This window comes from Salvelinus alpinus, chromosome 32, assembly GCF_045679555.1.
Source record: "Salvelinus alpinus chromosome 32, SLU_Salpinus.1, whole genome shotgun sequence".
Taxonomy (NCBI): Eukaryota; Metazoa; Chordata; class Actinopteri; order Salmoniformes; family Salmonidae; genus Salvelinus; species Salvelinus alpinus.
In genome coordinates, this window is record NC_092117.1 from 26407688 (window position 1) to 26551866 (window position 144179).

Here is a 144179-nt window from a genome sequence, read left to right on the forward strand (position 1 = left end):
TGTAACCTGTTTAGTGAATGATTACTGTGAGTATTAATGGAGTTTAGGCCATGAAACTGTGTGTATGCTAATTTAGAAAAGTTGACCTAATCAGATAAGAGGAAATTGCCTAGGATCAGAGAGCAGGGTCATGCCCAGAACAGAAGATGGGCATCTGGCTAAACAAAGAGAGGACCATGGACATTCCACAGGGGAAAGGAGGGAAACTCATTTGGGTCATGAAATGTATAGCTGGGGAGGTGACACCAACAAGAGGTTGGTGACCAAAAGGAGGGAAAAGTATAAGACGTTTTGTGAACTTTCTAAATTTATGCACTCAGCTGACTGTATCCTTGGTATTAAATACTTGAAACTTCTCTTGAGCTTTTGGTCTCAATTCCTTATTGTAAAGAGGTTGCAAAAGCATTTTTCTTGATAACAGTAGCCTACCAAACTTGCTAACTGTTGGTACTCAGCACTCTATTGTCCCTCTAAATCACTCTAATCACTTTAAGAAAATCAAACACTTCCTGAGAGCCCATGAGCTCATGTTGCGCAACATTTCTATAGGTTATGTAATTGCGGGAGAAAACAGAGTGATGGCTGCTAATAAAAAGAGGAGAATCCCATCAGCTTTCTATAGGCTAGGCCTACTATATTTATTTCTCAACTTTCCTAATATTAAGCACATTGTTTCTCTTTACAAAAGGAGTATAGCCTACCTGGCTGGCATTTAAGTGCGTAGATGACATTTATTTTTCCCCCATGTATTTTCTCATGGTCCATTCTAAATACAAACTAATTTCACACATATATTATTTAGGATACGTAAAGACAACATTAAACCAAGAATAGTCTGATGGGTCTACAATTTTAGCCTATTACTTGTGAATGATGTATTATCACTTGTGAATTATGTATTATCACTTGTGAATGATGCCCAGTGTGTGCAGTAAGGCAAGAAACAGCGCATGCCTTTTTCACACCAACTTTTTCAAATCAATGTCTAACCTAATAGAGCCTAGCCCATAGGCCTATATGTTTTGATAAGGTTTGTATCACAACTAAAGTGGCCAAATAACTTCTTAAAATTAAGCACAATCCGCTTTACAACCAGTGTAGAGCCTAACTGGCATACATAGTGTTTCAAGTTTGGTTCAAGTTACGATCACTTTTGAGATTAGTGTTTTACCGCTAATTGATTGAATTTTGGAACATCTGTGCTTATAGCTGACTTAGGCACCCCCGGTTCCATCGGCGGCGGAATCCAAACCCGACGTCACCAAAAAAAAAACTCCTGGGCCGGCCGGGCGAACAAGACCTGACGATCCGACTGAGGCTCGACGTGGGATGGGCGCCTTCCAAGCCAACCGGGGCAAGGAAACCTCTCGAGCCAGCTAGGGCGTGGAAGCCCGACGAGCTGGCAAGGCACCCCCGGTTCCATCGGTGGGGGTACTGTTACGCCTGCTCCCGCTCGTCCCCCCTGGCACTCGAGGGCGCCAGGCTGCCCTGCATCACGCACTCCTGCCATCATCTATTACGCACACCTGCCTTCCCTCGTCAAGCGCTTCAGCGATATTGGACTCACCTGGACTCACTCATCACCTGTTTATTACCTCCCTATATTTGTCAGTTCCCCGTTGCTGCATTGAATGTAATTTGTCTCTATTACCCGTGTGCTGACGCTGTCCTGTCTCGTTCTATGTCCGTTCCCTATTAAATGGTTGACTCCCCGTACTTGCTTCTCCTCTCCAGCGTCATCCCCTGACAGTACCAGTCAAAAGTTTGGACACACCTACTCATTCAAGGGTTTTTCTTTACTTTTACTATTTTCTACATTGTAGAATAATAGTGAAGACATCAAAACTATGAAATAACACGTATGGAATCATGAGTAACCAAAAAAGTGTTAAACAAATCTAAAAATATTTGAGATTTGAGATTCTTCAAAGTAGCCACCCTTTGCCTTGATGACAGCTTTGCACACTCTTGGCATTCTCACAACCAGCTTCATGAGGTAGTCACCTGGAATGCATTTCAATTAACAGGTGTGCCTTGTTAAAAGTTAATTTGTGGAATTTCTTTCCTTCTTAAAGCATTTGAGACAATCAGTTGTATTGTAACAAGGTGGTATACAGAAGATATCCCTATTTGGTAAAAGACCAAGTCCATATTATAGTAAGAACAGCTCAAATAAGCAAAGAGAAACGACAGTCCATCATTACTTTAAGACATGAAGGTCAGTCAATCCAGAACATTTCAAGAACTTTGAAAGTTTCTTCAAGTGCAGTCGCAAAAACCATCAAGCTCCATGATGAAACTGGCTCTCATGAGGTCCGCCACAGGAAAGGAAGACCCAGAGTGACCTCTGCTCCAGAGGATGAGTTCATTACAGTTACCAGCCTCAGAAATTGCAGCCCAAATAAATGCTTCACAGGGTTCAGGTAACAGACACATCTCAAAATCAACTGTTCAGGAGACTGCATGAATCAGACCTTCATGGTCGAAATGCTGCAAAGAAACGACTACTAAGGATACAAATAAGAAGAAGAGACCTGCTTGGGCCAAGAAACACAAGCAATGGACATTAGACTGGTGGAATAAGAAGAATACAAACAGTGTAGTCATTCCCTCCGCAAGGCAATCAAACAAGCGAAATGTCAGTATAGATACAAAGTGGAGAAGCAATTCAATGGCTCAGACACAAGACGTATGTGGCAGAGTCTACAGGAAATCACAGACTACAAAAGGAAAACCAGCCATGTCACAGACACCAACGTCTTGCTCCTAGACAAACTAAACACATTGTGGTTAATACAGTGCCACCGAATGGCCCGCTACCAAGGACTGTGGGCTCTCGTCTGTGGCCGACGTGAGTAAGACATTTAAACGTGTTAACCCTCGCAAGGCTGCCAGCCCTAGCCGTGTCCTCAGAGTATGCGCAGACCAGCTGGCTGGTGTGTTTACGGACATATTCAATCTCTCCCTATCCCAGTCTGCTGTCCCCACATGCTTCAAGATGGCCACCATTGTTCCTGTACCCCCAGAAGGCAAAGGTAACTGAACTAAATGACTATCGCCCCATAGCACTCACTTCTGTCATCATGAAGTGCTTTGAGAGGCTAGTCAAGGATCATATCACCTCCACCTTATCTGTCACCCTAGACCCACTTCAACTTGTCCATCTGGACAAGAGGAATACCTATGTAAGTATGCTGTTCATTGACTATAACTCATCATTCAACACCATAGTACCCTCCAAGATCATCATTAAGCTTGAGGCCCTGCGTCTCAACCCCGCCCTGTGCAATTGGGTCCTGGACTTCCCGACGGGCCGCCCCCAGGTGGTAAAGGTAGGAAGCAACATCTCCACTTCGCTGATCCTCAACACTGGGGCCCCACAAGGGTGCGTGCTCAGCCCCCTCTTGTACTCCCTGTTCACCCATGACTGCGTGGCCAAGCACGCCTCCAACTCAGTCATCAAGTTTGCAGACAACACAACAGTAGTAGGCTTGATTACCAACAACAACGAGATAGCCTACAGGGAGAAGGTGAGGGCATTCAGAGTGTGATGTTAGGAAAACAACCTCTCACTCAACATCAATTAAACAAAGGAAATGATCGTGGACTTCAGGGAAACACCAGAGCTAGCATGTCCCTATCCACATCGACGGGACAGCAGGTGGAAAGTTTTAAGTTCCTCAGCATACACATCACGGAGAAACTGAAATGGTCCACCCACACAGACAGTGTGGTGAAGAAGGCGCAACAGTGCCTCTTCAACCTCTGGAGGCTGAATAAATTTGGCTTGTCACCTAAAACCCTCACAAACTTTTACAGATGCACAATTGAGAGCATCCTGTCGGGCTGTATCACCGCCTGGTATGGCAACTGCACCGCCCACAACCACAAGGCTCTCCAGAAGGTGGTGCGGTCTTCACAACGCATCACCGGGGTCAAACTACCTGCCCTCCAGGACACCTACAGCACAGTGGGACAATCATTTGTTTTTCAACAGTACAATGACCCAACACAGACTGTGTAAGGGCTATTTGACCAAGAAGGGGAGTGATGGAGTGCTGCTTCAGATGACCTGGCCTCCACAATCACCTGACCTCAACCAAAATGAGATGGTTTGGGAGGAGTTGTACCGCAGAGTGAAGGAAAAGCAGCCAACAAGTGTCAGCATATGGATTTTTTAAGGGGCATTACAGCCACACAAGGGGAACGCCACCGGGAAATTCGAGGCCTGGTGAGAATATGATCAAGTGCTTGTCAAACGGTGAATGAGAGACTGATGAAGTTTTGATGTCTTCACTATTATTCTACAATGTAGAAAATAGTAAAAATAAAGAAAAACTCTTGAATGAGTAGGTGTGTCCAAACTTTTGACTGGTACTGTATGTTAGAATATTTATTTATTGCACAGAAGAACAAGTTGACCAATACAATAGGTCAACATGTGTACTATGGAGGATAGTAGATTGACATAGGCTAGTGCTTTTGCTGTTCATTAGGCATACTCATCTTGTTGGCTGATGAAAAGTAAACAAATGTGGGCAGTTCTTCTAACATCTGCAATATGTGCCTCGGAATTCGATAAGGACGCGCGCAGTTGCGTCCCCGATGTGTCTGTCTTCACTTCCAGCCTACTTCTTAGCTGTGAGAAGGACCCGATCACGTGACGGGCATTGGCTAATAAGAATTGAGATATCTGAGAGAGCCATGTGAGTGAGAGGTGCTTCGGAGCACCGCAGCTGGGAGAAGGGAATTATAAGTATTATATTCAGGGCACAACGGACACTTTGGCCGCAAAAGGCATGGATTTTTTTAGCGAGAATTACAGTCACACAAGGGGAACGCCACCAGGAAATTCGAGACATGGTGAGAATATTATCAAGTGCTTGTCAAACTGTGAATGAGAGACTGACGAAGTGTGTGCAGCCTGTACAAGAAACAAATCAGCTTTTTTCAAATCATCATTAGAGTCATATCATGCAGCCTTAGAATGTATAAAAAACATATAGCCCAATGTTTGTAGAACAACTAAAGTTGCATTAATAACTCTAAATGAAGCATATAGGAGTACCTGTTTCTCTGTTAAGCGCTTAACACAGAATAGCCGAATGTGCGTACTTCCATGGGAATCATTTGGAGAAAATATCCTTTCTATTTTATTCAGCTATGTTCAATTGTATTGTTCATATAATAAAATAATAAAAAATAATGCCACGGAATTCTGAGCAAATCTTCTTTGCTAAATTAACTAGTGTAGCCCACAGCCATATGACATAGCCTTATTAGGGCCTAACATGAGGACAACTCAGAGAATGCTATTCTGTTCTTCTGAAATAGTCTAAAGAAACATGACATGAAGAAAATAGTCTATCTAAAATAAATCATGGATTTATTGTGAAGGTGTAGGCTATATTAAATGGATTTCTTAGACTTTTAAAAATGTAGATGTTCCAAAGGTCTGCATCAGTGGTTTGTAGGCTGTGTGGGAGCCAGGAGATGCTAAACGTGTTTATGTTAATTAACGGTCAAATACCATGAGACCGGCAGTTATTTGTTTGACAATCACCGGCTGACAAAATATCATGACTGCCACACCCCCAACATACATCAAGCTAAAGGAGGACCTATTTGTGTGATGTGACCTTTGCAAGTTGGCCATAACTGCTTTAATGTCATCTCAGTATAAATGCTTACTTTTCCAGTGTCTGGGTCCCGGAAGAGGTCTTTGAAGGACAGTTTGGATTGGCTCAACTCTGGCTGGATGTAGTGACTTGCTCTGTAGGTAATCCCTGTAAAACACACAGGCCACAGGCCCTTATGAAAACATACAAGCAAATTCTAGGTCTTATGAGCGGAAACTTCAACGTTGTGAGAATTTTGTGCAACTTCCGGCGTGCATTTACAGTGAACACTGAGGCTGTACACTTACAGTTTTAGACAGTAGCCAATAGGCTATTATGGATATTTGAGCATAATGTACTGTAGGCCTGCCAACAAAACCAATGGACAAAATCCCATAACATTTTCACATTGAAATAGCTTTTGATTTCTAAGATATAGCCTACATGTGGTGTTCAATGCAGGCCTACATTGAATAAGATTTATAAAAAGTTGACATTAATGAATGATTATTTACTTGGTCTGTAACACCATGGGCTAAATAGGTGACCGTAAATTGCATTGTATTGTGTTGTATGATTCAAGAAACCACTTACAAAATAAAAGTAATTCTTATTACCATACAGATAATTAGACAATGTAGGCTACCCCTCTGCCTATTGGCTTATTTGCATATTCAAGCCTGTCTCAAAATACAACACTACCCCTTTAATTAAGACATAAGTTTTTTACCTGACTGGCTTTTCAAAGACAGCTTGAAATGTAGCCTACAGGTTTTGCTCTCTTGTAGGAAGCAGTAACTCCCCATTGCTGACCTATACTTATTTCTAACGGGGCTAATAACTCGCTAACTAGCAAAGAATATCAACAAATGTGCACTGCGCTCTGATCTGAAAAGTGAATTCACTCGCTGGTGATTGAAAGACCGCCAATAGAATTCTACTCCTTTGCACTCTGGCTCTGCCTACCACAAAATCAGACTCAATCTTGCAAAGTTAGATTTGTTTTGGTTTGTTGCATTGAAAAGGGGCAGAAAAAATAATCTATATAGTGCAAATTAATGGGGTGAACTCAGTGAAGTTTAATCTCTTGCGTCTCTGCGCTGCCTGGCATTTCTTCTGCACGGCAGTCCTGGAAGAAGTGCACGGCCGCTGACGCACGCAGCTTGGTGGGAACATTGGGTGTGACCCTGTCCACTAGCTATTCCTTTGTTTGACTGTACAAACCATCCAACTATTGAAGAATTATGCAGATCATGAAAAGCATACAGCCTCTGGGGTGGGTGACCGACAAGGCAGAAAATGTCTATGTCTTTGTGTGCATGCATGCCCGCTGTGACATATTAGCGGTGTGTGTGTGTGTGTGTAGCACAGAGGGTTAGTAAATGTGGGTATTTGATGAAGATAATGGTACATCAGAACACAGGGTACTAAAAGATGACGCAGCTGTTCTTTATCGATGACATCCAATCTGGCCCACAGTACACAAGCTGATGATACGTGATTAAATATTATTCGAGAGAACTATATACACGCATTTTTTGTTGATCAGGCGAGTCTTTCTGTTCCGGCAGAATGTCATGCCTCTGTGAGACAAGGCTGATCTAAGTTCAGAGACTTACCTTCATCTAGTAGTTTAGAGAGGGTGGATGACCTGAACCCAGCAGGGATAGCACCCATGGCTGACAGAACATCAGTAGCATCAATCTGAAAAGAATTTCACACAGGAATAGACACACACAAATGTACATGTGCATACACACACACACAAGTAGTAGATGATGTTTTAGAATCTAGTTGAACTGGTCCACCACTAGCTCCTCTTACCTCAGTGATAGCTCTCCTCACACTGTCCCAGTTTGAGCTGTCAATGTGAGAAGATATTCACTGTGACAGTCATTGGGAACACTAGAATACCATCATCATCACTGTAAATGTATGTGTTATCAATTACAGAACAACAACAACAAACTTGATTGTCTAGCAGTCAGAAAATTCATAATCATTTTGTTCAGGGAGTGATAGTCTTCGAGCAACGCATTTGTGAACATTGCCATCTAGTGGTTATGAAGAGAACCTCACCTCTGCTTCCTTTTGGACTCAAGCTCCTCATCCTCTGACGCTTCCTCATCATCATCCTCATCCTGGTCTGAATATCTCTGAAACATACAAACACAACATAGATAAAACTATATGTTTTGTTGTAATTAGAATTAAAGCAATCAACATCAAAGAATTGGTCAACTGATGGTACCTTCAAGTAGGTTTTGGGGACTAGTCCCTTACTGCCCTTTGAGTCCTGAGCAAGCCACCAGCCATCCTCATTTTTACTGAGAATCGTCAGTACCACACCCATCTGAAAAGATAAGCAGAAAATAGCACCACTGTTTAACTACATTATCACAAACAGTCAGGATATGATCTTTGTATGCTCGTGAATTTGTCTGAGCAGTATTTTGACCTGAATGGTAAGATCTCCTTCCTGCTCTCCTTTAAAGGCACTGATGACCATATACGTGGCAGTGCCTGACTCTGGGATTTGTTCCATGGTCTTTGTGACTACATCTTCCTCATCAACTTCTTCCTCATCTTCTACACTCTCCTCTTCACTCTCCTCTTCCTCACTGTCTTCCTCACTGTCTTCCTCCTCTTCATCTTCCTGGGCTTGGAATGACCTGGGGAGAAAATGGGCAGATGGTCTTTCTCTTTGGACACTGGCAGTTTCAAGAACTTGTCTTAATTGAACACATAGCTACGCGGTAGATAACAACCTCCACATACTAGCAGAAGCCAGGCAAGTCTGTTTTGAACAAAGGGCCTACAACTCACCTATGAGGCCTGGGAGACAGAAACCATCATAACAAGTCATGGATCAAAATGTAGACAATATTACACAATCACAAGGACTATAGTCTTGAATGTGTTTATTAAGAAATATTGCTATGGTCCGCACCCTTCCTCACGTTTCTGAGGCGGAGAGAGCTCCTGGACTAAGACCAGCAACTTCTCCTCAATCCCCCGCAAACGGCATTCCTCCTCCATCTTCCTCTGGTCGTAATTCCCCACTGGGGCTGGCTCATCAGCCTTTAGTGCGGAGCAGATGAAAAATGTGTAGCTAAGTATAGTAGCTAGCTAAAACAACAAAAGTATGGAGCAGCATTTCAAAGACAAAACAACGATGAAAATGAATGGGGGAAAGAATGTAGCTAGCTAGCTAGCTTAATAAATGCTGTATATACATAACGTTACCTTGGTTAACTTCTTGAGCTTCCTGGTTGTCTCCCCCACTAAGTTTTGTAGATGTATGCATCGACTGGAAGAAAAGTCAACGTTTTAAGTTAGCTAGTTATACTATCCATAAGTTAGCAGCTAGCTAACTATAACTAACGTTTAGCAGATTTGAATAAGTGAAGGGTGTAGCTACGTTAGCTACCTCTGATATGCCTCTGTGCGCCCTGACCCACCCGACAGCCGTGCATCTTTTATCAGACTGTCAACCTATGGAACGTAAAACACATGTATCACATATATGATGGATCGTAGCCTAGGATGACTGCAACCAAGCAAAGCAGGTAAACTACCATGCATTGCACTCAAGTTAGCTAGCTAACGCTAGCTGGCTCACCTGTCTTTTGATATCATCCGTCTCTCTTTGCACTGTTTGCAGAGGCCCTTGTCTTTTTGGTGGCATAGCTAGCTATATATGTATATTATATATTTTTATTTCTAATTAAAATATTATACAAAACAAAATTAAGCCGCTAGCAACTGCAAGTTCACACTTATCAGACGCTTTTAGTTGTCGCTAAGCAACGACTTCCGTTCCACCACATATTTCTAAATAAACGTACGATAGGCTCTGTAACTGATTTCAAAATAAAAGTATGCACTAGAACTGAAAGACAGTTGTGGAATACAACAACGTTGAGTAGCGTGTAGCAGTGGCGTGAATTCATGGACGCCAAGGGAAGCCAGGTTTCCCTAAAATATTTGACCAATAGTAAAATAACAATTATAAAATCATTTATCTTTCGTCTCTCTGTGTTTTCATAATTTCCCTTCAATTCGCAAGTGGCTGAATCTCACCGGAAAAATGTAATGACATGCTTCGGCTGTAACATTTGATTGATTGATGCCAGCAAGCATTTTGCCTTTTGATAAAAAAAAAAGTATAAAATAATTTGCCAGTCAGAGTTGAGCTGAGCTCACGTTCACACCAATCAAATCACATCCAAAGCTAAATGTAATTGCCAGAAAAACATGTATGTTTCTGGTCTGCTTGTGTAGTTGTCTTGCAGTAGTTAGCAAAATTGCTAAATTGGCCCTTTCCTACCCTTACAAAAAAAGATTGCAAAATGATTTTGAAACTGCAGTAAAAGTGCTGTAACTGCAGTCTACTGTGGTATTTTGGATGCAGTAATTGCAGTGTACCACACTCTAACCGCAGTTACACTGCAAAATAACTGCATTTTAAAAAACTGTTTTATTTTGGACACAGCATTTGCAGCATACTGCAGTTATAATGCACTCTAACCTGCCTAAATGACTACCGCCCCGTAGCACTCAAGTTAGTAGTCATGAAGTGCTTTGAAAGGCTGGTCATGGCTCACATCAACACCATCATCCCGGAAACCCTAGACCCACTCCAATTCGCATACCGTCCAGACAGATCAGATTCACAATCTCAATTGCACTCCACACTGCCCTTTCCCACCTGGACAAAATGAATACCTATGTGAGAATGCTGTTCATTGACTACACCTCAGCATTTAACACCATAGTGCCCACAAAGTTCATCACTAAGCTAAGGACCCTGGGACTAAACACCTCCCTCTGCAACTGGATCCTGGACTTCCTGACGGGCCGCCCCCGGGTGGTCAGAACACACTGGATTCTCCAATTACCTTGAATGGACTACAGGACAAAATAAAAACCCTCCAACCCCAAAAAAGTCCTGTGCTGTTGATGGTATCCTCAATGAAATGATCAAATATACAGACAACAAATTCCAATTGGCTATACTAAAACCCTTTAACATCATCCTTAGCTCTGGCATCTTCCCCAATATTTGGAACCAAGGACTGATCACCCCAATCCACAAAAGTGGAGACAAATTTGACACCAATAACTACTGTGGCATATGCGTCAAGAGCAACCTTGGGAAAATCCTCTGCATAATCATTAACAGCAGACTCGTACATTTTCTCAAGTGAAAACAATGTACTGAGCAAATGTCAAATTGGCTTTTTACCAAATTATCGTACAACAGACCACGTATTCACCCTGCACACCCTAATTGACAATCAAACAAACCAAAACAAAGGCAAAGTCTTATCATGCTTTGTTGATTTAAATAAAAAATTGATGTAAAGTGGTGTTGGGGGAAAACATACGACATTATAAAATACATGTACACAAACATCAAGGGTGTGGTTAAAATAGGCAAAAAACACACACATTTCTTCCTACAGGGCAGTGGGGTGAGACCGGGATGCAGCTTAACCCACACCCTCTTCAACATATATATGAATGAATTGGCGAGGACACTAGAACAGTCTGCAGTACCCGGCAAAAAAAGAAACGTCCTCTCACTGTCAACTACGTTTATTTTCAGCAAACTTAACATGTGTAAATATTTGTATGAACATAACAAGATTCAACAACTGAGACATAAACTGAACAAATTCCACAGACATGTGACTAACAGGAATGGAATAATGTGTCCCTGAACAAAGGGGGGATCAAAATCAAAAGTAACAGTCAGTATCTGGTGTGGCCATCAGCTGCATTAAGTACTGCAGTGCCTCTCCTCCTCATGGACTGCACTAGATTTGCTAGTTCTTGCTGTGAGATGTTACCCCACACTTCCACCAAGGCACCTGCAAGTTCCCTGACATTTCTGGTGGGAATGGTCCTAGCCCTCACCCTCCGATCCAACAGGTCCCAGGTGCTCAATGGGATTGAGATCCGGGCTCTTCGCTGGCCATGGCAGAACACTGACATTCCTGTCTTGCAGAAAATCACACACAGAACGAGCAGTATGGCTGGTGGCATTGTCATGCTGGAGGGTCATGTCAGGATGAGCCTGCAGGAAGGGTACCACATGAGGGAGGAGGATGTCTTCCCTGTAATGCACATCGTTGAGATTGCCTGCAATGACAACAAGTTCAGTCCGATGATGCTGTGACACACCGCCCCAGACCATGACGGACCCTCCACCTCCAAATCGATCTCGCTCCAGAGTACAGGCCTCATTCCTTCGATGATGAACGCGAATCCGACCATCACCCCTGGTGAGACAAAACCGCGACTCGTCAGTGAAGAGCACTTTTTGCCAGTCCTGTCTGGTCCAGCGACGGTGGGTTTGTGCCCATAGGCGACATTGTTGCCAGTGATGGCTGGTGAGGACAAGCCGCCAGTCTAGCCTCTCTCAGCCTATTGCAGACAGTCTGAGAGCTGATAGAGAGCTGATGGAGGGATTGTGCATTCCTGGTGTAACTCGGGCAGTTGTTGTTGCCATCCTGTACCTGTCCCCCATGTGTGATGTTCGGATGTACCGATCCTGTGCAGGTGTTGTTACCCGTGGTCTGCCACTGCGAGGATGATCAGCTGTCCGTCCTGTCTCCCTGTTGCACTGTCTTAGGCGTCTCACAGTACGGACATTGCAATTTTTTGCCCTGGCCACATCTGCAGTCCTCATGCGTCCTTGCAGCATGCCTAAGGCACGTTCACGCAGATGAGCAGGGACCCTGGGCATCTTTCTTTTGTGGTTTTTCAGAGTCAGTAGAAATGCCTCTTTAGTGTTCTAAGTTTTCATAACTGTGACTAACTGTGCTGTTAGTGTCTTAACGACCGTTCCACAGGTGCATGTTCATTAATTGTTTATGGTTCATTGAACAAGCATGGGGAAACAGTGTTTAAACCCTTTACAATGAAGATCTGTGAAGTTATTTGGATTTTTACGAATTATCTTTGAAAGACAGGGTCCAGAAAAAGGGACGTTTCTTTTTTTGCTGAGTTTAGAATCTGAAGTCAAATGTCTACTGTTTGCTGATGATCTGGTGCTTCTGTCACCAACCAAGGAGGGCCTACAGCAGCACCTAAATCTTCTGCACAGATTCTGCCAGACCTGGGCCCTTAAAGTAAATCTCAGTAAGACCAAAATAATGGTGTTCCAAAAAAGGTCCAGTCGCCAGGACCACAAATACAAATTCCATCCAGACACCGTTGCCCTAGAGCCCACAAAAAAACTATACATACCTTAGCCTAAACATCAGCGCCACAGGTAACTTCCACAAAGCTGTGAACAATCTGAGAGACAAGGCAAGAAGGGCATTCTATGCCATCAAAAGGAACATAAAATTGACATACCAATTAGGATCTGGCTAAAAAAATACTTTAATCCAGGGGTGTCAAACTCATTTCGCATCGTGGGCCACATACGGCCTAGGGAGATGTCAAGTGGGCCGGACCATTAAAATTATACCATACTCTGCTATAAATAACCAAAATATCATGTCTTTCCTTTGTTTTGGTGTAAAGAAGCACAAGAACATTAGGAAAATATTGAAATTTAATGAACTATCCTTTTACAAAACATTTCATGAAACACCTCATATTTCCTTAGACAAATGTGCAATTTACTTTTATCATTCACAAATATGCATTGCAACTGATCCCACTGATTGTACAAAGGCACAAAACTTTAATTGGTACTGAAAAATATAGTAATGCACTTTAAGATTAAATGAGACTTTTAAAGAAAGGAATTTTTAAACCACTTACACATACGCATATAAAATCTAAATGTAATCCCTGCGTACACCTTACAAACTAAGGAGAGTGATTTTAAATGTGTAATGAAGAAAGTGTTCGCCTGTCCTGTAAATCTGTAAACTTCATACATGAAACATACATACACATACAATACATACTGAACATTTATGGAGTTGTATGAACAGTAGAATTCCATCACACAACTTTTGTTTTGAAGCTGCTGACTAACATTAAAGTGCACATTTTTTAAATCACCACAGTAAGGATTCATCTTCACAGAGCTGTATTCTTTCAATGCAAACAGTATCTAAGGCAGCATTTTAAAGGTACCGAAATACCGAAACTTGTTGCAAACACACCAAGCACGAAGGTTTTCCGTGCATCTCTGTAAATAAATAGGACGTGGTCCATTTTTCTTTGAAAATTCTACAGTCCTTATCTACTTTTCTCCGTTTGGATAACGACATTTTGGCTAATGAGGGTGTAGCGGAGAGGTAGAGACCAAGGTATTAACAACGTCGTAACAAGCAGCAGATGGCGCATTGATACCGTCTGCTGTTTTCAGTCTGTCTCAGTGATGCGGCTTGTCTTCTACTCTGATGGAAAGAGTGCGCCCCTTAGCGGATAATCCATGAATTGCAGCGAATTAAAAATATTAATTCCATGTCTTTTATGCATTTTTTCCACTTTCAAATTATCCTGCGGGCCTGATCGAACCTCCTTGGGGGCCGGTTCCGGCCCGCGGGCCGTATGTTTGACACCCCTGCTAATCAGTTATAGAACCCATTCCCCTTTATGGTTGTGAGGTCTGGGGTCCGCTCACCAACCAAGAATTCACAAAATGGGACAAACACCAAATTGAGACTGCATGCAGAATTCTGCAAAAATATCCTCCGTGTACAACGTAGAACACCAAATAATGTATACAGAGCAGAATTAGGCCGATACCAGCTAATTATCAAAATCCAGAAAAGAGACGTTAAATTCTACAACCACCTAAAAGGAAGCGATTCCCAAACCCTCCATAACAAAGCCATCACCTACAGAGAGATGAACCTGGAGAAGAGTCCCCTAAGCAAGCTAGTCCTGGGCCTCTGTTCACAAACACAAACACACCCCACAGAGCCCCAGGACAGCAACACAATTAGACCCAACCAAATCATGAGAAAACAAAAAGATAATTACTTGACACATTGGAAAGAATTAACAATTAAACAGAGCAAATTTTAATGCTATTTGGCCCTAACAGAGAGTACACAGTGGCAGAATACCTGACCACTGTTACTGACCCAAACTTAAGGAAAGCTTTGACTATTTACAGATTCAGTGAGCATAGCCTTGCTATTGAGAAAGGCCGCTGTAGGCAAACCTGGCTCTCAAGAGAAGACAGGCTATGTGCACACTGCCCACAAAATGAGGTGGAAACTGAGCTGCACTTCCTAACCCCCTGCCCAATGTATGACCATATTAGAGACACATATTTCCCTCAGATTACACAGATCCACAAAGAATTCGAAAACAAACCCGATTTTGATAAACTCCCATATCTACTGGGTGAAATACCACAGTGTGCCATCACAGCAGCAAGATGTGTGACCTGTTGCCACAAGAAAAGGTCAACCAGTGAAGAACAAACACCAGTGTAAATACAACCCATATTTATGCTTATTTATTTTCCCTTTTGTACTTTAAACATTTGTCCATCATTACAACACTGTATAATATGCATAATATGACATTTGTAACGTCTTTATTATTTTGGAACTTCTGTGAGTGTAATGTTTACTGTTCATTTTTTAATTGTTTATTTCACTTTTGTATGTTATCTACTTTACTTGCTTTGGAAATGTTAACATATGTTTCCCATGCCAATAAATCCCCTTGAATTTAATTGAGAGGGGGGGGCTATGATCCTCCCCCCAGGGCACGTCATGACACTCGACTAACCTGTACCCCCGCACATTGACTCGGCACCGGTACCCCCGTATATAGCCTCATTATTGTTAGTTTACTGTCACTTTCTTTTCTTTTTTTACTTAAGTTTATTTAGTACTTGTGGTTTTGACTTCATTCTCTGTACAGGCCAATGATTATGATGGCAATTCTGATCCAACCATAAATACATATATTGTAGGGTGAGTTAACTTGGACACAGAAATCAGTACCATGGACAGCCGCATGATATTTAGCAACATTGATTGGACACATTTATAAATATATATCTTTAAGTTTATTTTCACTGTTTTATAGCCTAGTTGATTTGATGATGTTTCCATATTTAAGTTGAAATGGTGCTGGAATAGCGGAGCTCCTGTTGTCTTTGTGCTAACTCATTGTTCTAAATCAGTAGTTGTTTAGTAAACTGTAGAAAACATTAACTTGCTGGACCATGCTGTAGGTCATGTAACTGTTTGTTGCATACAATATTTGCTTTGAGGATTTCACAGGACAGATGTTGCTCTCCGGTTTTATGATGAAACAAAGGAATGTGTACTTGAATTTATTCCCCCACTGTGTGACTGTGGTCTTTCTGCTGTCTCGGCCTTATTGTATATCACGGCATATGAACAAATGGGTTATATAGCAAACAACGCAAGTATCATAACATAGGTTGTTATATGGATTTTTTAAACTGGATTGGATTGGATTCCCCAGTGATTTTACCCACGCACCGCTACTGGTGTGTAGGCCAGTAAAGTGTGATTATTAAAACATTAGAAATATACAGAAGGAGAACACAAGACAAAGTATAATAAACAGGTAAGATAGATTCATCCCATACAGAAATAGAAAGCACAGTGAGTAGCCTACAGATTGTCCAAACTAGAAAAGTCATGACATTGGCATCCATATTAGATTTTAATATGGAGAGGGGGGTTAACGTCTAAAAACTGGACTTAATGTTTTTTTCCCCCACTGCTTGGTGATGTAAGGGATGCATTTTGAATAAGAACTGTTTCCCACTATGGTAAGGCCTGTACTTTCTGTCGTGAAGCACGTGCTGCTGCTAAACAGATAGGAATAATTCCCACTGAAACGACTCTAAGGCATTAGCTATGGAATTAAATTTTACATTGTTTAATTAATTAATAAAATAATTAATGACAGGTCAAAGTTTTTGTGTAAATGGTCAGCTGTTGGCTCTTACATGGTGTTAGAGCCGATTTGGACATATCTGTATAAAAACTGAACATACTGAACTCCATGTACATTTGTGTAACGGCAGCCAGACGCAGCGTAGTTAGTGCTCAACATGATTTAATGACAGACGATAACGTGAACACTTACAAAATACAAAAATAACAAACGTGGCAAACCGAAACAGTCCTCTCTGGTGAAGTGAACACAAAGACAGGAAACAACCACCCACAACCCCCAACACAAAACAAGCCACCTAAATATGATTCCCAATCAGAGACAACACAAAACACCTGCCTCTGATTGAGAACCATATTAGGCCAAACATAGAAACAGACAAACTAGACACACAACATAGAATGCCCACCCAGCTCACGTCCTGACCAACACTAAAGTAAAACACACAAGAACTATGGTCAGAACGTGACAATTTGTGTAAATATATTAAATATTAATGTATATGATGAAATATTAGGTACGTACCTTTATGATTTAAATTTACCTGATTGAGATATATTAATTTGTTGTTAGTGTAACTTCGTTTTTGGCCCCCCCTCTTGCCCATTCATTGTACTGTGTTAAGTGTGTTAGGATAAAGGCAGGAAGTTGTGCCTTCGGGGGGAGGGGTCCTTGCTAGATGCGGGAGCGGTAAAGTTTTTTGACCATACAGACATACAGACAGGTCATATTATGTATTTTCCATATCAAGTAATCTATGCTTTAAGTTGATTGGAGAATCATTTTTTTGTTAGATATAAGAAGAAATAAAAAATTGTTGCACCATATCCCTGGATCTCATTGAATATTTGACCGTTTGGAAACCTTGAGTGTGGACTGTATGCGTACAGAACAACCCCGCTTTAGGCTTGGGCAGTGGCTATGGTAAAGAGGACAGGAAGCCACTACAATCAACTTAAAGCATAGATTACTTGATATGGAAAATACATAATATGACCTGTCTGTATGTCTGTATGGTCAGTGTGCTGCACTGTAGTCTAAGTAAATATTTTATTATTTCTCAAATAAAAATGTAAAATATCTATGCAATAGTCTTACATTAAAATGTAATTAATACATTTAATATTTCAATGGATTCAGTAATTCAAATATTGCCATCCATTTATATTCAATCACTTTTTGACAGCACCCCTTTTGACTTGAACGAAACCTTCCATATTCTGTATGTTTGCTCATTGTAGAAGTGCTAAAAAAGTAACTTTTTGGACCTGAATGCCAAAACATTCCAGAGATAAAAAGTGCTCAAGGTTAACCCATTTTGCAAAGCTCACCATGCATGTGACATCCATGTCTTCATCACTCAAACGATAATCAGTTGAGATTCATATAATTTAAAAGCTTACAAACAGGGTTTGTCAAACTATTTTATAATTTCTTGAAAAATAAATATTTTCATATCCACATATGTGGTAGCTTAGACCCTATTTTACATCATCTGAGGTTTTTGTGCTGTGCCCTCCATCAGTTTAGACATACTCTTGAATACATGTGGCTGTCATGTTTTTGTTGATAAATGTACTAAAATGTGAATTCAACTTTCCAATGGTATCATAAAGATGGTTGGAAGTCCAGTCATCAGAGAATGTTGACTTTTGAGACCGGAAAATACAAAGCTTTTGAAATACAAAACTGTCCAATAACAAATGGCTATGTCATAGCTAGAGCCCAACCGATATATTGTTTCCGGTATTATCGGACGATATTGGTCTTTTACCGATATATCGATATCGGACTAAAATTAATTCCACCAATTATCGATAAATAGGATAAATAAAAGGCAAATATCTTCTTTTTTTCTCAACTTTATCGTTACGGTTAGAAGGCTCAAACACGAGGTTACCACAGGATAGCAGGAAGTCGCTTTCTCAACAAAACCTCTCACAGACCTAGCCTGGTTCCAAATTTTCATATCGGCCGTTATTAGCAAATTTGGAACCAGGCTAGGTCTGTGAGATATTTGTTGAGAAAGCGCCTTCCCGCTATCCTGTGGTAACCTCAGGGGTTATTATTTGACTGTGTGTGCATGTTTGTGTGCATGTTGTCTGAATCTTTATGTGGGTTTGGGTGTGTGCGTGTGTGTGTTCATGTGTGTTCAATCATGAGGTGTTACTAGGTGTGGATTGATGCAGGCCCTCAGCTCGTCTTCTGTTATGCCATTACCTATGCCATCACCTCCGGAAAAACGAAAATTGTTTTTTCTCCATAAGACCAACAGGCTCAGAGAAAGCTTCTTCCCCCAAGACTGCTAAAGAGTAAAGTAATGCTACCCAAACTATCTGCACTGACCCTACACACTCACTAGACTTTACATACACACCGTATGCACACTCACTCACACACACTACATTGACACTCCCATACAAAATCCACACACATTCACATACACTAAATACTACTATCCAAGATGGCGTAGCAGTGCAGACGTGGTTTGTTGTCCTCTCGTATACTTTTTGTATTTTTCGTCTTTTTTTGTATATATTCCAATATATTTTTCATTCTCTTTTTCCATTTTTAAATTAAATATACCCTCCGGTAACCCGCCTCACTCAATGTGACACGGATCCGCAATTTTTTTAGACCCTATAGCCAAAACTTTCATCAGAATGTAGCCAGCTAATTTAGCTAAGTTACTAGCCATTTAGTCATTGTTAGCCACTGCTAACGGCCTTTCCCCTCAGCTCAGGCACCAGACGTTTTTTTTGCCTGGATAATACCTGCCAGCCTCGGACTGTTTTTCTCCACTACAACGCTAGATTCCTGCCGACATTGATCATCACAGCTAGCTATCTTCAACTGAGTGACCCAGCCCCGAAGCTAGCCCTGAGCCAGGCGCATCTCCCAGCTAGCAAACTGAATTCCCACAACTACATTACCTCTTTTGCCATCTGGCCCGGTCCCTTCGTCGACACCGTACCACCACGACTGGTCCGCAGACGTAATCACATCAGTTGTGCCTTCAACCGGCCTTTGCCGGACGACGGAGCAGACGCTTCTACTTACCCCGGACTGCTAACTTTAAACGCCGTGTCTCCCGCGTGCTAGCGTAGTAACAACTACCTAGCTGCTGCCCTGTTTCATCTATTGCTGTTGTCTTACCCGTTGTTGACTTAGCAAGCTCTCCCAATCAACACCTGTGATTGCTTTATGCCTCGCTTTATGTCTCTCTCAAATGTCAATATGCCTTGTATACTGTTGTTTAGGATAATTATCATTGTTTTAGTTTTCTGCGGAGCCCCTAGTCCCACTGTACATGCCTTAGATACCTCCTTTGTCCCACCTCCCACACATGCAGCGACCTCACCCAGTATAACCAGCATGTCCAGAGATGCAACCTCTCTTGTCATCACTCAGGGCCTGGGCTTACCTCCACTGTACCCGCACCCTACCATACCCCTGTCTGCACATTATGCCCTGAATCTATTCTACCACGCCCAGAAACCTGCTCCCTTTATTCTCTGTCCCCAACGCACCAGACGACCAGTTTTGCTAGCCTTTAGCCGTACCCTCATCTACTCCTCCTCTGTTCCTCGGGTGATGTGGAGGCTAACCCAGGCCCTGTGTGTTCCCAGGCACTTTCATTTGTTGACTTCTGTAATCGAAAAAGCCTTGGTTTCATGCATGTTAACATCAGATGCCTCCTCCCTAAGTTTGTTTTACTCACTGCTTTAGCACACTCCGCCAACCCCGATGTTTTAGCCGTGTCTGATCCTGGCTTAGGAAGGCCACCAAAAATTCGGAGATTTCCATACCCAACTACATTTTCCGTCAAGATAGAACTGCCAAAGGGGGAGGAGTTGCAATCTACTACAGAGATAGCTTGCAAAGTTCTGTCATACTTTCCAGGTCTATGCCCAAACAGTTCGAGCTTCTAATTTTTTAAATTACTCTCTCCAGAAATAAGTCTCTCACTGTTGCCGCCTGTTATAGACCCCCCTCAGCTCCCAGCTGTGCCCTGGACACCATATGTGAATTGATTGTCCCCCATCTATCTTCAGAGTTCGTTCTGTTAGGTGACCTAAACTGGGATATGCTTAATTAACACCCTAGCAGTCCTACAATCTAAGATAGATGCCCTCAAACTCACACAAATTATCAAGGAAACCACCAGGTACAACCCTAAATCCGTAAACATGGGCACCCTCATAGATATTATCCTGACCAACTTGCCCTCCAAATACATCTCTGCTGTTTTCAATCAGGATCTCAGCGATCACTGCCTCATTGCCTGAATCCGCTATGGGTCCGTGGTCAAACGACCACCGCTCATCACTGTCAAACGCTCCCTAAAACACTTCTGCGAGCAGGCCTTTCTAATCGACCTGGCACAGGTATCCTGGAAGGAAATTGACCTCATCCCGTCAGTCGAGGATGCCCTGTCGTTCTTTAAAAGTAATTTCCTCACCATCTTAAATAAGCATCCCCCTTTCAAAAAATGTAGAACTAAGAACAGATATAGCCCTTGGTTCACTCCAGACCTGACTGCCCTTGACCAGCACAAAAACATCCTGTGGTGGACTGCAATAGCATCGAATTGCCCCCGTGATATGCAACTGTTCAGGGAAGTCAGGAACCAATACACACAGGCAGTCAGGAAAGCAAAGGCTAGCTTTTTCAAACAGAAATTTGCATCCTGTAGATCTAACTCCAAAAAGTTTTGGGACACTGTAAATTCCATGGAGAACAAGAGCACCTCCTCCCAGCTGCCCACTGCACTGAGGCTAGGTGACACGGTCACCACCGATAAATCCATGATAATCGAAAATTTCAATAAGCATTTCTCTACGGCTGGCCATGCTTTCCTCCTGGCTACCCCAACCCCGGCCAACAGCTCCCCCTCTTCAAAGGGGGTGACACTCTAGACCCAAACTGTTACAGACCTATATCCATCCTGCACTGCCTTTCTAAAGTCTTTGAAAGCCAAGTTAATAAACAGATCACTGACCATTTCGAATCCCACCGTACCTTCTCCGCTGTGCAATCCGCTTTCCGAGCTGGTCACGGGTGCACCTCAGCCACGCTCAAGGTACTAAACGATATCATAACGGCCATCGATAAAAGACAGTACTGTGCAGCCGTCTTCATCGACCTGGCCAAGGCTTTCGACTCTGTCAATCACCGTATTCTTATTGGCAGACTCAACAGCCTTGGTTTCTCAAATAACTGCCTCACCTGGTTCACCAACTACTTCGCAGACAGAGTTCAGTGTGTCAAATCAGAGGGCCTGTTGTCCGGACCTCTGGCAGTCTCTATAGGGGTTCCACAGGGTTCAATTCTCGGGGCGACTCTTTTCTCTGTATATATCAACGATGTCGCTCTTGCTGCGGGTGATTCCCTGATCCACCTCTACGCAGACAACACCATTCTGTATACATCTGGCCCTTCTTTGGACACTGTGTTAACTAACCTCCAAACGAGCTTCAATGCCATACAACACTCCTTCCGTGGCTTCCAACTGCTCTTAAACGCTAGCAAAACCAAATGCATGCTTTTCGACCGTTCGCTGCCCGCACCCGCCCGCCCGACTAGCATCACTACTCTGGACGGTTCTAACCTAGAATACGTGGACAACTACAAATACCTAGGTGTCTGGCTAGACTGTAAATTCTCCTTCCAGACTCATATCTAACATCTCCAATCCAAAATCAAATCTAGAATCGTCTTTCTATTTCGCAACAAAGCCTCCTTCACCCACGCCGCCAAACTTACCCTAGTAAAACTGACCATCCTACCAATCCTCGACTTCGGCGATGTCATCTACAAAATAGCTTCCAATACTCTACTCAGCAAATTGGATGCAGTCTATCACAGTGCCATCCGTTTTGTTACCAAAGCACCTTATACCACCCACCACTGCGACCTGTATGCTCTAGTCGGCTGGCCCTCGCTACATATTCGTCGCCAGACCCACTGGCTCCAGGTCATCTACAAGTCTATGCTAGGTAAAGCTCCGCCTTATCTCAGCTCACTGGTCACTATAACAACACCCACCCGTAGCACACGCTCCAGCAGGTATATCTCACTGGTCATCCCCAAAGCCAACACCTCCTTTGGCCGCCTATCCTTCCAGTTCTCTGCTGCCAGTGACTGGAACGAATTGCAAAAATCGCTGAAGCTGGAGACTTACATTTCCCTCACTAACTTTAAACATCAGCTATCTGAGCAGCTAACCGATCGCTGCAGCTGTACATAGTCCATCTGTAAATAGCCCACCCAATCTACCTACCTCATCCCCATATTGTTTTTATTTACTTTGCTGCTCTTTTGCACACCAGTATCACTACTTACACACCATCATCTGCTCATCTATCACTCCAGTGTTAATCTGCTAAATTGTAATTGCTATACCTCCTCATGCTATTTGCAGACACTGTATATAGACTTTCTTTTTTCTATTGTGTTGACTGTACTCTTGTTTATTCCATGTAACTCTGTGTTGTTGTTTCTGTTGCACTGCTTTGCTTTATCTTGGTCAGGTCCCAGTTGTAAATGAGAACTTGTTCTCAACTAGCCTACCTGGTTAAATAAAGGTGAAATTTCAAATCAAATAAAATACACAACACACACGCATACCAACACAACACAAACACACATACACATTACACATGCACAAAACACACTTTTACGCTCATACTTTGCTGCTGATACTCTGTTCTTTATTTGACTCATATTATTGTCTATCCTGATGGCTAGTCACTTTACCCTGTCTTCGTGTACATGCTGTGCATTCGGAAAGTATTCAGACACCTTCAGTTTTTCCACATTTTGTTACGTTACAGTCTTATTCTAAAATGGATTAAATCAAACGTTTTCCTCATCAATCTACACACAACACCACATAATGATAAAGCGAAAACAGGTTTTAAGAATTTTACAAATTTATAAGAAAATAAAAAACAGAAATACCTTATTTACATACAGTAAGTATTCAGACCCTTTGCTATGAGACTCGAAATTGAGCTCAGGTGCATCCTGTTTCCATTGATCATCCTTGAGATGTTTCTACAACTTGATTGTAGTCCACCTGTGGTAAATTCGATTGATTGGACATGATTTGGAAAGGCACACACATGTCAATGCAAGGTCCCACGGTTGACAATGCATGTCTTGCAACCAAGCTATTTAGGTCGAAGGAATTGTCCGTAGAGCTCCGAGACAGGATTATGTCGAGGCACAGATCTGGGGAAGGGTACCAAAACATTTCTGCAGCATTGAAGGTCCCCAAGAACACAGTGGCCTCCATCATTCTGAAATGGAAGAAGTTTGGAACCACCAAGACTCTTCCTAGAGCTGGCCGCCCAGCCGAACTGAGAAATCCGGGGAGAAAAGCCTTGGTCATGGAGGTGACCAAGAATCCTATGGCCACTCTGACAGAGCTCCAGAGTTCCTCTGTGGAGATAGAAGAACCTTCCAGAAGGACAACTATCTCTGCAGCACTTCACAAATCAGGCCTTTATGGTTGAGTGACCAGACGGATGCCACTCCTCAGTAAAAGGCACATGACAGCACACTTGGAGTTTGCCAAAAGGCACCTAAAGACTCACATACCATGAGAAAGAAGATTCTCTGGTCGAATGAAACCAAGATTGAACTCTTTGTCCTGAATTCCAAGCGTCACGTCTGGAGGAAACCTGGCACCATCCTTACGGTGAAGCATGGATGTGGCAGCATCATACTGTGGGGATGTTTTTCAGCGGCAGGGACTGGAAGGATCGAGGTAAAGATGAACAGAGAAAAGTACAGAGGATCCAGAGCGCTCAGGACCTCAGACTGGAGGTTCACCTTCCAACAGGACAACGACCCTAAGCACACAGCCAAGACAACACAGGAGTGGCTTCGGGACAAGTCTCTGAATGTCCTTGAGTGGCCTAGCCAGAGCCCAGACTTTAACCTGATCAAACATCTCTGGAGAGACCTTAAAATGGCTGTGCAGCGACGCTCTCCATCCAACCTGACAGATCTTGAGAGGATCTGCAGAGTAGAATGGGAGAAACTCCCCAAAAACAGGTGTGGCAAGCTTGTGGTGTCGTACCCAAGAGGATTCGAGGCTGTAATCGCTGCCAAAGGTGCTTCAACAAATGACTGAGTAAAGGCTCTGAATACTTATATGTAAATGTGATTTTTTTTTAAATAAAGTAGCAAACATTTCTAAAAACCTGTTTTTGCTTTGTCATTTTGGGGTATTGTGTGTAGATTGATGATAGGGGGGGAAATGATTTAATACATTTCAGAATAAGGCTGTAACATAACAAAATGTGGAAAAAGTTGAGGGGTCTGAATACTTTCCGAATGCACAGTATCTACCTCAAATACATCGTACCTAATATTCCCTGTATATAGCTCCACATTAGTCTGGTACTGGTAGAATATTCCCTGTATAAAAATCCTGTCTTGTGTATTTTATTTTATTCCTTTTGTGTTACTATTTTATTTGTATTATTATTTTTAAACTGCATCATTGGGAAGGGCTCGTAAGCAAGCATTTCACAAGTCTACACCAGTTGTATTTGGCTGTGATTTGATTTGTGAAATAATCCATGGATTATTTTGAATACAGGTGATTATGATTCTTGGCATCATAACAACAATAGTCAGAGGAGTGGCATTGCAAGTTCCAACAGAATCACCTATATTCTCAACAGACCTACTGTATTTTCATGACAGTTTTTTCTTGGGCACAAAACGCAGTGCGGTACCCTTAGCACGCATATTTGAATTTTGGAACTAGAGGATGTTACAGCATGCTTTAACTATTACCATCATCTATGAATAAGTTGTTTTTAGGTGGTTTGAACAACCAATAGATGTACTACAAACTTAGAGCTCGAACGATATATAGTTTCACAAATATTATTGGACAATATTGGCCTTTTACCTTTATATTCATAAAGGATGATCATTCCATACCGATACTCAATAAATAATATGAAAATAGGGAATATTTTTTCTCACCAAGTGTATAGATGTGTGTTTGTGTGTGTGTACAGTATAGTACAGTACAGTACAGTACAGTACAGTACAGTACAGTACAGTACAGTAGACAAATATCTCTACAATAGAGAACAGAGCCTGTAATCTGAGGATAATGTTGTATTGTGTTGAATACATAGCGAACATGTCTTTAAACAATACTCCCTGGGAACCATTTCAAGACAAGACCTGTTTCTTGGTGGACTGTTTCCATATCTTTCTGACAGAGGCATGCCCATAAGGGCAGTTACTTTTATAAATGGCCAGCTGGGTATGTCTATGTTTGTTGTTTATATGGTAACTATGGTTGCAAAGCTACTGTTAATGTACCTAAGTTACCGGAATCTTCAGAAATGTTGGTAATTAACCGGTAATCTATGGTAACTTTAGTAATTTATACTTGATTTGTATTTTATTCATATATAGTATACATTTGTTATATCTATGTCCATATTGTCTATGAGTATCTAGTGGACAGACCATATGGTTCAAGAGAATATGGCCTAATTAATGAAAAAAGGCATCTAGTCAATGGGGCAGCAGGTAGCTTAGTGGTTAGAGTGTTGGACTAGTAACTGAAAGGTTGCATGATCAAATCCCCGAGCTGACAAGGTAAAGATCTGTCATTCTGCCCCTGAACAAGGCAGTTAACCCACTGGTCCTATGCTGTCATTGAAAATAAGAATTTGTTCTTAACTGACCTGTCTGATTAAATAAAGATAAAACAATGGCATCATTTTCAATTAAATCTGCAACTCTTCAAACTATTGACTTTTTTCACAACTGCCACCAGTTTGGCGCCAAAACATTTACAACAAAGACATATTGACATAGTAAAATACATAAAAGTGTCTAACAATATATATAAAGTATATTTCATCCTGAAACCCACATACAGTACAGTATAAAACAAGAATGGTATCACTAAGTTGATGGTTTATCTCTTATTTTAGATATTATATATGTGATAAGGCCACACAGATGGACAGATATAATTACAGACACCTGTGACAATCTTAAGTACCCAAATAGGACACTAGATGTCACCTGATAAAATTCAAAATAAAGATTGAATGTTACCGAAATTCTGGTAATTTCCTGGTGAACTTTTAATGTTTCCAGTAATATACCCTTCCTTTGCAACGCTAATTGTAATCCAGGTACTGCTTTCGAATATAACACATCTTGTTTTCTATACAGTAACTTCATTTCTTGTTAAAGCTTATCTTTCTCAGCTGTTCCAGACTGTTCAGTTTTATGGAGCATTTCAAAAGGTAGGATGTGAAAATCTAAGTAATAATACACTACATGACCAAAAGTATGTGGATACCTGCTTGTCGAGCATCTCATTTCAAAATCATGGGCATTAATATGGAGTTGGTCCCCCCTTTGCTTCTATAACAGCCTCTGCTCTTCTTGGAAGGCTTTCCACTAGATGTTGGAACATTGCTGTGGGGACTTGCTTCCATTCAGCCACAAGAGCATTAGTGAGGTTGGGCACTAATGTTGGACGATTAGGCCTGGCTCACAGTCCATGTTCCAATTAATCCCAAAGGTGTTTGATGAGGTTGAGGTCAGGGCTCTGTGCAGGCCAGTCAATTTCTTCCACTCCGATCTCGACAAACCATTTCTGCATGGACCTCACTTTGTGCATGGGGGCATTGTCATGCTGAAACAGGAAAGGGCCTTCCCCAAACTGTTGCAACGAAGTTGGTAGCACAGAATTGACTAGACTGTTATTGTATACTGTAGCGTTAAGATTTCCCTTCACTGGAACTAAGGGGCCCAAACCATGAAAAACAGCCCCAGACCATTATTCCTCCTCCACCAAACTTTACAGTTGGCACTATGCATTCGGTCAGGTAGCGTTCTCCTGGCATCCGCCAAACCCAGATTAGTCCGTTGGACTGCCAGATGGTGAAGAGTGATTCATCACTCCAGAGAACGCATTTCCACTGCTCCAGAGTCCAATGGTGGCGAGCTTTACACCACTCCAGCCGATGCTTGGCATTGCGCATGGTGATCTTAGGCTTGTGTGCGGCTGCTCGGTCATGGAAACCCATTTCATGAATCTCCCAATGAACAGTTATTGTGTGGATGTTGCTTCCAGAGGCAGTTTGGAACTCGGTAGTGAGTGTTGCAACCAAGGAAAGATGATTTTTACGTGCTATATGCTTCAGCACTCGGCAGCCCCGTTCTGTGAGCTTGTGTGGCCTACCACTTCAAGGTTGAGCCGTTGTTGCTCCTAGACGTTTCCACTTCACAATAATAGCACTTATAGTTGACCGGGGTAGCTCTAACAGGGCAGAAATTTGACGAACTGACTTGTTGGAAAGGTGGCATCCTATGACGGTCGACCTGAAAACACCCGCTCTCACACCAACCTGACAAACACCCGCTCTCACACCGACCTGAAAACACCCCCGCTCTCACACCGACCTGACAAACACCCGCTCTCACACCGACCTGAAAACACCCCCGCTCTCACACCGACCTGACAAACACCGACTCTCACACCAACATGACAAACACCGTTTCTCACACCGACCTGACAAACCCCCGCTCTCACACCGACCTGACAAACACCGACTCTCACACCAACATGACAAACACCGTCTCTCACACCGACCTGACAAACCCCCGCTCTCACACCAACATGACAAACACCGTCTCTCACACCGACCTGAAAACACCCCCTTTCACACCGACCTGACAAACACCGACACTCATACCAACCTGACAAACACCGACTCTCACACCGACCTGACAAAAACCGTCTCTCACACCGACCTGACAAACACCCACTTTCACACCGACCTGACAAACACCGACTCTCACATCGACCTGACAAACACCCCCTTTCACACCGACCTGACAAACACCGACTCTCATACCAACCTGACAAACACCCGCTCTCACACCGACCTGACAAACACCCGCTCTCACACCAACCTGACAAACACCCGCTTTCACACTAACATGACAAACACCGTCTCTCACACCGACCTGACAAACCCCCGCTCTCACACCGACCTGACAAACACCGACTCTCACACCAACATGACAAACACCGTCTCTCACACCGACCTGACAAACCCCCGCTCTCACACCAACATGACAAACACCGTCTCTCACACCGACCTGAAAACACCCCCTTTCACACCGACCTGACAAACACCGACACTCATACCAACCTGACAAACACAGACTCTCACACCGACCTGACAAACACCGTCTCTCACACCGACCTGACAAACACCCACTTTCACACCGACCTGACAAACACCGACTCTCACATCGACCTGACAAACACCCCCTTTCACACCGACCTGACAAACACCGACTCTCATACCAACCTGACAAACACCCGCTCTCACACCGACCTGACAAACACCCGCTCTCACACCAACCTGACAAACACCCGCTTTCACACTAACCTGACAAACACCGACTCTCACATCGACCTGAAAACACCCGCTCTCACACCGACCTGAAAACACCCGCTCTCACACCGACATGACAAACACCCGCTCTCACACCGACCTGAAAACACCCCCGCTTTCACACCGACATGACAAACACCCGCTCTCACACCGACCTGAAAACACCCGCTCTCACACCGACCTGACAAACACCCGCTTTCACACTAACCTGACAAACACCCGCTCTCACACCGACCTGACAAACACCCGCTTTCACACTAACCTGACAAACACCCGCTCTCACACCGACCTGAAAACACCCCCGCTCTCACACCGACCTGACAAACACCGACTCTCACACCAACATGACAAACACCGTCTCTCACACCGACCTGACAAACCCCCGCTCTCACACCAACATGACAAACACCGTCTCTCACACCGACCTGAAAACACCCCCTTTCACACCGACCTGACAAACACCGACTCTCATACCAATCTGACAAACACCGACTCTCACACCGACCTGACAAACACCGTCTCTCACACCGACCTGACAAACACCCACTTTCACACCGACCTGACAAACACCGACTCTCACATCGACCTGACAAACACCCCCTTTCACACCGACCTGACAAACACCGACTCTCATACCAACCTGACAATACCCGCTCTCACACCGACCTGACAAACACCCGCTCTCACACCAACCTGACAAACACCCGCTTTCACACTAACCTGACAAACACCGACTCTCACATCGACCTGAAAACACCCGCTCTCACACCGACCTGAAAACACCCGCTCTCACACCGACCTGAAAACACCCGCTCTCACACCGACCTGACAAACACCCGCTTTCACACTAACCTGACAAACACCTGCTCTCACACCGACCTGACAAACACCCGCTTTCACACTAACCTGACAAACACCCGCTCTCACACCGACATGACAAACACCGACTCTCACACCGACCTGACAAACACCCGCTCTCACACCAACCTGACAAACACCGACTCTCACACCGACCTGACAAACACCCGCTCTCACACCGACATGACAAACACCCGCTCTCACACCAACCTGACAAACATCCACTCTCACACCGACCTGACAAACACCCACTCTCACACCAACCTGACAAACACCCGCTTTCACACTAACCTGACAAACACCCGCTCTCACACCGACCTGACAAACACCCGCTCTCACACCGACCTGACAAACACTGACTCTCACACCGACCTGACAAACACCGTCTCTCACACCGACATGACAAACACCCGCTCTCACACCGACCTGACAAACACCCGCTCTCACACCGACCTGACAAACACCGTCTCTCACACCAACCTGACAAACACCCCCTTTCACACCGACCTGACAAACACCGACTCTCACACCGACCTGACAAACACCGACTCTCACACCGACCTGACAAACCCCCGCTCTCACACCGACCTGACAAACACCCGCTCTCACACCAACCTGACAAACACCCGCTCTCACACCAACCTGACAAACACCGACTCTCATACCGACCTGAAAACACCCGCTCTCACACCGACCTGACAAACACCGACTCTCACACCAACCTGACAAACACCCGCTCTCACACAAACCTGACAAACACCGACTCTCATACCGACCTGAAAACACCCGCTCTCACACCGACCTGACAAACACCGACTCTCACACCGACCTGACAAACACCCGCTCTCACACCGACCTGACAAACACCCGCTCTCACACCAACCTGACAAACACCCGCTCTCACACCAACCTGACAAACACCGACTCTCATACCGACCTGAAAACACCCGCTCTCAAACCGACCTGACAAACACCGACTCTCACACCAACCTGACAAACACCCGCTCTCACACCAACCTGACAAACACCGACTCGCATACCGACCTGAAAACACCCGCTCTCACACCGACCTGACAAACACCGACTCTCACACCGACCTGACAAACACCGACTCTCATACCGACCTGACAAACACCGACTCTCACACCAACCTGACAAACACCGACTCTCACACCGACCTGACAAACACCCGCTCTCACACCGACCTGACAAACACCTGCTCTCACACCAACCTGACAAACACCCGCTCTCACACCAACCTGACAAACACCGACTCTCATACCGACCTGAAAACACCCGCTCTCACACCGACCTGACAAACACCGTCTCTCACACCGACCTGACAAACACCGACTCTCACACCGACCTGACAAACACCGACTCTCACACCGACCTGACAAACACCGACTCTCACACCGACCTGACAAACACCCGCTCTCACACCGACCTGACAAACACCCGCTCTCACACCAACCTGACAAACACCCGCTCTCACACCAACCTGACAAACACCGACTCTCATACCGACCTGAAAACACCCGCTCTCACACCGACCTGACAAACACCGACTCTCACACCAACCTGACAAACACCCGCTCTCACACCAACCTGACAAACACCGACTCTCATACCGACCTGAAAACACCCGCTCTCACACCGACCTGACAAACACCGACTCTCACACCGACCTGACAAACACCCGCTCTCACACCGACCTGACAAACACCCGCTCTCACACCAACCTTGCAAACACCCGCTCTCACACCAACCTGACAAACACCGACTCTCATACCGACCTGACAAACACCGACTCTCACACCAACCTGACAAACACCGACTCTCACACCGACCTGACAAACACCCGCTCTCACACCGACCTGACAAACACCTGCTCTCACACCAACCTGACAAACACCCGCTCTCACACCAACCTGACAAACACCGACTCTCATACCGACCTGAAAACACCCGCTCTCACACCGACCTGACAAACACCGTCTCTCACACCGACCTGACAAACACCGACTCTCACACCGACCTGACAAACACCCGCTCTCACACCAACCTGACAAACACCGACTCTCACACCGACCTGACAAACACCCGCTCTCACACCGACCTGACAAACACCGACTCTCACACCGACCTGACAAACACCCGCTCTCACACCGACCTGACAAACACCGACTCTCACACCGACCTGACAAACACCGACTCTCATACCGACCTGACAAACACCCGCTCTCACACCAACCTGACAAACACCGACTCTCACACCAACCTGACAAACACCGACTCTCACACCGACCTGACAAACACAGACTCTCACACCGACCTGACAAACACCCGCTCTCACACCAACCTGACAAACACCCGCTCTCACACCAACCTGACAAACACCGACTCTCATACCGACCTGAAAACACCCGCTCTCAAACCGACCTGACAAACACCGACTCTCACACCAACCTGACAAACACCCGCTCTCACACCAACCTGACAAACACCGACTCGCATACCGACCTGAAAACACCCGCTCTCACACCGACCTGACAAACACCGACTCTCACACCAACCTGACAAACACCGACTCTCATACCGACCTGACAAACACCGACTCTCACACCAACCTGACAAACACCGACTCTCACACCGACCTGACAAACACCCGCTCTCACACCGACCTGACAAACACCTGCTCTCACACCAACCTGACAAACACCCGCTCTCACACCAACCTGACAAACACCGACTCTCATACCGACCTGAAAACACCCGCTCTCACACCGACCTGACAAACACCGTCTCTCACACCGACCTGACAAACACCGACTCTCACACCGACCTGACAAACACCGACTCTCACACCGACCTGACAAACACCGACTCTCACACCGACCTGACAAACACCCGCTCTCACACCGACCTGACAAACACCCGCTCTCACACCAACCTGACAAACACCCGCTCTCACACCAACCTGACAAACACCGACTCTCATACCGACCTGAAAACACCCGCTCTCACACCGACCTGACAAACACCGACTCTCACACCAACCTGACAAACACCCGCTCTCACACCAACCTGACAAACACCGACTCTCATACCGACCTGAAAACACCCGCTCTCACACCGACCTGACAAACACCGACTCTCACACCGACCTGACAAACACCCGCTCTCACACCGACCTGACAAACACCCGCTCTCACACCAACCTTGCAAACACCCGCTCTCACACCAACCTGACAAACACCGACTCTCATACCGACCTGACAAACACCGACTCTCACACCAACCTGACAAACACCGACTCTCACACCGACCTGACAAACACCCGCTCTCACACCGACCTGACAAACACCTGCTCTCACACCAACCTGACAAACACCCGCTCTCACACCAACCTGACAAACACCGACTCTCATACCGACCTGAAAACACCCGCTCTCACACCGACCTGACAAACACCGACTCTCACACCGACCTGACAAACACCGACTCTCACACCGACCTGACAAACACCCGCTCTCACACCAACCTGACAAACACCGACTCTCACACCGACCTGACAAACACCCGCTCTCACACCGACCTGACAAACACCGACTCTCATACCGACCTGACAAACACCCGCTCTCACACCGACCTGACAAACACCGACTCTCACACCGACCTGACAAACACCGACTCTCATACCGACCTGACAAACACCCGCTCTCACACCAACCTGACAAACACCGACTCTCACACCAACCTGACAAACACCGACTCTCACACCGACCTGACAAACACAGACTCTCACACCGACCTGACAAACACCGACTCTCACACCGACCTGACAAACACCCGCTCTCACACCAACCTGACAAACACCGACTCTCACACCGACCTGAAAACACCCGCTCTCACACCGACATGACAAACACCCGCTCTCGCACCCACATAAATACACACATCAGCTCGAGCAAGCCAATCCACACACACAACAAGACAACTCACATAAGCAGTGGTGGAAAAAGTACCCAATTGTCACTTTTATTTATAGATTTTTCTCCACTTTCGTCATATCAAATTATGATCTTGTCTCATCGCTGCAACTCCCCAATGGGCTCGGGAGAGGTGAATGTCGAGTCACGCGTCCTCCGAAACTTGACCCGCCAAACTGAACTGTGCTCCTTAACACCCGTCCGCTTAACCCGGAAGCCAGCCGCACCAATGTGTCGGAGGAAACACTGTTCAACTGACGACCGAAGTACCTGTAAGTACCTGTAAGTACCTGTAAGTACCCAGAAAATCAATACTCATCATCTGCTATTTGTCAACAATGGTTAATATAGACTGTTATGTTAGATGTACACCACTAGATGGAGATATTGCTTTTTGTAATGTGGAAAGGGAAGTAAACAATACTGTTTTATATTTAGCAGAAACAGTACAGTATATCTATGCAAGGTGTCACACATGGCATGCTTGGGCTAGTATAGCAAGTTTATTTTGTCTCTCTGTCATCTATGGCTGTATTTTCCAGAGATCCAGGGCTCCCGAGTGGCACAGCGGTCTAAGCCACTGCATCTCAATGCAAGAGGCGTCACTACAGTCCCTGGTTTGAATCCAGGCTGCATCACATCTGGCTGTGATTGGGAGTCCCATAGAGTGGTGCCCAGTGTTGTCTGGGGTAGGCTGTCATTGTAAATAAGAATTTGTTCTTAATTGACTTGCCTAGTTAAATATAAAATAAAAATAGTCTTAAAGTTCAATATTAATCAGATGTCAGTATTAAGGATACTTGACAGAAGTCTGTACTAGAGTGGGATTATTATTAGAAATAGAACACATGACAAATGAGACAGTTCCCCGAATGAACATCAATCTGCTTTATCTCAACACCACATCGTCAGACAAATAACCAATAGATGTATGTTCAACATAATAACATGTTTAAACAATTTAAAACTAGAAGAAAGTTCTGAACTTTCAGAGGAAGAAGACTGTCATTATAACTCTCTACGATAGTACAAATATTGACTGTGCTGCTTGACGGCAACCCAACAAGGCATCATATTCATGTTTTTCAATTGATAAACATATGTCATTAGAAAAGGTGAAGATAAACACATAGGAAATGTAGGCATTCATGGTATTTTTGTCCCTGTAGGCATTAATGTGCAAAAAAAACAAACACATTCTTCTCTTTCAAAATATGGATACATCTCAACTCATATTTTCAAACACAGCAGCAGGTGAAGGAATCATTGATCACTTGTTTTTTCTTTTTTTGGGGGGGGGCACCTTTTGAACATCCATGGCTCTGTTTGGTCTTGAATGACATCTTAGTATTAGTATATGTGAAACACAAGTCCATATTTCACAGTGTAGGTTTATAACGCACTTTGTGAACAACACTACAAAGTGATGCGTCCAATCACAATAGAGCAATTCCACAATAACGGAATTACGCTTTGATTCAGATTCTCTGCATTAGAATGTATGCCAAAGAAAAACCATTGATTTTAAAGTTTAAAAATCACCCTCAGTTTTCCCAAAACTGTTAAATATCTCTGACATGACACCTTGAGCTTGTGGGGAAAATATTTTGGTTATTGAACTACAATAAGTGAAGTGGATTTACATCTGGTAACGGAATTATGGTAATGGTAATTACAGCATGAGTCCCTGATCTGTACAACACAGAAATGCATAATTATGGATATGCATGTCATTCTCTTCATGGTGATGTATCCTGAATAGGTACACAAAGGTAGAATTATGCAATATCCTAATTTTGCATGTTTGGGTATTATTCTACACACTGGCTATTATTCTAAGGAGCTCTGCCCCCAAACAAGACAACATTTGGTTGGTCTGGACCAGACCAAATCTGAATCAATCACTGAGATCTATGTTTCACAAGTTTGGACATCACAGTACAGCACAGTAGAGTACAGTTCAATATATTATACTATATTATACTATAGTGTCCTAGAGTAGACTATAGTGTACTCTACTGTACCGAACTATACTTTTCGGTACTGTACTCTACTGTGCTTCACTGTACTGTGATGTCCAAACTTGTGAAACATAGATGTCTATGATTGGTTCAGATTCTGTGTTTTGATGCACAGTATTTCTAAGACATTTTAAGACTTTTTCCATCTGACCAGAAATCAAAGCCTTTGCTGATTTTTAGGATGGAAAATGGTTGGAAACGTAAATATGCCTTACTTTCTCAAAAAGATAGACTCTTAGCTTTCATTTGACATGCTCCCATGCACTTCACATGTTGGTGCTCATGGGTCCTTTTACATGGAAATGCCCAGTACAAATAGCTTCTCTTCAGTGAATTTTAGTGCAATCTATTTAATGTTATACACAAATGTATATGTTATTATTGCATAACTTTGGTGTTACATTGCATGTTTAATGTAGTCATAATCTTCAAAATAATAAACAAACAAACACTGGTACTAAGTGATGTGTTATTCTACAGAGCCACCAATTCTTAATCAACTTTTATTTAAAAAAAATAAAAATAGAGTAACTTTTCCTGACTGGTAATCAACACAGAATTTGTGATGGTGTTATAGGATTTTCACAAGTTCACGTTGACAGGAATAACTGCATTTTGTTGTTCCTGGAACATTATTGTTTTGCTTCCATTAAGGAACAACACACTTTGGTATTACAGTAACATCCACTCACTCAATAAAAAATGCTTACAAAAATGTCTCAACATGCAGGGACGGTCCCTGCTAGCTTTGGTTCGTCATGTGCTGCCTTGTACGTCGGTAGATCCATTTGGCCATTCTTCAAGGAGGCGAACGTTGAATCGGCATCGCTGGTGGAGAATGTTTGTGGTCCCCAGCATCGTTGGATCAGCATGACAGTAGCCAGAAAGAGTGAGCTGAGGATAAGAGAGAATCCACTGAGGAAGAATGCTGCAGTATAGTCACCAGTCCAGTCCACCAACCAGCCTGAAACCAAGAGAAAGAGTTAGGCTGGGAATTTCAACAGGAAGTTTCATACCAACAACAAAGTACAGACTATAACATACTGAGAACGATGGAATCATGATATTCAGAATCAAGATGTGCAATTTGAAAATTGTGTATGTACATGCACTATGTGTGTTAGTATTGAGGTGTTCTCTCCTCATCCTCACCTCCTATTGGTGGGCTAACCAGGTAGGGTATGGCATGTAAGAAGTTGACCACACCCAGGGCTGAGGATAGGTACGATGAGCCCACCAAGTCAGACGTCACCACTGGTATGAGGGCAGAGTAGGCACCATCAAAATAGCCATAGAGCATGGAGAAAGGCACCAGCAGGGTGAAGGAACGTAGCAGAGGAATCAGGAGGCAGGAGAGACCCTCCATACCCACAGCAAACATGAAGCTCACTTTCCGGTACTTCTTCACACACCTACAAGAGGGAAACGCAGACTTAGCTGGCAGTATGTTACAGCTGGCAGTATGTTACAACACTAGAGAATGTGGCCATACAGTGTGTGACAGGCCCAAGACCATAGTTTTGAAAGCATCATGACAAATATTTTGACTATGGCTACAGTCTATTTGGGTGATGCTATAGAAAATGTGTGTGTGGGGGGGTGAAAACTATTCTCTATATGTAACATACTTCCTGTCAGTGAGCCAGCTGAACGTGATGTTTCCTACGATTCCGGTGACCCCCAGGATGGACATGAGGAAGGCAGCCTGCTGGTGCTCCACGCCCACACTGAGGGCATAAGGCACCAGGTAGGCAAAGGGCACACTGCAGCCGTACGCCAGGAACAGGAAGGACACGGACAGCAGCATGAAGTCAGGCATCAGCAGGAAGCTAAACTCCTCCATTGACTGAAGACAGAGGCACCCTCCCAGCTTAGGCCCCGCCAGGGGACCAATTGGCCCAGGGGCAGCCAGGCCAGCCAGAACCTTGGCATCTACTAACTCTGCTAGTTTTGCATCGGCAACCTTTGTGTCTACAGGCTTAACATCAGCAAGCTGGCTACCGATGACAAGGTTCTCCATTAGTTTAATGTCCTTCAGCTTCCCGTTGGCTAGATTTTGATCCGCTAGCTTGATCTCTTCAAGCATTTTCTCTGTTAGCACGCTATTCACATTCACAACCATGCCCTCTACTATCGTCATGTCTGCCAGCCTCGAGTCAGCTAGTTGTACATTCGCAAGGAGTGCCTCTGCTAGTTTCATTTCAGTGAGTTTAATTTCTGCAAGTTTATCAGTTTCAAGCTTAACATCTGTTACATTCACAACCTCTGTATTTGGGTCCAACGGCTTTAAGCCTGGAAGTGTTGTGTCCATTACCTTCCCTTCTGCTAGCTTGGCATCCACCGGTGGGATGGCATACCCATTCTCAAGCTCTGCTGTCTTGTGCCACCTCTGTCCTCTACCTTTAGGCACCAGGGGCCTCATAAGGGCCCCGCAGACACACAGGTTGGACACAAACCCTCCCAGAATCAGCAAGGCCCCCCTCCAGGAGTAATGTTCAATCAGGAGATGCACAGCAGGTGCCAGGATGAAGGTCCCAATCCCAGTCCCAGACATTGCCATCCCATAGGCCAGTGCTTTCCTCTCGTTGAAATAGGACCCAACCATGGCCACCGCTGGAGTGTAGCTGAGGGCAAATCCCAACCCTACGAGAAGAGAGTTGGGGATGGAGTCATGGCAGCTGCAGTTGCGTTCTGTCATTAGATTCAACACAAGTATCCATAATGCAACAGCATCCTCTTGTGCCAAAGTCCTAAAAACAATGTGATGACATCTCCAGTGAGAGACAGGGGCATACCTGTGAGGACGCCCAGGGTGAGGTAGAGGTACTCCAGACTGGTGGCAAAGGAGCTGAGGATCAGGCCGGCAGAGGACAGGACACCTCCCATGATCACAGTGGCTTGGGTGGACAGACGGTTCCCGATGAAGCTGCCAAGAGGAGCTGGGAAAAAACAATACATAGACAAAGTTATCATCCTCACATCAAGAGGAAAATGTGACAGACTTATCGCTTGGATGGGATGTAGTTGAGACTCAATCCACTGTAATACACATCGAGTCGGTTATTGACATGAAAGTTCAGAGCAGGCCAGTAGTAAATGTTTGACTCAAAGATTAAGCCATGCAAGTCTAAGAACACACAGCCAGTACAGTGAAATTGTGAGTGGTTCATTAAACAACCACTTGTAAAAGTCAAACAAACTCTGGTACAGATGTTATGTAAGTCCAGGCGAATGATAAATCGGGGCCAAGTTGAATTATTTGATGTAAATCCTTAAATATCAGTAAAAAGTGCATCAGGATGGATACCACCCTGTTCAAAACAACCTAAGTGGCAAAACAAACAAACTAGCTTTCGATTGGATACTTTTGTGTCCCCAGGGCAAGTCATACAGCTGAGAGAGGATTTTTATAATGAAGAATGTGTTTGTTTTAATTGACTGTGTTTTGTATCTTAATGTGTATTTAATGTCTATATTTATGGTTATCTATAATTGCCTATTGATGTGTTCATTTTTGTATTGTGCACAGCTCATTTTCAAAAGAGAGTTTAGTCTCAATATGGCTAAAAACATTATTATCTTTCCCTATATCTCTTATCATCAACAGCTGTTTCCAAGGGGCTGTGGAGTCCCCATCAGTGGAGGCTCCTCAAAGGAGAAAGGGGAGGACCATCCTCCACAGTGAATTTCATAAAAATACAAATAGTGAAAAAAATGTTTTAAAGTTATCCTTTTTAGATAAAACTATACTCAATATTTTCATGTCACCAAATATTTGATTAAAACACACTGGTTTGCAATGAAGGTGTACAGTAGCCTCAACAGCACTCTGCTGGGTAGCACTATGGTGCAGCTGGAAGAGCACTAGCTTCTGTCCTCCTCGGGGTACATTGACTTCAATACAAAACCTAGGAAACTCATGGACTTACACAGTAATTATGACAACTTCCGGAGGACGTCCTGCAATGTAACAGAGCTCTTGCAGCATGAACTGACATGGTGTTCACCCAATCAAAGGATCAGAGAATGAATCTAGTACTGAAAGAAGAAGCTACAGCTAGCTAGCACTGCAGTGCATAAAATGTGGTGAGTAGTTGACTCAAAGAGAGAGAAAGACAATAGTTGAACAAATGAAGAGACAGATATTTCGTTGTATTTTTTTAAATGTTCACTTAGCTAGCTAGTTTAGCCTACTCAAACAGAGAGGGATGCTATGTTAGCTAGCTGACTATCCAACACTGGGATTCTTCCAAGTCAAGGTAAGCATTTATTCATTTATTGCCACCAGGGCCTGCCAATGTAACTACTAAACTGCACTGCATGATTTTTTACATTTTAGTAGACACTCTTATCCAGAGCAACTTACAGTAGTGAGGGCAGACATTTTCATACTTTTCTTTCCATACTGGTCCCTCTGTGGGAATCAAACCCACAACCCTGGTGTTGGAAGAACCATGCTCTACCAATTGAGCCACACGGGATAATTGTAGTGGGGTTACTAACGCATTAGTTCTAGTAGCTATGTTGACTATGACAATGTAGGCTGTGTGTAGCGGTTAGCAGTCATGATATGGTTTGACTTGGGAAGGTTTTTTTGCCTGGTCACTGACAGCTGATGTGTTGTGAAGGGGAAAGGTGAGAGGAGAGCGCATAGATAGTTGCGAGAAGGAGTTATATATACACAACGAGCAAAGTGATCATGCTGTTTATGTGGCTGCTATGAAAGTGAACTGTCTGCGTGTGATCAAGGGTGTATTCATTCTGCTGATTCTGTTGAAAAACGTTTCTTAAACGGAAGCAAATGGAACGAAAAGGGGATAAACATACCTGAATTTGCCCAACAGAAACTCAGATTTGCAACTGTTGGACTAATGATTACACCCTAGATCAGATAGATACTAGCAAGAGAGTGCAAGCCGGTGTTGAATGTGTCAGTCTCTATCACAGCACCGACCTCCACTTATCCCCATGATTCCAAAGTCACTCCTGGGGATTGCCCAGACTACACTGCATGTGCCCAGACAGCCCTCACACAACTTTTACAATAGCTGAGGGGTACTAAAATCAGGTGAAGACTGCTGGTCAAATCGTTTCATGTAATCATCTGATCATCATGTCAATGTTCCAGATTATGTCATTTCCTTTTGCAAAGTTACAGCAGGTGTATCAAGATTGCCATGTCATGATTAGGAAAGGCAAAGGTTTGGGAAGACAACTTATCATAATGGTCCATCTTCTAATCTTACTTATTAAGGGCACATGTTCTTTTGAGGTTATTGGGCATAAACAGTGCATTTGGAACGTATTCAAACCCCTTCCCTTTTTCCACATTTTGTTATTTTACAGCCTTATTCTAAAATGGATTAAACAAAGCATTTTCCTCATCAATCTACACACAATACCCTATACCCCATAATGACAAAGCAAAAACAGGTTTAGACATTTTTTCAAGTTAAAAAAACGAAATATCACATTTACAGAAAAATTCAGACCGTTTGCTATGAGACTTGAAATTGAGCTCAGGTGCATCCTATTTCCAGTGATCATCCTTGAGATGTTTATATAACTTGATTGGAGTCCACCTGTGGTAAATGTAATTGATTGGACATGATGTCTGCATCATTGAAGGTCCCCAAGAACACAGTGGCCTCCATCATTCTTAAAATGGAAGAAGACTCTTCCTAAAGCTGGCCACCCGGCCAAAATGAGCAATTGGGTGAGAAGGGTTTTGGTCAGGGAGGTGACCAAGAACTTGATGGTAACTCTGACAGAGCTCCAGAGTTCCTCTGTGGAGAAGGGAGAACCTTCCAGAAGGACAACCATCTCTGCAGCATTGCACCAACCAGGCCTTTATGGTAGAGTGGCCAGACAGAAACCACTCCTCAGTAAAAATCACATGACAGCCCGCTTGGAGTTTGCCAAAAGGCACCTAAAGGACTCAGACCATGAGAAACAAGATTCTCTGGTCTGATGAAACCAAGATTGAACTCTTTGACTTGAATGCCAAGAGTCACATCTGGAGGAAACCTGGCACCATCCCTACGGTGAAGCATGGTTGTGGCAGCATCATGCTGTGGGGATGTTTTTCAGCTGCAGGGACTGGGAGACTAGTCAGGATCAAGGGAAAGATAAACAGAGCAAAGTACAGAGAGATCCTTAATGAAAACCTGCTCCAGAGTGCTCAGGACCTCACACTGGGGCAAGGGTTCACCTTCCATCAGGACAACGACCCTAAGCACACAGCTAAGACAATGCAGGAGTGGCTTCGGGACAAGTCTCTGAATGTCCTTGATTGGCCCAGCCAGAGCCCAGACTTGAACCTGATCGAACATCTCTGAGGAGACATGAAAATAGCTGTGCAGCGACGCTCCCCATCCAACCTGACAGAGCTTGAGAGGATCTGCAGAGATGAATGGGAGAAACTCCCCAAATACAGGTGTGCCACACTTGTAGCGTCAAATCCAAGAAGACTTGAGGCTGTAATCGCTGCCAAAGGTGCTTCAAGAAAGTACTGAGTAAAGGGTCTGAATACTTATGTAAATGTCATGTTTAAGTTAACATTTTTAATACATTTGCAAAAATGTTTGTTTTTTTAACTGTTTTTGCTTTGTCATTATGGGGTATTTTGTGTAGATTGATGAGGGGGGAAACTATTTTATCATTTTTAGAATAAGGCTATAACGTAACAAAATGTAGAAATAGTCAAGGGGTCTGAATACTTTCCAAATGCACTGTATGCTGTGTACTAATCTGAATTAGTGTGTGGTTTTGTGCTTGTGAATCGGTTTGTTTTCCTTTTCACCCTTAAAGCCCGATGTCTTATATATGTCACAATGTCTTATGCCACAATGTTTTTAAACACCTGGTAAATTATCTGTATATGAACAATACATAAAAAGAAAACACTATTTTTAAGAACTCAGGTTAATTCTGATATTTCTTTCACAAATTGTTTTTTTGGCCAATCAGATCAGCTCAAAAAATATCTGATGTGTAAAGATCTGATTGATCAAAGGATTAATTAGTGTGGAAAAAAGATCAGAATTGGGCTGAAAGAGATCCTAATAAACAAAGAGATCCTAATAAACACTTTTGGCACAACCTGGTGGCCGATCTTTGTAATTACACATGAAAATGGCTGATTTCACCAGCCTGTAAAAACGGAAATCTGCTCCTCCCAAGGTCTAGTATTTGTCAAAATGTGCATGTCTGGGATTCAATGCATGCAAAATGCTCATAATATGTCCAGAGACGCCTGAGTAAATTTTCTAAGAATTATATTCATTTTTGGCGAAGTGTCGTCACTTGAAATGTTCATGTGATATATAAGAGGTGATGCAAACCACACATTTTATAATACAGTGTCTATTATGTCGGGAAGTAAACTATCTTTTTTTCTTCTTCAGAAATTAGTTATTTGGGGTCTCCTTGGGCAGTCCTAATCACAGCATAATGTTCATGCAAGGAGAACTGGGTCCGGATTTCTGTGTTACACATCAGATGCATCAAGATTTGCCATTTCCTGATAAGGAAAGGCGTATGTTCGGGTATTTCTTATCATAATATGCTACCTCCCAATCAGAATTATTAGGGGCATATATTGCTTTTTAATTTATTGTGAGTATAAAGTGCACTACTAGTACACTTAAACTGTGCTTTTATGCTTGTGGATCTGTTTCTGCTCCTTTTATAGCTAACAGAATCTATGGAGGTAGAATTTCCTCAGGCCCCAGAGATAATTATAAATAGCTTGAGAATTAATCAAACCCAGACAATAAATACATAAATACAGTTTCATTGAATAAAAAGGGACACTCAAGGTGTTCAAATTGCTGGTAAGGAAATCCTCTAGTCATGGCTGACTCTCACCAAAGAGGAAGGTGGTGCAGTCGACTAGCGAGTGTATCCAGGCCGTGCCAGAGTAGTCCCGACCAAAGTGCACCTGGAACTCCACAAAGAAGATTGACACACATCTAAAAATAAAAAGGAGAAAGAACAGTGTGAGTTTCAACATTACACTGGCAAACTGTTCTTCGGGATATATGCAGGTATAGGACTGGACTGGATTATTTGACATGGACATAGTATATACACTGAGTGTAAAAAACTTTAGGAACACCTTCCTAATATTGAGACCCTTTTGCCCTCAGAACAGCCTTAAATCGTCAGGGCATGGACTCTACAAGGTGTCAAAAGCGTTCCACAGGGATGTTGACTCCAATGCTTCCCACAGTTGTGTCAAGTTGGTTGGATGACCTTTGGGTGGTAGACCATTCTTGATACACATGGGAAACTGTTGAGCGTGAAAATCCCAGCAGTGTTGCAGTTCTTAACACACTCAAACCGGTGCGCCTGGCACCTACTACCATACCCTGTTCAAAGGTACTTAAATGTTTTGTCTTTCCCATTCACCATCTGAATGGCACACAAACACAATCCACGTCTCTGCCATCACTAAGCACATGAGAGGCTGCTGCCCTACATACATAGACTTGAAATCATCACTGGCCACTTTAATAATGGAACACCAGTCACTTTAATATATTTACATATTTTGCATTACTCATCTCATATGTATATACTGTATGCTATCTTATTCTACTGTATCTTAGTCTATGCCGCTCTGACATTGCTCGCCCAAATATTTACATATTCTTAATTCCCCTCCTTTACTTTAGATTTGTGTGTATTGTTGTGAAATTGTTAGATATTACTGTACTGTTGGAGCTAGAAACACAAGCATTTCGCTAGACCCGCAATAACATCTGCTAAACACGTGTATGTGACAAATAAAATGTGATTTGATTTGAATTGTCTCAAGGCTTAACAATTATTATTTAACCTGTCTCCTCCCCTTCATCTACACTGATTGAAGTGGATTTAACAAGTGACATCAATAAGAGATCACAGCTTTCACCTTAATTCACCAAGTCAGTCTGTCATAGAAATAGCAGGTGTTCTGAATGTTTGTATCCTCAGTGAATGACACAATAATGAGCTTTGTCGATACAATTTAGAAATTAAGACCAGTGACTGAATTTAAGTGCACTGACATGAATCCCCAAAGAATAACCCGATTAAATCAAAACACTAAATACGGGATGAGTTGAGGAATAGATTTGATTAAAATAGTTCAGGAATAGATTTGATTAATATAGTTCAGGAATAGATTTGATTAATATAGTTCAGGAATAGATTTGATTAATATAGTTCAGGAATAGATTTGATTAATATAGTTCAGGAATAGATTTGATTAATATAGTTCAGGAATAGATTTGATTAATATAGTTCAGAAATAGATTTGATTAATATAGTTCAGGAATAGATTTGATTAATATAGTTCAGGAATAGATTTGATTAATATAGTTCAGGAATAGATTTGATTAATATAGTTCAGGAATAGATTTGATTAATATAGTTCAGGAATAGATTTGATTAAAATAGTTCAGGAATAGATTTGATTAATATAGTTCAGGAATCGAGAGTTGAGGAATAGAGTTGAGGAATTGTTTGAGGTACAGTAGTTCCATTCATTCGGTACCCAATAACCAATAACCTAAGCTGACTGTATAGTTTGTTCATGCTGAGCGTTTAAAAATTATGTAAGGTTTTTTTTTTACACTGTGAAGGCTTATGGCATGTGACCAAAGCACATGTGGAGAGTGGAATTTTAATTCTCTCTCTTAAGCTACCTAGAGAAGGAGGAACAGTCCAACACAGGGGAGCGCAGCATTCACCAACCTACCAAGTACCAGAGTAATCAAACTTAAACAAGAGCATCTTACTAGCCAGTCTGACTTTTTTAAAAGTGTGACACGAAATACATACATAAAGTCCTTGTAACTTCTTCACCTACATGAAAAGTGGCATTTGTATGCTAAACAATATTTTCTGTCACTAGGGACTCAACAATACCTAACAGGAACACACAATAGGTACCAAACCTGCGTTGACTATGTGTCCCGGTGTCTGATTTAAAAGCATGCCTTTTTAACCTGAACTGACAAAAGGCTAAACGAATCGCTGGCTCATCACAACCTGGCTGGTTCCCAAAACAGATAGTTAGATCACACTGATCATACAGAAACATGATGCCACCTGACATGCATGGAACAGATGAAAGGACAACAACATTAACATGTCTGATTTCATTTCAGTTTATGTTGCATACAACGACAACCGTCCGCTGGAATATCCCAAAGCTATCTTCACACAAAAGAATCCTCACCATGGGAGCCTAGCATCTGTCAGGACAAAACACATACCTTGCAAATACTCTGCAAAGAGACAACAAGGGCAAAACACATCCAGAGACTCTACGATGTCACAAACATGTCAAATGAGGAGTTATGAAAGGTTCAGTTCAATCTCCTTGTGTCACCCAATTCCCCAACTTCCACCCGGTTACTCATCCCTGCACCTTCGAGGCTGCTGCCCTATGTACATAGACATTGAATCACTGGTCACTTTAATAATGTTTGCAGACTGTTTTACTCATTTCGTATGTTTATATTATATTCTACTGTATTGTAGTCAATGCCACTCCGACATTGCTCTCGTCCTATTTTACTTTTAGATTTGTGTGTATTGTTGTGAATTGTTAGATCCTACTGCACTGTTGAAGCTAGGAACGCAAACATTTCACTACACCCGCAATAACATCTGCTAAATATCTGTATGTGGCCAATAACATTTGATTTGAGGACTATAGTCCCTCTGACACACACACACACAGCTCCAAAGGCTCACCTAGTGACCGCACGGGTGCAGATGGTGACTAGGAAGCAGCCGGCCACAACCATCCATCCCCAGCCTCCATCAGGAGGGGCTACCGGTGCCCCTCTGGGACTTTTCCCCTCTGGTGTCATTCCTTCTGTGCCACCGCCGTGCTGCTGCTGCTGGCCTCTCTTTTGCTACCTTCCCCTCTGGTCCTGGGGCTGGCTCCTATGCTGTTCTGTGTTACGGTAATATGCGTCCTCCAGGAAGATCACCAAACCCAGCCACACTCCGCACAACTCCAGGTCTTGTCTCTGTTGGCCCCTTCTTTTATTCTCTGCCGCACCAGGCGTGGGAGCAGCTGTCTATGGTAAGGCAGTGTAGAACACAAGAGGACATTTACAATGTTTTAAAAAACTGTCTGATATCACATCCTAGTAGTTACTTACTATTACAATACAGTTGGTGTTTCTATGGTGAAAATCTGCTGCCAGATGTAAGGTCACAATAAAAAAAAATGGATACATGTTTGATAAACAATTTTGTATAGGAATGATATGACCCATTTCGACCACAAACATGAACATGAACTATATCACATACAGCCTCAAAACAAGGCCAAGGCATTTGGAATGAATCACTTCAAGGTCTCGGTCTCTAATTCAATTGACAATCAACATCTTCATTTTCTAGCAACAGCTTCATCGGCATCTTTAGCGGACATATGAACAAAAACTGTCCAAACAAAAGGCTACCCCAATGGACCACTAGAGATCACAGTAAGGCGAAGAAAAGACGTGTTGTTGATGCGGAACCTTGCACGGAGACGGAGCGTACAAAACCAAACAAAGGCCAGGATTCTCCTTTCTCCAGTGCTGCGCTCTGGTGTGACACCGAGAGAGGGACTATCATATGCTCCAACACATTGTAGCTGAAAACAACACAACTCCCCGTTATTTGAAGAAGAAAAAAAACGTGTCTATGTCACGTTTCCCTCCTCCCTAGCTGTAGCACGCTGTTCAGACTACGAGGGTGGGTCAAACATGGACCCACTAGACCAGCCACTCTGGCCCTGCCACTTAGGAACATCCCAAACAACACCCATATGTGGTGAGAATTGTATGGTCATGTTTACATTCACATTGATAAGGATGATGAGAAGTAGGAGTCATATAAGTTACAAATGGGGACCAAACTAATCAGGTCAAGTTCAAGACCATCCCGGGGATGTGGTCAGATAACTGATAACTGCAGGAGGACATGTTAAATGTCTCATTATGACCACCTGAGTGGTCAATCTGTTAATCCTTATGTGCTCTTTAAATTCCAATTCCAACATTTGCATAGCATTTACATCCTTAAAGAGAGAGGGGTGGGATCCATTCATTGTGTGTGTGTGTGTGTGTGTGTGTGTGTGTGTGTGTGTGTGTGTGTGTGTGTGTGTGTGTGTGTGTGTGTGTGTGTGTGTGTGTGTGTGTGTGTGTGTGTGTGTGTGTGTGTGTACTTGTTTTCCTACATTATCAGGACCCCATATGTCCTAACACTTTACCTGAATTTCCTGAAAAGGTAGGAAAACAAAAACTTGTTCAAATCGTCCTGAATTTGTTCAAATGCTATTTGAAGCTTAAGGGTTAGGTCTAGGGTTTTGGGGGTTAAAGTTATTGATAGCGGGAAAATAGGATTTATAATGGTCAAACATTTTTGACACTGAAACACGTGTCTTATCTTACTAGCGGCTGACTGGTGAATTTATTGAGTATGTTTTACTTCTGGGTAATTCCACGGTAACAGAATGACGCCGAGACTCCACTTATTCACTTTATAATGTATGCCAAACAAAAACCATTGATTTCAAAGTTAAACAAACCATTACTACTTCGAACAATTTCCACTGAAAATTTGACAAAAACAAATGAACTCGAAGAACAGTGCAGAGGTTCAGTTTGGTAACAGAATGACAGTAAAAACTACCTTGGTTCTTTATGTGACCACATTTTAAGATTCAAAGACGTCTGCAGAAATAATGGGGTGTCAGCTATGAGATGACACCTTGAATTAGAAAAAATATATGTTGGTTATAGAACTACAGTAAGTGAAGTGGATAATTATTCTACACACTGTCTATTATTCTAATGAGCTCCACCACCAAACAAGACCAAAAGCCTTTGCTTATTCAAATTGTTCTACTATGGAAAATTGTTGAAAAAATGTAGATATGCTTTAATTTCTCAAAAATATTGACACTCCTATGAACTTCACATGTAAGTGCATTGGGCTTTTTACATATAAATGTCCTTACTATGGCTTTGATATGTGGTTGTCTTGCTCTGGGTAAGAGTGTCTGCTAAATGTAATGTGAGTGTAGATAGAGAAAGAGAGAGAAGAGAGAGTGTGAAGAGTCCAGTAAACAGTGGACTATTACCATCCAAGGGGGCCCCTTTGTTTGCTGGTGGTTTCTCCATGTGACTCAGTAGTCACCATGCAGTTTGCTGGCACCACATTGCCACTTTTCAAGCCACTCAACCTATGGGGGATGGCTTCCTGACTGACCAGATCAAACCAGTTTAACTCTTTTTGGTAGCACAACATTTCTCTCCACTGGCACTAATAACAATCCCACTCCCATGGATTCTGGCATGCCGGAAACATGGAGGTGGGACAGTTATACTATTGTTATGGGGATTTCAATAATATTTGTCAATTAGTAATATGAATATTCTGTAGATGCAAGTAATGTTGCTTATCTCAGAGACAAGCAAATCACAAGACCTACTGTAAATAGCTTTTCTTAGTATAATTGTTTTTCTTAACGTCTTTGGGCTCCATCAGAGGGCTCCATCAGATAATAGTTCAGCACCATCCCTCTGGAATCCCTTCTCACCTCGGGCTATGTGATTCACACAGCCTCTTTCAAGGGAAGGGACATACAGCCGCGTCATAAACTACAACAAAGGAGGCTGGATTTTCTTCCTATGAAAAGCAGCCAATTTAAATATTGAATACATGTTCAAAAAGCTATATTGGAAATTGTATTACTTATCGAAAACAATTGAGCAAAAAAAAAAAAAAAGTAGCCTAAATTCAGAACATATTGCCATCTAAGAAACCCTTCAAACAAACACAACGTCAACTCGGTTTGCAGGTTTACATATTCCTAAATGTTTTATATTTATTGAACAGGGTCCATAAAATCATCCGCGCTGCATTAAAATAACCATTGACCTTTCCATATTAAATAAGGATGATGAGGAATAGGCTATAACACATCAAAAGCTGGCTTACACAAGAAAATAGGTACCAAAAAAATGCAGTTACGAGTTGTATATGCGAAGTAGTTCTGCAAGTCACAATGTATACTGTGCAACTATGACCTAACTAAATTAGACAGCTTAACAATACTTACATCAACACCCACGATTAACGGTATCGTCGCTTGCCTCTTCCGCGCATTACGCTGAATACACTCACGAGTGAGGTATCCTATTATTTTCCACGTTTTTATAGTGCCTTTTGTGCCCGGCGGTCCCCATCATTCTGCGACTGAACAGTTCAAGGAACTCCGGAAAACCAAGTGATTTGCATACGCAGCATCAAGGGGGAGTGACCGACCCCTCCTCCTGACTACAAGCACCCCGCCCACCCTGGAATTAAGCCATTATGCACATAAACTGTGTACACCCTCCACTTCTGCTCCCAGAAACACATGCTCGCATGTGAAACTCTCCTTTTCTACTTGTTGACTAAGGGGAATTATCCCTCACCCTCCCACCATATATATTTTAGTGTTTATCTTTAGTGTCCACAACACTGAGTTATTTTATAAATTCATTTTCATGCTTTATATCCTCGAAATTACCATTCCTCTTGAAAAGGACAGGCATAGGTGTCTCACTTTCAATTAAGATTCTCCATTGATCTGTGTACGTGAAACAACGCCATAGTCTACAACTTTCAGCCTGTTGCACCAATGATGAACATGTATCATCGTTGTACCACGCACAAGTGGCCTAGATGAGGCGTATTTCTGTCTGTAATAAAGCCATTTTGTGGGGGAAAACAAACTAAAAACGAATTCTGATTGGCTGGGCCTGGCTCCCCAGTGGGTGGGCCTGGCTGCACCCCTGCCCAGTCATGTGAAATCCATAGATTAGGGCCTAATGAATTCATTTCAATTTACTGATTTCCTTATGTGAACTGTAACTCAGTAAATTCTTTGAAATGGTTGCATATTGCATTTATATTTTTGTTCAGTGCATTTGGAAAGTACTCAGACCCCTTGACTTTTTCACACCTGTATTTGGGGAGTTTTTCCAATTATTCTCTGCAGATCCTCTCAAGCTTTGTCAGGTTGGATGGGGAGCAACGCTGCACAGCTATTTTCAGGTCTCTCCAGAGATGTTCAATCGGGTTCAAGTCCGGGCTTTGACTGGGCCACTCAGGGACATTCAGAGACTTGTCTCGAAGCCACTCCTGCATTGTCTTGGCTGTGTGCTTAGGGTTGTTGTCCTGTTGGAAGGTGAACCTTCGCTCCAGTCTGAGGTCCTGAGCACTCTGGAGCAGGTTTTCATCAACTGTGGGACGTTATATAGCCAGGTGTGTGCCTTTCCAAATCATGTCCAATCAATTGACTTTGCCATAGGCGGACTCCAATCAAGTTGTAGAAACATCTCAAGGATGATCAGTGGAAACAGGATGCACCTGAGCTCACTTACGAGTCTCATAGAAAAGGGTCTGAATACTTATGTAAATAAGGTATTTCTGTTTTTTTATTTTCAATAAATTTGCAAACATTTCTAAAAACCTGTTTTCGCTTTGTCATTATGGGGTATTGTGTGTAGATTGATGAGGACATGATAAAAAAACATACATTTTAGAATAAGGCTGTAACGTAACAAAATGTGGAAAAAAATCAAGGGGTCTGAATACTTTCTGAATCCACTGTATACCAATCATCTGATCCTACATGTTATCTGTGCATGGCCTTGGAACACTCAGTTCCACAAAGTAACAGAGCAACAATAAGACTAAAGTTGTAACCAACGACAAGAGCAAAATGTCAATGACAGCATTCAAATATTCTCTGTACTTGCAATGTCACTACTGGCCTACTTGGCTTTCTTGGGAATTGGTAGTCCATTGGTTGGTGTATACTTTACATATTTGTTGAACCTTAAAGAGCTATTCAACCTCAACTGCCAAAATTGTACAAAAAATTCTAAATCTCCTAAATAATTTGTTCCACTACATTTACATTTACATTTTAGTTCTTTAGCAGACGCTCTTATGTTTATTTTTTATTCTGAAAAACTCCCTAGTCGTTACCGATGACAAGCATACCCATAACATGATGCAGCCACCACATATTGAAGATATCAGAAGTGGTACTCAGTGATGTGATGTGTTGGATTTGCCGTAAATATTCAGGAAAAAAAGTGTATTTATTTTGGAATATTTGTATTCCGTACAAGCTTCCTTGTTTTCACTTTGTCATTTAGGTGTGTATTTTGGAGTAATTACAATGTTGTTTATCTATCCTCAGTTTTATCATAAAGCAGCCATTCAACTCTGTAAATGTTTTAAAATCACCATTTAAAATCCCTGAGCAGTTTCCTTCCTCTCCGGCAACTGAGTTAGGAAGGACGCCTGTATCTTTGTAGTCACTGGCTTTATTAATACACCTTCCAAAACTTAATTAATAACTTCACCATGCTGAAAGGGATATATTCAGCATCTTTTATTTTTTTTACACTTCTACCAATCGGTGCCTTTCTTTGCCAGGCATTGAAAAACCTCCCTTGTCTTTGTGCTCGAATGTGTGCTTGAAATTCACTGCCTGGTTGAGGGACTTTACAGATTATTGTTTGTGTGGGGTACAAAGATGGGTTAGTCATTATAAAATCATGTTAACCAGTATTATTGAACACGGAATGAGTCCATACAATTTATTATGTGATTTGTTCAGTACATTTTTTACTCCTTTACTTATGTCACGTCCTGACCATAGAGAGCCTTTATTTTCTATGGTGGAGTAGGTCAGGGCGTGACTGGGGGGTTAGTCTAGTTTATATTGCCTATGTGGGGTTCTAGGTTGTTTTTTCTATGTTGGGGTTTTGGTATGATTCCCAATTAGAGGCAGCTGGCTATCGGTGTCTCTAATTGGGGATCATACTTAAGTAGCATTTTTTCCACCTGTGGGTTATGGGATATTGTTTTGTTTTGAGTAATTGTTGTAGTCACTGTTCGCTGTTTGTTAGTATATTGTTTATTATTTTGTCTTTGGCTAAAGTTTAACTTCTTTATTAAACATGTGGAACTCTACGCACACTGCGCCTTGGTCCGTTAATTCTACAAACGACCGTGACAACTTATTTAGGCTTGCCATAACAAAGGGGTTGAAAACTTTTTGACTCAATACATTTCAGCTTTACATGTTTTATTAATTAAAAAAATGTTTCACAAACAAAATTCCACTTTGACATTATGGGGTATTATGTGTAGATCAGTGACACATCTCAATTTAATCAGTTTTAAATTCAGGTTATAACACAACAAAATGTGAGAAAGTAAAGGGGTGTGAATACTTTCTGAAGGCACTGTATCTCATAGTAAGTAAATGTTTCTTCAATAAAGTAGCCATCAGCAAAGACAGTGCAAGTAAGGGGGGAGGAAAAGTCAAGTGAGTGTTTTTTTTTTTGGGGGGGGGGGAGGGGCAAGGGGGCCTGCCTGCTGTGGGATTATTTAAAATACTCTTTGAAGAGGTAGGGTTTTACATTTTTTGGGAATATGGGCAAGGACTCTGCTCTCCTAGCTTCAGGGGGAAGCAGGTTTCACCATTGGGGAGCCAGGACAGAGAAAAGCTCTGACTGGGCTGAGCTGCCCTCCCATAGGGCTGGGAGGGCCTGGAGATCAGCGGTGGCAAAACAAAATACTTGGGTTAGGGTGTAGGGTTTGAGCATAGCCTGAAGGTAGGGAGGGGCAGTCCCACTTGCTGCTCCGTAGGCAAGTACCATCAAATCAAATCAAATTTATTTATATAGCCCTTCTTACATCAGCTGATATCTCAAAGTGCTGTACAGAAACCCAGCCTAAAACCCCAAACAGCAAGCAATGCAGGTGTAGAAGCACGGTGGCTAGGAAAAACTCCCTAGAAAGGCCAAAACCTAGGAAGAAACCTAGAGAGGAACCAGGCTATGAGGGGTGGCCAGTCCTCTTCTGGCTGTGCCGGGTGGAGATTATAACAGAACATGGCCAAGATGTTCAAATGTTCATAAATGACCAGCATGGTCAAATAATAATAATCACTGTAGTTGTTGAGGGTGCAACAAGTCGGCACCTCAGGAGTAAATGTCAGTTGGCTTTTCATAGCCGATCATTAAGAGTATCTCTACCGCTCCTGCTGTCTCTAGAGAGTTGAAAACAGCAGGTCTGGGACAGGTACCACGTCCGGTGAACAGGTCAGGGTTCCATAGCCGCAGGCAGAACAGTTGAAACTGGAGCAGCAGCACGGCCAGGTGGACTGGGGACAGCAAGGAGTCATCATGCCAGGTATTCCTGAGGCATGGTCCTAGGGCTCAGGTCCTCCGAGAGAGAGAAAGACAGAAAGAGAGAAAGAGAGAATTAGAGAGAGCATACTTAAATTCACACAGGACACCGGAAAAGACAGAAGTACTCCAGATATAACAGACTGACCCTAGCCCCCCGACACATAAACTACTGCAGCATAAATACTGGAGGCTGAGACAGGAGGGGTCAGGAGACACTGTGGCCCCATCCGATGATACCCTCGGACAGGGCCAAAGAGGCAGGATATAACCCCACCCACTTTTCCAAAGCACAGCCCCCACACCACTAGAGGGATATCTTCAACCACCAACTTACCATCCTGAGACAAGGCCGAGTATAGCCCACAAAGATCTCCGCCACGGCACAACCCAAGGGGGGGCGCCAACCCAGACAAGAAGATCACGTCAGTGACTCAACCCACTCAAGTGACACACCTCTCCTAGAGACGGCATGGAAGAGCACCAGTAAGCCAGTGACTCAGCCCCTGTAATAGGGTTAGAGGCAGAGAATCCCAGTGGAGGGGAACCGGCCAGGCAGAGACAGCAAGGGCGGTTCGTTGCTCCAGAGCCTTTCCGTTCACCTTCACATTCCTGGGCCAGACTACACTCAATCATATGACCTACTGAAGAGATGAGTCTTCAGTAAAGACTTAAAGGTTGAGACCGAGTCTGCGTCTCTCACATGGGTAGGCAGACCATTCCATAAAAATGGAGCTCTATAGGAGAAAGCCCTGCCTCCAGCTGTTTGCTTAGAAATTCTAGGGACAATTAGGAGGCCTGCGTCTTGTGACCGTAGCGTACGTGTAGGTATGTACGGCAGGACCAAATCGGAAAGATAGGTAGGAGCAAGCCCATGTAATGCTTTGTACGTTAGCAATAAAACCTTGAAATCAGCCCTTGCCTTAACAGGAAGCCAGTGTAGGGAGGCTAGCACTGGAGTAATATGATCAAATTTTTTGGTTCTAGTCAGGATTCTAGCAGCCGTATTTAGCACTAACTGAAGTTTATTTGGTGCTTTATCCGGGTAGCCGGAAAGTAGAGCATTGCAGTAGTCTAACCTAGAAGTAACAAAAGCATGGATACATTTTTCTGCATAATTTTTGGACAGAAAGTTTCTGATTTTTGCAATGTTACGTAGATGGAAAAAAGCTGTCCTTGAAACAGTCTTGATATGTTTGTTAAAAGATAGATCAGGGTCCAGAGTCACGCCGAGGTCCTTCACAGTTTTATTTGAGACGACTTTACAACCATCAAGATTAATTGTCAGATTTAACAGAAGATCTCTTTGTTTCTTGGGACCTTGAACAAGCATCTCTGTTTTGTACGAGTTTAAAAGTAGAACGTTTACAGCCATCCACTTCCTTATGTCTGAAACACAGGCTTCTAGTGAGGGCAATTTTGGGGCTTCACCATGTTTCATTGAAATGTACAGCTGTGTGTCATCCGTATAGCAGTTAAAGTTAACATTATGTTTTCAAATGACATCCCCAAGAGGTAAAATATATAGTGAAAACAATAGTGGTCCTAAAACGGAACCTTGAGGAACATCGAAATTTACAGTTGATTTGTCAGAGGACAAACCATTCACAGAGACAAACTGATATCTTTCCGACAGATGGTCTTGTAGTGGATGTAAACTTTTACTGGAAGCCAGTGCAGTGTGTGTAGAAGGGGGGTGACATGGGAGAACTTGGGAAGGTTGAACACCAGGCGGGCAGCGGCGTTCTGGATAAGGGGGTTTGATGGCACAAGCGAGGAGCCCAGCCAACAGCGAGTTGCAGTAGTCCAGACGGGAGATGACAAGTGCCTGGATTCCATGGTATATGGAAACGAGCCCCTTATGCAATTTCTAATGAAATCTCAGTACTCCCCTAAGCACACTCTAAAAACACAAGGATGCCCCCAGAACTGCTACCATATATGATATGCCTATTTATATAGTTTTGTACTTCACAATTGTTGGTAGCCCTTTACACTCAAACCTGTATACGGGTTGAAAATGGCAGATTTGGACACCGATAAGCTCCTAAATTAGAACGCTGTGGCTGTATAGTAACATGCTATACATGCTGTCAGAGCTCTGGGTCTTTTCTTGGTTCTGAACTTGAGCATCACGCCCAACAAGAAGCTTCCCCTATCCCTCCCGCTAATCTGGCAACTTTTGCTGTTTTTGTTGTTGTCTGAGTGAGGGAAATGCTGTAAATTACAGGGACTCAATGTATTTTGAAAGATGAAATGTTGAGGATTATAATAAATACCGCTGTGATGTCATACAAGCAAGGCAAACACCCATAAATCCAAATGTGCACTTCACATTCCATATCATAAAACTCATGTCATATACAGTGTACAACATTTATGATCACTATGTTTGTTGTACAGTTACAATATGTCATGGCGTTATACCCTGGGTTATCCTGAACAGAATAAGCCTATGTTGGCTGAATTGTGAAGAGAACTTGAAGCAGACCACAAATCTGAATGCACTCATCATGACTCCTTTCTATGCGCACCAAAATTTATCTGAATTGCATTGTGAAAGCCTAACACTGTAAGATTGTATTTTATAATTTAGCTAGTCATGTTGGCAATAGAACAACCTTTCAAATGACGCTCACCTGACCCAGATTGCGATTTATAATGGCCCGTTTTTTGATAGCATAAACAATAACAGTAATTGTGTAAAGGCGGGAATGCAGGGTTGTGATCCAACGAAAACAACTACTGTGCTCTCTCTAATTCCTCAACCGCACATTTAGGATATCTAAAAAATGCATCTCATAGTTGAAGACTTCTTTGAGTCATAAAAGTGCATTGAAATTGGTAAGACCAGGGGTGGGGTGTGTGTCTTTTTGTCAATATCAGCTGGTGCGCGATGTCTAATATTAAAGAAGTCTCGAGGTATTGCTCGCCTGAGGTAGAGTACCTTATGATAAGCTGTCAACCACACTATCCACCAAGAGAGTTCTCATCTGTATTATTCATAGCCATCTATTTACCACCACAAAGCGAAGCTCTCAACCAACTCTATAAGGCCATAAGCAAAGAAGAAAATGCTCACCCAGAAGCGGCGCTCCTAGTGGCCAGGGACTTTAATGCAGGCAAACTTAAATCAGTTTACCAAATTCTTACCAGCATGTCACATGTGCAACAGACTGCACTGTTGGTTAAGGGCTTGTAAGTAAGTATTTCACAGTAAAGTCTACATTTGTTGTATTCGGCGCGTGTGGCAAATAAAGTTTGATTAGATTTGAAATGACTTTGCACACTTTGGACAGGTGTGTGGCCACATGGAAACACCAGTTAGACCTCTCACTCAAACCCTTATCATTGTTTTGTCTTATATTGCACCTACCTCACATTTTCAAATAATATTCTTATCATGTTACTGAATGCATCCAGAGTATTTCTGATTTCGTTATCAACAAATGCGGCAAAAGTTACAGTAAATGTATAATGCACATAAAATCTACAGTGTAATGTTTGGATTCAGTCAGATGAACTGTTGTGTCCTCACCTTTAGTCTAATAATTTTCACATAATCTCCCTCTTAATTGCTACCATGGTTATGCCTTTGCTTTCCATATTTCTTCTGTAAGTAATATCTCAATTTAGCCCATTCCCACTAAAGACAAGGCCCAGTTCCCATAAAGGAACGTGACATATCCACCAAATAATCTAGCTTTGACAAAGTCGAAACGAGTCATATTTTTAATAAAAGCACCATGCATAGAAAAAAATGCATAGAAAAAAATATATATTTAGATATTTTTGGGAGATCACCTTTCTACTCTTCCATTTTTTAAATTATTATTACATGGTCTATGTGCTGGAAATGATTATTACATGGTCTATGTGCTGGAAATGATTATTACATGGTCTATGTGCTGGAAATGATTATTACATGGTCTATGTGCTGAAAATCACAAAAAATATGGATTTAAGAGGCCAAATGAAATGAGTTAAGTGAGATTATTGAGAGACCTTCCAGAGAGATAAAGGTAGGCCTATATGTTTTCAGATTACTGTGACCATGGCCAAGTATAGGTTCCAACTAACACTCACATCTCATATCAATTGTCATTGTTTTACATCGGATTATAGCAGAATTCTAGATGTCAGGCCAATGCACCATTACCACAAATCCACAAACGTTTTCCCCATCTGAACAATCCTCCGTACAATCTCTTCAATTCAGTACATGCACATTGCACACAGCATATTGCCAGTGTTCCTTTTCTTGTCATTTTTCTTAAGCAAGCGAGTTAAGCACGTACACGCGGTAACCATCAGGAGGTTAGACATCTCATTAGCAGACATATTGCTGGTGGGCCTATTTACATATTTACATTGTACATTTAGATGAACAATGATAAAAGGTCCATCCGATTAAGCATTCAAAATACTGTTAGTATCGTTTATAACTTAGCAGGACTCACTCAATCAAGCTAAAACATGATTCTCAGGGCAAAGACAAACCAGTTTGCAGAATTGTCAACATTACAAATTAAGAGTTTTGAACAATCACTTGCTCGTTTTGGGTTATTGGTAGTTTACAGCATTGCTGGAACATAGAGATCAATATGTTCTCTTGTTATCAGGGATCAAACTCCTCTTCTTAAACAACACTGTGTAATGAAGGTACAAGGGACACCTCTAGGCTTTTCCAATAACTCCAATCACTCAACAGATCTTTATTATGGGTTATACGGGTGCATAAGGTAATTGCTGTCCTTGTGCTGACAAGTAATATTTCTTTACAAATGTCTGTACAAACCGAGCTCTTACATAATACAGATTTGATGGCTGAATTCATGAGACGCAAACACCTGTGAAGAGGACCTTCACATTGAGCCAGACTAACATACTGTAAATGAAGTGTCCGAGTACAGGTGAATGGATGACTTTCTGTAGGTGCAAGGACTGGATGGAGACAGATAACTATTAAGCAGCTTTATCGGGTCAAACCACATTAAACACCATCAGCCACGGTACTAGGACTGTCTGTCACTTCCTGTATCAATAAAGTTTAACCCCACACAGTCAAAGCATTGGCCAATAGGAAAACATATAATTTGTATCAGGTAAAGAAATAGGTAAACACAGTTATTTCCTGTAAAACAGATTCACCACATATTAGCATTGTGTATAACTGACATATAAATGAAATAATTACTCAGGAAATAATCCTACATTACTAACACTGATTTGAAGGGCATGTTGTATTCCCAAATGCATCAATACTAGACTTGGAGGTGGTCTTCAGGAGTGTCAAAATACATGGATATAACATATGGACCACTGAAAAAGGAAAAATACTTATTTTAACTTAATACAACAATTTAACAATTTAAGGAATTAGAGGTTTGAAAGCAAACAGAAATGTAATTGTATAATACTACCTTCTTACAGTACGGGACTTCAGTACCTATTAGGCTAACTATTTAACTAACTATTTAGCAGTTTTGTGGCTTGGGGTTAGACGCTGTTCAGGGTCCTGTTGGTTCTTGATGTATCATACCGTTAGCCGTGCTGCAGCAGAGAGAACAGTCTATGAAGTCCCATGCAAATGAATGATAGGCCAACTACTATCCTGACTAAACACTACAGATGTAGGATCTACATTTGAGCCAGTTTACTACAGCAGGAAAATAATCCTGCAGCAACAGGAAATGTGAATTATTATGTGAATAATAATTAATGGACATTTTTGTAGAGGTTGATACACTTTTCATTAGGGCAAATCAAGTCTCAAATGTCAAAGTGGAAATCAAATGAAGATCCTACATCTGTATGTGGCAGCTGCACAGGGACTCTGGTTTCATATAGGCCTAACTGGAGCCTTTAAAAACAACACACTGAAGTGTAAATACATCAAATGAAAAGACCCTCCCAAAACATTTTTTTTTTAAAGAAGAGCACAGACATGTAGTTCCACAAAAAAAAAACATGAAGGCAACAAATAGGATGGAGATAAGAAGACGGTGGCCCAGATTAGCCTGTAAATGAACTGCTACCCAGTTTGAGAACAGAGTAGCACCTAAGATGATGAAGCAATTAACCAACAATTAAACAACAGAGAAGGAAGGCAAAATAGTAACAAACAAACAGAACAGAACATTCTGTGATGTCATAGTAGCAAATGTTGGGACATTGGATGCAACAGTTTTATTCTAAAAAAGGAGCTGCCAAAAAGAAACATTTTATTCATAAGGTCATTATGATATAAGTCAATGGGTGCAATAAATTGATGTTTCCTTCAATACTTGCTGGTCAGTTATTGCTGGCTTTTGAAATACAGTGCCTTCGGAATATACTCAGACCCCTTGACTATTTCCACATTTTGTTGCGTTACAGCCCTAATCTAAAATTCCTTAAATAGTTTTTCCTCCCCTCCTTAATCTACACACAATACCCCAAAACAGTTTTTAGAAAATGTTGCTAATTTATTTTTAAAAAATAAGGAAATATCACGTTTACATAAGTATACAGACCCTTTACTCAGTCATTTGTTGAAACACCTTTGGCAGCGATTACATCATTGAGTCTTCTTGGGTATGACGCTACAAGCTTGGCACACCTGTATTTGGGGAGTTTCTCCCATTCTTCTCTGTAGATCCTCTCAAGCTCTGTCAGGTTGGATGAGGAGCGTCGCTGCACAGCTATTTGCAGGTCTCTCTAGAGATGTTCGACCGGGTTCAAGTCTGGGCTCTGGCTGGGCCACTCAAAGCATTCAGAGACTTGTCCCGAAGCCACTCCTGCGTTGTCTTGGCTGTGTGCTTAGGGTCATTGTTGTGTTGGAAGGTAAACCTTCACCCCAGTCTGAGGTCCTGAACGCTCTGGAGCAGGTTTTCATCAAGGATCTCTCTGTACTTTGCTCCGTTCGTATTTGCCTCGATCCTGACTAGTCTCCCAGTCCCTGCTGCTGAAAAACATCCCCACAGCATGATGCTGCCACCACCATGCTTCACCGTAGGGATAGTGCCAGGTTACCTCCAGACGTGACGCTTGGCATTCAGGACAAAGAGTTCAATCTTGGTTTCATCAGACGATAGAACCTTGTTTCTCATGGTCTGAGAGTCATTAGGTGCCTTTTGGCAAACTACAAGCGGGCTGTCATGTGCCTTTTACTAAGGTGTGGCATTCGTCTGACCACTCTACCATAAAAGCCTGATTGGTGGAGGGCTGCAGAGATGGTTGTCCTTCTAGAACGTTCTCCCATCTCCACAGAGGAACTCTAGACTATTAGGTTCTTGGTCACCTCCCTGACCATGGCCCTTCTCCCCGGATTGCTCAGTCTGGCCAGCTCTAAGAAGAGTCTTGGTGGTTTCAAACTTCATTCATTTAAGAATTATGGAGGCCAATGTGTTCTTGGGGACCTTCAATGCTGCAGAAATGTTTTTGTACCCTTCCCCAGATCTGTGCCTCGACACAATCCTGTCTCGGAGCTCTACGGACAATTCCTTCGACCTCATGACTTCGTTTTTGCTCTGACGTGCACTGTCAACTGTGGGACCTTGTATTGTGCCTTTCCAAATCATGTCCAATCAATTAAATTTATCACAGGTGGACTCCAATCAAGTTGTAGAAACATATCAAGGATGATCAATGAGACAGGATGCACCTGAGCTCAATTTCGAGTCTCATAACAAAGGGTCTGAATACTTATGTAAATAAGCTATATCTGTTTTATTTTATTTTATAATTTGCAAACATTTCTAAAAGCCTGTTTTTGCTTTGTCATTATTGGGTATTGTGTGTCGATTGCTGAAAATAATAATTAAAATAAACCTGTATCGTAAACAACATGTGGAAAAAGTCAAGGGATCTGAATACTTTCCGAAGGCACTGTACCTAAGTCAATAAGTAATAAATGTTCCAGTCTAGTGTGGTGATACTTCATTCTTGTAGCTCCAAGCACACTTGCATTGAATAGCTTTAGTAACTGAACAGATAGCAGCTATGGTAATAGCTTTGGGGGCCAAAAGAGAGATTTCCTGTCGAAGCTGTAGGTAATGGAACCTTTGAACTGGGACAGGAACTCCCACCTAGACACAGACAGTCATAGGAAGACAACAATCATTTAAATCCCCATGTAGACTAACTTCTGCCAGTGTTTTTATAGCTTTCTTTCAACTATGTTAGATGAAACACAAAATAAAAAAGACCTTACAAGAGGTAAATTAAAAACGAGGCAATTGTACAGCATTACCGGTTGTCATCATGGAACAGGGTTTGCAGAAGAAAAGGTCGACTTTTTTAGTGAGAAAGGCAGGTATAAAAAACAGAAGTGGACACTCTTGTACTGTACTCATAGTTCAGCTTTGTAGTGCAGCATCTCGAAACAACCAATGCATCAAGATCATGACGTATCTTGAAAAGCTGACTGAAATACCAAAAGAACCAATGTTTTTTTTAATACCCCAATTAACCATGCTATGATAAAAAAGTGATGATGAATGTGCCACACTACAAGCAATGTACCACAAGCTGGTCAACTATCTCAACCAAGCTGGTCAACTATCTCAACCAAGCTGGTCTAAACGGAATTTTCCAGCAGGGCCTCATATGCAATTATGCAGTCCAATACATCCACAGTGAGGTCTCAACTGATTTTTACTATTTGTCTTTGGTTTAAATGATTTAATAACATTTCAACCTTGTTTAGCATTACCTAGTCCAATTGTAGCATAACCGTAGGCCTATTTGTTTGCATCTGTTTCAATGCGGTGCTTATATTTTGAAGGTGAACTGCTGATTCCACTATTATTGGAATGTTGCTCACTTCCACTATCATTAATGTTGCTCACTTCACAGTTGTCACTTACGCAGCCACTCCACTCTCATTACAGTTTCTTCTGTGTTTCTGAAAGCTTATCCTGCAGTCGTTTTATTCTCTAGTCCAAGAACTTACATCTCGCTTGGTTGGCCTGCCATCCCGAAAGGAACCTACTGCGAATTAAATAGTGATTGCAACTTGCAACGTCTTCTCAGAAACGTCTATATGAACACACCATATGGATGATTCTATTGAAAGTCTTGAGCAGATCGACCCCTAGCCTTTTTGAAGGCCCTAAGCGAGCCCCCCTCCCACCTTACAGTGTTAAAGCAAAAATGTTGCAGATTTAAATTTAATGTCATGCAATTCTACTCATTTTGCCATGAGGTGGTGATTGTTCTTTTGCAGTTTTATAGCTAATTTCCTGCAATTCTGTACATTCAAATCAAATCCTACAATTCTACACATTTTGCCTCGACTAATGCCATTTTCATAGGATATCTGAGTGAGAGTGACTAACAAAATCAATGCCCTGTGTGCCCAGTCTGTAATTTGATGATGATTAGGCTACTACTTGGTTTACATAGCTGGCTAGACTACCTTACCTAGCAATCTAAAATGTTTTTGCTAACATGGGCTTTGAGTGACTGTCATTGACTGACATAACAAGTGAAAAACTGCTGATGCACTACCAAATGTCCAACTTGTAGCTTGTGTATTCCACCTGTATAACTCTCAACATAAAGTTGAGTCCGCAACTGAGTTACTTAACAGAAAAGAAAGAAAAAATTAAGTGTGTATTTTGCAAAAAGCTCTGGTCTTGAGAGCTAAATATCAAGGTAAAATGCACGACTGATCATTTTCATTTATCTGTGGGAAAACAGTGCCCTCTTGTGCGTAAAATTAAATATCCACAAAAGAGGCCATGGGGGATTCAGTGTGAGATTATTGTGCATTTGTGCATTGCCCTAATAGCCTACGCTATGGCAGACACACTGTTAATTTGGTACTGCTACTGAAACTACCACTCCTGGCACATTTGTCATTCCTCAATAGGCGCTTCTCGAGCGCTGCTCATCACGTTGCCACGCAACAACCATCCATGATCACGCAGGACCTAGCGCGTTGCATACTGGGAGTATTTCGGTGATGCTGATTCAGAGTCGCCAGTAGTTACCACAGCCACAAAGTCATAAATCCCGCCCATTTCTACCATTTATATACAGTATATGCTTAAAATCTGATTTTAAACCTAATTCCCCAACCTTAACCACACTGCTAACCGTATGCCTAACCCTAACCTTAAATTAAGACCAAAAAGCAACAACAATATCATGCATTTTTACGATACGTCTACAGCCAGACTTTTGGGCTGTGGTAACTAGTGGAAACCCTGATTCAGAGGAGTAGAACGAAGCGGATAACGGGGAGAATGGAGACTGGTGCAACGATAACCGACACATAGCCTATGTCTTTACCACGACCTCGCTCAAGAAATTATGCACCTCTCAAATTCCTCGCGCACCGAGGCCTTACACCGACGTCAGAAGATAAGGTCTGGATGCAATGTTTTTCTCTTTGTTGAATTGACGTAGATGATATTGCGGACATAAAGCACATTCAAAGGCATTGGCACCTTGGCTATAATAATGCTGATACACGGTCGCTCGCTTTGCTATGATAACTTGGGATAGCAAACGCCCCTTTGCTGTTTCTAGAGAAGAAAGAAATCTGGAATAGATGATTGGCAATCTACAACACAATTATTGGCAACGTTGCCAGATGATGTCAAGAGTTTAAACATGACAATTCGTTTATTTTACATCTATATAACAATAATCATTAATAATTTATAAAAATTCACCATAATGCAGACTTACGTCAGGGATTTGATTCAATTACAACGGGAGATGTAGTCTTTTACAAGCATCTAATCGGGTTCCTTTGCGTGGGCTTTCCCGATTGTAAACGACATTTCCCGTAGTGCCACTTGCGCCCTTCCCATGCAGTGGAATGTTGTATCGCTGTTGAAATGTGTGATATTGGTCAATTAGGTGATTCCCGAAATATTTTTTAGGGGCAGAGTAAAGCTACCCAAGGGCGCAGTGCAATTGGTGAATGTGTGCAATGGTGAATTCTTGGAAAACGTCAAGCCTACTCTGGATGGACTGTGCGCGCCGCCTGACGCTCGAATGGTTGCCTACCCGTTGAGGGAGCACTGAAACTGCAGTGCGGAGAAAATGTAACAGTAGGAGGAGAATGATAGTAGAGCTTCTGTGCCCGGGGACTGCTGTTAGTTGCGATGAAGAGGTTGTGCCTTATGGAGTTATATCTAAGGAAAGCATATTAGAAACAGAACGAGTCCCTCCCTGTTGTAGCAGTAAGGTGAGAGCGCAAATGGCAATGCATAGGCCCAACCTCAGATAAGTGCAGTGGGCTACTGAAATGGTAGGCTACACCCTTTCCTAATAGTCGTTTAGCAGACGCTGTTATCCAGATCGACCTACAGCAGTGAGTGAATCCATACATTTTCGGGAATCGAACCCACAATTATCATAATTGTTACAATTGACCGCTCTGTCTTTTTTGTGTGTTGATTTTGGTTAGTTACAGATTTTGAAGAATGTAAAGACATAACTCAAATATATGCCTACTAAAAGGGTTTTTCCAAATCTGGTTGTGTGGTATTGGAGTTGTTCAATCCAAAGTCCCTAATGCAGGTTGCTAAAACCTGGGAGTAGAAAAGGGAGATCAATTTTTTGAAAAAATGTCTGCCAGGTAAACTTAATTATTTTTTATGTACTTTACTGTAATCAACTAAGTGTGAATTGGCATTATTGAACCTGGAATTAATTACATGACAGAGTTAATTAACCTGTATATTGCTTTCTTACTTTACACTCCATTCCTCTGACATCTTTGAGAAGATTTGCAGAATCTGCCTGCATCTGCCTGCTTGTTCTTCAGACTTGCATGTATTGTTGCATTGAGGGTATCTTCCGCACATTGTCTAGGGCAGTGGGAAGCTTCCACACTGGTGTGAGGCTCAGCATGTTCTCTCATGCTTCTGCATTTGATTTGAGAATGCCTTGACCCCAGCTGTTCTAATAGGTGTGGTGTCTGGCAGGCAGCGCAATCTTAGGGAATGCCAGCAGGTGTGTGAAATTAGGGGGTCTGTGGCGCTATTTTTGGCCTGCACGGTGCTGTAATGAGTGGCGCTGTTCAATGTGCTGAAAAGAGCTTCTGTCGCACCTGTGCCTATGGATTCCGTTTGCAGCGAATTTGCACGCAATCACACGTTTTAGCTCTAACTGTTGCTGTCCCTGGTGCTAAATCTGCGACCAACACATTTGTTTTGAACGCGGGCCACGGTGCTGTCCGTGTAGCTTGTTTACTTATTAGCCCATAGACACATTTGGGGTTCAGAGGTGAGTGAGATGTCTCCAGTTTACAAGGGGTTTGTAGCCTACATTAGTGTGTTTTTCTTCCCAGGTAAATGGCTGAATCAAGTTGGGAGCTGCTGTGCCTCTGTCTGGCCGACCAATGCAGTGTGTAGGGACGGTCGCCCAGCCCGACGAAAACATGAACGGAGCGGGGGAGCAGGTGGACATCCTGTCTCCCAACTGCATGGTAAAGGACCGATGGAAAGTGGTGAGTTTATTTATCTTCAGTGCCATTTTGACCATGTAATTGAGTCTCAGCGGGGTGATTGGTTGAATAATTGAGTAATTGATTGAAATTAAATTAGTTGAGAATCCCTGATTTGGAATATTCCTTACCCTGATGTGAACTAGCCTGGTCACAGAGCTGTTGGTGCTCTCTTGCCAAATCGTACGGTCAGTATGTTTCCATTAACTTGTCCAGTTTTGTCGGCATTTACAATGTTCCATATACATTAGATGTGACAATTGTCTGCTAGGGTCCGTTTACATGTAATTATATTTTGTCAATAAAAACATCTGGGCGTAATGATGTCACACCAACAAACAATAAAACCATTTTTCGCAAAAACCTACAGTGTCAAAACAAATGAGTGGTTGAAGTGTTTCCATTACCCATTTAGGCAAATTGCTTATTAATAAATTGTCGACAGCCTGTATACCCTCCCACCTATCTGATTATTGTCTCAGGTAGCCCGTGAAAGACGGCATGGCCAGATTGCAATAATTGACTAATATTTGCCATATTCTAATAATTCTCTGTGTCATGGTGAAACTTGCACTCCTGTACATCTGAAATAATTGGATGGTGAAACTTGCCAACCAACCAGAAAAGCAAGGTGAAGCAATTCAGACATTCTTAAAAGTCAGGACATTCTTGTCCTGCAAAGAAGCATTATTTTTTATTGTTGACAAAATAGATTTAGCAAGCAGCAGGCATTTAGCATGAAATGTGGAGTGGAGTTTTATAGTTACACAATGTCATCACGTGCCCTGTGTATCTTCAAAAGTATTTGGCAGTCATTTATTCGAAAAACACAGTTTCCACCACCATTTGTCGCAATAAAGAAAGTTAGACAAAAATGTTAAATCGATCCCTGTCAAATGGATAAAAATGTTATCGATCTTTAGAACATTTCTGCTATATCTGCCTGCCTTTCCATTACACATTACAATAAAACTGTTTAGTAGAATAAACCTGGGTCAATGGAAACCTGCCTAGTGCTAGGTGTGACAATGATTATAAGAGTTAGCAAGACAGCCCAAACAGTTTTGGGACCAGGCTAGTTGAGAACTAGCATTTTTTAAATGTTCACTTTAAAGAACAGGCAGCAAACCATAATTAGCAGAAATCCACATTGCTCAGTTTTTTACAGTGTTTATTCTTCTCTGCCACCATTTCCAGCTGAAGAAGATTGGTGGGGGAGGTTTTGGGGAGATCTATGAAGCATTGGACCTGCTGACCAGGGAGAATGTGGCTTTGAAGGTAGAGTCAGCCCAGCAGCCTAAACAGGTTCTCAAGATGGAGGTGGCCGTCCTCAAGAAACTGCAAGGTAAGGGCCTTTGTGGTTGAGCAGTATCACACACACACACACACACACATATACACACATGCACACACACCTGTAACGCTACCCATACAAAGCACCTATTAAAACCCCAAAGGTTGTGCGTTCAGTTCCTGGGACCGCCTTTGCCAGTCTTTCCCTCCTCCTGCACTATACTGTATATAGCCCTCTGTGATGGAATTCCACTCTCCTGTTCTGAAATAGATAGAAAGTGCAAGTTAAGGGCAGGCATCTATCAAGGAGGGATAGGGATCACTAAGGACACGATCAATCAATGACAACATCACCTTGTACATGAATAAGCATGGCGAGGTTAATTAAGTTGTCTATCTATGGTCTACAGTGAAGTGAGGTAAACGCTCGTCTGTCTAGCTATTTGATTAGTGTTATTGGCATCTGTCTGGACAAGGTTGAAGGTGTGGTGATTGTTTGTTTTGCTCAGGGGTTGGATGAGTTGGATAGTCAATCGGTTGACATGTCTGTTGCACTGGGGTTTATACTGCTTTGTGCAAAATTATATTTTGGAATTGAGTGTTTCACATTGTTGGAATCCCAGACGAAACAGCTTGCCCCAATCCACCTGAGCATGAGCATATTGTGTTGAAATATGCAGAGATTCTAATCTCTTAGGCAGCATTTATTTTGGGGTATTTCTGTGGCTTGTTCTGGTCTATAGCCCCAGGAACAGATACAGAAGAGTGACTGCTGGCAGGGAGGATTGTTAATGAGCATGAAACTGTGTGAGTGTGTGTCTGCCTGGCTGTGCTTCTGTTAGTGAGCACCCTTCTTCAAATGACTTGGGGAAATACCCTGAATGTTCTCTTACTACTGTTATTGAAATGCAAATCAACCTAAAAAACTAAGGTCATTGGAAATTACTTGCCTGAAGTTAGCATGCCCTAATTGTATTGTATGACTAAATCTAGGGACTACATGACTTTTAATATGTTTAAATCTCTGATAAATGCCTCATTCATATAGGAAGATACCACATTCTGAATGTATCAGGTCCTAGGAAAGCAATCTGATCCCAATTCTTCTAACAATGATGCAAAATGTTTTGGGATCATTACAAGGGTTGGTGTAACATCCAACTGAATCAGTTGTTTAACTGTGATGGTACAAGTAGATTTATAGATAGCTAATGTTATACTGACTGTATTGTAACATTGACACTAACCTCTCCATTCTTTCACAGGAAAAAATCATGTCTGTAAATTCATCGGATGTGGAAGGAACGAGAAGTTTAACTATGTGGTCATGCAACTTCAGGTAACCATCAAAACAGTCTGATAGAATTGCCTTAGGTAGAGAGAATCACAGCCAAGGCTACAAATAAGTAGAAAACAATGAATGAAAAATAATTATCTCTCTCTCCCTCTCTCTTCCCCCTTTCCCTCTATCCCCCTCTATCCCCCCTCTCCCTTATCTCTCCCTCCCCTAACCTCCCTCCCACTCCCCTCTTCCCATTTCCCTCTCTCCCCCAACCCTCTCCCTCTCCTCCCCGCCCTCTCCCCCACTCTTTCCCTACCCATTCCCCCCCCAGCAGGGGAGAAACCTAGCAGACCTGAGGAGGAGTCAGCCTCGCGGCACCTTCACCATGAGCACCACGCTACGCCTGGGCAAACAGATTCTGGAGTCCATAGAGGCCATCCACTCTGTGGGCTTCCTGCACAGAGACATCAAGCCTGTAGGTGGTGTTCTCAGTAACTATTACAGTTTTTCTCAATTGCTAAAACACCATTTCTGAAACCTTGCTCCATTTCCTGAAAATATTAAACACAAAACCTCATCTTCAAGCACTATTTACATAACCTCTGACTCCTCTCGCAAAATGAAACATTCGCCTCAAAACAGTTTTACCTGTGTTCAAAATCAAACACTGCTCTAAAATCATAAATAAAGTGATCAAAATGATATACACTCTCAAGCAGTCAGTAAACAATACACCGAAAAATAGAAAACACATTGTTCAAAACATACAATTCTCAGGGAGTAGTACATTTTTAATCAAAAAAAATATTCATATTTTTCCGTCATTGTCTTTTGATGAACGAAAACATGTTCTATCATAGTAGCTCAAACTTGATCAGAAATTACTACTCTGCTTTGCTCTTTGCCATTTTGTTTTTTGTTCTTCCTCCTCCTTGTACCCCTATTTTTACAGTACTGTACCCTGCATCTCACAAACTTGTCCTTTGTCTCTGTGATACTGTAATTCTTGTTTTTTTGTTGATATGAACCTGCAACCAGTCAAAATCTATTGAGCAGTCAGTACTGTTAATAAATGTAAAACACAATTTTCAGGGCCATACAATTTGTCCATTGTACAGTATACAGCCTACAATGCACTGTACTACAGTATACAATACTAAAAGGGACAAAAATCAAAGGAGTAAACATGTGATCAATGTGCTTCTTCTTGTCTTTGGGCTGGGTCAGGCCAGAGCACTTCGTCAACATCACAAGCAATATTGTCCCTCCTGAGGCAACGGGGGAAGAAGCCTCTTGTGTGCCGTATCCAGCCCTGACATGATTCCTCACCTATATCACCACAGGCTAAATCCAAGGCTTGCAGCAGATTTACTCTGGTGTAGGGTTGTCTATCATACACTTTCCATCTCCAAGAGGAGAAAAACTCCTCAATCGGATTCAGGAAAGGCGAATATGGAGGGAGGTACAAGTTCATAAACTGCTCATTGATGTTAAACCATTCCCTTACCTGAGCAGCTCGGTGGAAACTGACATTGTCCCACACTATCACATAGGTGGGAATGGGATTCTCATTTAGCTCTTGACCCTGCTGCTCTTGAACCTGCTGCTCAAATAAAATATCTCTTAGATTGGCAATAAATCTTAGAAGGTGCTGGGTGTTATATGGCCCGAGTGTAACATGGTGATGTAGAACACCATGGTTGCTGATAGCAGCACAGATTGTGACATTGCCACCTCGTTGACCAGGGACTTCAACAATGGCCCGCTGTCCAATCATGTTTCGGCCTCTCCTTCTCCTCTTTGTTAGATTGAAGCCTGCTTCATTGACAAAGATGAACTCATGGGGTCTGTCCAAGGATTCCAAGTCAAATATTGTCTGTGTAGAAATACAATATACTGTATGTAGGATTTTGTAAGTCGTACAGAGACAGTGCTATACTGTAGAGTACAATTAGGCTTCTGATTCACATACATTGTATGTACTGAAGAGTAATGTCATTCACATAGTATGTGTTAGTACTGTAGACAATCTGGATTACAGTAAATGTTTCTGAATGTACACTTACTTGCACATACTGACCTCGCAGTTCTTTCACCCTTGGTGAGTTGCGCTCAAAAGGTACTCTGTATACTTGTTTCATTCGCATCCTGTTACGATGGAGGACACGGTCAATTGTGGAAATGCTCACACTGTCGATTCCCTGGAAGTGAGTCGTATTGCATTATCTTGAAGGACCATGCCAACTATAACGGCCTCTTGCTCCCGAGTGAATACAGCTGTCCTTCCACCTGCATGAGGCAGCCTTGCAATTCTACAAAAAGTAGTTGTGCAGTTACAAAACATATTCATGCAGTACAATACATACAGTGATTAACTTTACAAATGTCTATTGAAACAGCTGCATATAGTGTAGTACAGTAAATTTGCAATTACAAAAATACAGTAGTATACTGTACCTGTTCTCTTCTCTGAATGTCCTTACTATGGTGGACACAGAAAATCGGCTCAAATTGGGTTGCACTCTAAGTCCTGCTTCCCTCATTGTCAGTCCATGGACAAGAACATGGTCTATAACTGTTGCTCGAATTTCATCAGATATTTCCAGTCTTTGTCCTCCTCTTCCTCTTTCTTGCCCTCTTCCTCCTCGTTGCCCACCTCGCATACACACTCGTCCTCGTCCTCTCACATTGTTTCTTCTATCCATTCTCAGACTTTCTCCTTCCCACCTTCAACAACCTGTTTGCTCTCTGAACTGGCTTATATTGGTTGTGTCGCATCATTTGAAACAGGTTAAATCAATTTTGAGTGGTTGTGTTCAATCAATGACATGTGTTCTCTATTTGTATTTGATTGTTGCCACTTGTGTTTAGCAGTATGGATGACATGTGCATTAGAGTGCAGAATGTGTTTTGAGAATGAGAATGTGTTTAGAGTTTTGCTGAAAAGTCTAAGTGAGATCTGCAAATTGTGTTTTACCATGTGAAATGGTTTAAGGTATTGACAACAGACTGCATAATTAGCTAAATGAGTCCAGGCAACTGAGAACTTTGTTCAGCCAATGGGTTTTAGTGTTTTAGCAATTGAGAAAAACTGTAACTTAATGCCTGCAGGTATAAGGCATTATGATGTGTGGTTACAATGCATTGTAAGGGGTAGAAAGAATGGTGGTGAGATAGAGAGAACGAGTGAGAGAGCGAGTGGGGGCGAGACAGAGCGAGACAGATGGAAGTGTGTAAGAGAGACGGAGAAAGAGAGACTAGGACTGCATAATATCGGCAAAATATCGAATTGCGATTACATTTTTTTTACAAAATATTGTGATTGCAATTTGTATCGCAATATACAGTAGATCAAAACACTTTGGTGAACTGTTAGAAATGTAGAATGATTTATATTAATAAGAAAAATGGAAAGCAGCATCGTTTTTGTTTGGAACAATCTGTTTGACCTAACAGAATAGCATTGGAACTTATAGTGAATCTATCAGCGGGGAGGAGGAACTGTGATAGGGGAGCGGGGCCTGGTGTGTGTAACGACTGTTCTCCTCCTCTTCGCTTGAAGAGGAGGAGTAGGGATTGGACCAAAGCGCAGCGTGTTGTGAAGACATAATGCAGTTTATTAAAGTAAAGTCGAAACACGAAAACACTTAAACAAACTACAAAACAAATAAACGATGTAGACAGACCTGGACTTGATTGCTCACAAATAAACGAAGAACGCACGAACAGGAACAGACTACATACACGAACGACAAAACGAAACAGTCCCGTGTGGTAAACATACAGACACAGGAGACAACCACCCACAACAAACAATGTGAAACAACCTACCTTAATATGGTTCTCAATCAGAGGAAACGTAAAACACCTGCCTCTAATTGAGAACCATATCAGGCAACCCAATAACCAACATAGAAACACATAACATAGAATGCCCACCCCAACTCACGCCCTGACCAACTAAACACATACAAAAACAGGTCAGGAACGTGACAGTGTGTGTGGGAAGCAGCTGCGAGAGTAGAAAAAAACGAAGTAAAACTATTAAAAAAAACGGATGTCATACGCAGCTGGGTAGCATTTCAAAATATTGCATGCGATATGGGTCTCTTGCGATATGGATATTGCACATAAATATTTAAATTTGGATCGGAATTTGATTAATTAAGCAGCCGTAAGAGAGACCATGTGGATCTCAGTCTGTGTGCTCAAAAATGGATAGTATTTTGGGTTAGTGAGCCTCAACGTAACATCTAGGCCTTATTGGCGCCAATATTGTCAATTAAAACCAATAGAAGTCTAATTTGTTTAGGTGCTGGGCAAAAGCTAGTCTCACGTCTATACAATGATAGGGGGAAACACTGCTTTGGGCTTCACCTGTTGATATTCCTGTGATGTCCTCAACTCAATCTGTTTCTCTGTTGTTTTCCCAGTCTAACTTTGCTATGGGTCGACTCCCCTCCACCTATAGAAAGTGCTTCATGTTAGACTTTGGCCTGGCTCGCCAGTACACCAACACTACCGGGGAGGTTCGACCGGTAAGTAGCCATGGAAGGATTTTGTTAATGTCATGTATTACGGTATGTTCATATTCAAAGCTATTGAATCATTCTAACAACAATATATATAATATTATATAGGCTAATATACAGTTGGCAGTGTTGTAAAGTACTTAAGTAAAATTACTTTAAAGTACTACTTAAGTCGTTTTTTGGGGTATCTGTACTTTACTTTATTATTACAATTTTTGACTACTTTTACTTCACTACATTCCTAAAGAAAATTATGATCTTTTTACTCCATATATTTTCCCTGACACCCTAAAGTACTCGTTACATTTTGAGTGTTTAGCAGGACAGAAAATGGTCTAATTCAAACTTATTAAGAGAACATCCCTGGTCATCCCTACTGCGTCTGATATGGTGGACGCACTAAACACATGCTTCGTTTGTAAATTATGTCTGATAGTTGGAACGTGCCCCTGACTATCCATAAATAAATAAAAACTAGAAAATGTGGCCGTATGCTTTGCCTAATATAAGGAATTTGAAATGATTTATACTTTTACTTTTGATACTTAAGTATATTTAAAACCAAATACTTTTAGACTTTTACTCAAGTAGTTTTTTACTGGGTGACTTTCACTTTTACTTCAGTCATTTTCTGTTAACATATCTTTACGTTTACTCAAGTATGACAATTGGGTACTTTTCCCACCACTGACAGTTGGCAAACAAGATGCAGGCTAATATACAGATGGCTAGCCTGATGCAGGCTAATATACGGTTGTCTAGCCTGATACAGGCTAATATACAGTTGTCTAGCCTGATACGGGCTAATATACAGTTGTCTAGCCTGATACGGGCTAATATACAGCTGGCTAGCCTGATACGGGCTAATATACAGTTGTCTAGCCTGTATCAGCCTGTATACAGCTGGCTAGCCTGATACGGGCTAATATACAGCTGGCTAGCCTGATACGGGCTAATATACAGTTGGCTAGCCTGGTACGTGCTAATATACGGTTGGCTAGCCTGATACGGGCTAATATACAGCTGGCTAGCCTGATACGGGCTAATATACAGTTGGCTAGCCTGGTACGGGCTAATATACGGTTGACTAGCCTGATACAGGCTAATATACAGTTGGCTAGCCTGGGCAACAGGGGAGATTCTTTCTGTTTTTCTTCTTGCTGACTCAGCCTCCAGTCATCGATTAGATAGGCAGGCCTGTACTGCAGATATAGAACAGCGACGGGACAACACACACACACACACTCACGCACACACATGCACACACGCACGCACGCACACACAAACACACTGTTGTAAATTCTAACATGCAGTTTCTGAGGCACTATTCCTGGGACTTCCTTCAGAATGGAATGGGTGTTACTATCAAAATGGTGGTGCACATGCCCAGTTTCCAGTTATTGTATCAGAGATGCCAATGACAATTAGAAACTAGAAACATTAGGAAGATGTCCAAGAAGATGATGTCATCTGATTATGGTACATTTAAGTTATGCCTTAAGCTTTGTAAATTCATTAGTTAATAGTTTGTTAACGTTAATTAATGCATAATTTATTTGGAAATTGCCTTGTTATGTGTTCACATAGCGTTGATGTTAAAGGACAAATCTACTCGCAACTATCTTTTGGTATTTTTTTTCATTAGGCCACTGTTGATGCAGTCCCCAAGACACATGCAACACATTTTGGGACTGTATCAACAGTGGACTAATGAAAAAATACTAAAAGATAGTTTTAAGTTGATTTTTCCTTTAAGGTTTTTACAGATGTTATGCTGCCATGTGATGCTGTTCCTTATTCACCTGTGTGGTTTTATTTTTTGCAGTTTTGCTGTTCCTTTTTGGGCTTTTCTGTTCGAAGCGCATGCTTGTGATCCGTCTCATCAGTAAGGTGCTTGATCCCATTTACGTTTTTATTATCTCTCCCTGTCTGAGATATTTTCCATATCCTTTCTCGTCTCGTTTTTGGTTTTCATTTAAGTACTTTAGTTCCATCAATCGTTTTCTTTCTAGTTGTCTGTGGGAAATTATGTTTCAGGTTTCGTCCTGAAAAGAACTTACCGCATTTTATTTTCCAGCCCAGAACTGTGGCGGGATTTCGGGGAACTGTTCGTTATGCGTCAGTAAATGCTCATAAAAACAAAGTAAGTGTCTTTTTGGGGTGAAAAACTTAAATGCACTACAAATTAATTCCAACCTGAGGGTTTTGTGTTACATCAGTTTGTCAGGAAATCTAAAATAGCTGTTGTGTATGTACTCCAGTAAATCATGAAAATTATTATCTGATTAATACATTTTTTACCTTCTCAGGAAATGGGTCGCCATGACGATCTATGGTCGCTATTTTACATGTTGGTAGAGTTTGCAGTCGGTCAGTTACCATGGAGAAAAATTAAAGATAAGGTGAGCTACTATCTACTGTTGCTATTATAATTATTACAATTCCCAATATCAGTCCTGGTCTAGGGGACCCGAAGAATTGCACATTGTTATTTTTGCCCTAGCGCTACACACCTGATTCCACTAATCAACTCATCATCAAACCTTTCACTAGTGGAATCAGGTGTGTAGCACTAGGGCAAAAATAACAATGTGCACCCTTTGGGTCTCCAGGACCAGGATGAAGAAACCCTGCAGTAGAGAATGGTTACGAGTGTCTACTGGTGTCTGCTGGGCTCAACTGGTATCTAATACTTTCTACTGTATCTCTTGTTTGTTACCAGGAGCAAGTGGGTCAGATTAAAGAGCGCTACGACCACAGAATGCTGCTCAAACACATGCCTTCTGAGTTTTACATCTTCCTGGATCATGTTTTAGGCCTTGACTACTTCACCAAACCAGATTACCAGGTACCTACTGTTCACTCCCTGCACGTGCATTCAAATTATTTATCCCCCATTCAACCTTGTTTTTCTGGCGTTCATTTCAATAGCAGAGTGAACAAGACATGGAAGTGTGGCAATGTGAGACTAACTCCCATATCATACCCTCTCTCTTCATTTTCAGTAATGAAACTATTCAAAAACCGTCCGAAGAAAAATACATTTTTGTACTTAAAGTAAAGGTTATTATTGTATAGCAGGTTTGGTTGAATTTCAACTTTATACCTTACTTACATTTTCCGAAAACCTTTTCCCTGTGATCGTCTATGCAGTTGCTGATGTCGGTCTTTGAGAACAGTATGAAGGAACATATCATCACAGAGAACGAGCCTTTTGATTGGGAGAAGGGAGGGACGGATGGAGTGCCTCTGTCCACCAGCACGTCAACGCCACCTCAACAGAACACACGACAGACTCCCGCCGTGATCGGGTAAGGGAATCAAAATGAGCTATTTAGCTTTATGCAACTGTGTGGATTTGTAATGCACTGTTGTGTCAAATGAAAAGGGAATCACACTTCAAAACATTAAAAACGCATCCACATGAAGATGAACAGTCTATCCACTACTTATTAACAAGATTTAACAGCAGAAAGCAGAAAGGAATTCAAAGGGAATCATACTTCAAAACATTTTGGACACATCAATATAAAATATGAAAACATCTAGCCAGCCAAGAGATTACACAATTCCCATTTACCTGTAGCCTAATTCACTTAAAGAATCAGGAACAAATAGTCTAATGCTGGGTTGTGACAATTCATTCAGATTTAGAATGCAACTGTGAGGATTTGTAACACACTGTTTGCATTTGAAGTGATATAGGATATTTTCGACAACGACACTAATTTAATTAATCGCCTGGTCATTTTGTAAAAGAGAATGTGCTCTCATTAATGTAATAATGTAATAATTGAGAATGTTCTCATTAACTTACCTTGTTAAATACAGGTAATGAAAGAATGAATAAAAAAGAAAGAAAATAGTCAATATCAGTCCATGTTCTGTGTTTTCCCAGGGTGGTGAACGTGACTCTGGTTCCTGGGGAGCTGCCGAGGGAGAACACAGATGACGTTCTACAAGACGAGCACCTGAGTGACCAGGAGAACGCTCCACCTGCAGTACCCAGCAGGCCTTGTGAGGGGACACCTCCCCAGGTGGAAGCCGAGGCGTGGAACGACACCGACTTAAACCGCAACCAACTCAGGATTAGCATCAGCAAGGTACAGGAGGGACCATCTAATATGTCCTCATTGTATCTCACTGTGGTACTGTCAGCACTATGAAACATTGCCTTACAGTCTTTAAATATATTAAAACGGTAGAAGTACATTAGAAGGGATAGTTTACTTTCTTGTTGGTTTTCAATGACCATCTATTACGTTCAGAGGATATAGACCATAGAAATAGAATGAATAGAATGGGCTTGCAAGCTCTAACACTGACAATTTGACTGGTAAACTCATGGGTGCACTTGCAATGGCTGCCTGGTATTGTGATGCAATCATTTCCATGGTAATGTAAAATGTTCATTTAACTTATGTGGCTCATGCAATGGAATGTATTTTTTGTAATGTCAGTTGAGTTGAATAAGCATATCACAGCACAGATTGATGGTCATGGCTAGAAGGGATCCAGCTTTTGTCAAATTAACATCAGATGTTATGTTTTGTAGCAGGTTAGGAGAACTTATTCAGCAGGTTAGGATAATTAATGTAGCAGGTTAGGAGAATTAGGTTAAGGTTAGGAAAAGGGTTAGAGTTAGCAAAAATGCAACAAAAAAATCAGGATCCCTTCTAGCCAAGACACATATTGATGGGTCCACTTCCTGCTTTTACTTCCTGCTTTTACGTCCTGATTTATTCCTATGGGTACACTCGCAATGGTAGCCAGTACACTCATTATACCATCATTGACTTGAATGGGGTCTCATTCTCATTTCAATGATATAGACATACCTGCTTGTAGATAGACCAGGAGATATACAGTTGAAGTCAGAAGTTTACATACACTTAGGTTGGAGTCATTAAAACTCGTTTTTCAACCACTCCACAAATTTCTTGTTAACAAACTATAGTTTTGACAAGTCGGTTAGGACATCTACTTGTGCATGACACAAGTCATTTTTCCAACAATTGTTTACAGACAGATTATTTCACTTATAATTCACTGTATCACAATTCCAGTGGGTCAGAAGTTTACATACACTAAGTTGACTGTACCTTTAAACAGCTTGGGAAAATCCAGAAAATGATGTCATGGCTTTAGAAGCTTCTGATAGGCTAATTGACGTCATTTGAGTCAATTGGAGGTGAACCTGTGGATGTATTTCAAGGCCAACCTTCATACTCAGTGCCTCTTTGCTTGACATCATGAGAAAATCTAAATAAATCCGGCAAAACAAATTGTAGACCTCCACAAGTCTGGTTCATCCTTGGGAGCAATTTCCAAATGCCTGAAGGTACCATGTTCATCTGTACAAACAATAGTATGCAAGTATAAACACCATGGGACCACGTAGCTGTCATACCGCTCAGGAAGGAGACGCGTTCTGTCTCCTAGAGATTAACGTACTTTGGTGCAAAAAGTGCAAATCAATCCCAGAACAACAGCAACGGACCTTGTGAAGATGCTGGAGGAAACGGGTACAAAAGTATCTGTATCCACAGTAAAACGAGTCCTATATCGACATAACCTGAAAGGCTGCTCAGCAATGAAGAAACCACTGGATCCAGACCTAAATTGTGTAGGTTGTCTGAAATCAGAGTGGAGTTAGGGGGTGAGGTGCTGACTACTAAAACCTCTGTTAGCTACTTGGGATGTATCCTTGTTGGAACTTGGGAGGTGTGAGCATGGCCAATAAGGTGCTAGGGAAGGTTAATGCCAGGACTGAGTTTTTGGCTAGAAAGTCCAAGCTGCTTGATAAGGACTCCATGAAAGTGCTAGCTACTGCCCTCATTCAATGCCATTTTGACTATGCTAGTACTTCCTGGTTTGGGGGCTTATCTAAACTGGGGAAGCTCCAGATAGCCCAGAATAAGTTGATCAGGGTAGTATTGAAGGTGAGTCCACGTACTCACATAGGCAGGAGCTGCTTTCAGGAACTAAACTGGCTGCCTGTTGAGGCTAGGGTGTCCCAGATTAGACTAGGTTTGGTTTACAGGAGTATTTATGGTCCTGCGCCCAGATATTTAAGTGATTACTTTTGTAATGGTTGTCGTTGGTGGAAGAGGACCAAAGTGCAGCGTGGTACGTATTCATAATAATTTAATAAAGACTGAATACTGAACAAAACCGACAAACGAACAGTTCTGTAAGGTGCAAACAAAAACACTAAACAGAAAAATAACTACCCACAACCCATAGTGGGAAAACAGGCTACCTAAGTATGATTCTCAATCAGAGACAATGATCGACACCTGCCTCTGATTGAGAACCATACTAGGCCAAACACATAGAAATATAACGACTAGAACAAAACATAGAAAAACAACATAGAATGCCCACCCCAACTCACGCCCTGACCAAACTAAAATAAAGACATAAAAAAGGAACTAAGGTCAGAACGTGACAACTTTCCTCGTGTTAGGGATGCACACAATCACAGCACCAGATCAGGTGTTGCTGATGTGTGCTTATACAGGTTCAGGAGTAATGCTGGGAAAGGTACTTTCTTGTATACTGGAGCCTCAGAATGGAATGAGTTGCCTCTGCCTATAAAAACAACGTCCTCTTTGGACATCTTTAAAAAATAAAGTAAAAACATGTTTGATGTGTAAACTAAACTAAAAAACGGTTCCAAAACCGCCATAAAAAAGCCAGACTACGGTATGCAACTCCACATGGGAACAAAGATTGTACTATTTGGAGAAATGTCCCCTGGTCTGATGAAACAAAATGTAACTGTTTGGTCATAATGACCATCGTTATGTTTGGAGGAAAAAGGGGGAGGCTTGCAAGCCGAAGAACACCCTCCCAACCGTGAGGCATGGGGGTGGCAGCATCATGTTGTGGGGGTGCTTTGCTGCAGGAGGGATTGGTGCACTTCACAAAATAGTTGGCATCACGAGGAAGGAAAATTATGTGGATATATTGAAGCAACATCTCAAGACATCAGTCAGGCAGTTAAAAGCTTGGTCGCAAATGGGTCTTCGAAATGGACAATTACCCCAAGCATACTTCCAAAGTTGTGGCAAAATGGCTTAAGGACAACAAAATCAAGGTATTGGAGAAGCCATCACAAAGCCCTGACCTCAATCCTATAGAAAATGTGTGGGCAGAACTGAAAAAGTGTGTGCGAGCAAAGATGCCTACAAACCTGACTCAGTTACACCAGCTATGTCAGGAGGAATGGGCCGAAATTCACCCAACTTATTGTGGAAGGCTACCCAAAATGTTTGACCCAAGTTAAACAATTTAAAGGCAATGCTACCAAATACTAATTGAATGTATGTAAACTTCTGACCCACTGGGAATGTGATTACAGAAATAAAAGCTGAAATAAATCATTCTCTCTACTATTATTCTGACATTTCACATTCTTAAAATAAAGTGGTGATCCTAACTGACCTAAAACAGGACATTTTTACTAGGAATAAACGTCAGGAATTGTGAAAAACTGAGATTAAATGTATTTGGCTAAGGTGTATGTAAACTTCTGACTTCAACTGTATTTCAGGTACTGTGTTTACAATGAATTGAAAGTGCTCAAACATGGTAAAGTAAATAATAACACCTTTACAATAGAGTTCAAGCTGCTATATACCTGCAGTACACAATAGGTCTAACTCTTGACAGTGATGGTTAACAGTGGTAACCCTAGAAACGCCCTTTCCCCCAGGGGCAGTTGGCTGCGGAGGAAGAGGAGCCTGCTAGAGGGACGTGTCCTGATGCCCTCGTGGGTGGAGCTCCTCCAGAAATGACTGGTGCTCAGGTCTGCGCTCTGCGGTACCGGAGGATCAACAGCCCAGAGTCAGACCGTCTGTCCGCCGCAGACGGGAGACCAGACATCTACGACAAACGAGGGTGAGGGCGCTATACACTGAGTGTACAAAACATTAGGAACACCAGCTCTTTCCATGACAGACTGACCAGGTGAGTCCAGGTGAAAGATATGATCTCTTATTGATGTCACTTGTTAAATCCACTTCAATCAGTGTGGATAAAGGGGAGGAGACAGGTTAAAGAAGGATTTTTAAGCCTTGAGACAATAGAGACATGGATTGTGTATGTGTGCCATTTAGAGGGTGAATGGGCAAGACAAAATATTTAAGTGCTTTTGAACAGGATATGGCCAGCAGCATACCACCCTGCATCCCGCTGCTGGCTTGCTTTTGAAGCTGAGCAGGGTTGGTCCTGTTTGGGCCCTGGATGGGAGATCAGATGCTGCTGGAAGTGGTGTTGGAGGGCCAGTAGGAGGCACTCTTTCCCAGAGCAGTGATTGGGGGCATTGCCCTGTGTAGGGTGCTGTCTTTCGGATTGGATGTTAAACGGTGTCCTGACTCTGTGGTCACTAAAAGATCCCATGGCACTTATTGTAGGGGTGTTAACCCTGGTGTCCTGGATAAATTCCCAATCTGGTCACCTAATCATCCCCAGGTTACATTTGGCTCATTCCTCTCCCCTGTAACTATTCCCCAGGTCATTGCTGTAAATTAGAATGTGTTCTCAGTCAATTTACCTGGAAAAATAAATAAATGCTAGTAGGTTCCTGGATCACTGGTTTGAGTCAAGAATTGCAATGCTACTGGGGTTTTCATGCACAACAGTTTCCTGTGTGTATCAAGAATAGTCCACCATCCAAAGGAAATCCAGCCAACTTGACACAACTTTGGGAAGCAATGGAGTCAACATGGGCCAGCATCCCTGTGGAATGCTTTTGACAACTTGTACAGTACATGCCCCAATTGCGCTGTTCTGAGTGCAAAAGGGGGTTCAGCTCAATATTAGGAAGGTGCTTCTAATGTTTTGTACACTCAGTGTATAGTGCAGACAACTTAAACACTGTTGTGCATATGTATACTTTATGTACACACCACACATCAATCAATCAAATAGATGTTATAAAGCCCTTTTTGCATCAGCACCAGCGTAACCCCCCAAAGATCAAGCATTGGCTAGGAAAAACTCCCTAGAAGACAGGAACCTGGGAAGAAACCTAGAGAGGAACCAGGCTGCGAGGGGTGGCCAGTCCTCTGCTGGTTGTATTGGGTAGAGATCATAAGAGTACATGGCCATTAGGGCCAGATCGTTTTTTCAAGATGTTCAAACGTTCATAGATGACCAACAGGGTCAGATAGTAACCATGGCTATAGAGCAGCCATACTCAACAGGTCGACTGCAGTTCGGATCCGGACCCAGAATGGCGTCAATACGGACCACGGGTCCCGAAACAAAAAAAAAAGAAAGAGATGGAGTGGGAGCCTAAGATCACGGTACACCAGATAAGACAGGCTGACCCTAGCTCCCCCGGCACATACAAGCAATTGCAGCATAACTACTTGGGACTGAGACACGTGGGTCGGGAGACAGGGTTAGGAGATCCTGTGGCCCGGCCAACGTCACCCCTGGACAGGGCTAACCAGGAAGGAGTTAACTCCACCGACCACTTAAGGGATTTCAACAGACCACTAACTTACTACCCTGAGACCAGTGGTGTACCACAGTTTCACAGGGCCCCACTGCAAGGTCTGAGCAAGGGAGGGAAATGTGGCAGAGAGGAAAATTGCAGTTTTATATCTAATCTCCTGTAATTCAAAATATTTTTGCCATGGCTTGTGACGTGAACTCCAGGTCCCCCCCCCCCCCCCCCCACTCAAAAATATATATATGATTACATTTTCAGAGCCCGCTGGCCCCCCCGGGGGACACAAACAAACACACACATACACTGAAAACACATTAAAACACAACACACATGCACACAGTCAAAATGAACATTTACCAAGGTTTTTGACAATGATTTTGTGTCTCCCTACCAGGTCTCGTATGGACATCCTGGGATCCCCGTCCCGCCACGTGCAGTCCTCCCAGCCGGCCCAGATGCACTCCCTGGAGGGAGGAGGTGGGGACCGGCAGGGTGGCAGTGGTAGACCAGGTCAAGAGGTCTCGGTAGCCTCTGTGGCCGACCCCGAGGCCCACAGTAACGCGTTCATCCGGTCTGTACCACTCGCGGAGGAGGAAGACTTTGACAGCAAGGAGTGGGTGATCATCGACAAGGAGACTGAGCTCCAGGACTTCCTGGGTCTCCTGGGCCCAAGGGCTGAGCCCACCACCTCGGGGCCCACCACCGATGAGGAACCTGAGGAGCTGAGGCCCCTAGACGAAATGGAGGAGTGGAGGAGGTTACGGGGAGCTGGAGGTGGAGAGGTGGTGGTGAGGCCAAAGATGCGAGCAGGAGGCGTTGGGGCGCCGCCAGAAGGGGAGGGTTCTAATGGGGCCAGTCCTGGGTACCCAGGTTATCACACTCTGCCTCATAGCCGTGGACACAGACCACGGCCACAGTCGGAGTACTTTGGAGCTCACGGACAGGTAAGAGCAATGGGCTGTGGGGTAGAGAAATGGTTTGTGTGTTGGTGTGTGTGTTTGTCTGGTTTGGGGTCCATTTGAACTGAATTGAAATTCGAATTAAATTGAAATGGACTGTCTTTGTCTGCATCTGTGTTTGTCTTTTTGCGGGTTTATGTCTAGGTTCCCCTGTTATTTCCTGTGTCGACAATGTAACTGGACACAATTTGAAAGAATGGTATACTTATTCTTAATCTACTCAGGCTTTGGTAGTTACTTTTTGAAGGTCCGTATACGTGTATGTAAACCCACTGTTCATTTGATCATTTTCAGTGCAGTGCAGAGCTTACTGTATTTCCACTTCATCTGTCCACTGACTAAAGCCTGTAATGACAAAGCTGTCACAAAGTCCATGAATAATATTGGTACTGTCTTTATACCGGTAGTGTTGTATTTAGTACGTCACCCAGTGTATGCGACAGCACTGCAGATTCCTATAGAAAATGTACTTCCTCCATCCGGGACACACAGCTGTGCAAACAAACTTCATGAAGCACAGCAGTGTGGAGGAACTGTTATCTGCAATGACTGAATTACAGCCATAGTTTTAATAACATTCATTTGGGCAGTTACATAGATTTCCGTCACTAAAATGGGTGGAGTGAAAGTTTGATTTTCCATCTGTAAATGATCTGCAGATGGTCATACTATCAACTATCTGTTGATGAGCACTTGCTTGCTACGGTTACGGTTAGGGTTAGGTTTAGATAAAGTGTAAGGGTTAAGTTTAGCGATAGGATAAGGGTTAAGGTCAGGTTTAGAGCTAGGGTTAGGCAGTGGTGGAAAAAGTACCCAATTGTCATACTTGAGTAAAAGTACAGATACCTTAATAGAAAGTTACTCAAGTAGAGGTGAAATCAGCCAGTAAAATACTACTTGAGTAAAAGTCTAGAAGTATTTGGTTTTAAATATACTTAAGTATCAAAAGTAAATGTAATTGCTAAATTATACTTCAGTATCAAAAGTAAAAGTATAAATCATTTAAAATTCCTTATATTAAGCAAAGCAGACGGCACCATTTTCTTGTTTTCAAAATGTACGCATAGCCACTCAGACATCATTTACAAACAAAATGTACGCATAGCCACTCAGACATCATTTACAAACCAAATGTACGCATAGCCACTCAGACATCATTTACAAACAAAATGTACGCATAGCCACTCAGACATCATTTACAAACCAAATGTACGCATAGCCACTCAGACATCATTTACAAACCAAATGTACGCATAGCCACTCAGACATCATTTACAAACAAAATGTACGCATAGCCACTCAGACATCATTTACAAACCAAATGTACGCATAGCCACTCAGACATCATTTACAAACAAAATGTACGCATAGCCACTCAGACATCATTTACAAACAAAATGTACGCATAGCCACTCAGACATCATTTACAAACCAAATGTACGCATAGCCACTCAGACATCATTTACAAACAAAGTATTTGTGTTTAGTGAGTCCGCCAGGCCAGAGGCAGTAGGGATGACCAGGGATGTTCTCTTGATAAATGAAATTTGACAATTTTCGTGTCCTGCTCAGCATTCAAAATGTAACGAGTACATTTAGGTTGTCAGAGTAAATGTATGGTGTTAAAAGTACATTATTTTCTTTAGGAATGCAGTGAAGTAAAAAGTGAAGGTTGTCAAGTAAAGTACTAAGTCAAGTAAAGTACAGATAACCCCAAGAAAGTATTTTTACTTAAGTACTTTAAACCACTGAGGTTAGAGTTAGTAGATAGTTGAAATGTTACTGATAGTCTGTAGAGCATCTACAGATAGAATATCCATATCAAGTGTTCCCTTTAGTTTTTATTTGGTTTAATCATTATTATTTTCTCATTGATACAAAGATATATTTTTCTAGAGACCTGTTCAAGATAGCAGCCATTTCAACCATTTTGTGCTGATGATGCAGGATGATGCTGTGGTGTCAGTGCATGTTCTGATAGCAAATATGTATCTGATTCACATGTGTCAATCAAAGGAGCATGTACTGTAGGAGTGTTATGGGTCATGATGGTAAACTGTTCCAGTACACAAAAACTGTTCCACAACACAAGTAGTGATATGTTTTTCCTTTCTCCGCGCCATGTCAATCTCTGCCTCTTCGAAACCCGATTTAAATATCTTGCCAAAATATCATTGGCCTGTACCTGCATATCCATGTCCAGTGACAGTCGGCCAAAACTGAAACACTCGAAACAACATCCCTTTTTAAAATAAAACCCCACCCAAACGATTGTACATAGGTCTCGTTTATCCCTCCCAAAAAAGAGATCCCTCCCCTTATAGTTCTGCTGTCTGTGCGTGTGGTGGGCTCACTGCAACATGCACCCAGACACATAGAGACCCAGACGCGCGGAGACCCAGACGCGCGGAGACCCAGACGCGCGGAGACCCAGACGCGCGGAGACCCAGACGCGCGGAGACCCAGACGCGCGGAGACCCAGACGCGCGGAGACCCAGACGCGCGGAGACCCAGACGCGCGGAGACCCAGACGCGCGGAGACCCAGACGCGCGGAGACCCAGACGCGCGGAGACCCAGACGCGCGGAGACCCAGACGCACAGACGTGCGGAAACCCAGACGCACAGAGACCCAGTCGCTCAGACGCAGAGACCCAGAGACCGATACACATACAGACAGAGACCCAGACACACATACAGACAGAGACCCGAGACACACATACAGACAGAGACCCGAGACACCCAGACGCGCAGAGACCCAGACGTGCAGAGACGCACAGTCGCAGAGACCCAGACTTGCAGAGACCCAGACACACATACAGACAGAGACCCATACACACATACAGATAGACACACATACAGACAGAGACCCCAAACACACATACAAACAGAGACCCAGGCACACATACAAACAGAGACCCAGACGCGCAGAGACCCAGACGCGCAGAGACCCAGACGCACAGACAGAGACCCAGACGCGCAGACAAACAGAGACCCAGACGCGCAGACAAACAGAGACCCAGACGCACATACAAACAGAGACCCAGACGGGCAGATACACAGAGACCCAGACACACAGAAACCCAGAGACCCAGACACATATACACACAGAGACCCAGACGCGCATATAAAAACAGAGACCCAGATGCGCATACAAAAACAGAGACCCAGACGCGCATACAAACAGAGACCCAGACGCGCATACAAACAGAGACCCAGACGCGCATACAAACAGAGACCCAGACACACAGAGACCCAGACACACATACAAACAGAGACCCAGACGCGCAGAGACCCAGACGCGCAGACAAACAGAGCCCCAGACGCGCAGACAAACAGAGCCCCAGACGCGCAGACAAACAGAGACCCAGACACACAGAGACCCAGACGCGCAGACAAACAGAGACCCAGAAGCGCAGACAAACAGAGACCCAGACGCACATACAAAAACAGAGACCAAGACGCGCATACAAACAGAGACCAAGACGCGCAGACAAACAGAGACCCCGACGGGCAGACACACAGAGACCCAGACACACAGAAACCCAGAAACACAGTGACCCAGACACACATACACACAGAGACCCAGACGCGCATACAAAAACAGAGACCCAGACGCGCATACAAAAACAGAGACCCAGATGCGCATACAAAAACAGAGACCCAGATGCGCATACAAAAACAGAGACCCAGACGCGCATACAAACAGAGACCCAGACGCGCATACAAACAGAGACCCAGACACACAGAGACCCAGACACACAGAGACCCAGACACACAGAGACTCAGACACACATACAAACAGAGACCCAGACACACATACAAACAGAGACCCAGACACACATACAAACAGAGACCCAGACACGCATACAAACAGAGACCCAGACACACATACAAACAGAGACCCAGACACACATACAAACAGAGACCCAGACGCGCATACAAACAGAGACCCAGACGCGCATACAAACAGAGACCCAGACGCGCATACAAACAGAGACCCAGACGCGCATACAAACAGAGACCCAGACGCACATACAGGCAGAGACCCAGACGCGCAGACGTACAGAGACCCAGACGTACAGACACACAGACACACATACGCACAGACACACATACAAACAGTGACCCAGACACACAGAGACCCAGACACACAGAGACCCAGACACACATACAAACAGAGACCCAGACACACATACAAACAGATACCCAGATACACATACAAACAGAGACCCAGACACACATACAAACAGAGACCCAGACACACATACAAACAGAGACCCAGACACACTTACAAACAGAGACCCAGACACACCTACAAACAGAGACCCAGACACACCTACAAACAGAGACCCAGACACACTTACAAACAGAGACCCAGACACACCTACAAACAGAGACCCAGACACACTTACAAACAGAGACCCAGACACACATACAAACAGAGACCCAGACACACTTACAAACAGAGACCCAGACACACTTACAAACAGAGACCCAGACACACATACAAACAGAGACCCAGACACACATACAAACAGAGACCCAGACACACATACAAACAGAGACCCAGACACACATACAAACAGAGACCCAGACACACATACAAACAGAGACCCAGACACACATACAAACAGAGACCCAGACGCGCATACAAACAGAGACCCAGACGCGCATACAAACAGAGACCCAGACGCGCATACAAACAGAGACCCAGACGCGCAGACAAACAGAGACCCAGACGCGCATACAAACAGAGACCCAGACGCGCAGACGTACAGAGACCCAGACGCGCAGACGTACAGAGACCCAGACGTACAGACACACAGACACACATACGCACAGACACACTTACAAACAGAGACCCAGACACACTTACAAACAGAGACCCAGACACACTTACAAACAGAGACCCAGACACACATACAAACAGTGACCCAGACACACAGAGACCCAGACACACATACAAACAGAGACCCAGACACACATACAAACAGAGACCCAGACACACATACAAACAGATACCCAGATACACATACAAACAGAGACCCAGACACACATACAAACAGAGACCCAGACACACATACAAACAGAGACCCAGACACACTTACAAACAGAGACCCAGACACACTTACAAACAGAGACCCAGACACACTTACAAACAGAGACCCAGACACACATACAGGCAGAGACCCAGACACACATACAGGCAGAGACCCAGACACACTTACAAACAGAGACCCAGACACACATACAGGCAGAGACCCAGACGCACATACAAACAGAGACCCAGACGCGCAAACAAACAGAAACCCAGACGCGCAGACGCACAGACACACAGACGCACAGACACACTTACAAACAGAGACCCAGACACACATACAAACAGAGACCCAGACACACATACAAACAGAGACCCAGACACACATACAAACAGAGACCCAGACACACTTACAAACAGAGACCCAGACACACTTACAAACAGAGACCCAGACGCACATACAAACAGAGACCCAGACGCACATACAAACAGAGACCCAGACGCACTTACAAACAGAGACCCAGACGCACTTACAAACAGAGACCCAGACACACTTACAAACAGAGACCCAGACACACTTACAAACAGAGACCCAGACACACATACAGGCAGAGACCCAGACGCACATACAAACAGAGACCCAGACGCACATACAAACAGAGACCCAGACGCACATACAAACAGAGACCCAGACGCACATACAAACAGAGACCCAGACGCACATACAAACAGAGACCCAGACGCACATACAAACAGAGACCCAGACGCACATACAAACAGAGACCCAGACGCACATACAAACAGAGACCCAGACGCACATACACACAGAGACCCAGACACACATACACACAGAGACCCAGACACACATACAAACAGAGACCCAGACACACATACAAACAGAGACCCAGATACACATACAAACAGAGACCCAGATACACATACAGGCAGAGACCCAGACGCACAGAGACCCAGACGCACAGAGACCCAGACGCACAGAGACCCAGACGCACAGAGACCCAGACGCACAGAGACCCAGACGCACAGAGACCCAGACACACAGAGACCCAGACACACATACAGGCAGAGACCCAGACGCACATACATACAGAGACCCAGACGCACATACAAACAGAGACCCAGACGCACATACAAACAGAGACCCAGACGCACTTACAAACAGAGACCCAGACACACTTACAAACAGAGACCCAGACACACATACAAACAGAGACCCAGACACACTTACAAACAGAGACCCAGACACACTTACAAACAGAGACCCAGACACACATACAAACAGAGACCCAGACGCACATACAGGCAGAGACCCAGACGCACATACAAACAGAGACCCAGACGCACATACAAACAGAGACCCAGACGCACATACAAACAGAGACCCAGACGCACATACAAACAGAGACCCAGACGCACATACAAACAGAGACCCAGACGCACATACAAACAGAGACCCAGACGCACATACAAACAGAGACCCAGATACACACACAGAGACCCAGACACACATACACACAGAGACCCAGACACACATACACACAGAGACCCAGACACACATACAAACAGAGACCCAGATACACATACAAACAGAGACCCAGATACACATACAGGCAGAGACCCAGACGCACAGAGACCCAGACGCACAGAGACCCAGACGCACAGAGACCCAGACACACATACAAACAGAGACCCAGACACACATACAAACAGAGACCCAGACACACATACAAACAGAGACCCAGACACACATACACACAGAGACCCAGACACACATACAAACAGAGACCCAGATACACATACAAACAGAGACCCAGATACACATACAGGCAGAGACCCAGACGCACAGAGACCCAGACGCACAGAGACCCAGACGCACAGAGACCCAGACGCACAGAGACCCAGACACACATACAAACAGAGACCCAGACACACATACAAACAGAGACCCAGACACACATACAAACAGAGACCCAGACACACATACACACAGAGACCCAGACGCACATACAAACAGAGACCCAGACGCACATACAAACAGAGACCCAGACACACATACAAACAGAGACCCAGACACACATAGAGAAACCCAGACACACAGAGACCCAGACGCACATACAAACAGAGACCCAGACACACATAGAGAGACCCAGACACACATAGAGAGACCCAGACGCACAGAGACCCAGACGCACATACAAACAGAGACCCAGACACACATACAAACAGAGACCCAGACACACATAGAGAAACCCAGACACACAGAGACCCAGACACACATACAAACAGAGACCCAGACAAACATACAAACAGAGACCCAGACGCACATACAGGCAGAGACCCAGACGCACATACAGGCAGAGACCCAGACGCACATACAGGCAGAGACCCAGACGCACATACAAAAGGAGACCCAGACGCACATACAAACAGAGACCCAGATACACATACAAACAGAGACCCAGACACACATAGAGAAACCCAGACACACAGAGACCCAGACACACATACAAACAGAGACCCAGACAAACATACAAACAGAGACCCAGACGCACATACAGGCAGAGACCCAGACGCACATACAGGCAGAGACCCAGACGCACATACAGGCAGAGACCCAGACGCACATACAGGCAGAGACCCAGACGCACATACAAACAGAGACCCAGACGCACATACAGGCAGAGACCCAGACGCACATACAAACAGAGACCCAGATACACATACAAACAGAGACCCAGACACACATAGAGAAACCCAGACACACAGAGACCCAGACACACATACAAACAGAGACCCAGACAAACATACAAACAGAGACCCAGACGCACATACAGGCAGAGACCCAGACGCACATACAGGCAGAGACCCAGACGCACATACAGGCAGAGACCCAGACGCACATACAGGCAGAGACCCAGACGCACATACAGGCAGAGACCCAGACGCACATACAGGCAGAGACCCAGACGCACATACAGGCAGAGACCCAGACGCACATACAAACAGAGACCCAGACGCACATACAAACAGAGACCCAGACGCACATACAAACAGAGACCCAGACACACATACAAACAGAGACCCAGACACACATAGAGAAACCCAGACACCCAGACACACAGAGACCCAGACACACATACAAACAGAGACCCAGACAAACATACAAACAGAGACCCAGACGCACATACAGGCAGAGACCCAGACGCACATACAGGCAGAGACCCAGACGCACATACAGGCAGAGACCCAGACGCACATACAGGCAGAGACCCAGACGCACATACAGGCAGAGACCCAGACGCACATACAAACAGAGACCCAGATACACATACAAACAGAGACCCAGATACACATACAAACAGAGACCCAGATACACATAGAGAGACCCAGACACACATACAAGTAGAGACCCAGACACACAAAGACCCAGACACACATACACACAGAGACCCAGACACACAGAGACCCAGACACACAGAGACCCAGACACACAGAGACCCAGACACACAGAGACCCAGACACACAGAGACCCAGACGCACAGACACACATACACAGACACACATACAAACAGAGACCCAGACGCACAGAGACCCAGACGCACAGTGACCCAGAGACCCAGACACGTAGAGACCCAGACAGACACACAGACATTCCCATGACAGCAGAGATAGAGAAGAGACGGAGTCTTCTTGGCCACACCCCCACCTGATGCCTTTCTCCTCCACTCTTATTGGTCTTTTTCAGTTGGAGGAGGATAGGCCCCACCCCCACCACCCGCACCACTCTTTCCCGAGGCCCAACCAATTGAGAAGATTGGCGTCGTACGTGTTCTCGTCCTCTACCCTGGAGACGGAGCAGTATCCCCATGGTAACTTGGAAGCTGGGGCGTTGATCCAGAGAAGCCGCTCTGCCGAGAGCAGCCCTGCCCGTCTCCCCTCGCGGCGCCACATGCCCCTGGTACCCGGCAGCCCCGGGGGGTCGCGACCACGACACTCTGTCCTCAACCTATCCCGACTCCAGATACAACAGATGCTGGCTAAACTAATGAACAAGACGTGATCGGATAAAAAAGCCCAGTAGGGGTTGTATCTGACATTTTGTGTAACCACATGCAGCGCCTTTTCACGAACCACAACAACAATATCCCTTTTCCTCCTCACAGAAAAAACACAGTCCTGGCTATATCTAGGGGGATTGGAAGGTTTTAAAATAGGGAATATTACAAAATGTTTATTTTATTTTATTGTGCAGTAAACTGAGGCCCCCCCGGCCCGGCCTGTACCCTGTGCTCCGGGTGTGCCTGTGGGTTTGTGGGACCGTGGGCCAGGAATAGTAGGATTGCATTTTGTCCCTCTTGAGGAAGTGCAGGCAAGGTCCCTGGATATCCAAGCCGAACCAGGCCACCCCACGAGGCATACAGCTCCGTGGAGGGACAGAGAAGGAGAACCAGGAGGGTGAGAGAGGGGGAGAGAGAACCACATGGTCCAAAACCTTGTACACCACAGACACTGTACACACCACTTTATTGTACACTGACACTCGTTTTTTGAAAGATGCTGTTTTTATTCAAGCACTGAGTACTGTAGCTTTCTGAGAGGTAGACTTTTAGGCAAAGCGTAATTTCTGCTCTGCCCGGGCATTCATCTGCACATGCTTAGGAGTGCTTTAGGACTGGCACAGGCATGCGTGTGTGTAGATCATCACCACCACCACTATTGCCATCTACATTCACATGTTGTTCTTGTTTGATCTAGTTTAAAGCCAAAATCCCTTCGTTTTTGTTATTTCAAATAAAGCATAGCAAAATGTTGAATGGTCATTGGAGATGCTGCTTTATCACAGTCAATGTGCCAGGATGTTGAGATGAACAGAGAGAAATGATTACTGTCACGGATCAGTATAGGCAATAGATTGATAGGCAATAGATTGATAGGCAATAGATTGATAGGCAATAGATTGATAGGCAATGGATTGATAGGCAGTAGATTGATAGGCAATAGATTGATAGGCAATAGATTGATAGGCAATAGATTGATAGGCAATAGATTGATAGGCAATGGATTGATAGGCAGTAGATTGATAGGCAATAGATTGATAGGCAATAGATTGATAGGCAATAGATTGATAGGCAATAGATTGATAGGCAGTAGATTGATAGGCAATATATTGATAGGCAATATATTGATAGGCAGTAGATTGATAGGCAATAGATTGATAAGCAGTAGATTGATAGGCAATAGATTGATAGGCAATAGATTGATAGGCAATAGATTGATAGGCAATAGATTGATAGGCAGTAGATTGATAGGCAATATATTGATAGGCAATATATTGATAGGCAGTAGATTGATAGGCAATAGATTGATATGCAGTAGATTGATAGGCAATAGATTGATAGGCAATAGATTGATAAGCAGTAGATTGATATGCAGTAGATTGATATGCAGTAGATTGATAGGCAATATATTGATATGCAGTAGATTGATAGGCAATAGATTGATAGGCAGTAGATTGATAGGCAATATATTGATATGCAGTAGATTGATAGGCAATAGATTGATAGGCAATAGATTGATAGGCAATAGATTGATAAGCAGTAGATTGATATGCAGTAGATTGATATGCAGTAGATTGATAGGCAATATATTGATATGCAGTAGATTGATAGGCAATAGATTGATAGGCAGTAGATTGATAGGCAATATATTGATATGCAGTAGATTGATAGGCAATAGATTGATAGGCAATAGATTGATATGCAGTAGATTGATAGGCAATATATTGATATGCAGTAGATTGATAGGCAGTAGATTGATAGGCAATATATTGATATGCAGTAGATTGATAGGCAGTAGATTGATAGGCAATAGATTGATAAGCAGTAGATTGATAGGCAATAGTTTCCCTCATTGCAGTGGAATGCTGCTTTCTTACTGCATATAAATGTTTATAAGATGTATATAACACGTTTATAACATGTCTATCATATTGTATTCAGTTTCAGTTGTGACAGTATTACCAGCAATAATGATTTATTTTCCATAATTGTCTCTAGTTTACTGTTGTGAATCATTTAATTTATCTTGCCTTTGAGTCTGGACAGAGGACACAGCTCTTGTTAAGAACACACCTTCATTTTGATGCACCAGTCATAACTATAGATTTGTGAAATGTCCATATTGTCAAAATGTGTTGCTAACTACTGTAATTGTTTTAAAAGGAGGGGATTTAGGCTGAAATTCAATTGAACCTGCCCTAGTAATGTTTATGCAGTGCCTTTGTTTACAAACTTTCTTCTCTACCTAGTACTAGTGCTTTTTTATTTTTTAATCCTTTTTACAAAGGAGAACAGAATTTCCAAACTCCTTTTCATAATAATTGTTTAATGACAGGATAGGAGCAGAAGGGCTCATGCTGGGTTTGAACCGGGATCCCTGCCGCGAGGGGGAAGTAGGCCTATATGGTGCCGGAGGTGAGAGAGTTATCTGCTCGCTTAGGGCCAGTAGTAGTAGGATTTAGGATTTATGTCTCTATGGTTAAATCCAGGATTTAATCTTCTTACCATCACATCTAAGTCAATATGACACCAATGTTGATAAAATCAACATGATTGGAGGTTTTCCATCACACCACTCTTGTTATGATCCATTCTGATTCCTAATTCTATGGATTTGACAGTACCCAACACTGCTCTATCACTTCATTTCATTTGACCATGGGAAAAGAAGAGCTATACTGCTTTAACACCACAATGCAGGTTGAATTGAATTGAGGCCATGTCTAGATTGTATAATGAGGGGGAAAATATAATACAGTTGCCCGGTTGGTCTTCCATCAATTTCACTGTTTTCAGTGATCCAATAATGACATTCACTGAATGTATTTATCACCCTCTGATGAAGCTTAGTTCTGAGGCTCTATGTCGATCATCTCAGGGTAGGAGTGCTGATCTAAGATCAGGTATCCCCTGTCCATGTAATCTTATTCATTATGATCTAAAAGGAACATGTATGCTAGATTAGCACTCCTACTCTTGAGGTGCTTTGTGAATATGGGCCCTGATCTCAGTTCAGTTCGTACAATAAATAATATCGGACGCCACTTCGCTTGAACTAGTAAAGTCTGATGTGATAGGTCCTTGTTTACGCTGGTCTACAGTTCATCTGCTGCACTTTGGTTTATTTCCAAACAAGAAAAGTATACTCACGGATCAGTGAATACCTAAGTACGGTTGGTAGGCATCTGTTAAAAACATTTGTTAAAAACATTTTGTTTGTCTGGTAATGTTGAAGTGGGTTTTGGGAATTTTCCTACTGAAGCATTCTCATGTAAAATGGCATGCAATCATATACCGTAATGATGCTGCTTAGTAGCCTGTGTAATGTTGCTCCAGTCCTGTGTGTACTGTCCTGATTACATGTAGATCTTGGTGACTTATTTGTGCTTGTGGAAAGACAGACGGCAAGAGGAAACACATTATCTGGTTTCTGAGTCACTTATTTATTGCCCAGTGTCCCAATCTTGGCCAGGTCGCAGTTGTAAATGAGAACTTGTTCTCAACTGGCCTACCTGGTAAAATAAAGTTGAAAAAATAAATAAATAATGTGTCTGTGAGTGATACAGATGTAGGATCTTAATTTGAGCCAGTTTGCTACAGCAGGAAAATAATCCTGCAGCAACACCAAATGTGAATTATTATCTGGATGATAATGATTGGACATTTTTGTATGGTTCATACATTTTGTTCGTTAGGGCAAATCAAGTCTGGAATTTCAAAGTGGAATCGACAAACACAACTCAAATGCAATTTCCTGCTGTGCAGGAAAATTCTCAGCATCAAAAGAGTGCTCAAATGAAGATCCTACATCTGTTCAGTGAAAGAAGAGACTCTTGTATAAAAGTCCTTGTCGACTCAAATTCTTCAAAGGCTGTCTAATGATTCGCTGTACTGGAAAAACTGAACTATTCTCCAGTTCATTGCAAATAATGTACAGTATGTGGGAGGTGGGTTGGAATGGGAATATGTAAGATAATACAGTGGCAATCATAGTTTTTTAACACTTTGGAGCGAATGTAAAAGATGTCAACCATTATTTGAACAACATCGTGATCCGTGAGTGTCTCTCAGTAGAGGACAGTACAGTCACTATTCTCTTTTTGTGAATATATTATAAGCATTTGTTTTTGTATCACAATAACCCTGTAGAGTTATGTATAACATTATGTATTTAAAAGCATGTATATCAAGCCATTTTTTAAATAAACATACAAAAAATGAATATTAGTACATTGCTGGATCGACAATGTTTCAGCACTTTGATGTCATCTCGTCGTGTGATCTTGTATATTTGCTTCACAGCTGTACATACATTTGGCAATCACTGTTTGTAACCATGGCTACACATGAAATCATACCTGGGTTGAGCAATATAAAAGAAAACAGAGAACATAACATGTACATATATACAGTATTATATGTATAATGCTGTGCTATGGACTTTCTGTGCCTTTTTTTATCCATGTATGTCAACTATACTAGACAATTCTCAGACGCTTGTATACAACCAAAATATGATTAAAGGAAGTACTTCATTTAGCCTTTGCTGCCTTTTGTGTTTATTCAGTCATGGCTAATGGAAAATGGTTTGATGCTATGGTAGTCATTTTTAAACGTATCCAAAGTTTTCTAATATATTCATGTTTTTAAGGTCATAAACTGGTTCTGCTCTGCAACAGTTTGCAGGTGTCTGTGTGTATTGATGTGTACTGAAGTCTGTGAGGGTGTTCTTCGTATGTTTGTCCTTTTCATTTCATTAACTCATTGTTATATAATACATCTGATAGTTCATTATTATGTCCTACACTCTTAGAAAAAGGGTTCCAAAAGGGTTCTTCGGCTGTCCCCATAGGATAACTATTTTTGGTTCCAGGTAGAACCCTTTTTTGTTCCAGCTAGAAGCCTTTTTGGTTCCATGTAGTACCCACTGTGAAAAGGGCTCTACCTGGAACCAAAAGGGTTCTCCAAGGGATTATCCTATGGGGACAGCTGAATAAGCCTTTTAGTTTCTAGATAGCACCTTTTTTTTCTAAGAGTGTGGGGTTCAGGGAAAGTATTTCCTTTTCTTTGATACTTGTGTACTACAGCCTCTCTCTGTGATGTGCTGCAGGCCCTGGAGCAGATCAGCCCATACCAGGGTGGCAGTGGGGAGGACCTCAACTTCCAGGGTGTAGAGCGAGAAAGGCCTAACCTTCCCATGCTGGCCCAGCATCGCTTTCGACGGGTGGACTTCCTCTCTGCCATGCTCACCGGTGCCGCCACCCTTCCGCCTCTCCAAACCTCCTTTGAGGTTTATTCCAGAACCTGTGTTGAGCAGGGTCAGGATGGGAATGTGGATGCCGCTGAGGTCGGGGCTGGGGCTGGGGCAGGGGCAGTGTCCAGCGGTGATGGGAGCCCCAAGAGCAGCGAGCACAGCCAGGAGTGTGATGATGGAGCTCCCTCTACTCTTCTTGCAGACGAGCCTCCTCGGGACTACCCTCACCGGGCCTCTGCAGGAGTGGGGTTTGGTGGTGATCCGGACCTGGAGCTGGAGGAAGGCTCCAAGACCCTGGTGCTCTTCTCCCCTGGAGACGTGAGGAGGTCCCTTGCCGTGGTGGGCGATCTGCCCCCGGACGATGCCGGGAGCCACCAGGGGACGCTGGCAGCCATCACACCCCAGTGCGAGAGAGCTCTGGGATCTGGGAAGCCTGCTCGACGTGTCTGAGCCAGGTACTTTGTTCTCCCAGTTGAAGTCCGAGCCCAAACCGTCTTCGACGACCGTCTCCGCCATCCTGGTCAATGTGGCGCCCAATGTTGTTACTCCCACCAGCACCTCCCCTCCTTTCACCAAAGTAGAGCGGACATTCGTACACATTGCCGAGACTACTCACCATAATGTGATGAGCTCCTCAGGGACTCTGCAGCTCAGGCTGCTGCTCCCTGGGCTGGTTGAGGAGCCCACAGACGAACAGGAGAACCACTCGGAGGAAGAGAAAGAGGAGGATGTCTTGGATGGAGAGAAAGAGAGGAGCAGGGAGAGCAGATCCGATGTGGACCGTTCAGACAAAGACTTTGAGAAGGAGAGGGAGAGTGGATCTGAGGGTGAGGTTCCAAACAGAGACAGTGAAGAGGAGAGGGAGAGTGGATCTGAAGGGGAGTTCCAAAAGACATACAACGTACAGAGGAGGGAGAGTGGATCAGAAAGCAACGTCTTTGAGAAAGACGAGGAAGGGGACGAAGTGAGCAGGTTTGATGAGGAGAAGGAGGAGGAGAGGAAGAGAGAGAGTAGGTCCAAGGAGGAAGTTCCCGAGAGAGCAATCCCAGGTTCCCCAGAGAGAGACAACAGGGCTAAGGAGGAGGAAAAGGATGTTGCAAAGAAAGAGGTTGAGGAGTTAATCCCCCCAGAAAAAGAGATGGAAGAAGAGTCAGAACTTGGGGGCGAAGCCCAGCCAGCGATCCAGTCAAACCTCTCCTCTCCCATTCTCGGTCCCCCAGAAGAACCTGAAGCCCAGGATATCCTGGTCATTTCAATAGAAACCAAGTTAGACTCTGAAACAGAGGACACCCCTATTGTTGTTTCCTCTGAGATGGAGCCTGCCCAAGACGTGATGTTAGCAGAGAAGGAGAGCCAGGTACAGCTCGAACAAAACAATGAAGCTTCTCCACAGGAGGAACCCAAGGACCCTGGTGATCCAGAAAAATTGTCAGAGGCCAGCAAACAGACCAGGCCTCAGAAAATTAGCAGAATCCCGGTTCTCTCTCGGTCTGAGGAGGACACCAGCTCGGACCAGGACCAGTCGGCGGCGTCCCAGTCATTCAAGTCTCGTCAGAGGGCCAAGCGACCTCACCTAGCCCGGCTGGTCATGGAAAGGAGGCAAGGTCGCATGCTAAGACTGGCTTCTGTTTCCTCAGCGTCCTCTGTGGATGATGGCTGTAAAGTTCCAGCAGAGATACAGTCAGAGGAAGACACCCATGATGAGGACAACTATCCGCCCAGGAAGGAGAGGGGAATTTGGGGGGAGAGGAGTGGGGGGCGTCAAAGGAGCAGAATACCCCGTCCTGTCACGCCTGTTAAGCTGCAGGGATCCTCTGTTACACCGTCTCATGCTTTCTCCCAAACTGGCCCCAATGCTAATCTCCACAAACCCCAACTTTCAACTATATATACTAGGTAGGTTCAACTAAAAGTGTATTTGACAGGAAACACATGCTCTTATCAATTCCCGATCTCTAGGGGCTCACGCCAAGGCTGCCTTTTATCCACTCTGTTGTTCACCCAGCCCTTTGAATAATATTCTGAATTGATAATAATATTAATCTTATGTGAAAACCTCCAGATTATGATCTTTATGCAAAATTCTAGAACAGAATTCAGAATTCAAAGCATTATTCTACATATATGACTATCTCTGTGGTGTATCTCTGTGTTTCAGGCATCAATCTCACAAAACTAGGACCCCAAGAATAAATGTTCCACTGCACCAGAGGTCCCAGACTCTGCAGTCCCGACCTGGACCCGGGGCCAACTCCTCCTCCTTATTCTCCACCCCCCAGACTCCCCTGCGTGGGGTTATCTCCCGAGCCCCTCTCTCTGCATGCCCCTCCCCCCGTAGCCTCAGCACCTCCCCCTGTTGCTACTCCACTTCCCGGACCGACAGCCCCTCCCCTCAGCGCCCACGCCGGGGGGCTGCAGTTACAGAAGTCCGGAGGCAGCTCATATCCGTGCGGGCGCAGACTGCACTTCCGCTAAAACCCAGACCGCCTCAAACCGATGATTCCTCAGCCCCTGGGACGCCCAGGAGGCGAGGCAAACTTTACCCGTTGTCATCTACATCCACACCCACCAAGGGGAAGTCAGATGCTTCTGAGAGCAAGACAGCCACCAGAGAATATAGCCTAGCTTAGTGTATCAGGGCTATCTATCCACCAGACTATCCACACTGCACTTCACACACCCCTTTATCTACTGTATGTCAGAGTAACTCCACGACCTCAAACGTGTTTGTGCGAAAACACTATGTTTCAACTCTCAGCTTAAGATAACAAAGAGGGGTCTGCTTCTAATCATAGTTAAAGCCAAGAACAAAACCAGTAATAGAGAGCACCAGGCAGCGGTGAGACCCCCAATGCCACAGACCAGGGAAGTGGGTGTGACTCCCCAATGCCACAGACTAGGAAAGTGGGTGTGACTCCCTAATGTATGTACTAATGTACTGTATGTCTACTGACATACAGTAGATGCCAATGCCACAGACTAGGGAAGTGGGTGTGACTCCCCAATGCCACAGACTAGGGAAGTGGGTGTGACTCCCCAATGCCACAGACCAGGGAAGTGGGTGTAACTCCCCAATGCCACAGACTAGGGAAGTGGGTGTGACTCCCCAATGCCACAGACTAGGGAAGTGGGTGTGACTCCCCAATGCCACAGACCAGGGAAGTGGGTGTGACTCCCCAATGCCACAGACTAGGGAAGTGGGTGTGACCCCCCAATGCCACAGACCAGGGAAGTGGGTGTGACCCCCAATGCCACAGACTAGGGAAGTGGGTGTGACTCCCCAATGCCACAGACCAGGGAAGTGGGTGTGACTCCCCAATGCCACAGACTAGGGAAGTGGGTGTGACCCCCCAATGCCACAGACCAGGGAAGTGGGTGTGACCCCCAATGCCACAGACTAGGGAAGTGGGTGTGATCCCCAATGCCACAGACTAGGGAAGTGGGTGTTTGTTACCTCCTTCTGCAGCTGAGGCCTCCCTGCACCTGTCTGGGAACTTGTTCCTTAGCAGGGTTCGAATTACACATTGACTCATGGGGCTCTGCACGATGATGGTGCCCAATGTCCATATTGATTGTGGGGTGCCTGATTTGTTATGGGGTTCCCCTAGCCTCCCCTAGCCCCCCTGTGATTCTGACTCAGTACAGCAGCCCTCGTATGCCTTAATAAGACCTGTTCTAAGACCAGTTCTTGTCTACTCCTCCCATCACTAACGCTTCCAGGGAAGATAAAAAACTGCAACAGCAGAGCAGCAGCCTCCTCTGATCTCACTTACTAGTTTGCTTAAAGAAGTGCTTTAAATTAAAATGATTACGTGTGATATGAAAATAATATATAGCTAAATTATAGGATTAACTTTATTTAGGTCAGACCACGGATAGTAGTTTAGGTAACACTTGACGTTCCTTCTTTATGAAGAGTTCTGAACTGTTATATTGCGTTATAAGCGTTCATAGCACCTTATAGAAGTCATAGAGCATTATGAAACTACAATAAAGCAATAAGGTACCAGAGACTGTTATATATTATGAATATCTCTCTCATGCCTTATTACTTGATTGTCAAGTTTCACAATGCTCAATGACTGCATCTATGAGATTCTGTTAAGGTTTTTAAAGCATTATAACACTTTACAAGGTGCTTTGAGTAAAGTTACCATCATGTAGATAAGAATCAGATCTGGATTGGTGTGCAGTTTACACTTGGCATTGTTATTTCTCTCTCACAGCCAATCAGGGACTGGTACATCTGCATTTTGGAATGAAAACCTGTGCCCGACCTACTGTATGATAACCGCCATAGAGTAGTATACAGTCTCATAAAGCCCTATGAATGTGTTCATTAGATAATATCACACTTCACCAGGAGCTGCTTCAAGTGCTACTAAATGTTTCATACAGTAGGCCAATATCTCTGTTTGAACTAAGGGTAACGCTTAAAATTAAGGTACCTTTATTGTAAAGTGTTACCGAAATAAGTCTCATTATTCCTCTGTCTTTTTCATTGAGATAGAAAAGGATTTTGAGGGAATCTAAATTAATGCATAAAGTCGATGTACTTGTGGCATTGTAATTGTCAGCATGTGTTCTTGTCTACCTTGGGAAATGGTTCACCCAGATATGATCATGAGGGGCTTTTATTTTGGAGGACTTCATTGGATGTACCTAGAGTGTCCCAAATGGCTCTTTATTCCCAATTTAGTGCACTACTTTTGACCAGAGCCCATAGGGAGTAGGTTGCCGTTTGAGGCGCATATTAAATCAGAAACACATTTAAAGATAGATACTGTGGAATGTGTCCAAATGAACATGATTTCTGTTATTGTTGTATTAGGGACTGTACTTTATTTATAATGAGGAATACCTGGGGGAAATAAGACCTCTCTGAAAAGAAAATGGATGGCCCTCCCTTCAGTAAAACATATTGCACGCTTGAAAAAACACTCGTTTCCTTCCCCTATACTCAAAATAATAATTCAAACAAAGTGGATAGCAGACAACATGCCTAACGTTTACCCTCACTCGTAGGACAGACAAGAGCCGTAGATATGCAGTTTTAGAAACGGTAAGCATTACATGAAACCATTTCGTAAGCATTACATGGCTAAGTAGCAAGGGCAACGGGCCAGAAGGTTGTGGATTTGCAGACCACTGCGGACAAGAGTAGGGGTGAGAAGCTCTGCTTTATAATAAAAGTACTGCATGAATCTATCATCTTATTTGCAGGTCTGAGAAAAAAATAGCCTTTTATAAACGCAGAAGCAGAATCTCTTTTAATACCTCAACAGAGCATGACAACGAATGAGCGCATGCTGCAGCACAGGAGACGTTTTGATTTCTATACAGGCTATTGTTTGGAACAGTCCTAAAGTTGTCTATCAACTGTAAACATGTAGAACAACCGAACCAGTTATGACTGAAGTATCTGATCATCAGTGAATTAGAGAAAAATACTTTTGTTTTTTAACACAGTAGCCGCAGATCATCAGGTAGGCCTATATGCACTTGCAACTTTTTTCAATTGTGAAACTATCATTTTCTAATTCATTCTATTTTATTCCATTACATTCTTGTTACAAAATAGACATGCATAGCTCACCGCATGATCCTCAAACCAAAGACTGGCCAAACTCATGTTTCTAAAAGTGAATTCAAAGGCACTGTAGAATGACAGTGTAGCCTAATTAGGAATTTTTCGTTTCATTGATATTTCATTATAAATAATTATTTAAAACAGCTTTAATGCAAAATGTATAGGCATGTTGTTAAAGTGCTGTTGTTGATGTGCTGTTGAAATGCTGACGACTCCTGCCTGCCTGTAGCTTGTCACAAATCCTTCACAATGTATTTCTTAAATGGCAGATTAGACCCTTAGACAGAAACCCAGGCTAAAACCCCAAACAGCAAGCAATGCAGATGTAAAAGCACGGTAACTAGGAAAAACTCCCTATAAAGACAGGAACCTATGAAGAAACATAGAGAGGAATCAGGCTCTGATGGGTGGTCAGTCCTCTTCTGGCTGAGCCCGGTGGAGATTATAAGAATACATGGCCATTAAGGCCAGATCGTTCTTCAAGATGCTCAAATGTTCATAAATGACCAACAGGGTCAAATAATAATCACAGTGTTTATAGAGGTTGTAACAGGTCAGCACCTCAGGGGTAAATGTCAGTTTGCTTTTCATAACTGAGCATTCAGAGGTTGAGACAGCAGGTGTGGTATAGAGAGAAGGGGACGGAGAGAGAGAGCGAGGGAGCATGTCCAGTGAACGGGGCAGGATTCCAAGCCGCAGGCAGAACAGCAATAACTGAGCAGTAGCACGACCAGGTGGACTTGGGAGGGGGAACAGCCAAGAGTTGTCAGGCCAAGTAGTCCTGAGTCATGGCCCAAGGGCTCAGGTCCTCCTGGAGGGGAGAGAGAGCAAGCGAGAGATTGGAGAATTAGAGGGCGCATACTTAAGATCACACAGGACATCAGATAAGACAGGATAATTACACCAAATAGGACAGACTGACCCTAGCCCCCCGGCACATAGATACCGGAGACTGACACGGGGGGTCGGGGGACACTGTGGCCCCGTCCAACGATACCCCCGAACAGGGTCAACTAGGCAGGATATAACCCCACCTACTTTGCCAAAGCACAGCCCCCACACCACCAGAGGGATATCAACAGACCACCAACATACTACCCTGAGACAAGGTGGATCTCCCCCACCGCACAAGCCCGAGGGGGTGCAAAACCAGACAGGAAGATCACGTCAATCACTCAACCCACTCAAGTCGAATATAGCGGGAATAAAGCCTGGCACGACATGATGCACCCCTCCTAGGGATGGCATGGGAGAGCACTAACAAGCCAGTAACTCAGCCCCCATAATAAGGACAGAGGCAGAGAAACCCAGTGGCGAGAGGGTAGCCAGCTAGTCAGAGACAGCATGGGTGGTTTGTCACTCCAGAGCCTTGTCGTTCACCTTCGCACCCCTCTGCCAGAATACACTTAATCATAGGGCCTACTGAAGAGATGAGTCTTCAGTAAAGACTTAAAAGTCAAGACCGATTCTGCATCTCTCACATGGATCGGCAGACCATTCCATAAAAATTTAGTTCTATAGGGGAAAGCCCTCGCTAGCTGTTTGCTTAGAAACAGTAGGAACAATGAGGAGGCCTGCGTCTTGTGACCGTAGCGTACATGTAGGTATGTACGGCAGGACCAAATCGGAGAGATAGGTAGGAGCAAGTCCATGTAATGCTTTGTAGGTTAGGTTTTATTTGAGACGACTGTACAACCATCGAGATTAATTGTCCGATCAAACAGAAGATCTCTTTGTTTCTTGGGACCTAGAACTAGCATCTCGGTTTTGTCAGAGTTTATAAGTAAAACATTTGCCACCATCCACTTCCTTATGTCTGAAACACAGGCTTCCAGGGTAGGCAATTTTGGGGCTTCACCATGTTTCATCAAAATGTACAGCTGTGTTGTCTGCATAGCAGTGAAAGTTGACATTGTGTTTCCGAATTACATCCAAAAGAGGTAGAATCTATTGTGAAAAAAATAGTGGTCCTAAAACAGACCTTGAGGAACACCCAAACTTAATTTGGATTTTTCAGAGGACAAACCATCCACATAGACAGAATGATATATTTTTGACAGATAAGATCTAAACCACACATAAACTTGTCTGTGTAGACCAATTAGGGTTTCCAATCTCTCCAAAAGAATGTGGTGATCGATGGTGTCAAAAGCAACACAAAGGTCTAGGAGAACAAGGACAGACGCAGAGCTTTGGTCTGACACCATTAAAATGTCATTTACCACCTTCACCATCGCGGTCTCAGTACTAGGATTGGGTCTAATGACCAGACTGGAGCATTTTGTTTACATTATTTGTCATCAGGAAGGCAGTGAGTTGCTGAGCAACAGCTTTTTAAATAACAATTTCAGAGGTATGGGAGGGAGATTCGATATTGGCAGATATTTATAAAAAAATATCTCTCAAGGCTTTTTAAGGAGAAGCTTTATTACTGCCACTTTTAGTGAGTTTGGTACACATCCAGAGTATAGGTAGCCGTTTATTATGTTCAACATAGGACGGCCAAGCACAGGAAGAAGCTCTTACAGTAGTTTAGAGCTGGAAGATTTAGAGGCCATGACTATTATTGTGAATGTGTCTAGAGTTGAGATTTAAAAACTTGAGTGTCTCCATTGATCCGAGGTCCTGGGAGTTCTGTGCAGACTCAGGACAACTGAGTTTTGGAGAAATAAATATGCAGTCTTTCATTTGTTTTCTAATGATCATGATCTTTTCATTGAAGAAGTTCATGAATTCATCACTGCTGAAGTGAAGGCCATCCTCACTTGGGGAATGCTGCTTTTTAGTATCAAAAATACATTTAGGATTGTTTTTATTCTCCTCAATCAGGGTGGAAAAGTAGGCGGATCTAGCAGCAATGAGGGCTTTTCAATATTGCATGGTACTGTCTTTCCAAGCTAATCGGAAGAATTCCAATTTGGTGGGGCGCCATTTCCATTCCAAATCTTGCTTCAGGGCTCTGGTAATTTCTGTATGCCAGGAAGATAGTTTCTTGTGACAAATATGTTTTGTTTTTAGCGGTGCGACTGCATCTGGTATTACGTAAGGTTAAGTTTAACATGTTTTTGTACTCCAGTGTGGAAGGGAAGTCTGGAAGGGCATCAAGGAATCTTTAGGTTGTCAGAGAATTTATAGCGCGGCTTTTGATATCCTTGGTTGGGGTCTGAGCAGATTATTTGTTGCGATTGAAAACGTAATAAAATGGTGGTCCAATATTCCAGGATTATGAGGAAAAACATTTAGATCCTCAATATCTATTCCACAGGACAAAACTAGAACCAGGGTGTGATTGTGGCAATGCGTAGGTCCCGAGACATGTTGGACAAAACCCACTGAGTCGAAATAAAATAAAAATATTATCTGCCATGACTACGAGGTCCGATAGGAATTCAGGGAACTCAGTGAGGAATTCTGTATATGGCCCAGGAGGCCTGAAAACAGTATCTATAAAAGTGATTGAGTAGGCTGCATAGATTTCATTACTAGCAGTTCAAAAGACAAAAACGTCGTAAATTGAAAATTGCTGTCATAAATGTTAGCAACATCTCAGCCTTTGTGGGATGTGTGGGGATATGGTCACTAGTGTAACCAGGAGAGGCCTCATTTAACGCAGTAAATTCATCAGGCTTGAGCCATGTTTCATCAAGCCAATCACAAGCCCTATCTCAAATATGAAGACCTACCTCTTGTCAAAGAAAAGAGAGCTAGGAAGGCCTAGCTCGTATTTCTTGAATATGAAGACTTAGTCTTCAACACAAAACCCTCTTGTTGTTAGTAGCCTAAAGTCAAATTAAAATGAAAACCGTTTAAATGAATTAAGCCTTCTCAAATATCTGTGGCTGGTGCTTCATAGTAATGTAGGTTGTGTAAGTTACTAGAATCGGGCTTATTGTGAGGTCAATAAGTCTGATAAATATATTCATTATGGGCAGCGAAACATATCGTTTTTATTAAAATCAATTAAAGCAGTAGCAAGCTTACCTCCGGTCCTCCTTCTCATCGCCACGCTTTCCCTCTCAAACTGAACAGGACATCAATAGGCCCAGTCCGAACGCACAGGAATAAAAAAATGTAAACATTATTTTCAAAAGAAGCCATTCACTCATCTCCTGAAGTGCCAACGTATACAGCACAGTCATTGGTTAGGCAGCACAAAAGGGTTTACATCAGCAAGAGCAGGACAGGCCGGGGCTCATGATTAGGATAGCCTATCCATTGAAGTGTATAATGCTGTGTAGCCTAGTTTTATATACACCATCCCAGCAGCGCAAAAACACGGGAAGTACATTTTCTTGGAAATATAACTTTGCCCTGTGCTTCTCCGAGCATGCTCTTCGTATAGCCTAGGCCTATAGCCTATAGAATATGGATCATTTGATTGAGACCACACTAGAAGCACTTAATATAAGCACACCCTGCAAATAATCAGGGATGAGGGGCAGCATCGGGCACACATTGAGATGTAATAAGCAACTACTTCTCAAACACTGAGCAATATGACATTTAATCGAACCTGGACTAGATCCCCCAAAAATACTCAACCCTCCCCCTGACTAAAATTGAAATAGCATGGCCCTACCACATTTTCCTCCGGGTCCCAGTCTTGAACATTTTTAAAAGTCCTTCACAGTTTATACACATGAGGAGGTAGTTAGTGCTAGTTATACAGTTTCATAGAATGTTTACTTCAGGTGTAAATCATCAATCACTCCCATTTTCGACATTTTGCTAATTCCTAAACATTTTACCAGTTACAAAATCCTATGATTCTGAACATACCGTGTACCTACTTACATATTAAAATTCATCACTGTAGAATTTGATTTATTTTGCACTTTAAATGTCACTATGTTTCTTTGTCTTTTCTCAGTATGTTATTCTGTGCTTCACGTATAATGTATTACCCTTTTGTCTTACAGGAATCATAATTTCTCTCATCAAATTACAAGGATAATACAACTTACAATACAACGAAACATCTACTCTAATACAATACGTTTTCAAATCCATTTATTTTGCTTCATACAATACCCCAACAACTTTCTGATGTCACCCCAAAATGTCTTGAACAATTTAGTGAGACATGCACTCAGGTAGAGCTGCTATGTGATGCCAATCATTCACAGTTTAATATGAAGCAATTTCATTGGCTCACACTAATAAAATTTTGCTTTTAATTGGTCCATCTATTTTACTTTTGTACCGATCAGCATTTCTAAGAAATTTGGCATGCCTTGAAATATACTTGCTTCTGGTGTTCCATAATAGTTTATTGTACATAATATAGTTACTTCTTGAGACAAAGGTAATCTTTATTTTTATTTGATAAAGCAAAGACGTGTTAAGAAAAAAATTGTAGTTGCATTTATTTCGTTAACTTTATTTTTCAGAAGTATCAAATTGTTGGATGAGACCTCCTCAAGCTCTAATAATACTGCTGCATTCAAACTAACAAAACTGTGTTAAATATCTGTGTTTAATTTGACATGATTCAAAAGATTGTTTGGTGAGAGAGATGGAACTTAATATGGAATGTAATCAGAAAAAAAACAACTTGCAGCGATGACAAACTACAGCATTCATAACTAAATGTAAATTGAAATGAGAAAAAATGCTAACCAATCAAGGGTATTACATACTACATGTACCTACATTTTTAAGAATGTCAAGATAAAGTATCCAATCTAAAGCATTGACTGTTGTACAAGTACTTTATCAATGAATACATAATGTGATGGTAGGAAGAGGGAGCGAAGATAGTATTCTGTTATGGGTACATTCAATATGTTTTCTGTTCCCCTTCTCTGTGGACTATCGATCTGCCCAATCCAGGATGAACTTTGCATGAATGTGTTTCATGAAGTAAATCATTATCCAATTAACTGCTTATTATATGAACTAGCTTGCTGACAAGTTGCCATTTGATCACTGATGGTCAACAATAAAGACCTGCTTCATTCATGTTGGGATTGACCATTGACTTGGTTTGAATATTTATCTTTGTTTAGCTCACCAACATGGAGAATTCTTGCATTATGATGACATATACAATTCCTATTGGTTTTCCAAGCTGGTGGAAGCAAAATAGCCCTGTAACAGCAAAGCTTCACCACCATATTTTACAGTAGGTATGAGGTTATTTTCTGCATATGTATCCTTCTTTCTAGGCCAAAGAGCTCTATTTTCGTGTCATTTGACCATAGCGCCTGTTCCAATCCAAGTGCCAAAGCCATTTAGCAAACTCCAGGCATTTACATTTGTTGGTTGCTCTCAATGAAAGTGTCTTTCTGGCAACCGCTCCAAAGAGCCTATTGGCAAAGGAGATTTGTAGATTTGGAAACTTGGTGACCCGAAGATGTGACCAAGTTCTGTAATTATCCAGCTGTGGCCCTTGGACATTTCTTTGCCTCCAGAACCATCTTCCTCACTGTGCGTGGGGACAAGATACGCATGCATTCAATACCAGGCAAGATTACCACTGTTCCAGTACCCATTACCTGATTTATGAAAGTCAATAACCATTTGTGAGTTCTTTGCTTTTTCCTATGCGTGTTACTTCATTTTTCTACCCCAGTAAAACAGGAAGCCATGGAAGACCAAAATGCATTCCTTAAGATAAGAATAATTTTAAAAAAGTAGAATGTTAATGCAGATTTTATTTTGTTTGTTTATATTTATAAGAATCTTTAGGGGTGGCAATAATTTTACCCCTATTTCTTTGAGAGAGAAAAAGTATTACTTGTTAAACAAAATCAATTTTTCTGAACAATTGCTCAGTAGCTCAGTATTTGTATTATTTATTTTATGCAGTCTTTTTTACTCATCTTTGTCAAGGGTGCCATTCATTTTGGACCTGATATATATTCCATGATTTTGATTTGATTGCACAAGATTAAATGAAACCGCGGCCGGTGTGCCCCAATGCCCTTCCTTGCTTTCATGCCTCACTTCTCTTTCGGGGCAAAGTGAGTTGGCACATTAGTCTCCTCAGTTACCCATTTCCAAAGGATTTAAGATTAAAATAGAAAACCCAGAGACACTTGTACAAAGTCTACAGTACAGAACAAATCTATTACAGATTTATACAACGGGTGAGTCTAATCCTGAATGCTGATTGGTTAAAAGTGCGTTCCAGCTGGTGTCTATTCCACAAGTTACCACCAGCTAAATCTATGACGTTAAAATGCCTATTTTTACTCTGTTCCATCTGACTGCGCAATCCACTGTCTCATCAGCCCAGGCAGGGAAGTTATAAACTTGATCTCCACTATAAAAAGCATCTAGACATTATCTCACATTTCTTTTCGACTAACATTTAGTTTTCAACAGGGCAGACTGTCTCTCCGACATTTGCAACATTGTTTCAATATTCAATTTCGTTGTCCAACTGTCCTATAGTAATGAATGTGTAGGGGCATAATTTTTATGGATATATACAAAGAAATGTAAATTGAAAAAAGGTCATACGAAATGAAGTGCAGTTAGTTTGCAGTCTCCAGCTTCATTTCAAAGTTATTGACTGGGTCGCGTCTATAGATACAGAACAAAAAGAACAAACGACTGGGTCATGTCCATAGATACAGAACAAAAAGAATGAACGACTGGTCACGTCCATAGATACAGAACAAAAAGAATGAACGACTGTGTCACGTCCATAGATACAGAACAAAAAGAATGAACGACTGGGTCACGTCCATAGATACAGAACAAAAAGAACGAACGACTAGGTCACGTCCATAGATACAGAACAAAAAGAACGAACGACTGGGTCACGTCCATAGATAGAGAACAAAAAGAACGAACGACTGGGTCACGTCCATAGATACAGAACAAAAAGAACGAACGACTGGGTCACGTCCATGGATACAGAACAAAAAGAACGAACGACTGGGTCACGTCCATAGATACAGAACAAGAAGAACAAACGACTGGGTCACGTCCATAGATACAGAACAAAAAGAACGAACGACTGGGTCACGTCCATAGATACAGAACAAAAAGAACGAACGACTAGGTCACGTCCATGGATACAGAACAAAAAGAACGAACGACAGAATCGCATCTCTAGCAACCCTAGACTTGTGTATGGACTATATCTTGTGGAAAGAGTTGGTTGGTCACATATGTAATATTTAAGTGGTAATGTCCTTGAAGCCGGTGTTTGTTGGATATATTGGCACGATTTGCCGGCCCTCGATGAACACTCGTGCCAATATATCCAACAAACACCGGCTTCTCGGGCATTACCACTTAAATATTACATATGTGACCGACCGGCTCGATTCGGTCTTCTGTAGCAAAATTTGAAATAGTTTTTTTTACATTGGCTAAAAGTAGAGATTCAGAGCTAGAATATTGTATATATGGGAAAGTAATTCTGCTTTGAAAGTTGATAAACTTGTAACCACACTTTTGAGAAAATGGCCCTGGAATGTTTTAGTAAACCTACTGGAGAGCTCTTCTTTGTCTACACCATCCTTCACACCGTCTTAAGCCTTAGCACCACCCATCTCTTTAAGGATTCACATGTGAGGCCATATACTAAACAACCAAAGATTTCAAGACTGTTTTTATTTATTTACCTAGCCAAGTCAGTTAAGAACAAATTCTTATTTACAATGACAGCCTAGGAACAGTGGGTTAACGGCCTTGTTCAGGGGCAAAACAACAGATTTTTTACTTTGTCAGCTCGGGGATTCGATGTAGAAACCTTTCGGTTACTGGCCCAACGCTCTAACCACTAGGCTACCTTCTGCCCCGTTTATACTAGGGCTATCGACAGTTGTCGCAGTGACATCATGAACATTCTATTGTCGTCCAACATCAAACTGATCGTTGTCATTATGAAAAAGTATAATCACAAAAACTACAGGCTGCATGACATCAGCAGCCTGGTGGTCCACAATAGCATAACTAGTGTATTTTAACACCAATAACCCCATCCGTTTGGAAATTAATTTAATATAATGTCAATCTAACAAACCAGGCAACTTAAAGCTACTTTCTGAACAATGTTTTGGTTATTTTATAGCTTGTTAGCTAGCTGGCTGGTTGCCAGCTATATGATATGATATGGTCATTATTTGAACTGGCTAGCCAGCTAACTTAACATTAGCTGGCTAGCCAGTTCAAATAATGACCATATCATATAGCTGGCAACATCTTCACTTTAGTTCATTTGTCTTCATTAGAGAAAAATAAACTCACAACAAGATCCTTGTTTACAAGTTAATGGCGAGCCAATTACAGAAAATAGCTTACGTTTGTGAATGTGACAAAATAAAAGCAGAGCATTCTACCAGAGAATTTTAGAACTTGGACACTGTCTCGTTGGCCTAACGTTATGTCCTAATTTGACTTTGGTGCAAGTCATGTTCTTCACATTACCGACTCTGGTAAACACATACTATATCAAATAAAATCAAAGTTTATTTGTCACATGCACAGGATACAGAATGTGTAGTGAAATGGTTACTTGCATAGTGGAGTCTTTTGTTTAGACATGTAGCTAGCTAGCTAGCTAGCTAAACAATTAACCATAATCCCAACTCATAATGTTACTACCCAGCACGAATCTGCAGGTAGCTAACCAACCAGGTTCAATGTTAGCTAGCTAGCTTACATTAGCCTATAACTAGCAATGCAAATGTCTCTGAGATACAAATAATATTACTACACAGATCATACACTTAACATTAGCTAGCGAGCCAGAGCTAGCTTTAACTTGAAATGAAAACGACTGACTAAATTCGAAACGTATAATATCTGGAAATGTAGCTAGCTAGACTATCTTACCCGTATACATGGAAGGACGCGTCTCCCTCTCTGTCACAGATGCCATAGTTGCCCTTAGTTTGAAGATGTAACCCGTAGACAGGTGTTTTATACAACAGCCTTCTGTGTCTTCCCTTTTTGACTCCCTCTGCATTTTTGTAATCAAACGGCAGAATTTTCTCCATCTCCTTAGCTATCATACTCTAATTCCACCGGGCATTCCACTGATTTCAAAACTCGGTCCTCCAGAAAGTGGAGAACAACACTTTTGCAGTTCTACTACGTGATATCTTTCAAAAATGCTGCGTTAGAAAGGATTACCTACACATACTGACCAGCTCATATTATAGACAGAGGCGTGCTACATCACTGACCAATCCAAATTCATCTCTCGGCATGTCCAGCCCATCCATTATCTCAGCCAATCATGGCTAGCAGGAAGGATCCTGACTTTTTCCGTGACTAAACCAACTCGTAATTTAACAATTATATTTGTATTTACAGATGGCACACACGTTTGTTATTAAGGCACATGAAAGTTTACATGTTCCAGAAGGCATTTCTGACAAAAAACACATTTTGATAAAAATATTTTTAAAATACGTTCAAATGCCTCTCCTGTGAAGTAGCGACGCATGACATTTGCCTACTTTCCTGAAACAAGTCACATATATGTCAACTTGTTGTTCTGTCATACAAACTGGTTGACTTGAGTGGTTCTATAATAAGACTTGGGGCCGGATTCTATCAAATCTTGCTTAGGAACTTTTACTGTACGTACAGTACATGGCCGTGGGTAGATTCTTTGGGGTGGGAGGGTGCAGGGTTTTTTTTCAGTTTTTTTCTTAGGGGGTGCTGCAGCACCCCTACTCCCGGAGGCTATGTGTATGTAGTATTACTGCTACACAACTAGCCTACATCATCAGAAATACACAGCTACCTTGAAAACCGTGGTGCTGCTTTGATGCCATGTGGGTCTTCAGCTCTGTTCTGAGGAAACATGATTATTATTATTTGTTGTTGTTATTGTTGTTGGACAAAGGAGAATGTAAAACACCAGGAAATCTGCTCAAGGTGATTTTAATTGAGAAAATCTGAGAAACATGTGTGATCTTATCCAAATGTAATAAAAGTTTGAAATGATTATGTTTTTGTGAAATACTAATTATGTTTGTGCTTCTTGCAGTACATTTGCAGTCTACAAATGATTTATAATTATGTTGTGAAAACAATTTGGCCAGCTGCTGAATGTAGTCTGGGCCCCCTGCCCTAAGAGGTACTAATGAAGAGCTTAGGGCTGTAACCATGGTGTTCAAGTGGCCATCAACTTCTTTTTTATCTATTTTGGAACTGCTGTCCAAGCAATAAATCCAATCCTTGGCAGTGCTTCAGATGATTAATAAAATAGCTAGTTCTAAAGTAATGCACACATCCATCCAAACATTTTATTTGAAGTACAGGAGTGTGTGCAGCTGTTTAATTTAGAACTCAAGAATACAGGACCCTTTTACTCTTCTAAAGACGAGTTCTCTTTTGAAGACAAACATGTAATTTGTGTGTCTCCTTGGCTGTGGAACAAAAGCAGCATTGATCCAATGCCATAATCCATGAGCATGTCAAGCGAATTCACTGAGTAAAGCAAACAGTAAACTACTGTTGACCAAATAATGAGGTCAGACTTGTAAAGGAGTGAGGATACAACTCAAGGAATCTCGGACAGTTCTTCCAGGTTCAACCTCTTTAATGATACATCAACTGAAGGTTTCAAATGAACACCATACCAAGACCTGAGTTTTACATCTCTTATACTGTATTATTTCAACTTACATTAACATGTACTCTACATTCTCATTGTTTAGCACAGAACCACATACATTCTCAATGGTCAATATGGAAACCTCAGTTCAGTTAGATGATTACTTCAGTGTCTGTAGGTTTTATAGTCAAACATATTCAATGGAAACAAAAACAATCTTGATAAATATAGATTGGCCCATAGCTTCCTGAGAAGAGAAGAGTTAACATACACACAGTGCTTGAGATCAAACATACTTTTATGTGATGCGTACTACTGGTTCATATTTGTGTGTTAATATATTTGTATAAATTGAATATATATTGAGTGTGAAGCGATGATCCCTTATTGATGTCACTTGTTAAATCAACTTCAATCAGTGTAGATGAAGGAGGGGAGACAGGTTAAAGAATGATTTTTAAGCCTTGAGACAGGATACATGGATTGTGTATATGTGCCGTTCAGACGGTGAAGGGGCAAGACAAAGATTTAAGTGCCTTTGAACGGGGTATGGTAGTAAGTGCCAATCGCACTAGTTTGTGTCAAGAACGAGAACACTGCTGGGTTTTTCACACTCACGTTTTCTTGTGTGTATAAAGAATGGTCCACAACCCAAAGGACATCTAGCCAACTTGACACAACTGTGGGAAGCACTGGAGTCAACATGGACCAGCATCCCTGTGGAACGCTTTCAACACCTTGTAGAGTCCATGCCCCGAAGAACTCAATGCAAGTCAATATTGCAACTAAATATTAGGAAGGTGTTCTTAATGTTTTGTAAACTCAGTGTATATTTAATTATTTTAATTGAGGATATACAGTATATCTATATATATCTGCATGTTCACACCCTTTAAATCATCATAGTACCGGCCTCTAAAATCATTGACATGTGCCACCAATGACATATGGCATCAGTAATTGTCTTAAAATAAATACATTTGTATTATTTTGAAAGAATATCTGTCAACTAGAAAAGGACTTTAACTGAAGTAAATGTGGTGTGCTTGCTAGTCTTGAAGTATGTATGGTTGTGAAATAGTATTAGTAGTGGTATTAGTGGTAGTAATGGCAGTAGTAATGGTAGAAGTAGTAATGGTAGTAATAGGGTTTTCATAGGCTTTGTATTAGTTATTGTGACCTATTTTGGGGTGGTTTGTAGTCTTGGAGTTATTATAGTGGGTTATAGTGGGCTAGTATAGTAAGCTGTAGTAAGTACTATATGATCATAAGCCATATAATCGTTTTTTAAGCTCTCAAAATCTTTCAGTTTTAACATTCTGTAAGTTTTGTGGCAGTGATTTGAGTTTAGAATATTGAAGCCTGCATTCTGCAATTAAAATTAATTATAGTTTAGAAATGATGAATGGTAGCAAAAACGTGTGTTTAAGCCATCAAAGTTGGGTTAATTCCTAATTCGTTTGCATGCAAAGAGGCACCAGATAGTCTGGTAACAATGCCAACACGGTGGACGCATAAGAGAGAAATTTGAATACAATGTGAATACGTGACAAACCTTTATCAGATAGTGATTGGATCATAGTGATCAGATCACAAAACCCACATGTTAGCACAAGGTGTAAAGGAGGCTTTGGTGTCAGTACCTACTTTTTTCTGTATCACAGCATATTTATTACAAGAATGTGAAAACACTCAAAAGAAAAACATTGTGTGTGTGGACAATGAACTATATTGACTTATGCACAATGTCAACAGTGTATCAACGTACCAATATCTTGTGACAAAAAAATATAATATAAACAAATTATAAAATGTTTGTCACACCTCTCCAATCAGAACAGCTCAGCTCTTGGCCAATGTGCTTGCCTCACACTGGTCCAGCTGTCAGCTAACACAACAGTCTAGTTTCTGAACTCTGCTCCCAGCGCAGGGGGTCGGGAGGTGTGGAGAGAGGGGGAGTGTGATTGAGTCTGGAAGTGGCATAAACTTTGTTTCCCATTTTGGTTATCTGGGGTCTGGGAACATATTTCCTCAAAGCTTATCGAAGGTGACTTAGAGACTTATCTACTTCTACTTCTGTTGGAAAGCCAGTGGAGGTGTTTCTACCTGAGAAGGACGTGTTTCCAGTAGAGAGGACATCAGAAGGCAGGCTAGCTCTTAGGACTCAAGACTTCAACCTGTGCCGAGAGTTGTCTGTGGTCCCACTGCTAGAGGGAAGTACTGGCCAGAAGAGTCTCTCGCCCACCCTCTCTTGACCCAAGACCTCTACTAAGTAAGTCCTAAATGATTTAATTCTCTCAAGCTCTGTGGATGAATACAGATGTAGGATCTTAATTTGGCCAGTTTGCTACAGCAGGAAAATATTCCTGCAGCAACAGGAAATGTGAATTCTTATGTGGATTATAATTAAATCCTTAAGAGTGCGTGTGTGTCAATCTAAGTAACATAATACAATAAACCCCCATCAAAATCTGTCAGTTTAAGCTAAAAATAGATATTTTGTTGCATGGACTGCTTCTCAATCCATCGCATCCACATTTGTCAGCCTTATGCATCTGCATGGAAGGAGGCCGAGCTACAGCAATGTTTGTCAGACTGAGAAATCCCGAAAATCGGTCTTCTCACGAAAACGTCTGTACGGTAAAACCCCCATAAGCCCACGGGACTCGTCTGAAGTCGGTAAAGCTGATATGCCAACTTCTGTCTGTAGTGTGCGAACCGTTTGCTCTACAACCCCCCCCCCCCCCCCTCCCCAACAGCTTAGAGCTTTAGTTAATGGACATTTTTGTAGGGGTTGATACATTTTTTGTGGAAATTACAAACTTCAGATGCCTTTTTAATTTTGAAACCTCAAATACACAACAAGGAAAGTTCTCCTGGATCAGGGTGACCAATTTAAGATCCTACCTCCACATTAGCGCACTCACATTTTCCTCATTGCAGACTGCATACAAACAACACAGTAGGGTATGTGTCATTTTTCTGCATGGCTTAAATTAAATTGATTCTCTTCCACTTTTAGCTGTATTGCAAAGGATCACCCTCTTGCCCAAGCGTGAGGATGAAGTTTGAAAACATTCTAGAGGAGATCGATGGCTGTGGATGGTTTCAGGTGCTGATCGTCACTCTGCTCTGTGTCCCTCGAGTGATACTACCGTTTCACTTCCTGCTGAATAACTTCATTGCCGCCGTACCCTCTCACCACTGTGACCTCAGCGCTCTGGATGATGGCGGCCTCTTTGGGAATCTGACTCAGGAGCAGAGACTGACTGTCAGCGTTCCAGTACAGGAAGATGGAACTCCAAGCTCCTGTAAGATGTTCCCAGAGCCCCAGTTCCACATCCTGGCCAACTCCAATGACAGTGACCTAGTTACAGTCCCCTGTCAGAATGGATGGGCATATGACAACAGCACCTTCAAATCCACTATGGCAACAGAGGTAAAATACTTCCAATGGTATCAGTTGAGTGATGGATAGCTGATGCTAATGGTTCAAAGGCCAAAGCAAATTACAAAGGTTGACAAGATAAAAGGAATAAAGCAGAGGAAGGCAATAGGCGGCCCATTGACCAAATTCGTCCTGCAAGCGATTTTATTTGACCCCAAAAGTTTTCTAAATTAAAATGAAAAAAGGAATTCAACTCAAAATTATTTTACGTTGGCATTTCCATTCCCAAGTATTCCCATGATTAAATAGAGAGACAAACAGTGTATGATCGATCCTGTCTCAATATAATCAAGGTATGAAACGATTATGATATTGTCAAATGAAATGTAGACTTCTTGCCCGTTTGGTCTTAATTGTGGTCTATTTGCAGTACATTAATGATTATAATGATGTTCCGGCCCCCCGACCTACGACCAGCAGATTCATGTCATTTTGTATTAACCAAGGCTTTGAGCAAATTATACAGTGTCTTGACCCATGAACACAATACAGAACAAAATTGAGAACTCTGTAAGACAATTAAGAGAGAAAAGGGTTTTAAATGAGACCCCTCAGAGTTAGTCAATTATTTTCAAATTCCCTGGTTTGTTGTTATAGTCACATTACATGCAATTCTGTGCCCATTTATTCAATCAGAATTTCACTGGTTAGATATTGTCCCCACTTTAAGTAACATACTATTATCATTATTATTATTATCCTCTTCAACTGGTACATGTAATAGGAATTGTGAATGCATGCTTTCTTGACTGTCACTATCATTGCTCCTCTTTCTATAAAGTGGGACCTTGTCTGTGACAGAAAAGGCATGAATAAAGCCACAGCCACCATTTTCTTTGTTGGCGTGATGATTGGAGCTATAGCCTTTGGTACCCTCACTGACAAGTAGGTCATTTTACCCCAATACCTGATATCTACATTCTTTCTTTACATTGAATTATTTATTCGTGGCTATGTTTCTTGAATGCTCTTTTCCAGGTTTGGGAGGAAGCCTATGCTATTGGTGTCCTATACCATATCCATGGTATTTGGATTTGCCAGTGCGTTCTCTAACTCCTATACCATGTTCGGAGTGATGAGATTCTTTACTGGCTTTGGACTTACAGGCATCAGCATCATCTCGACCGTTCTCAGTAAGCTAAGCTCTATAGATTTCATATGAACAAAATGTTAGACTCCATTGCTAAGCAATTTAATTAAATGCAGCTATAAAAGTATTACCTAACAACATGTTAATACAGTGTATTTAATAGTGTAGTTAGTGTTGTTACGGAGGTATAAGACAAACTTAATGTAAAGTGAAACCCAACAATATTGTTAAAACATTTTTTAACTCTATTTACATTCTTTCAAGGTTTGGAGTGGGTGGACATTAAGCACCGGGCATTAATAGGTATAACGGGCAGCATGGCCTGGTCGTTTGGCAACATGATGCTAGCGGGCATTGCGTATCAAGTGAATGATTGGCGGATGCTAATGATAGCTGTCTCTGCACCCCTGGGCTTGGCTATCATCACTTGGTGGTAAGAATACACTGGGTGATATCTGGACCATATCCTAAACATATCAATGGATATCTGGATTTGACATGTTTTTGATACAGCATGATACCGATGCAGACGAAGATGCATATCTATACATGTGTAACCAGCCCCACCCACCACCATGGGGTAGAAGAACTCACCTGAATAATGCACATTCCAAATTTTGCATCACATACAGTAAACTACTGTATAATATGAACTGGGTGGTTCGAGCCCTGAATGCTGATTGGCTGAAAGCCGTGGTATATGAGGCCGCATACCACGGGTATGACAAAACATGTATTTTTTACTGTTGTAGTTACATTTGTAGCCAGTTTATAATAACAATAACGCACCTCTGTGGTTTGTGTTATATGGCCAATTTACCACGGCTAAGGGCTGTATTCAGGCACTCTCTATACCACACACCCTCGGGCCTTATTGCTTAAATATAGTTCACTACAGTATTGTAGTGACCTTAGGACAAGGTCCTTAGTGGCCTCTTCAAGAGGGTCGGACCACTTCTTGGCATAACAGTTGAAGTGTTGAACTGCGAGTCACAGGAACCCAAGTTTGAGGCAGGATTTGAGGCTACACTCCAAATTCACTACATTATGCAGGGAACTGGTTATTATTGTGCTTTGACCCATTGTAATGGTTCATCATCACTGCAGGTGGCTCCCTGAGTCTGCCAGGTGGCTCATAGCCAATGGCAAAGTGGAAAGAGCCCATCTTTACCTGGAGAAATGTGCTCGTTTTAACAACAGAAAGGACTTCACGTCCAAAATCAAACTTGAGGTAAATGCAACAATTTTCAGTTGCTAGTATTTACTGCTAATAATTACTCTTATTCAAAAATGCACATGGCATGCAATCATTTATACAGCTTTATTAGAGTTATGAGGTGTTAGAAAGAGCATAGGTTTGAAGCACAAATATACAGTACAAGTCAAAAGTTTGGACACACCTACTCATTCAAGGGCTTTGCTTTATTTTGACTATTGTCTACATTGTAGACTAATAGTGAAGACATCAAAACTATGAAATAACACATATGGAATCATGTAGTAACCAACTAAATGTTAAACAAATCAAAATGCATTTGATATTTTATATTTGAGATTCTTCAAGTAGCCACCCTTTGCCTTGATGACAGCTTTGCACACTCTTGGCATTCTCTCAACCAGCTTCATGGGGTAGTCACCTAGAATGCATTTCAATTAACAGGTGTGCCTTGTTAAAGTTCATTTGTGGAATTTCTTTCCTTCTTAATGCGTTTGAGCCAATCAGTTATGTTGTGACATGTTAGGGGTGGTATACAGAAGATTGCCCTATTTAGTAAAAGACAAAGTCCATATTATGGCAAAAACTACACAAATAAGCAAAGAGAAACGACAGTCCATCATTACTTAAGACATGGTCAGTCAATCCGGAAAATTTCAAGAACGTTGAAAGTTTCTTCAAGTGCAGTCACAAAAACCATCAAGCGCTATGATGAAACTGGCTTTCATGAGGACCTCCACAGGTGTCACGATTCTCTAAAGTAGAACCCAGAAGCAGACCAGGACAAGGAGAGTAAGACGAAGGTGAGTATTTATTTACAAGTGTAAATGTAGTGATAGAAAAATCCAAGTAGCGGAGCGGGCAGCGGAGGTGAGTTGATGGAATTGAGTAAGCAGATCCAAGGAAGTAACTGAAGTCACCGACGACCAGGTAGGGATGGGATGCGTGTTCCGGGTGAATGACTGTAGACAGAAAAAAACGGAGGTAAGTTCAAGGCAAGCAAGACGTACAAAACAACAAAACAAACTATCAAACTGGAGGCTGATACGCTGGCACAACATACTGTTCATGGCTAACGATCCGGCAGGGAATGGATGTCAGGTCAGAGCTTATGAAGTGGATGGGTGATGATCAGGACCAGGTGTGCAGATAGCTGATGGGATACAGGTGCGGGTAATCAGAGATCTCCCAACTAGCTACGTCGCCCGGCAACCAGACAGGGTGCGTTCCAGGACACCGGAAAAACACTCCAGGACAGAACACCGGCAAAAACAGATTCAGGAAGCGGGATTCGTGACTACAGGAAAGGAAGACCCAGAGTTACCTCTGCTGCAGAAGATACGTTCATTAGAGTTAGCTGCACCTCAGAAATTACAGCCCAAATAAAGTCTTCACAGAGCTCAAGTAACAGACACATCTCAACATCAACTGTTCAGAGGAGACTGTGTGAATCAGGCCATCATGATCGAATTGCTACAAAGAATCCACTACTAAAGGACATCAATAAGAAGAAGAGATTTGTTTGGGTCAAGAAACACAAACAATGGACATTAGACCGGTGGAAATCTGCCCTTTGGTCTGATGACTCCAAATTTGAGATTTTTGGTTCCAACAGACGTGTCTGTTGATGCAGAGTAGGTGCATGGATGATCTCCGGATATGTGGTTCCCATCGTGAAGCATGGAAGAGGAGGTGTGAAGCGAGGGGGGGGGTGCTTTGCTGGTGACACTGTTGCTGGTGTCACCTGGTGTGACATTGCTGGTGAAACTTATTTCATAGTTTTTATGTCTTCACTATTATTCTACAATGTCAAAAATAGTAAAAATAAAGAAAAACCCTGGAATGAGTAGGTGTGCCCAAAGTTTTGACTGGTACTGTATGTGGAGTATACACTAGCCATAAATGTAACACACTGGAACTAACTATCCCAAGCCAGCAGCATACCGCCCTGCATCCCACTGCTGCCTTGCTTCTGAAGCTAAGCAGGGTTGGTCCCTGGATGGAAGACCAGATTCTGTTGGAGGGCCAGTAGGAGGCACCCTTTCCTCTGGTCTAAAAAAAACTACCATTGCCCTGTGTAGGGTGCTGTCTTTTGGATGGGACGTTAAATGGGTGTCCTGACTCTCTGTGGTCACTAAAAATCCCACGGCACTTATCATAAGAGTAGGAATGTTAACCCTGGTGTCCTGGATAAATTCCCAATCTGCCCCTCATACCGTCACCTAATCATCCCCAGTTTACAATTGGCTCATTCATCTCCCCTGTAACTATTCCCCATGCTGTAAATGAGAATGTTTTCTCAGTCAACTTACCTGGTTAAATAATTAAAAATAAACTAACTTAGCCTCTCTCCCATACTGCTTAGCACCTGTCTGATGTGGTTGGCATGGACAACCATAACAAGACCTACTCCTACCTGGACCTGGTGAGGACCCCAAAGATGAGAAGACTGGCTCTACTAACAGGCATAGTGTGGTGAGTATATCTGGCTCTACTAACAGGCATAGTGTGGTGAGTATATCTGGCTCTACTAACAGGCATAGTGTGGTGAGTATATCTGGCTCTACTAACAGGCATAGTGTGGTGAGTATATCTGGCTCTGCTAACAGGCATAGTGTGGTGAGTATATCTGGCTCTACTAACAGGCATAGTGTGGTGAGTATATCTGGCTCTACTAACAGGCATAGTGTGGTGAGTATATCTGGCTCTGCTAACAGGCATAGTGTGGTGAGTATATCTGGCTCTACTAACAGGCATAGTGTGGTGAGTATATCTGGCTCTGCTAACAGGCATAGTGTGGTGAGTATATCTGGCTCTAATAACAGGCATAGTGTGGTGAGTATATCTGGCTCTACTAACAGGCATAGTGTGGTGAGTATATCTGGCTCTAATAACAGGCATAGTGTGGTGAGTATATCTTCCTCTGTATGGACTGGTACTGTATAGACTAGTTTGGGGCTGTATGGACCGGTACTGTATGGACTGGTTTGGGGCTGTATGGACTGGTTTGCAGTACTGTATGGACTGGTTTGGGGCTGTATGGACTGGTTTGCAGTACTGTATGGACTGGTTTGGGGCTGTATGGACCGGTACTGTATGGACTGGTTTGCAGTACTGTATAGATTGGTTTGGGGCTGTATGGACTGTTTTGCAGCACTGTATAGACTGTTTTGGGGCTGTATGGACTGGTACTGTATCGACTAGTTTGCGGGTGTATGGACTGGTACTGTATGGACTGGTTTGCAGTACTGCATAGACTGGTTTGGGGCTGTATGGACTGGTACTGTATGAACTGGTTTGCAGTACTGTATAGACTGGTTTGAGGCTGTATGGACCAGTACTGTATGGACTGGTTTGGGCTGTATGGACCGGTACTGTACTGTATGGTTTGGGGTTGTATGGACTGGTTTGGACTGGTTTGGACTGTATGGACTGGTTTGGGCTATATAGACCGGTACTGTATGGACTGGTTTGGGGCTGTATAGACTGGTTTGGGCTGTATGGACTGGTTTGGGCTGTATGGACTGGTACTGTATAGACTGGTTTGGGCTGTATGGACTGGTTTGGGCTGTAGGGACCGGTACTGTATAGACTGGTTTGCGGCCCATACAGTACACAAACCAATGAAGAATCTCCATTGAAAGTGCTTCTTAATACAGGACTAGTTTTAGGCCTAGATTCAATTAGATCAAGCGTTAACCAGCGATAGCACACACCCGCATAGCTGATGTTTTGGCAGTGTCAGAGGTGGAACTGCCTTGGAGCTGTAAAATCGTGAGTAGCTGCCCTTGCAATGATTGTCATGAAGCCACAACCGCCCCACTCGCGTTAGAAGATTAGAACAAGAAAGTGTAGGCTATATAGAAATAATTATGCTCAAATTGAAAAATCATAACACTAAATAATAAAGATTTTTATCATCCTAATCGAAGTGTAAATTACATCTCACATTCCAGTGTTTGAACTTGTAAACAAGGCTGCATGGGATTTCTGTTAATGCAGCCAATGGCAATGTCCGCTTTAGGTATAATGCCGGAAGCCACTTGGGTGATTTGACAGGTCTAACGCAGTTCCACCTCCGACACCCCTGCAATGCGGATGTCGGCGAAAGCAGATCTGATTGGATAGAGCTCTTGATTAATCTGTTTCTGTAGAAAGTGTCCTTATGTGTCTGTGAGTTATCTTTTATCTTTATCAAGTCAAACATAATGTATTCCTCATTGACTACTTTGGCAATGTCATCGTATTTCCAGTCATTACAGTCATTAGCCTCCCAGAATGACTGGGCTTATCATGACTTTAGGGCACTGCTATAGAGGGCGGCTTGAGAACGTTCATAACAATGGCATGATGCGACCGAGTGACAGAGGTGCAACTTATGACAAACGCAACGTAGATGTCATTGTGTTCTCTCCTCACAGGTATGGCGTGGCCTCAACATACTATGGCATCAGTTTAAACATTACAGGGTTTGGCCTGAATGTCTACCTCACCCACTTCATCTACTCTGCCATCGAGGTGCCCGCCAAGATGGTCGTCTACTTCTGTCTCGATACCATTGGTCGGAAACACTGCCAGGCAGGCACCCTTCTGCTAACGGGAACCTGCATCGCCATCAACATCTTTGTGCCCAAAGGTGACTACATAAATAGGCCATTATTATTGCTTTATAAATGATCATAAAGGTTGTAAATTAATTATGAATTATAATGCTTATAATGCTTCTATGCAAAGAAATGATATGAATAAAGAAATATATATTTATTAATATTGTATAAAAAGTTTATAAATGCTTATGAACGTTTATATTAAAGTGTAACCCAAAATGAATTCCTAGATGATTATGTGGAGTAAATTGGACAGTAAGGGATGTTTATTATTTGGCCTTTTTTTCGTCAGTGTTTGAGAGATGACAGTGTAATTCTCAGGATCTGTTGTTTTGTTCCTCTGTTCAGGTCAGTGGCATGTTCGCACCATCGTCGCTGTGCTTGGGAAAGGCCTATCAGAGGCCTCCTTCACCACTGTCATCTTGTATACAGCTGAACTCTACCCTACGGTCGTAAGGTCAGATTTACCAGTGCATTTTCACAGTGAAACACTATTAGAGTTCATTTCCTCAAACTGAAGCATGCTTTATTTAACATTTTACATTGACATTTTAGTCATTTAGCAGACGCTCTTAGCTAGAGCGACTGACAATTAGTGCATTCATCTTAAGATAGCTAGGTGAGACAACAACACATCACAATCGTATCAAGTACATTTTCCCTCAACAAAGTATTTATCAGCAAAGACAGTGCGTCAGGGGAGCTGTGAGAGTTGCTCAGGCTGCATAACAAAAAATACTAACAAAAATAAAATAAATGTAACCTTTATTTTACCATGTTGTCCCATTGAGGTCAAAATACCTATTGTTCAAGGGAGACCTATGGAATGCAATGTACGGTGTCCATATTAGGACAGCTTCAGTCTCAGCAGGAGTTTTCTGAGTCTCACTATCAACATTTTCCCCCTAACAGACAAAATGGGTTGGGTTACAATAACTTCATGGCTCGGTTGGGCGTGTCCATAGCACCCCTCATCATTCTATTGGAGGACGTGTGGAAGCCCCTCCCTGAAGTCATCATCTGTTGTGTGTCCATTCTGTCTGGTCTGGTGGCCTTCCTTCTCCCAGAAACCCACAATGCAAGGCTGCCAGAGACCATTGAGGACATTGAACAAACAAAAAAAAGGTAAACCAGCCGACTTCACAAAGATTGTCAGTGTAATTTGTAACCCGCTGTTACAGTATATACCAGCAGTAGTGGAAAAAGTACCAAATGGTCATACTTGAGTAAAAGTAAAGATATCTTAACAGAACATGACTCAAGTAAAAGTGATATTCACCCAGTAAAATACTACTTGAGTAAAAGTAAAGATATCTTAACAGAACATGACTCAAGTAAAAGTGATATTCACCCAGTAAAATACTACTTGAGTAAAAGTAAAGATATCTTAACAGAACATGACTCAAGTAAAAGTGATATTCACCCAGTAAAATACTACTTGAGTAAAAGTAAAGATATCTTAACAGAACATGACTCAAGTAAAAGTGATATTCACCCAGTAAAATACTACTTGAGTAAAAGTCTAAAAGTGTTTGTTTTTAAATATACTTAAGTATCCAAAGTAAATGTAATTGCAATAAATCATTTCAAATTCCCTATATTAAGCAAAACAGATGGCACAATTTTCTTGTTTTTGATTTATTTACGGACAGCCAGGGGAACACTCTAATTCTCAGACATCAATTACAAACAAAGCATTTGTGTTTAGTAAGTCTGCCAGATCAGAGGCAGCAGGGATCAATCAATCCATCAAATGTATTTATAAAGCCCTTCTTAAATCAGCTGATGTCACAAAGTGCTGTACAGAAACCCAGCCTAAAACCCCAAACAGCAAGCAATGCAGGTGTAGAAGCACGGTGGCTAGGAAAAACTCCCTAGAAAGGCCGCAACCTAGGAAGAAACCTAGAGAGGAACCAGGCTATGAGGGGTGGCCAGTCCTCTTCTGGCTGTGCCGGGTGGAGATTATAACAGAACATGGCCAAGATGTTCAAATGTTCATAGATGACCAGCAGGGTCAAATAATAATAACCACAGTGGTTGTCGAGGGAGCAACAGGTCAGCACCTCAGGAGTAAATGTCAGTTGGCTTTTCATAGCCGATCATTCAGAATATCTCTAACGCACCTGCTGTCTCTAGAGAGTTGAAAACAGCAGGTCTGGGACAGGTAGCACGTCCGGTGAACAGTTGAAACTGGATGACCACATGTTCTCATGATAAGTGCTTGAATTGGCATTCAAAATGTAATGAGTACTTTTAGGTGTCAGGGAAAATGTATGGGAGTAAAAAGTACATACTTTCTTTGGAAATAGGGGAGTAAAAGTAAAAGTCGTCAAAAAATATAAATAGTATGTACAACGTTCGTACTTCAAAGTATTTGTACTTTACTTTACACCACTGTCTTCCAGGGCCGCCAGGAAGACAGTGGTATAACTGTGTATTGCAGTATAACTACACTGCAGTTAAAGTGCAGTATAACTGCATTATGCTGTAAATACTGCATAAAAAATAACACTGTTTTTTTACTGCAGTAATTTTGCTGTGTAACTGCAGTTAGAGTGCAGTATAACTGCAGTTATTCTGCAAATACTGCGTCCAAAATACCACAGTTGAATGAGGTTACTGCACTTTTACTGCAGTTTCAAAACAGCAATCTTTTATTGTAAGGGATTTGCAACAGCACTTTTCTATCGGTTTGATTTAGTTTTATTAAATATATTGATGCATTAAAAAGACAGGCATAGGGTTGTTCTTCAGACCGATTTGTCAACTCAATTTCTCTGTCCTTTACATCAAAGTGCTGCTGCAGGCTCTTTGCATGTCTTGACCAATCAGATTCACGGAAATCGCAGGTCGTGCGAGATGGGCACAAGCACAAAGCTCAAGGCGCGCTCTCTGCTTTCCTCCGGAATTTGTTAAGCAAGTGTGATAACACATCACTCCTGACAGACACAAGCAAAAACTATTCCATAAATGTAGCACTCTACACCTAAACATCAGCGATCTGACATGTTTCATTGCATGAAAAATATAATATTTTTCAGTCTGATCAACTGTAGGCTACTAACAGCAGCTGCATAGTCTAGCATTCTATGCGCCCTGTCCCTCTAGCCAGGGTAAACAAAGCGGTAACGTTGTGTATTTATAGCCCATTTGTTACCTAGACTTTTTCCATTCAAAATGATTAACTGCAATTAATCAATAAACACAATAGCTGACAAGTTTAGGCCTACAGTTGCATAGAGCAGGACTAAACCGGTCACGGCCGTTGAAAGAACTGGACCAAGGTGCAGCGTGGTGAGCGTACCTATTCCTTTATTTAAGTGAATACGCCGACAAAACAATAAACACTACAAAACAAACCGTGAAGCTAAAGGCAATGTGCCATAAACAAAGTCAACTTCCCACAAAGAAAGGAGGGAAAAGGGCTACCTAAGTATGGTTCCCAATCAGAGACAACGATAGACAGCTGTCCCTGATTGAGAACTATACCCGGCCAAAACATAGAAATACAAAATCATAGAAAAACAAAACATAGAATGCCCACCCCAAATCACACCCCGACCAAACCAAACAGAGACACAAAAAGGCTCTCCAGGGTCAGGGCGTGACAAAACCATGCAAACTAGTATAAAACAGCTCAGCCCTGTGAGTTTTATTGTCCAATCATGCAAATATGGGTAGCTCAATATGGCAAAAGGAGTATGGGTAACTTCAGCCCAATATGGTGACAGGAGTATGCGTGAGTGGATGTGTTGAAAGGAGTGGGTGTATGAAAAGAGAATCAGCTAATTGGGCAGCTTTGTTGTCACTCAAGACTGTTTGCATGGCTGATTGGGCTGCACTACGAGTCGAAATTAAAAGGCTCTGAGTGGTAAATCTGACTTCTGCAGTTGCCGTACAGCGTTGTACGTCCTCTGCAGAAGTCAGGGCATGTATACTTCTTGAGCTTCGCTGAGCAGAGCAGAGCTGTTGTGAAGGAAGTTATAGAGGAAGTGAGTTTGTGTTTATACAGGACCTCCCACCAAACAATCATGTCAATACGGAGCTATATGGGACCCTCCACATTGTTACACAATTTGGGAGGCGCACGGCGATGCGGTACAGAGCTCAATTTGGCCACAGCATACCTCTGGAAGCTCCAGAATTGTGTCACACCCTTCATACGGAGCCTCCGACCACATTTTCAGATCAAGCATGAATTGGCTTTAAGCCGTCAGTCAGTGCTCCAGTGTTGTGCCTGTTGACTTGAAGTGCTTCCTACTGGGTATCATAGTCTTGTTGCCGGTGGCAGATAAGTGGCAATTTTTTTCTCTCACATGATTTTATTTCAAGTAGGATTGCAGCCCACACAAGAAATAAGTAATATTGATAACCATTTAGATGTCACCTTGATACTACATACATAAACTCAGCAAAAAAACAGGGCCCTAGAACAGTCTGCAGCACCCGGCAAAAAAATAAACGTCCTCTCACTGTCAACGGCATTTGTTTTCAGCAAACTTAACAAGTGTAAATATTTGTATGAACAGAACAAGTTCCACAGACATGTGACAGAAATGGAATAATGTGCCCCTGAACAAAGTGAGGGTCAAAATCAAAAGTTACAGTCAGTATCTGGTGTGGCCACCAGCTGCATTAAGATTTGTCAGTTCTTGCTGTGAGATGTTACCCCACACTTCCACCAAGGCACCTGCAAGTTCCCGGACATTTCTGGGGGGTATGGCCCTAGCCCTCACCCTCCGATCCAACAGGTCCCAGACGTGCTCAATGGAATTGAGATCTGGGCTCTTCGCTGGCCATGGCAGAACACTGACATTCCTGTCTTGCAGGAAATCACGCACAGAACGAGCAGTATGGCTGGTGGCATTGTCATGCTGGAGGGTCATGTCAGGATGAGCCTGCAGGAAGGGTACCACATGAGGGAGGAGGATGTCTTCCCTGTAACGCACAGCATTGAGATTGCCTGCAATGACAACAAGCTCAGTCCGATGATGCTGTGCCACACCGCCCCAGACCATGACGGACCCTCCACCTCCAAATCGATCCCGCTCCAGAGTACAGACCTCAGTGTAACGCTCATTCCTTCGATGATGAACGCGAATCCGACCATCACCCCTGGTGAGACAAAACCGCAACTCGTCAGTGAAGAGCACTTTTTGCCAGTCCTGTCTGGTCCAGCGACGGTGGGTTTGTGCCCATAGGCGGCGTTGTTGCCGGTGATGTCTGGTGAGGACCTGCATTTACAACAGGCCTACAAGCCATCAGTCCAGCCTCTCTCAGCCTATTACAGACAGTCTGAGCACTGGAGGGATTGTGCATTCCTGGTGTAACTCGGGCAATTGTTGTTGCCATCCTGTACCTGTCACGTAGGTGTGATGTTCGGATGCACTGATCCTGTGCAGGTGTTGTTACACATGGTTTGCCGCTGCGAGGATGATCAGCTGTCCATCCCGTCTCCCTGTAGTGCTGTCTTAGGCGTCTCACAGTACGGACATTGCAATGTATTGCCCTGGCCACATCTGCAGTCTTCATGCCTCCTTGCAGCATGCCTAAGGCACGTTCACGCAGATGAGCAGGGACCCTGGGCATCTTTCTTTTGGTGTTTTTCAGAGTCAGTAGAAAGGCCTCTTTAGTGTCCTAAGATTTCATAACTGTGACCTTAATTGCCTACCGTCTGTAAGCTGTTAGTGTCTTAACGACCGTTCCACAGGTGCACGTTCATTAATTGTTTATGGTTCATTGAACAAGCATGGGAAACAGTGTTTAAACACTTTACAATGAAGATCTGTGAAGTTATTTGGATTTTTACGAATTATCTTTGAAAGACAGGGTCCTGAAAAAGGGATGTTTCTTTTTTTGCCGAGTTAACATACAGTCTACTACTCAATGAGGGGAGCATGAACGGCACCAACACCGGTACACAGTGCCCTTCGCTCCCACTTGACGAGACTACTGTCCGGCAACGGCGTGGAAAGTAGCTATCTATACTGAACAAAAATATAAACGCAACAAGTAAAGTGTTGGTCCCACGTTTCATGAGTTCAAATTCAAAGATCCCAGAAATGTTTCATATGGTCAACATTTGGTACACAAATTTGTTTACTATCCTGTTAGTGAGCATTTCTCTTTTGCCAAGATAATCCATCCACCTGACAGGTGTGGCATATCAACAAGCTGATTAAACAGCACGATCATTACGCAGGTGCACCTTGTGCTGGGGACAATAAAAGGCCACTCTAAAATGTGCAGTTTTGTCACACACATACCACAGATGTCTCAAGTTTTGAGGGAGCGTGCAATTGACATGCTGACTGCAGGAATGTCCACCAGAGCTGATGACAGAGAATTGAATATTAATTTCTCTACCATAAGCTGCCTCCAACGTCATTTTAGAGAATTTGGCAATATGTCCAACCAGCCTCACAACCGCAGACCACGTATAACCACACCAGCCCAGGACCTCCACATCTGGTTTCTTCACCTGCAGTATCGTCTGAGACCAGCCACTCGGAAAGCTGATGAAACTGAGGAGTATTTCGGTATGTAATAAAGCCCTTTTGTGGGGAAAAACTAATTCTGATTGGCTGGGCCTGGCTCCCCAGAGGGTGGAGAGTCTCTTCAATAAATGGGGGAAAGGTGTATTTATCCCCGGGACACACCAGAGCCCAGGTGTGTCCCATTTCACTGATGACCACAGGTGGTATACAGAAGATAGCCCTATTTGGTAAAAGACCAAGTCCATATTATGGCTAAAACAGCTCAAATAAGCAAAGAGAAACGACAATCCATCAATACTTTAAGACATGAAGGTCAGTCAATACCTAAAATTTCAACAACTTTGAAAGATTCTTCAAGTGCAGTCGCAAAAACCGTCAAGCGCTATGATGAAACTGGCTTTCATGAGGACCTCCACAGGAAAGGAAGACCCAGAGTTACCTCTAAGGCAGAGGATAAGTTCATTAGAGTTACCAGCCTCAGAAATTGCAGCCCAAATAAAGGCTTCACAGAGCTCAAGTAACAGACACATCTCAACATCAACTGTTCAGAGGAGACTGCGCGAATCAGGCCTTCATGGTCGAATTGCTGCAAAGAAACCATGACTAAAGGACACCAATAAGACGAAACACTAACAATGGACATTAGACCAGTGGAAATCTGTCCTTTGGTCTGATGAGTCCAAATTTTAGATTTTTGGTTCCAACTGCCATGTCTTTGTGAGACGCAGAGTAGGTGAACGGATGATCTCCGCATGTGTGGTTCCAACCTTGAAGCATGGACGAGAAGGCGTGATGGTGTGGGGGTGCTTCGCTGGTGACACCGCCTGTGATTTATTTAGAATTCAAGGCACACTTAACCAGCATGGCTACCACAGCATTCTGCAGCGATCCACCATCCCATCTGGTTTGCGCTTAGTGGGACTATCATTTGTTTTTCAACAGGACAATGACCTAACACACCTCCAGGCTGTGTAAGTGTTATTTGACCAAGAAGGAGAGTGATGGAGTGCTGCATCAGATGACCTGGCCTCCACAATCACCCTACCTCAACCCAATTGAGATGGTTTGGGATGAGTTGGACAGTAGATTGAGGGAAAAACAGCCAACAAGTGCTTAGCATATGTGGGAACTCCTTCAAGACTGTTGGAAAAGCATTCCAGGTGAAGCTGGTTGAGAGAATGTTAAGAGTGTGCAAAGCTGTCATCAAGGCAAAGGGTGGCTACTTTGAAGAATCTCAAATAGAAAATATATTTTGATTTGTTGAACACTTTTTTGGTTACTCATGATTCCATATGTGTTATTTCATAGTTTTGATGTCTTCACTATTATTCTACCATGTAGAAAATAGTAAAAATAAAGAGAAACCCTTGAATGAGTAGGTGTGTCCAAACTTTTGACTGGTATGTACATAAACAAAACATTGTCCTTCTCTCTCCAGAAGTCCCATCTTTGTCTCACCGCTGGAGAAAACTGAGGTCCTGCTGAAGTCACAGAAAAATAATGAGCTGGATCAGTGACTGAGACATTTACTTAACTGCATAGGTGTTATGTTTAGGGCCGCATACTGTACACAAGTTTCAAACTGTTTCAAGGGTATGATATTTCTGACTTCAGAACTGTTGTACGGAGTGGCTATAGCATGCTGAGTTTGTAATTCTAGCATTGCTTCTGTAATAAACCAATTCCAGTGGAACGTGTTGCATGCACCTTGTAGGTTCTGTAGCCAATCTTGTCTCTGTGGTTGATATACAGTATTTGAAGTGACTTCACATTCAAACTATAGGCTACATCAGTATTCACATTCAATAAATATTTGTATATTGCACGGACACAGGTTTCCAACACTGGTTTGTTTCATCATTTTTATACTTTATTAGAAAGTTGTAGAAAGAGATGGGTAAGTAGACAGGGTGGAGAAAGGCTGGAGTCAGGAATTTAACCCTGATCTCATCTCCAGTGGGGAGGCATACATGTTCATACAGCCGGGAGTGTTTCTCACTCAACAAGAGCTCTACACAATATTACAAACACTATGAGTGCAATGCTGGATCAAACAAGGATAAGCAGAACATCTTTAAAAACCTCTTCAGCTAACAACTTTGAAATGATTTTTCGGCGACTGTGTATTTGGGCATATATACAAGGGTAGGAGAACACACTACTGGTGAAGAGTGCTGATGGAGCATTTCCTGAAACAAAAAGTGAAGGGGATAAAAACTGTAATATTCTCCTTCAATTTCATTTGAACTATTAGAACCAAGAGACATTTGTTTTGTTCCGAGGGAGACAATTCGGCGTACATGTCTCAGTCAGGGCTATTCTCTTATAAGTGAACTATGTCTTTTTCTTCATTTTGTGTTTCTCAAAGGTGGGTCCCATAGTCTGCCAGGTGGCTGATAGCCAATGGAAAAGTGGACAAGGCCCATTTCTACCTGAGCATATGTGCTAGGGTCAACCACAGGGAGCAGTTTATTACTGATATTAAAACTGAGGTCATATAAATTATATTATATTATACCATGGCATACTAGTTGAATACTAGTTTCTGATTGGCTTGAAGGGCATAATTTCAAATAAAATAAATACAAATGTATTTGTCACATGCGCCGAATACAACAGACCTTACCGTGAAATGCTTACTTACAAGCCCTTAACCAACAATGTAGTTTTAAGAAAATAGACTAAAGAAAATATTTACTAAATAAACTAAACAGTTGTGTGTGTGTTATTTCCCTATATTGCATGGCAATATGAAGTAACAAAATCATATCCTGTGTGGCTCAGTTGGTAGAGCATGGAATTTGCAATGCCAGGGTTGTGGGTTTGGGGACCAGTACAGACATTAAAAGAAAATGTATCCACTCACTACTGTAAATTCCTTTGGATAAGACTGTCTGCAAAATGACAACAAAAAAATGTTGGATTTGCACAGTTACATTGGTTAACGACTGATATGATTTATATATTGTATAAATATATTATACTTTATAAATAAGTATAATGTTATCTTTGTCTATTGTCTTAATAACAGTTGATTTTCAATTCCATGTCAACTTATCTTCACTACTTTTCCTTCTGCAGTAGCAGTGGCCTGCTATAATGTCACTGATGTTCCATCTGTCTCAGGATGCCACCCAAGGAATACCCAGCCTGCAACACTTCAGACTTCTAGTGTCAGGAGCCTCTATTGAGTGTTTTTGTAACAACCGACTACTTCCAAAATCATCACTATCATCAATTGGTAGAGAACATAACGTAGACAAACACCAACACTCCTCAGGTCAGGTGAACTTCAACAATAATAGTGATACCAGTTACCTGGAAAGGAACCAGTTACCAGGATATGAAATAAGAACACCAGTCATGTACAGTAGTTTGTGAAAGCAGGCTATTTCTGATTGTCTCATCATTACTGAGAACGACCTATTCTGCATTACTGAGTTGTAAGAGTTGCATAGATCTTACCTGGAGTGACAGATAGGTAGAACCATTGTATCATGATATCTGATATCTGAGTCCTCTGGCTCCAGATCAGTCATGGACACAGTGATGGTTCGCTGGTTGATGTCAGAGATTGAGGCTTTACCACAGTTCTTAGGATGGTCAATGCGCACAACAAAGGAGCAACTATCAAAATGATCTCCTTTACACTGGTATTTCACATGGTTTAAGTATTTCTGATCAGAGCAATATCGGATGGTGATGGAGACTCCTGTCTTCACAGACACAGACACACCAGCTGTAGATGCAACAGTAGCTCATAGGTCGGCAGATTACGATATTGAGTTGTTTCATCTTACCAACCAAAGGGAACGTATGCTGTCGGCTATACATTTGCATCCCCTGTAGAACGATTTGTACCTAAAACATTTTCCATTCAGGGTGCAAAGGCGCCGATTTCCTCCTTAACATGATTTCATGGCGAGAAGGTGGAAAAGAACGGGGAAAATATGCATGCCGGCTGCATACTGTAAGTTCCCTTTGGACGGTGAGATGAAATGACTCAATATCTCCATATGCCGGGGTTTGAGCTAATACTGTGAAATTGTGAAAATGATGATGATGCATTTTAGTGGAAGAGCTGTTTGAAAAGACTGCTTGAAATTTCACCCTGTTTTGGTGGGATGGATTTTTGGGCTGCCTGATGACATCACTGGGCGGTAAATTAGTAGATAGACGAATAAGAAAGATAGTTCCAAACTTCTCTGCCAATAACAGCTAGTTTTCAGTTTTCCCCTCCACACTCAGACCACTCCCAGACAGTCCTAGGAAAATTCTTGCTTGAGAAACTATTTTTGTTTCTTTTTTGACCATTTTAATTGAAAACAATCACAGCAAGGTACTATTACCCAGATAATGGTTTCATATTGAGATAAAAACGGCTATATTGGGCCTTTAATCACTTCATAGAAACATATTACCCTTACCTAAGAGTCTGAAAAAGATGAGGAAGAGGAGGGAGAGGGACAGTAAGAGATGAGGAGCCATGTGTGGGTATGTGTCTGAGTGTAAATGTGTCAAGGACCAAGGCACCAAAGAGAATGACTGTATTGCTGGCTGCCCATTATCTACTTAGACATCCCTGTTTCTAACTCTCTTCCTGCTGCTGTTGGTGTAAACATGCCTCCCTCAGTGGCAGACAGACTATTACATTCTGCATATGAACTAGTTTTTACCCAATGCGCTTAATCATTGCTGAGCTGTGGCCCTCTGCTGGAACATAGTAATCATTACAAACAGATAAATGACTGCAGAGGGGTCATGCACCACATTTAGCCATAGGGTCTTAGCACTAGACTCAGATGCTCAGCTCACAGTGCAGAGATGGAGTCGACAGACAGACCCTCAGATCAAAACCTTGGTTTGTGGTTCATGGTTCAGAACACAACACAACACAGTCTTAAAAGCTACATTTTGGGAAAAATTACACAACAGCTGCCCGTCACTTGTTTTGGTATAGAACTGAGGGATGCGGTTTGGGAAATGTAACCAGTCTCAAATTCCTTGACAGAGCTCTATATGCAAGGAATGACAATCCATGACATTCAACAGGTAGTTGTTACCATGATTTGAAGTTATACATTGTTTATTTACAGAATTGTAGTGGAGTAATAGCACCATATATTTTGGGTTATGATAAAGACAGACAGTTGTGCTAACCTTATAAGTCATTTAAAAGTTAGATTCTTCAAAAACCAATGGGTAAGTAGATATACATAATTGAAATAACCATTGAATAGCTTCCCAAATCCCAAACTGTAGCTTTAATGTGGTTCTAATACATTTTTACAAGACATTAACTCCCACATTTAAACCACACAGTAGACTACAACATAATAGAGCAGAGAAACAACAAACAACTCTGGTCGTAGGTGTTGGTCACAGTTTGATCACCCTGTTGCAGGAGAACATTCCTGGTAATTTTTTTATTGGAGGCAGATATTCTGTATGTTGGGACATGGGGGAGGGAGAGGGCTGATGGGAGTTTCGTATTATATGTTACGAATTTGTAAAATTTCCAATATCTTAAGAATTTGCAAAACATATGATATGTTACGAATTCTAGCTAGGTGGCTACTGTTAGTTATCTTGCTAACATTAGCTAGGGTAGGAGTTAGAGGTTAGGATTAAGGTTACGTTTAAATTCAGGAGTTAGGTTAAAGGGTTAAGTTTAGGGTTAGGTTAAGGGTTAGCTAAAAGGGTTAAGGTTAGGGTTAGAGTTCGGAGAAGGATTAGCTAACATGCTAAGTAGTTGTAAAGCAGCTAAAAGTAGTAAGTAGTTAAAAAGTTGCTAATTAGCTAAAGTGCTAAAGTTGTCTGTGATAAGATTTGAACTCATAACCTTTAGGTGTGATTGCATAAACAGTTGAAGTCGGAAGTTTACATACACCTTAGCCAAATACATTTAAACTCAGTTTTTCACAATTCCTGACATTTAATCCTAGTAAGAATTCCCTGTTTTAGGTCAGTTAGGATCACCTCTTTATTTTAAGAATGTGAAATGTCAGAATAATAGTAGAGAGAATGATTTATTTCAGCTTTTATTTCTGTCATCACATTCCTAGTGGGTCAGAAGTTAACATACACTGAATTAGTATTTGGTAGCATTGCCTTTAAATTGTTTAACTTGGGTCAAACGTTTCGGGAAGCCTTCCACAAGCTTCCCACAATAAGTTGGGTGAATTTTGGCCCATTCCTCCTGACAGAGCTGGTGTAACTGAGTCAGGTTTGTAGGCCTCCTTGTTCGCACGTGCTTTTCAGTTCTGCCCACACATTTTCTATGGGATTGAGGTCAGGGCTTTGTGATGGCCACTCCAATACCTTGACATTGATGTCCTTAAGCCATTTTGCCACAACTTTGGAAGAATGCTTGGGGTCATTGTCCATTTAGAAGACCCATTTGCGACCAAGATTTAACTTCCTGACTGATGTCTTGAGATGTTGCTTCAATATATCCACATAATTTTCCTGCGTCATGATACCATCTATTTTGTGAAGTACACCAGTCCCTCCTGCAGCAAAGCACCCCCACAACATGATGCTGCCACCCCCGTGCTTCACGGTTGGGATGGTGTTCTTTGGCTTGCAAGCCTCCTCCTTTTTCCTCCAAACATAACGATGGTCATTATGGCCAAACAGTTCTATTTTTGTTTCATCAGACTAGAGGACATTTCTCCAAGAAGTACGATCTTTGTACCCATGTGCAGTTGCAAACCATAGTCTGGCTTTTTTATGGTGGTTTTGGAGCAGTGGCTTCTTCCTTGCTGAGCGGCCTTTCACGTTATTTCGATATAGGACTCTTTTTACTGTGGATACAGATACTTTTGTACCTGTTTCCTCCAGTATCTTCACAAGGTCCTTTGCTGTTGTTCTGGGATTGATTTGCACCTTTCGCACCAAAGTACATTCATCTCTAGGAGACAGAACGCATCTCCTTCCTGAGCGGTATGACGGCTGCGTGGTCCCATGGTGTTTATACCTGCGTACTATTGTTTGTACAGATGAACGTGGTACCTTCAGGTGTTTGGAAATTGCTCCCAGGGATGAACCAGATGATTGGAAGTCTACAATTTGTTTTCTAAGGTCTTGGCTGATTTCTTTAGATTTTCCCATGATGTCAAGCAAAGAGGCACTGAGTTTGAAGGTAGGCCTTGAAATACATCCACAGGTACACCTCCAATTGACTCAAATGATGTCAGTTAGCCTATCAGAAGCTTCTAAAGCCATGACATCATTTTCTGGAATTTTCCAAGCTGTTTAAAGGCACAGTCAACTTAGTGTATGTAAACTTCTGACTTACTGGAATTGTGATACAGTGAATTATAAGTGAAATAATCTGTCTGTAAACAATTGTTGGAAAAATTCCTTGTGTCATGCACAAAGTAGATGTCCTAACCGACTTGCCAAAACTATAGTTTGTTAACAAGAAATTTGTGGAGTGGTTGAAAAATTTGTTTTAATGACTCAAACCTAAGCGTATGTAAACTTCCGACTTCAATTGTACATTTATTCTCTGAATCCATGATTGGTTTATGTCCCATCTTTAATAGACCTACAGATTAATTAAGAAAGATTAAGATTATTCTGTGATTCAGCCATTAGAATAAAACTGTCAAGTTCGTCGTAACATTGAAGAGAGGAGGACCAAGGCGCAGCGTGATAACAATACATCTTCTTTTAATTATTTTTTATTTATTTATTTCACCTTTATTTAACCAGGTAGGCTAGTTGAGAACAAGTTCTCATTTGGAACTGCGACCTGGCCAAGATAAAGCATAGCAGTGTGAACAGACAACACAGAGTTACACATGGAGTAAACAATAAACAAGTCAACAACATGGTAGAAAAAAAGAGAATCTATATACAATGTGTGCAAAAGGCATGAGGAGGTAGGCAATAAATCGAATAATTACAATTTAGCAGATTAACACTGGAGTGATAAATCATCAGATGATCATGTGCAAGTAGAGATACTGGTGTGCAAAAGAGCAGAAAAGTAAATAAATAAAAGCAGTATGGGGGGTGAGGTAGGTAAATTGGGTGGGCCATATACCGATGGACTATGTACAGCTGCAGCGATCGGTTAGCTGCTCAGATAGCAGATGTTTAAAGTTGGTGAGGGAAATAAAAGTCTCCAACTTCAGAGATTTTTGCAATTCGTTCCAGTCGCAGGCAGCAGAGAACTGGAAGGAAAGGCGTCCAAATTAGGTTTTGGCTTTAGGGATGATCAGTGAGATACACCTGCTGGAGCGCGTGCTACGGGTGGGTGTAGCCATCGTGACCAGTGAACTGAGATAAGGCGGCACTTTACCTAGCATAGCCTTGTAGATGACCTGGAGCCAGTGGGTCTGACGACGAACATGTAGCGAGGGCCAGCCGACTAGGGCATACAGGTCGCAGTGGTGGGTCGTATAAGGTGCTTTAGTAACAAAACGGATGGCACTGTGATAAACTGCATCCAGTTTGCTGAGTAGAGTTCTCAGTTAGAGATTATAACGAAGCCGAAACCAAGAACACTGACAAACTATACAAAACAACAAACGAAAGTGCAGACACAAGCAACTAACGTATAGACATAGACAATCACCCACAAACTACCTAATGAATATGGCTGCCTAAATATGGTTCCCAATCAGAGACAATGATAGACAGCTGTCTCTAACTGAGAACCAATCTAGGCAACCATAGACATACATACACCTAGACTAGACACTTTAACCAACTAAGCCACAGCACCCATAAACATACAAAAACCCCTAGACAATAAAAAACACATACATCCCCCATGTCACACCCTGACCTAACTAAAATAATAAAGAAAACAAAGATAACTAAGGCCAGGGCGTGACAAAAACACGGAAGATATGTGAGATAGGCCTAACAACTTTTGTCCATAGAGTGGCAATGATTTGTCTAGTTAAATAAAGGTTATATTAAAAAAAAGTAATTAAAAAATGTCATAAACCCTCAAAGTTTCAGAATCGTGGGAAAATGGCAGCCATATTGGTCAGGGAGAAATCCAAACCAGTCTAATTGGAATTAATAGTAGAGGCATAATCCGGATTTCACTGATGTAGTAAAATAAAAGTAAGGTATGTAATATATCACAACTTGTGTTATAGAATTATTGTCAACCTAAAATAGTGATACTTCATTATAAATACAGTTTATCCAGGTTTTATAACAATTGTATGTATAAATAACCTCTAAAAGATATTTAAACAGACCATAAGTCTCTAAATGTTTGTTTTCTTGGAAAGCTGTGAATGCTATTATATCATACAATATCAGTAGGCTACGTATTGCATTTACAACTTGTCTAAATTCTTTCATCACCTAATTTCAGCCAGTGTGGCTGTGGATTGACTCCTATATTTGAATGGAAGGTTGGCATATTGGCAGTTAATTTTAAAACTGTCTGGTTAGCTAGACAAACATACAATGCAGATAAATTCTTCAAATTCATTATTTTACACAATATCTTATCACAACATTGGCAAACCATAGTTGACCAACTCTGTGATCAAAATGACTTACCTTTATACCATCATAAGAAGATTCATGTCCATTCTAGCATTCTAATTGCTAATTCTATGGTTTTGTCTTCCTGTCTTATGCTATGGTCCTCCAGTATTTTTCTTTACAGCTCCTCTGCCGCTCAAGAATATGGGCCAATAGGGGAAATTGAGTTAGGCCTACCTGCAGTTTATCCCCGGTGACGCCACAAGAGGGAGTGAGAGGATGTGTAACTGTTGTCAGGGGGAGGTTTTGGGACTTTAGTGCAATAACGTAAGACAAGCTCTTTAAGGCAGTGTGAATTTATTGGTTTTCCTTTAACTATTTTGGCTATTTATTCATCACAAATTATTTTATAAAATTTGCTTATGTAATATTGTGTTAACACTTACAGCAGCTTCATCATCATTTATTATTATTAATATAACTCGTTAGTGCCACTGTTGTCTCACAGTAGGTCTATCAGTAGGCCTATAATTTCTTCCAATTGTACTAGTCAACAGATTTTTTTTATCACAGATATTTCCTCTAGCCTGTTAGGCCTTGAACAGATGAACAATCAAACAGGATAATTGAAAGCCAGTAACAAAAAAAATGTAGCCACACAAAGCTGTATCCCTATCCTGTGGGATACCTGTTCAGAACCTGATTGCGTATAAAAGTGCTTGGGGTAGAACTCTAGCTCAGAACACTCAACTAGTAGGCTTCAAGCTTATGGTTCCAAGGCAGGCACACAATGTTGGCAGAAGCCTGGGAATCTCACCCCGACTATAGCTGAATAAACACAATCATTTGTTTACCCCTTCTTCCCTAGGATTAGGCCTAATTGGGGTGAGTGTGATCAGAGTGACACAACACCAAGCATCAGCTATTAAACCCAATGTTTATCTTTCACAGTTTCTAAATAATCTCTTATTTTTTTACCTCACATGTAATCCAGGCATGTACATATAATCTATATGGTTGTTTGTGAGTGTTGGCCAAACTTAGACCTGTTATAAATTATTTCATTAATTAATAAGTCAAGGTATAATCACATTCCATAGTGAATGTGTTCTGAATCATTCCTGATGAAATTACTGTACCTGCTTCACAGAATGTGTTTAAAGTTGGAAGGTATATCTATAGTCAGTTGGAAGGTATATCCATAGTCAGTTGGAAGGTATATCCATAGTCAGTTAGAAGGTATATCCATAGTCAGTTAGAAGGTATATCTATAGTCAGTTAGAAGGTATATCTATAGTCAGGTAGAAGGTATATCTATAGTAAGTTAGAAGGTATATCTATAGTCAGTTAGAAGGTATATCTATAGTCAGTTAGAAGGTATATCTATAGTCAGTTGGAAGGTATATCTATAGTCAGTTAGAAGGTATATCTATAGTAAGTTAGAAGGTATATCTATAGTCAATTAGAAGGTATATCCATAGTCAGTTGGAAGGTATATCCATAGTCAGTTAGAAGGTATATCTATAGTCAGTTAGAAGGTATATCTATAGTCAGTTGGAAGGTATATCTATAGTCAGTTAGAAGGTATATCTATAGTAAGTTAGAAGGTATATCTATAGTCAGTTAGAAGGTATATCCATAGTCAGTTGGAAGGTATAACTATAGTCAGTTAGAAGGTATATCTATAGTCAGTTGGAAGGTATATCTATAGTCAGTTAGAAGGTATATCTATAGTAAGTTAGAAGGTATATCTATAGTCAGTTAGAAGGTATATCCATAGTCAGTTGGAAGGTATATCCATAGTCAGTTAGAAGGTATATCTATAGTCAGTTAGAAGGTATATCTATAGTCAGTTGGAAGGTATATCTATAGTCAGTTAGAAGGTATATCTATAGTAAGTTAGAAGGTATATCTATAGTCAGTTAGAAGGTATATCCATAGTCAGTTGGAAGGTATATCCATAGTCAGTTGGAAGGTATATCTATAGTCAGTTGGAAGGTATATCTATAGTCAGTTGGAAGGTATATCTATAGTCAGTTAGAAGGTATATCTATAGTCAGTTAGAAGGTATATCTATAGTCAGTTAGAAGGTATATCTATAGTCAGTTAAAAGGTATATCCATAGTCAGTTGGAAGGTATATCTATAGTCAGTTGGAAGGTATATCTATAGTCAGTTAGAAGGTATATCTATAGTCAGTTGGAAGGTATATCTATAGTCAGTTAGAAGGTATATCCATAGTCAGTTAGAAGGTATATCTATAGTCAGTTAGAAGGTATATCTATAGTCAGTTAGAAGGTATATCC

General features: G+C 42.4%; 4 protein-coding genes across 5 annotated transcripts in view; 2 read left to right on the forward strand and 2 right to left on the reverse strand.

Moving 5' to 3' along the window:
* Positions 1 to 9440, reverse strand: part of nphp1 (nephronophthisis 1) — a 22555-nt gene extending 13115 nt beyond the window's left edge. For both annotated transcript variants that reach the window (XM_071380026.1, XM_071380025.1), the window contains exons 1-10: positions 9241 to 9440; positions 9049 to 9113; positions 8865 to 8928; positions 8569 to 8699; positions 8077 to 8290; positions 7870 to 7971; positions 7698 to 7774; positions 7443 to 7479; positions 7238 to 7322; positions 5692 to 5786 (exon numbers count right to left, since the gene is read on the reverse strand). In XM_071380026.1, the coding sequence (XP_071236127.1) occupies positions 5692 to 5786; positions 7238 to 7322; positions 7443 to 7479; positions 7698 to 7774; positions 7870 to 7971; positions 8077 to 8290; positions 8569 to 8699; positions 8865 to 8928; positions 9049 to 9113; positions 9241 to 9306 (936 nt within the window). In that variant the 5' untranslated portion in view covers positions 9307 to 9440. The remainder of the gene's footprint in view (positions 1 to 5691; positions 5787 to 7237; positions 7323 to 7442; positions 7480 to 7697; positions 7775 to 7869; positions 7972 to 8076; positions 8291 to 8568; positions 8700 to 8864; positions 8929 to 9048; positions 9114 to 9240) is intronic.
* A 26435-nt stretch (positions 9441 to 35875) lies between these two features.
* Positions 35876 to 50092, reverse strand: LOC139562414 (monocarboxylate transporter 12-B-like). Its single transcript, XM_071380113.1, has 7 exons — positions 49948 to 50092; positions 46578 to 46909; positions 43698 to 43801; positions 38624 to 38767; positions 37457 to 38471; positions 36981 to 37240; positions 35876 to 36792 (listed from the first exon to the last, which is right to left on the reverse strand). The coding sequence occupies exons 2-7, from the start codon at positions 46694 to 46696 to the stop codon at positions 36548 to 36550; spliced, it is 1887 nt and encodes a 628-aa protein (XP_071236214.1). The 5' UTR covers positions 46697 to 46909; positions 49948 to 50092; the 3' UTR covers positions 35876 to 36547.
* A 14011-nt stretch (positions 50093 to 64103) lies between these two features.
* LOC139562619 (tau-tubulin kinase 1-like) lies at positions 64104 to 109998 on the forward strand. The gene is given in 16 exon segments (XM_071380439.1): positions 64104 to 64440; positions 66378 to 66536; positions 67731 to 67878; positions 69092 to 69165; positions 69440 to 69583; positions 73542 to 73646; positions 75718 to 75783; positions 75950 to 76042; positions 76363 to 76488; positions 76794 to 76951; positions 77539 to 77743; positions 81361 to 81545; positions 83501 to 84050; positions 98291 to 98856; positions 98858 to 100330; positions 100593 to 109998. Coding segments are annotated over 15 exon segments (4473 nt in total). The 5' UTR covers positions 64104 to 64440; positions 66378 to 66428; the 3' UTR covers positions 101065 to 109998.
* Positions 109999 to 117515: 7517 nt separating this feature from the next.
* Positions 117516 to 134243, forward strand: LOC139562355 (solute carrier family 22 member 7-like). The gene is made up of 11 exons (XM_071380029.1): positions 117516 to 117826; positions 118577 to 118993; positions 119784 to 119887; positions 119981 to 120135; positions 120357 to 120525; positions 121200 to 121323; positions 123674 to 123783; positions 125730 to 125944; positions 126264 to 126372; positions 126828 to 127040; positions 133851 to 134243. The coding sequence occupies exons 2-11, from the start codon at positions 118616 to 118618 to the stop codon at positions 133927 to 133929; spliced, it is 1656 nt and encodes a 551-aa protein (XP_071236130.1). The 5' UTR covers positions 117516 to 117826; positions 118577 to 118615; the 3' UTR covers positions 133930 to 134243.
* The last annotated feature ends 9936 nt before the right edge of the window (positions 134244 to 144179 follow it).

What these genes read in the sequence shown, in the direction of transcription:
- LOC139562414 (XM_071380113.1), bottom strand. Translation starts at nt 46,696, where the DNA reads ATGACACCAGAGGGGAAAAGTCCCAGAGGGGCACCGGTAGCCCCTCCT. An exon ending in TGCACCCGTGCGGTCACTAG is followed by an intron (nt 43,802 to 46,577) that starts GTGAGCCTTTGG and finishes TTTTATTTTTAG; the next exon opens with ATGTGTGTCAATCTTCTTTG. An exon ending in CTGCACCACCTTCCTCTTTG is followed by an intron (nt 38,768 to 43,697) that starts GTGAGAGTCAGC and finishes GTTTTTTCCCAG; the next exon opens with CTCCTCTTGGCAGCTTCATC.
- LOC139562355 (XM_071380029.1), top strand. Translation starts at nt 118,616, where the DNA reads ATGAAGTTTGAAAACATTCTAGAGGAGATCGATGGCTGTGGATGGTTT. An exon ending in TTGGCTATCATCACTTGGTG is followed by an intron (nt 120,526 to 121,199) that starts GTAAGAATACAC and finishes TCATCACTGCAG; the next exon opens with GTGGCTCCCTGAGTCTGCCA. An exon ending in CAACATCTTTGTGCCCAAAG is followed by an intron (nt 125,945 to 126,263) that starts GTGACTACATAA and finishes TCCTCTGTTCAG; the next exon opens with GTCAGTGGCATGTTCGCACC.